The sequence below is a fragment of the Dromiciops gliroides genome, chromosome 3 (genome assembly GCF_019393635.1).
Source record: "Dromiciops gliroides isolate mDroGli1 chromosome 3, mDroGli1.pri, whole genome shotgun sequence".
Taxonomy (NCBI): domain Eukaryota; kingdom Metazoa; phylum Chordata; class Mammalia; order Microbiotheria; family Microbiotheriidae; genus Dromiciops; species Dromiciops gliroides.
In genome coordinates this window covers 650,611,222-650,755,400 of record NC_057863.1, presented here as the reverse complement: position 1 = coordinate 650,755,400, position 144,179 = coordinate 650,611,222, and the positions used below count along the sequence as shown (strand labels likewise).

At 45.0% G+C, this 144,179-nt stretch overlaps 3 protein-coding genes across 3 annotated transcripts; 2 read left to right on the top strand and 1 right to left on the bottom strand.

Moving 5' to 3' along the window:
- Positions 1–56,149: 56,149 nt before the first annotated feature.
- Positions 56,150–94,829, top strand: SPACA6 (sperm acrosome associated 6). Its single transcript, XM_043997269.1, is given in 12 exon segments — positions 56,150–56,469; positions 57,246–57,323; positions 91,910–91,978; positions 92,362–92,385; positions 92,692–92,769; positions 93,042–93,145; positions 93,710–93,724; positions 93,726–93,815; positions 93,817–93,868; positions 93,996–94,206; positions 94,517–94,607; positions 94,610–94,829. Coding segments are annotated over 12 exon segments (1,194 nt in total). The 5' UTR covers positions 56,150–56,159; the 3' UTR covers positions 94,682–94,829.
- A 3,308-nt stretch (positions 94,830–98,137) lies between these two features.
- On the bottom strand, positions 98,138–106,011 carry HAS1 (hyaluronan synthase 1). The gene is given in 19 exon segments (XM_043996243.1): positions 98,138–98,185; positions 98,188–98,258; positions 98,261–98,303; positions 98,305–98,399; positions 98,402–98,461; positions 98,464–98,544; positions 98,547–98,694; positions 98,696–98,797; positions 98,799–98,814; positions 102,693–102,825; positions 103,770–103,995; positions 104,497–104,729; positions 104,732–104,750; positions 104,753–104,955; positions 104,958–105,018; positions 105,021–105,071; positions 105,073–105,129; positions 105,131–105,202; positions 106,003–106,011. Coding segments are annotated over 19 exon segments (1,728 nt in total).
- A 13,641-nt stretch (positions 106,012–119,652) lies between these two features.
- LOC122750280 (N-formyl peptide receptor 2-like) lies at positions 119,653–121,963 on the top strand. Its single transcript, XM_043996963.1, has one exon. The coding sequence runs from the start codon at positions 119,653–119,655 to the stop codon at positions 120,736–120,738; it is 1,086 nt and encodes a 361-aa protein (XP_043852898.1). The 3' UTR covers positions 120,739–121,963.
- The last annotated feature ends 22,216 nt before the right edge of the window (positions 121,964–144,179 follow it).

Here is a 144,179-nt window from a genome sequence, read left to right as displayed (position 1 = left end):
TTGGGGAATAGCTGAACAAGTTGTGGTATATGAATGTAATGGAATCTATTGTGCTGTAAGAAACAATGAGCAAGAGGAGTTCAGAGAAACCTGGAAGGGTTTGCATGAACTGATGATGAGTGAGATGAGCAGAACCAGAAGAACATTGTACACAATATCATCAACATTATGTGTTGATCAACTGTGATAGACTAGATTCTTCTCACCAATACAATGCTATGGAATATGGATGCTGATTGAACCATACTATTTCTTTTGGTTTTGGTGCTGTTGTTTTTTCTTTTTTGAGGTTTTTACTTTTTGCTCTGATTCTTCTCTTATAACATGACTAATGCAGAAATATGTTTAATGTTATACATATGTTATATGTTAATGTGTATATATATATATCCCCTACATCAGATTACCTTCTGTCTAGGGGAGGGGGGAAGGGAGGGGAGGGAGGGAGAAAAATTTGACATGGGAAATCTTATAAAAATAAATGTTGAAAACTATCTCTACATGTAACTGGAAAATAATAAAATACTTTTTTTTAAAATACATCTTGTCAATAACATTCATTAAATTCTCTGAGACCCTAAGTCAACTGGTAATTAGCAAACCTGGAAAGACTTATCAGCCAACTGAGCTTTAAATGGGCAAATCAATTAACCTTTCTATCTCTGAACCTCTGTTCCTCAACTGTAAAACGGAAATTATAATAATAGCACCCACTTCACAAAGCTGTTATGAGGATCAAATGACAATACATGTAAAGTGCTTTGCAAACCTTAAAACACTAAATAAATGCTCGCTATTAATTCAATGTCAAAAAATCCTTCAAGATGAAATTAAAATCATCTAAAAACCATTCTGAATAATGTAAATAATGAGTAAATACAACTTTTAAATAGGAAATAAAATTTTAGTAATTAACCCAGCCACCAGTAATATGGGACAATAAAACAAAAAAGGGAGGAGTCAATGCATCATTGTTACCTCAGCTACTCTAAGAAAACAGAATTCAAGCCCTCTCTGCTGGATTATGGATTAATATGCTAAACTACAAACCAGGGAAAGGAAAAGGCTCCAGCTGTTAGAATGCTTGGAATCAGTCTCCTGCCAAAGTTCCTCCATCTGTGGCTACCATTGCTGCTGCCCATGGCTGAATCATTGAAGCTAAAACTGCTACATCATTCATGACACTGCCTGTCACTATGCTCTCCCAGTTCCTTTCTCTGCATTATATAGAATTTTTACAAAAATTGGTCATGTACTAGGGCACAGAGGTAATGCAAACAAAGGTAAAAAGGCAGAAATAATCAATACTTCTTTCACAGACCATAATACAATAAGAATAGAAATTGGTTCAGGAACCACAAACAAAAGATACAGACCCAAATGGAGACATAACATTGAAATCTTAAATAATGAGTAAGCCAGAGAAACAAATCACAGAAACAACTAATTACTATGTAATAGAAAATGATAATAATGAAACAACATACCAAAATTTCTGTGAGGCATCTAAAGCAGTCCTCAGGGGGGAAATCATATCCTTACAATCATGTGTTAACAAAATAGAAAAAGAAAAGATTAATTAATTGAATTGCATTTTTTAAATTTGAGAATTAATAAACCTAAAATAAGCACGAAATAGGAAAATAAAAAAATTAGAATGGGAAATAGATAACTTGGAAACAAAAAATATTAAAATGATAAAAAAAACTAAAAGCTGAGGGGCATCTAGGTAGCACAGTGGATAAAGCATCGGTCATGGATTCAGGAGGACCTGAGTTCAAATTCAGACTCAGTCACGTGACACTTACTAGCTGTATGACCCTGGGCAAGTCACTTAACCCTCATTGCCCTTGGGGGGGGAAAGTTATGATTTTTCCTCTTCTGCTGTAAATACAATATCATTTCTCTTGACTTTAATCTTTTTTATGATGTCCCTGTGCCCACTGGCTCTCTTCTTACCCCTGATCCCCTCTTCTCATTTGTTACCCCTTTCCATTTAGGGTTTTGTTGATTAGGTCCTCTCTCCTACATTTATCCAGTTAAATATTTCTACACACACACCCTTTTTTACACAGTCAGGTTGTAAGGGGTTAAAATTCTAGCTAGTCTGTCTAAAATATCTAATGAGTGGTTGCTAATAAATTATAAGCTTTAGCAAGAGTTTAGACTTTTAAACATTTATTAAGGAGAATAAGAATTTGGTGAAGAGAGAGAGAAAGGCCTAGATTCATCTATCTATCAAAGGTAGAGCGCATTTTAGCTCTACTCTCCATGAGAGCCACACCTCCTTCATCCCACAAGCCTCCTGTGAAACTGGGAACATCCCATCCCCTCTCGCAACACAGCTCCAAGCTAATTGGCTGGTAGCCTTGATTGACAGTACCCACAAGCAAACATCACTTCCTGCCGCCAAGGAAAGCCGCATGTCTTGCCTTCAGCTCCTCCTCATGGGGGAGCTTTCCTACAGTAACTCTCCAGCAGGTGGAGTCACTCCAATCATTACAAGATAGATTCCTTCTTTCTCTCTTCCCCATTACCTAGTCCTATTCATTAAGTTTTTTTAAATTTCATTGTTGTACCGCTTCTAAAGGATTTCTTTCCCTTTCTTCATTTTCCATCTTCTCTATCTGTTTACTCAAACTCCTTATTCTCTGGTTCACAACCCCTATAACCATCTAGTCTCTCCTTTTTCTCTGTTTTCTTCACAAAATCAAAGCTATGAAGGAATCCTTCCAAGCTCTCCCCTCTAGGCAATTTCTGCCACCATCCTTTGTGGCTTATCCGATGGATTCCCCTTTTCCATTATGCCTAACTCCCAGAACAACACCAATTATTTCAAGTGTCAGAAAGGACACTGTCCTGTGGTAGGGTACTCCCCCCCCCATCTATATCCCCTTTTTTTCCTATATTTGCCTGAAAATCTTCTCCCTGGGTACATGTTCTTCCAAGTGCCATTTGTTCCCCCCAAGGGTTCCAACTCTCCCCACTGAGGACAAGTAGACTTTTCAGGTCCCCAAATCCCCAGGGCTCATTTAGTATAAAGTCCTCATCTCCCTTCACCCATAGAAGCATTCATCAGTGGGAATCCCCTCCCACCTCCAAAGTAAGGCCTCCTTTCCTCCCTCAATCTTTCTCCTCTCCTCCTTAACCAGTCCTCAAGTAGGTTCTTCAATTTCTGAGACCATGAAGGTCACCTTACTTTCATTTATAGTACTTGAATTGACCCCACCACACCACTCATTCCTCTCTATCCCCCTGCTTCCTCCCATGTTGTAATGTAGTCTCACAAAAGAAGCATTCGCCCATAGGCAAGGTGTCACCAGGTGCTTTCTATAATGCCCTCTGTCCACATCTTCACTCTTACCACTTCCAGATTTCCACCTTCACCTGTCTCTTTGTGTACACTTAGAAAGAAATCTCTCACTGGTGCCTCTGTTATCACTCTGTTTCTATTGCTAGCTGCATTTATTCACTCCACTTGTATTTTTATTGTTTGGAGTGTTTGAGATACAAATAATTTCTTCAGTTCTCATTTTCTTTCTTTAAAATGTGTTAAACTCTTCTTTATTCCTAAACAACCATCTTTGGTCCCAAATGGCAAGGTTCAAATTTGCAGGATAGGTCACCCTGGGCTACATCCTGAGTCCCAGTGCACCTCAGAACAAATTATTCCATTCCCTCTTCCTTTTTCTAGTAAATACAAAGTAGTCTTGCATTATTCAAATGTCATTTCCTTTGCATTTGAAGGTCTTTCTCCTGGTGGTTTACAGAACATATTGTTTCTGAATTGAGTTGTTAAATTTAATTACTATGGTAGCAGCCTGGGATTTTGTTTTCTTCCAGAGGCAAATTTTGAATTCTTTTGATTGGAATTTCATTTTCTATGTTCTGAAATTCTGAACAATCTTTTTTTCTATTTTTCCTTCATTATAGTTGTTATGGGGTTGGGACATATCAAGAAATTTAGGACTATTCAAGTTTAAACTGGCTGGCTAAACTAAAGGACAAACACACCTTGGGAAGTAAAGGAGATAAGCCTTTAAAGGAGATGTGGCTGCTGCCTGATCAGCACCAAGGAACAGAGATTACTCCAGAAGTCCGGACCACCACCTCTCACTCAAGCTTTCCACCACCCTCAAAGGGGACTTTCCATTGTCAGGAGGTGATCACCCCATCTATCATCTATAAAAGCTTTTGCCTTTCTCCTGTTCAAGGAGATAGGTATCAGAGAATCGTGTCTGAACCATCTTCCCCCAAAAGCTGTATCAAAATTTGGACACTTCATTGGTCAGTATAGACTTGATACCAGAGCTCATGTGTCCCACTGTGTTGACATTTACCAAGCCAATCAGAGAACAAATTATTTCAAAGCAAATCATCATCATCAAACAGTGCAGCAAAATAATCAACAAAAAATATTGGGGGTGGCTAGGTGGCACAGTGGATAAAGCACTGACCCTGGATTCAGGAGTACTTGAGTTCAAAGCCAGCCTCAGACACTTGACACTTACTAGTTGTGTGACCCTGAGCAAGTTACAAAAAAAAATTTTTTTAAAGAAAGAAACATTACCTCTTTACACTGAGAAGTACCTTCTACCGAGGGTTACACCAGTCAGTCAACAAGCATTTATTAAGCCCTTCCTATGTGCCAGTCACTATGCTAAGATCTGGAGGAACAAAGAAAGGCAAAAATAGTTCCTGGCCATAAGAAATTCATGGTTTGGGGCAGCTAGGTGGTGCAGTAGATAGAGCACTGGACCTGGAGTCAGGAGGACCTGAGTTCAAATCCAGCCTCAGACACTAGACACTTACTAGCTGTGTGACCCTGGGCAAGTCGCTTAACCCCAATTGCAAGAAAGAAAGAAAGAAAGAAAGAAAGAAAGAAAGAAAGAAAGAAAGAAAGAAAGAAAGAAAGAAAGAAAGAAAGAAAGAAAGGAAGGAAGGAAGGAAGGAAGGAAGGAAGGAAGGAAGGAAGGAAGGAAGGAAGGAAGGAAGGAAGGAAGGAAGGAACTCATGGTCTAATGGTGGAGACAAGGTGAAAACAACTAGATACAATGAAGATATATGCAGGGTAAATTGAGATGATCTTGGAGAGGAGACGCTAACATTAAAGGGAACTTGGAAAGTCCTCTTGCCAGGTGGGATTTTAGCTGAGACTTGAAAGAAACTAGGGAAGCCAGGAAGTAGGGATGAGGAAGGAGAGTATTCCAAGCAGGAGGGACAGTCAGTGAAAATGCTGGAAGCTGGAAGATGCAGTGTCTTGTGCCAGGAACAGCAAGGAGGTCACTCAACCACCTTGACATGGTCACAACGGAGCTTTAGGAAAATCACTCTAACGGATAGATTGGCGGGTGGAGAGATGTGAGAGAGGCCAACCAACCGTCAAGATATTGCAATAGTCCAAGAATGAGATAATGGTGGCCTGGAGTAGGATGGGGCAGTGTCAAAGGAAAGGAGGAGTTGTGTGTTAGAAATGCTACCCTCGGGGCAGCTAGGGGGCGCAGTGGATAGAGCACCGGCCCTGGATTCAGGAGGACCTGAGTTCAAACCCAGCCTCAGACACTTAACACTTACTAGCTGTGTGACCCTAGGCAAGTCACTTAACCTCAATTGCCTCACCAAAAAAAAAAAAGAAAAGAAAAGAAATGCTACCCTCACTAGCAATGGGGAAGAGAACATGGAACCACTAAAGATTCCAATGCCCCACAGCCCCGATGTGCTATCAGGCTGTGGTCTCTGTTGGGTTGCTGCCACCCGCTGGTCGTCAGCAATAAGTGTAGAGAAGGATATAAGCCCAGGGCTTCCTAGCTAAATAAACTTTCCATTTCTCAGTTTATAGTCCTAGCTAGCTTCAGCTTTTTTTCTCTTTTTTTTTCCTTTTTTCTTTTTCTTTTCTTTTTTCTTTTTTTTTTTTTTTTTTTGCGATGCTAACCCAGCTAGCCAGTTGAGTTTCTATATTTGTTATTGTTCTAATCATGGCTGACCCTTCATAACTCCCTTTAGAGTTTTCTTGGCAAAGATACTGAAGTGATTTCCTTCTCCAGCTCATCTGTTCTATGAAGAAACTGAGGCAAACAGGATTAAGTGGCTTGCCCAGGTGTACACAATTTGTCTTTGAACACTCAGGCTATCATATCTCCTTTACCTGAGTTAAAGTCTGAAATTCCTTTTAACTCATACTCTGGGGTTTCTAGCCTGAGTCTACATCCTTGGGAATCCCACTTAGCAAAGAAACGGAATGAAGCTGGGAGGCGGAGTGCTTTTCAATCCCCATAATGCCTCTGGTTGCTGTTCCAATCAGCTTGGGTAAAAGCCAGGTTAGAACAGGTGAAAAAAAATTTTCTTTGTTCTCCTTTCTCCCCCAAACCAAAAACTCCCGCCACCTATCTGGATCTGTTTCTTCTTCTGTAAAATTAGGCAACATGAAATGATAGGGTGTGAAGCTAAAAAGAACCTTACAGAACTAGTCCAACTGCCTCATTTTACAGGTGGGAATACTAAGGTTCAGAGACCTGAAGTCTCTTAAATGACTTGCCCAAGGTTCCAGAGGTAATAAGTAGGAGAGCTAAGATTTGAACCCAAGACTTCTGTGGGTCTGAGTCCATCATGGGTTATTAAAATGTTCACATAGCACTTTAAGCTTAGCAAAATATCTAATATCCATTTTCTCATTTGCTCTTCACAATACAATATGAATTGTAAGCCTACTATAAATACTAAGTACTACTAGTATTGTTATCTGCATTTTTTTGTTTTGGTTTGTTTTGGTTTTGGGGGCGGGGCAATGAGGGTTGAGTGACTTGCCCAGGGTCACACAGCTAGTAAGTGTCAAGTGTCTGAGACTGGATTTGAACTCAGGTCCTCCTGAATCCAGGGCCGGTGCTCTATCCACTGCGCCACCTAGCTGCCCCTGTTATCTGCATTTTACAAATGAGGAAACCGAGGCTCAAAGTTGTAAATAACTTGCTCATAGTAACAGAGCTAGCAAATGCCAGAGTTGAGGTTTGAATTCAGGTCTCTCCTGACTGCAAGCCCTGAAATCATTCTGGTGCCTAGTCTGAGTCCTGCCTGGGGTTCCAACTGGTTGTGTGTCCCTGGGTAAGTCCTGTTGCCTCTTCCAACTTCATTTTCCTCATCTGCAAAGCAGTGGGTTGGACTAGAAGATCTCTAAAGTCCTTCCCAACTCTGACCATCTGTGAGAGAAATTGTAAAGAAAGAAGGGAAGGGAGCAGGTGGAGTTCAGAAAAACCTGGAAGGACTTACATGAACTGATGCTGAGTGAAAGGAGCAGAACCAGAAGAACATTGTACACAGGATCAACAACATTATGTGTTCATCAACTGTGATAGACTTGAGTCTTCTCAGCAGTACAATAGTCCAAGATAGTTCCAAAGGACTCATGATGGAAAAGGCTCTCCAAATCCAGAAAAAAGAGAACTGTGGAATCTAGATGCAGATTGAACCATAATAGTTTTACTTTTTTTGTTTTTCTTTTTTGAGGTTTTTCCCTTTTGTTCTGATTCTTCTTTCACAGCATGACTAATGCAGAAATGTTTAATGTGATTGCGCATATATAACCTCTGTCACATTACTTGCTGTCTTGGGGAGGGGGGAGAGAGGGGAGGGAGGGAGAAAAATTTGAAACTAGAAATCTTATAAAAACAAATGTTGAGAACTTAAAAGGGTATGCAATGCAAAAAAAAAAATAATTTTTTAAAAAGAAGAAGAAGAGGGGCGGCTAGGTGGCGCAGTGGATAGAGCACTGGCCCTGGATTCAGGAGGACCTGAGTTCAAATCCAGCCTCAAACACTTAACACTTACTAGCTGTGTGACCCTAGGCAAGTCACTTAACCCCAATTGCCTCACTAAAAAAAAAAAAATTTAAAAATTTAAAAAAAAGAAAGAAAAAAGAAGAAGAAGAAAGAAGGGAAGGAATTTTAAACCTGATTGGCCAAGGATGAGAGGAAGAAAACAAACATAATCCACCTTGCCCCCAAGCCAAGAGTGGTTTTGCTAAGGGACAAGCTGCCTGGGAGACAGGGCCCTAACTGGGGGAGAAGACACTGAGCTACAGCACTTCAGAAGGGACTTGAAGAGAGGGCCTCAAAGCTGAAGAAGGTGTGAGCTTTTGAATGACTAACAGGAACTCCCAGACTTATGGCAAAAGTGGAGCTTTGCATATGACCCTTGAGCTAGGTGGCTCAGTAGATAGAGCACTAGCCCTAGAGTCAGGAGGCTGTAAATTCAAATCCAGCCTCAGAAACTTTCCACTTACTAGCTGTGTGATCTTGGGCAAGTCACTGAACTCCAGTTTTCTTAAACATCCCCAACCATCTCCAGTGATCCTGATGTATAGCTTGCCACTGGACACAGATGGCTCTGGAAGAGAGAGTGAGGCTGATGACTTTGCACAGCCTCCCCTGACTTAAATCCAATTTATTTCAAGTCATGACATCTGTCGAGTTCTCTTTGAGAATGAAAGACAAACAACAACAAGCTCTTGTAACCCTAGAGCCTGTTCAGAGAGGATCCTTGGTGAGATTATATCTTTTCTCCTTGGTTGAACTGACATGTTTGATCATGAAGAGCCGAAAAGTCCTCTTGTTATTGTGTATTCTTTGATATAATATAGTCTGTATAATTTCTCCATTATCTATTTGCTATCGTCTTTAGTCAAGAGGTTTATAGCTCTTCAAGATGATTTTTTTGTATAGTCAGCATGAATTTAGGGGATTTAGGGTTTCCACCAAATGATGGGAAGGGGCTAAGCTGAAGGTTGTAAGCTAAGGGCTGCCCTTCCCCTTAAGGGCAGAGAACTTGATTTTGTTGTAAACCTATAGAGGTACCCCCGAAACTAGAAATATTTGAGGGAAGGCAGGTAGACAAAATTCTGGCCCACTATCCCTCTTGAAGAATAGAGGAGAGATCATCCAGCCTTGGCAGTTCTGGACCCTGCCTTCTCCTCTCCCCAAATAGGTGACTGGTGGTGCCAGCATGCAACTTCACAAGGGTGGGCCAAATCTCCGCTGTCTCTCCATTTCACCGCAAAGTTGTCTATGTATATATTTAGATAGATACTCCCACGCATATGTCTTATACAAAGAACACGGAGGTTTAGAGCCAAGGGATCTGGAAGAAAGTGAGGTACAATGAAAAGAGCACTGGGTTTAGAACCCAAGGACCTCGGTTCAAATCCTGACTCCACGTGTGTGACCTTGTATAAATCTACTAAATTTCTGTGCTTCCATCTTCTCATCTGTAAAATTAGACTAGATGGCCTCCGTCTATTAAAGCTCTAAATTTTTAGGGGCAGCTAGGTGGCACAGTGGATAGAGCACTGGGCCTGGATTCAGGAGGACCTGAGTTCAAATCCGGCCTCAGACACTTGACACTAGTTGTGTGACCCTGGGCAAGTCACTTAACCCCAATTGCCTCACCCAAAAAAAAAAAAAAACCCTCTAAATTTTTCATCTTATGAGGCTGGTGAGTCAATAGACAGAATTAGGCAAGCCCACGGGCTGGAAGGAAGTTTGGGGTAAGAGAAGTTACTATTTCTCTCTTGTATTAATAACTAATTATTCAATCAGGACCAATGTTTTTCCCCCTTTTTTCCCCATCCTCATCCAGAAATCAACCAGTGTGAAAAATCTGTCTCAGATACTTGCCCAGATAGAATGGCTGATGTCTAAGTTTAGACTTATGGGTGCTTTCCTGCTCATTGTGTTTGTTCAGACAGGTATGGGAAAATGTGGATCCTCCCTTTTGTCAGACAGGTGATAGGGAAATTGATAAGTCTCTTTGACCCAGACTTGGGTGATCCAGCTTATGTACCCCAGAACCCTCACTGGAATATAGCACAGCCCCTCATTGTAATATTTATTTTCTCAATAATTGTTAACCAATCACAAAATAGATTGCCACCCTCAGGAATATCCCTTCTTCCAAAAGTATAAAAACTGTAAGCATACCACCATAAGGGGTCTTTGGTCTAAGAGAGATGGACAAATGACCATCCTTTTATTAATAAACATGACAGTATTATTAATAAAATGATTAAATTATCCAGAAATGATGTCTCTTGAACTTTTTAAATGTCACAAGGGTGAGGAACAGAGAGGAAGAGGATGGGGTCCGTTTCAGTTGTTCTAGGCTGAAAGTGACAGTCACCAGGGGCAGCTAGGTGGTGCAGGGGATGGAGCACCGGCCCTGGAGTCAGGAGGACCTGAGTTCAGGGCTGGCCTCAGACACTTAACACTTGCTAGCTGTGTGACCTTGGGCAAGTCACTTAACCCCAATTGCCTCACTAAAAAAAAAAAAGAAAGAAAGAAAGAAAAGAAAAAAAAAAGACAGTGACCAGGGGCAGCTAGGTGGTGCAGGGGATGGAGCACCGGCCCTGGAGTCAGGAGTACCTGAGTTCAAATCCGGCCTCAGACACTTAACACTTGCTAGCTGTGTGACCCTGGGCAGGTCACTTGACCCCAGTTGCTTCACTAAAATTAAAAAAAAGGCAATGACCAGCATGCTATAGAGGCCTAGAGAGAAGTTAGAAGTAGAAGGGGCTAACCTTTGGGAATCATCTCCTTAGATGGATATATAGAGAAAATGGGAGTAGATGAGATTGGACTCTTCTGTTTGGCTCCAGGTGATATTGAATCAATTGATGAACAAGATTTTTTCTTTCACTGGTGCCCCTCCTATATGCCAGACACTGTGCTAGGCCCTAAGGGCAGAAGGAAAGGCAGATACTTCCTAATACTCCCTAACCTCAAGGAGTTTACATTCTAAAGGGAGAGACAATATGGCAACAAATAGGCACAAACAAGAAAGATAATGACATGGAAGGAAGGTAACATTAGAAAAGGAGCTAGGTGGTGCAGTGGATACTGAGCTAGCCCTGGAGTCAGGAAGACTCATCTTCCCGAGTTCAAATATGACCTCAGCGGGGCACAGTGGATAAAGCACCAGCCCTGGATTCAGGAGGACCTGAGTTCAAATCCAGCCTCAGATACTGAACACTTACTAGTTGTGTGTCCCTGGACAAGTCACTTAACCCTCATTGCCCTGCAAAAAAGAAAAAAGAAAAAAAAATCTGACCTCAGACTCTTACTAGCTATGTAATCCTGGACAAGTCACTTAGGCCTGTTTGCCTTAGTTTCCTCATTTGTAAAATGAGCTGGAGAAGTCAATGGCAAACCACTCCAGTATCTTTGCCAAGAAAACTCCAAATGGGGTCATGAAGAGTCAGACATGACTGAAAGAACTGAACAACAACATGAGAAAATAGTACAATATGACTAAATTGTGAAATGTGTGGAGGGGAGTAAAGTGTGAGAAACCCAGAAAGCTGGGGCAGGGTGGGGTAGGGGGGAAGGCATGGGTTGCACAGAGCTTTAAGTGACAAAAAAAAAAGGGCATTTGATCCTAAAAGTGATAGAGAACCGCGGGAATTTGAGGTTGGGGGGATCAGAAGTTGTTTAGGAAAAATCACTCTGTCAGCTGAATGGGATACAGTTTGAAGTGGGAAGAGGCTTGAAACATGGAAACCAGTTAGAAAGGTATTGCCTCTGATGCAGACTGAAATACAAAATAACAAAATATACAAAATAACAGCAATACTGTATGATGATCTGCTGTAAATGACTTGGTTATTTTCAGCAATGCAATGATCGAAGACAACTCTGAAGGACTTAGGAAAAATGCAATCCATCTACAGAGAAAGAACTGTTGGTATCTGAATACAAACTGAAGCATAATTTTTTTTCTTAGTTCCTTTATCTGAAGTTTTGTTTTTGTCTGTTTTCTTTCACAACCTGGCTAATGTGGAAATGTTTTGCATGATTACTCATATATAACTTATATTGAATTGCTTGAGTTCATTGGGAGGGGGGAAAGGAGGGAGGAAGAGAATTTGGAACACAAAGTTTTTTAAAAATTGATGTCAAAATTTGTTTTTACATGTGATTTGGGAAAATAAAAATTCTAAATAAATAATTTTTTTTAATTTTCATTAAAAAAATAAGAATGGTATTACCTCAGTCCTGATGAGATATGATGGGGGCTTGTTTAGACTAGGGTAGTGAATATTTGTGTAGAGAGAAGAGGGATGTATATGACAGTGTTATAAAGGCAGAAATGCCAAGCAAGATCTGACATCAGATTGATTATGTAGGATTAAAGCAATATAGGAGTCTGGGGACAGCTAAGTGGCATAGTGGATAAAGCATCAGCCCTGGATTCAGGAGGACCTGAGTTCAAATCTGGCCTCGGACACTTGACACTTACTAGCTGCATGACCCTGGGCAAGTCACTTAACCCTCATTCCCCCCCCCCCCAAAAAAGCAATATAGGAGTCAAGGAAGATGCTGAGGTTGCAAGTCTGAGTGAATGATAGAATGGTGTTGCTCATCCTTTGTTTCCAAGAGGACCAAAGACATCCTGAAGTGAATTGGATTTAAATGAGGCAGAGCTGCACAAAGTTGTCAGTCTTCAGTCATCAGGGGTGGGAGGCTTGAGGAGAAATGTAAGGGTTTGGAATAGACCTTGTCAGGGGCATATAGGTGGCACAGTGGATAAAGCACCAGCCCTGGATTCAGGAGGACCAGAGTTCAAAACCAGCCTCAGATACTTGACACTTACTAGCTGTGTGACCCTGGACAAGTCATTTAACCCTCACTGCCCTGCAAGAAAAAAAGAAAGAAAGAAAATAAAAAAAGAAAGAATAGACCTTGTGGTGAGTAGAACAAGAGTTCAATGAGAAAGAATAGGATTGCCTTGCTTCAGTGAGAGCCCATGCATTAAAATTGTATCTTGTTCTGGTCCCCCTGACCACCACCCTCCCCTTCCAGTCAGTATAATCAAGAAGTTTATAAACAGCCATGAAAATGTAGCAATAGCAGGAAATAATATTACAAAGAGGAACCAAGAAATCACATAAAAACCATGCCAAAGGTCAAAGGAGCACAATGTACAAATTGTATCATGTGTTAACCAAAAATAACATCCTAGCAATATATGCAAATTGGGGGAAGCCAATTAGACTCTAATGTCAGAGTTTTGGTCTTATGATATGTAAATCTCAGACAAGTCGTAGACATCTGAAGTAGGACTAACATAACACCAAATGGTGCTGATAACTTTGAGATGACATTGGCATGTTAAGTTTAAAATTTTGTTGACAACATTGAGATAATTTGGATATGTTAATGCACCGACCCCAAGGAGGCAGAGAAGAGTCTATTTCCAAAAAAAAAAAAAAACACTATAAAAAAATGAGACCTCAAACTCTCTTCCATTTCTATCAGGCCCATGCTGCCAAGTGATCCAACTCTAATCCATGTACCTTTCCCCCTCCCTATCCTCTTCCCCATCACTGCCTTCCTTTACCATCTCATCCCTCATCTCCCCTTCTTTTTGGTGTTTGCAATTTCTGTGCCTGTTCATCCCTACCCTCTCTATGCCTTATTAAAGTGCGATTGCAGCCTCACTTCCCACTGCCCAAGCAGCCAAAGAACCAAGCATGCCTGCCCCATCTCCTAATTCCATAAATTAAGTATCAATTCAGCCCAATGGAGATTTATTAACATAAATTTGCAATAGACCCATTCAGCACAATTTCATTGTTTTCCTCCAGCTCTTTTCTTTTTCTTTTCTTTTTTTTTTTTTTTTTTGCAGGGCAATGGGGGTTAAGTGACTTGCCCAGGGTCACACAGCTAGTAAGTGTTAAGTGTCTGAGGCTGGATTTGAAATCGGATACTCCTGAATCCAGGGCCAGCACTTTAACCACTGTGCCATCTAGCTGCCCCCCTCCAGCTCTTTTCGATCCCTTGTCAATAGAAGTAGAAACAACAGAAGGTGGGAGAGATCCCAAGGCTGGCAAGGCATGATCAGTGACAGGACAAGAGAGGAAAGGGATTTGAGAGTGGAGGATGATGGAGACTTAAAATGGTTTGCCAAAGGGTCAGGACAGGGAAAGAGGAGAGGGGCAGCTAGGTGGCGAAGTGGATAAAGCACTGGCTCTGGATTCAGGAGAACCTGAGTTCAAATCCAGCCTCAGACATTTGACACTTACTAGCTGTGTGACCCTGGGCAAGTCACTTAACCCCCATTGCCCCACCCAAAAGAAAGAAAGAAAGGAAGGAAGGAAGGAAGGAAGGAAGGAAGGAAGGAAGGAAGGAAGGAAGGAAGGAAGGAAGGAAGGAAGGAAGGAAGGAAGTGTTAAGGGCTAAAATTCTAGCTAAACTGTCTAAAATATCTAATGAGTGGTCGCCAATAAATTATAAGCTTTAGCAAGAGTTAGACTTTTAAGCATTTATTAAGGAGAATAAGAATTTGGTAAAGAGAGAGAAAAAGGCCTAGATTTCTATCTATTAAAGGGAGAGCACATTTCTAGCTCCCTTCTCCACCAGAGTCCAGAGGAAAAGAGAGCGAGACTGAGCGCCAGTCTCTTCCTTCCTCCTCCCACTAGCCCGCGTCACTTCCTGACTCCTGGTCTTGCCCTCAAAGACCTTCCCTTCATGGGCAGAACTCCTCTACAGTAAGTATCCAGCAGGTGGCGTTATTCCAATCGTTACAGAAGGAAGGAAGGAAGGAAGGAAGGAAGGAAGGAAGGAAGGAAGGAAGGAAGGAAGGAAGGAAGGAAGGAAGGAAGGAAGGAAGGAAGGAAGGAAGGAAGGAAGGAAGGAAGGAAGGAAGGAAGGAAGAAAGGAAGAAAGAAAGAAAGTGTAGTCAGAGCAGGGGTGATGGCCTGGGAGGAAAGAACTGAAGGATGGAGGCATTAGAGGTCACTGTGAGGATAAAGAACAGGGTTGGGGGCAGGGTTGGAAAGCAAAGGGGAATATGGAATTATAAATGATTGTGTTCAGATAAAGGAATCTTAGAGTTCATGAACATGGAGGTAGAGCACTTGTAGGAAAGAGAAGGGTAGGCATGGAAGGTGATGTCACGGTGACCTTTGGAGGACACATAGTAAGGGGGGGGGGGGGCTTGGAAGCTGATTCTGAAAGTAGGAAGTGGGTCTGAAAGTGGAGTTGGATTGGAGTGCTGCCAAACACCCAGTGGTAGGCATGACTTACCCTTAAAGAAGCTTCAGGCCATCCTTGAGGGCATGTCTAGTACCAGAGATGGTATCTGTTCCAGAGTCTGGTCAGTTAGAGTAGAACTAAGAACAATTCAATGGAATAGCTGTATGTCAAGCATTGTGCTAAGTGCTTTTTACAAATATTATCTCATTTGATCTTCATAACAACCCTATGAGGTAAGTGCTATTTTACAATTGAGGGAACTGAGGCAAATGGGGATTAAGTGACTTTCGCAGGGTCACAAAGCTAGTGAGTGTCTAAGGATAGATTTGAACTGTAGGTGTTGGCAACTGTGTAGGTGATGGCAAGCTAAAGGGTATGGTCGGGGCAGCTAGATGGCACAGTGGATAATGCACCGGCCCTGGAGTCAGGAGTACCTGAGTTCAAAACCAGCCTCAGACACTTAACACTTACTAGCTGTGTGACCCTGGGCAAGTCACTTAACCCCAATTGCCTCACCGAAAAAAAAATTTTTTTAATTAAAATAAATAAATAATCAAATAAAATAATAAAGGGTATGGTCGTATCTGTGTGAAGCTGAGGTGAAATGAAACTACGTATTACTATATATGTTTTGAGCACCTAGTATGAAAGGTAGAGTAGGAAATGGCAAACCACTCCAATGTCTTCACCACGAAAACCACAAAGGGGATCAGGAAGAGTCAGAGATGACTGAACAACCACAAAGTAAGAAGGTAGGAGGAGAAAGGTATCTCAGAGAGCCACGCCTCTGTGCCATGCCTTCTCCCCGTGAGAAGTCAAGGGCTTCTCTCTTGGTTTCCTTTCCCAAATAAAATATTATTTTATTCTAATTGGGAAAAAAGAAGGTAGGAGATGGTGAAGAGCAGTCAGGCACTGAATCCTTTGAAGAAGGAAGGGAAAATGTCCAAGGAGTTGATACTATTGAAAATAAACTGGGGGGCAGCTAGGTGGCGCAGTGGATGGAGCACTGGCCCTGGATTCAGAAGGACCTGAGTTCAAATACGGCCTCAGACACTTAACACTTACTAGCTGTGTGACCCTGGGCAGGTCACTTAACCCCAATTGCCTCACTAAAAAAATAAAATAAAATAAAATAAACTGGATTAAATGATCAGTATGGATTGTGACGACGAGTGTCAAGGTCACCATGGGGAACAAGGAGTATTCCAACACCACCACACCCCAACCATGGCCAGGGAGTTGGGAGATATGAGGGAAAGTTCAACCTGTATTAGAAAGGATGTCAAAGGAAATAGTATCCAATGTCTCAGTGGGTGTGAGAAAAAATGAAAGGAGTAAGGAAGGAAAAGGTTGTGGTGAAAGGAAATTTCTTAGGGATACAGAGGCTAGGGGGATCTAGAATGGGACACCATGGAAGTAAGCTAGAGCTGAATGGAGTAAGAGAATTGACAGCTGGGAAAAAGACAAAGGATTTGTTCTGCAGCATCCAGGGGTTCAGCATCATTGCAATGGAGAGAATATGAGAGAGTGGGAGGGTGTTAATGATTAAGGTAGAAATCCAGGAATCTTCCACCCTACTGGTTGAGAACTTTGACTCACACTGTACACCAAAAAATTGAGGTCATCTGCCACATGCCTTCTCTTCTCCAATTCTCCCCATCTCATACATGTCTCTGAAATCATCCCCACGCCTTCACTCTGGTGATAGCTCTGTCAGGGCATTGGAGAGCACTGAAAGGGAGAAAATATAACAGAGGATTAAACACTTTAAGGTTGTTCTGCTTCATGGAAGGTGATGTCACAGTGACCTTTGGAGGACATGTGGCGGGGGGGGGGGGGGCAGATCTGGTAGCCAATTCTGAAAGTAGGAAGTGGACCTGAAAGTGGAGTTGGATTGGAGTGCTGCCAGACACCCAGTGGTAGGTATGACTTACCCTTAAGGAAGGAAGCCTCAAGCCATCCTTGAGGGCATGTCTAGTACCAGAGATGGCATCTGTTCCAGAGTCTGGTCAGTAAGAGTAGAACTAAGAACAATTCAGTGGAATAGCTAGTTTGGACTTCATATTAGGAAAAGGCAGCTTCAAGTCATCATGGTGTCATGAATGGAAGGCTAGGCTTCAAAGTCCTGGGTTCAAGTACTGACACTGATTTTTTTTCCTTTTTTTATCATAAAAGCATTTTATTATTTTCCAGTTACATTTAAAGATAGTTTTCAACATTTGTTTTCATAGGATTTTTAGTTCCAAATTTTTCTCCCTCCCTCCCTTTCCTCCCCAAGACAGAAAGCAATCTGATTTAGGTTTTATGTTGTGGTAAAATATGAAAGTTTTTAACAGTCGGTTAGGATAAGTGAAAGACGCCAGTTTTTCAAGGACCACCCTTTTGGGGAGGAGATGAACAGTCTGCCTGCTGCGCATGTCAGACTGCCTGCCGGGTACAGTCCGCCTGCTGCGCATGTCAGACTGCCTGCCAGGTACAGTGCGCCTGCTGCGCATGTCAGACTGCCTGCCGGGTTTTTTTGACTTCCGGGGGGAGAGAACGGGAGTAGCCTTTTTTGCCGGCTGGGCGGGACTCCGGGCGGCGCGGCACAGACGGTCTGACTCACTCCAAAGGTGGCCTAAATCGGTTTGGTGAGTTTTTATAAGGAATATAGACAGCCTAGATTTAAGACGATTTGTACTGTATTTCTGTTTTCCTATCCTTCTAATCAACAACACCTTATATACAATAAAGGCTCTATCTAGAAAACCAGAAGCTTCTTCCATTTACTAGTCTGGGAGATGAATTAAGGGAAGGGTTAAGTAGGGGAGATTTATGATCTAATATCCAATTTTAAATCTCACAGTTTGGCGACCCCGAAGGGACCTTAAGGACCCTCCCACCCTCCCTAGTTTGGCCATAAGCCGGCTAATTCGGTGGATTTTCCAAATACCCCCCCCCCCCCCCCGCGGACTTTCCCTTTGTCTAATCTCCCTTAAAGACTTTAAGCCTCTAAAAGTCTTGCTTTAAACAGAAAAGCCAGCCCAGTTTAAAGGGCAAGATGCTCGAATATTCTACCATCCCTTTGATTTTTCTCATCGGAATGTATTGGGACAGCATAACATCCCGACTTAGAGGAATAGTTTATTCAATGGTCCTTCATAACATTATTGGTTTTTTCCTCATTCAGGCAGCAAAAAGTTTTTTGTATAATAGTATACGTGAGAATCTTTGGGAAAATACGTTTAATATAAGTAGAAATTTTATGCCTGCAATTGAAATACCTTTTAATACCACATCCATAGTTCATACGACTAAGGATTTTATTTTTTTTTGTTGTTTTTTTTTTGGTTTTGTTATTATCATTGTTTTTGTTATTATCATTGTTATGATGTGGGGGAAACTCTCACATATGGAGAGAGACCTCAAAATGGCTGTTTCTACTAGAGATGATCCAAGTTCAGAATCAGATCAGCAGAAACTACTCCCTCTGCAGGAAGCTATAGAACATAGTAAGAAGGGAGTGCCAATTCAAGTCAGAAAATATAGCCCCTTTAGACCAAGTGACTTGAGCGCATGGAAATCAATCATCCCTAGTTTTGAGAAAAATCCAAACACTGTAATTTCACAGTTAAGGACTATATTTAATGCATATCAACCCAGTTGGGCTGATGTTACTTGCCTTTGGAAACTTTACTGTCCCCAACTGAGATTACAGATATTATCTCAGCAGGAAATGCCCTTGTTGCGAAAGGTAAGGCCGATGTGGAATGGCCTCTAAAGGATCCAGAGTGGAATTATAATGATGATAGGGATTTCCAAAGATTAAAAGATGCTAGAGAAACACTTCTGAAGGGAATGGAATCTTGCTCTAGAAAACCGGAAAACTGGCAGAAATTTTTAAGCCTACCTCAGGAGGCTAATGAAAGACCAAACAGATTTTATGATAGACTTTGTGAGGCCGCTAGACAGTACACCAGATTGGATCCAGTAGATTTAAGAGATTCCTGTATCATTCTCAACACATTTGTTTATAATTCACTGCCAGAAATACGCAGATACTTTCTGAAACAATGTCCAGACTGGAGAAATCTCTCAGTAGATAGAATTAAGGAACTTGCAAATTATGTCTTTGACTCACGTGAGGAAGATCCAGATCACCCTAAACAGAGCATTCTGGCACCAGCGATTCCTAGTCAGCCATGTGGACACCGGAGCAAGGACACTAAGGTGTGTTGTTACTGTCGTAAGGAGGGGCATGAATTGAGAGAATGTAGGACTTGGAGAAGAAATTCTAATTCTAATTACAGGCGAAATCAAAATAGAAATAGATCTTTTTGGAGGAATACAGAAAGGCAGTACCAGAATAATGGTAACCAAGACCCCCCTCAGAAGAGGACACAGGAATGATGGTGTCTTGGGGAGGAATGGAACATAGATAATGAAAGCCATATATTCCCAGATCCAGATTTTTTGAATGCACTTGTGCCAGTCCATTCACCTCCCCAGAGTAATGAACCACATGTCACCTTAAAAGTGGGGGAGACTTATTATGATTGTCTGCTAGACACAGGAGCCTCTAAATCAGTATTAGTAAGCAAACCAGATGCTGGGTGTAGACCTGTAGGATTTTTGAATGTAGTGGGAGTCTCAGGAAAGAGCCAGAGAGTGGCAAAATTGAATCCTCGCATGGTATCTATGGGGCCCTTAACAGTGGAACATTCATTTTTACTCATGCCTGATGCCCCTGTAAATTTATTAGGTCGTGATCTCCTTTGCAAGCTTAGAGCAACCATATCTTGTGCTCCAGATGGGGCTGTCTCCTTACAATTGCCAGAGGATACTGTTCATTTATTACCAATTTTACTTACAGAAGCTCAAGGAACAGCAGGGGAGGTATCCAAAATCCCCTCTGACATTCCTGAGTCTTTATGGGCCTCATCCCCTAATGAGGTGGGGCTCCTTAAGTCTGCCATGCCTGTTACCTTTAAAGTTAAGGGGGGACCACCCCCCTCCATTCCACAGTATCCATTGTCTAGGGAAGCAATAGAAGGGATCACCCCTATAATTGAGGCTTTGAAAAGCCAGGGTATTATTATTCCATGTCATCACTCTCCATGCAATACTCCCATTTTGCCAGTTAAAAAACCCAAGCCTGGGCCAGATGGTAAACCTGTTTATCGCTTTGTGCAAGATCTTAGAGCGATTAATAATTATGTTATTCCTAGACATTCTATAGTCGCAAATCCGGCTATGATAATTTCCTCAATTCCCTATGAATCTACATGTTTCACAGTGGTAGACCTTTGCTCTGCCTTTTTCTCCATACCAGTACATGAGGACTTCCAATATTTATTTGCTTTTACCTGGAAAAATAGACAGTGGACCTGGACTAGACTCCCACAGGGATTTGTAGACAGTCCCACATTATTTTCCCAAATTTTACAGCAGGATCTGGCCTCTATTACCTTTAAGGGCTCCACACTAGTACAATATGTAGATGACTTACTTTTGGCCTCTCCTAATGCTGAAATTTGTCAGGAAGATAGCCGTCACTTACTGCTGGAGCTGCACAAGAGAGGACACAAGGTTTCCAAGACAAAGGTACAATGGTGTTTGCCCCAGGTAGAATATTTAGGATTTATTTTGGCTGCTGGAACTCGCTCTGTCTCTTCTAAGAGAGTCCAGGCCATTCAACAACTCTCTGCCCCCACTACTAAGAGGCAGTTGAGAGCCATTCTGGGAGCAGCTGGGTACTGTAGACAATGGATACCCTCTTTTGGTGAAATTACTAAACCCCTCATAGCTCTTACAAAAAGTTCTGTTCCAGACAGTTTACAGTTGGATCCCCAGCATCTCTCAGCCATAAAAGAATTAAAACGGGCCTTGTTATCAGCACCTGCCCTAGGACTGCCAGATTATAGTAAGCCTTTCACTCTCTTTGTGCATGAACAAAGGGGGGTGGCTTCTGGAGTCCTGACTCAGTCACTGGGGCCTAACCAACGTCCTATAGCCTACTATTCAATTCAGCTGGACCCTGTAGCGGCTGGAGCGCCACCTTGCCTTAGAGCAGTGGCGGCCACAGCGCTTTTGGTAGAAAAAGCCTCTGATTTGGTCCTAGGTAACCCTCTAACTGTGCAATGCCCTCACGAAGTGGAGGCTCTCTTACTACGTCACAGGACACAAGCCTTTTCAGATCAAAGGCTGGCTAAGTATGAAATAACCCTGTTAGGTAATGAGAATATCACTTTAAAACGCTGCACAGTTCTTAATCCAGCAACACTACTCCCTAACTTACCATTCTCGGGGGAACCGTTGCATGACTGTGCTTCTTTAGTTGATATGGCTGAAAAACCCCGTGATGATCTTTTTGATACACCTTTAGAAAATCCTGATCTTGTCCTCTATACAGATGGTTCCTCATTTATGAGAGAGGGAACCCGTTTTACTGGAGCTGCTGTAGTTTCTGATTATGACACCCTCTGGGCAGCTTCTCTGCCTTCCCATTTTAGTGCACAGGCTGCTGAACTTGTGGCTCTTACACAGGCCTGTAATATAGCTAAAGATAAGAGTGCCACCATTTTTACTGACTCGAAATATGGCTTTGGCATATGCCACTTTATTGGTATGATTTGGCGTCAACGAGGCTTTCTAACATCCTCGGGCAAGGCTATTGCCAATGGGGACCTTATCAAGGACCTCTTAGATGCCCTAAAACTGCCTTCTTCCCTAGCCGTTGTACATTGCCCTGCCCACACAGGGAATAGTGATCCTGTTTCAAAGGGAAATGCACGAGCCGATTCTGCAGCCAAGCTTGCTGCATTAGAAGCTCCTGAACATGTATTTAACCTTTCACCTTCTGAGGATATTCCTTCCAACCTAACCTATGACGATTCTGAAGTAGAAAAGTGGAAAAAGAAATTTAAGGCGAAACAGATCAATGGCATCTGGGTGTCTCCGGAAGGTAAGCCATTTCTTCCCCGGAAATTCTACCACCAGGTATGCCTCTCTGTTCACAGAAAAGGCCATTTTGGTACACAAGGCATTGTAGACTCTATTAAGAGAACCTGGATAGCACCAGGTGTGACTAATACAGCATCTCGAATCTGCTCGGGCTGCTCCACATGTCAGTCTTATAATCAGTATGCTTTTAAGGTCAAAGCTTATGGAGGGCGTCCTCTAGCATATACACCTTTTGAGCACTTACAAATTGATTATATTACTATGCCAAAAGCAGGACATTATAAATTTTGCCTTGTTATAGTTGATCAGCTCACTCGGTGGGTGGAGGCCTTTCCCAGCCCCCGAGCCACAGCTGCCTTTGTTGCCAAAATTCTTCTTAAAGAGATAGTACCTCGTTTTGGCCCACCAGCCCGCATCGATTCTGACAAAGGCACACATTTCACTGATTCGATTTTATCCCAAATCTACTCTTTCTTGGGAGTGACTCCAAAATTCCACACGCCCTACCATCCACAAAGTTCAGGCCAAGTCGAACGTATGAATAAAGAGCTTAAGAGTATGATTGGCAAATTATGTACTGAAACCCATTTGAAATGGCCTGATGTTCTACCATTGGCATTATTCTATCTACGAAGTAGACCAAGAGGAGAACTTCATATATCTCCTTATGAAATGCTTTTTGGTCACCCTCCTATCCAAGCTAAAACTTTTTCCCCAGTTTATACATCACTGGTGGGAGGTGATACTTCTGTTGCTTCCTATATACAGGAATTACAGACCAGGCTACGTGAACTCCATGAGGCAGGAGCTGTGGTCCAGGCAGGACCATTAGACTTTTCATTGCATAACTTCAACCCAGGAGATAAAATATATGTAAAGAATTTTCAGAGAACCAGTGGAACTCAACCTGCCTGGGAAGGACCTTTTCAGGTATTATTGACAACTCCTACCGCCATTAAAATTGGTGAAAAAGACTCATGGATTCATTGCTCTCATATAAAGCCTGCACCATTCATAGGTGAAGAGATTTCAGATAGACCTGAGGTAGACGCTAAAGAGGTAAAAACCCTAACGATAGCAACTGTTAAAGAGCAAAGAAAGTTCAGAGGAAACAGGAAGTTCCCATTTAAGAATCCCACTGATCAGTTAAATGCTTTGGGACTCAGTCTTCGTAAAGTATCAGGAGACGGAAATTGCCTTTTTAGGGCTTTAGCAGACCAGCTAGAAGGTCACTGTAGAAATCATCTCAGACACAGACAAGAAGCTGCTTCTTATATGATTAACCATAGACAAGAGTTTGAGTCTTTTATAGTAAATGACTCCCCTTTTGAAGAATATGTTGATGAATTAAAGAAATTTGGAAAGTGGGGAGGAAATGATACAATTGTAGCATTTGCTAAGCAGCATCAGCTGAATGTTGTGGTTCATCAATTAAATCAGCCTTTATTGAAAATCAGTGGCACAGACAAAACTGATGCTACAGAACTCCACATTTTCTACCATAAAGAACATTATGACAGCATTAGAAAGATCAATGACAATTCAGAAACCCCTGCCACTTTGGCATGCAGAGAATTGGGGAACCAGTTAAAACAATGTGGCATACCCCAAACTCTAGCAGCTTAAATACCTTATAATTTAACAAGCATTTCCTTCTACAGGCAAAAGCACTGAAGTACATGGCCTAGTTTTCTGGCCTACCTCAACTATTTTTTTTTTTATTAATTTTTGGGTTTTTTTGTTTTTGTTTTGACTTTTGAAAGGCACTGAAAAGACCTGGAATTGACTGCACCTTTAAGTTCTTTAAGAGCACAAAAGGGTGCTTAGCGAATCTTTTGCTTTTTATTTTTTATTTTTGGTTTTGCTTTGGTTTTTTTTTTACTTTTGTTTCTTTTGCTTTTCTTTAAAACTAAATTTTGTAAACTAAGTGATTATTCAAAGACATTTTAAGTATATGCTGTGGGTGAGGCTATCGGGCCTCAGAAGCTACCAGAATTCTTCTTTTTTTTTTATTTACTCTTTCTTTTTGAGAGAACCATGAGTTCTAATGAGTTTTGTTTTATTTATTTATTTTTCTCCTTTCTCTTGTATGTTGTTCTGTTTAACTAAAAAGTACCAGAAATTGCTTGATACCTCACTGAAAACATTGAATATTGAATCTTGCTAATTGAAGTCTTATTTCTTTTTGATGAATTAATCACCACTTTAAGTATCTGCTACTGTTATACCAGAGAATTCATGTATAAGATGATGTGGTCTACTTGCTAAAAGAAGATTATGTAATAATGTCTAAAAGAAGATTATGTAACAATGTCTAATATAATCAGCTATTTACATTCGTTTATTATTTATATGTCATTATACTCTGGGTATGGTTTGGAATTATTGTATATATCACTAATATATTCTCAGTTATGCAGCATAGCACACATTTTTACCATCATATTGTCTTTGGTGAAATTAATGAGATTTCAGAAATATGGAAACTTATCATTTCAGAGACTAACTTGCTGTGAACTCTGACGCAGGCCCTGGAGAGAATATATGTGCAACAAAAGGAGAGACAGGTATACGTAAGTCCATGGTTTGCTTATGATGGTGACTATGTAGAGCACAATTACTAGGCACAGTCCAGTATTCATCCTCTCTCCCTCCTAATTTAACCTAATTTAACTGAACTTATTTATCTTTTTATCTCACTCAGTTGAATTCACCTGTGGCCTAGCACAATCACTGGCTGTCTCAGAACCATGAGATATGGTATGATAACCTTTCCATAACATTTTCAGGTGTCATGAACACATACTAAATTTGGCTTTGATCCAGACACATGGTGGTAAAAAGTGTTACACATTGCATAACTACCTCAACCCTCTATTACAAGTCTAACCATATAAAGGAGGGAATGTAATGGAATTTATTAATTTGATCATTGACAATGCTATGCTAAGGTTTTAAAAATACAGCAATTCAAACAGTTAAAGAAGATAATCCAGCTTTCCAGACCAGAGTCCAGAATCCAGTTTTCCAGACCAGAATCCAGTTTCCTCCTGATGACATCTTACCACTTCAAGAAGACAAGAGAACTCAGAGACTTTATATGAACTGTTTTGCTTTATTAGCTTTTACTATCTCCTTTCTGTTATATACTATCTGTAACATGTACTCTCTGCAGAGGCTCTCCCTTTGCAAGACTAATGTCAAAGCGTCGGTTCATGAGGAAAAAAAAAAATCGCCCCTCTGGACAAAACTTTCCTCTCTTCCTTTTCTGTATTGTTGTTCGCATATTATTAGTCAGCAAAAGTTATTATATTCTTTTTACTGTTCCATCAAGGAAACATTCCGTTTCTTGAGGAAGCAAAGGGGGGAAATGTGGTAAAATATGAAAGTTTTTAACAGTCGGTTAGGATAAGTGAAAGACGCCAGTTTTTCAAGGACCACCCTTTTGGGGAGGAGATGAACAGTCTGCCTGCTGCGCATGTCAGACTGCCTGCCGGGTACAGTCCGCCTGCTGCGCATGTCAGACTGCCTGCCAGGTACAGTGCGCCTGCTGCGCATGTCAGACTGCCTGCCGGGTTTTTTTGACTTCCGGGGGGAGAGAACGGGAGTAGCCTTTTTTGCCGGCTGGGCGGGACTCCGGGCGGCGCGGCACAGACGGTCTGACTCACTCCAAAGGTGGCCTAAATCGGTTTGGTGAGTTTTTATAAGGAATATAGACAGCCTAGATTTAAGACGATTTGTACTGTATTTCTGTTTTCCTATCCTTCTAATCAACAACACCTTATATACAATAAAGGCTCTATCTAGAAAACCAGAAGCTTCTTCCATTTACTAGTCTGGGAGATGAATTAAGGGAAGGGTTAAGTAGGGGAGATTTATGATCTAATATCCAATTTTAAATCTCACAATGTGACACTGACATATTTAAACAAAATGACTCTGGACAAGTCTTTTGACCTTGTGGTGCTCTACACAACCCTCTAAAACCATAAGTTACAGAGAAACTGCCAACCTGCATTGGTAGAAGGAGTTTACTCATCTGGAAATAACGATACTAGTGAAATCATAGATCTAATCTTCCCTCCCCATTCCCCCCTTAAAAGGGGGGAGGGATAATCTTTGCAAGTAAATCAATTGAAAAGTTGAGTGTGCTTCCCTTGATAGGTAAGGAGTTGCTCATCACTGCAAGTCTGAAAGCACAGGCAGGAGGGCTGACCATCAAATATGAGCAAGAACTGCTCAAGCAAAGGCTTGATTAACTGCCCACTGGGGTCATTTCCCAGCCTTGAGAGTTGAGGATTCTGTGAGTAAGGAAGGAACTGAAGAAAGACAGAAGCAAGATGGACTAGATATGCCCCTTTAACCATCTCAGTTTTCATGGTTGAGAGAAGAGAGATGGAAGGAGGAGTTGAAGGAAGGATCTAGAAGTAGGGGGTGCCAAAGGCTACAAGATGATGGGGGGGGGGTGTTGACTTATGCTTAGACCACCTACATGTTGTCAACTGTAACGATTGGAATGACGCCACCTCCTGGAGATTTACTGTAGAAAAGCTCCGCCATGAGGTGAAGGTCTCCGAGGGCAAGACCATGCGTCTTTTCTTTGGCATCAGGAAGAGACATTTGCTTGTGGGAGGAAGAAGGGGGAACCTGGCGCTCTGACTCGCTCTTTCCTGAGGACTCCGGTGGAGAGGGGAGCTAGAAATGCCCTCTCCCTTTAATGGATGGATGAATGTAGGCCTTTCTCTCTCTCTCTTTACCAAATTCTTATTCTCCTTAATAAATGCTTAAAAGCCTAACTCTTGCTAAAGCTTATAATTTATTGGCGACCACTCATTAGATATTTTAGACAGTATAGCTAGAATTTTAGCTTTAACACACCCATGTGGAAGATGCTAGAGGACCTGCTTCCAGGAGGACTACCATGGGCTTGGGAGCAGCCTTTTTCCATTGGCTGTGTAACTAGAACCATCTGCATCTTTTAAACTTCCTGACTGGACATTGTGGAGCTTTTCTGTTTCCCCTCCATTTCCATTTGAGGGTGAAGGACTCCTTCACTCACACCAATTTGGGGGAGGGTCCTAAAGACACTGCCTCCTTTCCTACCCCCTATTTAGGCCAAGTATCCCTGAAAAACAAGTCTGGGATACTGGGCTTTTCCTCTGTCGTCTTCTAGATGCAGGGCATGGAGTCTCCAACTCAGGGGCTCAAGCCACAGGGATCAAGGACTATGGGAATAATCCAAGCCAAAGTCAGAGCCAGCCTAGCAGTGAAGGCCTGAGAATGGCTGGGGGGGGGGGGGTGGAGCAGGGATGCTATCTCAACAGAGTTTTAGACTTGAATTTGGTCAGATTAATGCTCTGTAGAAACTTCCCTGAGCCATGATGTCAAGGGACAGCTAGGTGGCACAGTGGATAGAGCACTGGCCCTGGATTCAGGAGGACCTGAGTTCAAATCCAGTCTCAGACACTTGACACTTACTAGCTGTGTGACCCTGGGCAAGTCATTTAACCCTCATTGCCCTGCAAGAAAAATGAAATTTAAATAAAATTTAAAAGCTGATGTCAAAATTTGTTTTTAAATGCAATTTGGGGAAATAAAATTCTAAATGAAGAAAATAAAAATATAGAACACTGGCCCTGGAGTCAGGAGGACCTGAGTTCAAATACTGATTCAAGTCACTTAACCCCAATTGCCTCACCAAAAAAACTAAAAATAAAAATTTAAAAGGTGAATTTAAAAAAAAAAGAATTTAATGTCCTTGAAGGCATTCGTTTATTCACGTTGTTTTGAAACAAGCTTTTGATCCTCATTTGATCCTCACAACAACCTTCTATTGTTATCCCCATTTTATAGATGAGGTAATTGAGTCAGAGAGAGGTTAAGGGGCTTGCCCAGGTTGACACAGCTGTGCAAGGTGGGATTTGAACCCAGGTGTTCCTTCCTTCTGGTCCAGCAGGCTGTGCACAGTGCCACCTAGCTGCCAAAGGAGAGAGATGGACAAGGGAAGAGATGGACAAATACACAAGAGGATTTGGGGACAGTGCTTAGTACAGTGCTTGGCACATAGTAGGTGCTTAATAAACATTGGTTGACTGATTGAGAAAGGAGATTGAGCTAGCAAAAGAGACAAAGAAAGAGATAAGCAGAAGCAGTAGGGGGTGGCATAGTTGGCAGCTTCAAAAACCATAGAAGGGGGCAGCTAGGTGGCACAGTGGATAGAGGACAGCCCCGGATTCAGGAGAATCTGAGTTCACATCCAGCTTCAGACACTTGACACTTACTAGCTGTGAGACCCTGGGCAAGTCACTTAACCCCAATTGCCTCACAAAAAAATATATGTGTGTGTGTATGTGTGTATGTATGTAGATAGATAGATTAGATAGATAGATAGATAGATAGATAGATAGATAGATAGATAGATAGATAGATAGATAGATAGATAGATAGATAGATAGATAGATAGATAGATAGATAGATAGATAGATCGGTCGGTCAAATAATATAAAGAATGAGAAAATGGCTGTTGGTTTGATGATTATAAGGTCAACTGGCAGTTTCGGCAGAATGGTGGAATGAGAAACCCAAATATAAGACTTCAAAGCAATCGTGGATTTCTTTATGAGGACAGTGAGAGAGTAGACATAATGCACGCAGAAAATATTCTCATAGAATGTGAGCAGAAGCAGAGAGTTGTGATAATGCCTTGAATGAGAATGGATGTGGCAGAGTGGAAAGAACACAGAATCCTGTGTTCAGATCCTGCGTCTTCAGAGCCTTACTGCCTGTGAGAACTGGGGCTAGTCCCCCAACTTCCCGGGGCCCCAGTTTCTTGCTCCGTAAAATGATGGGGTTGGACTTGGTGTCTGAGGACCTGAGCTCTCAAAGAGTAGAGCTACAAGACAGTCACTAGAGGGGGCCATTGGATCAATGAAAAATAGAGGCTAGCTTGAGGAGTCGTTTGGTGACCGAGAGGAGGGAGGGGCCGATGAATGGACGGAGAGTGAAAGAGAACGGAAATGAAGGGGGAGAGGAAAAGCCGAGCTGGAAAGAGCCTTAGGACTGCAGAGTGTGGAATAGCTTAGCTGGAAAGCCCTTTAGAACAGAAGTCAGAGCGGGGAGGTCCCTTTAAGCAGAGAATGTCAGAGCAGGGAGGGACCTTATGTAACCCTTGGCTGCAGCAGTCTGGGTTTTCCCCCTGCAATTTCCTGGATCCAAAGATCCAGGAAAGAATGCAGCACGGGCATGGCTAGTTAACATAAATGGAGTTTTCTGAGCCTGGGAGGGGGCGTTTTTATAAAACGAAATCCCTGTGGGCTTGGGGAAAGAAATTCGAGGTGCCCCCCGAGTCGCCAAAGGTCAGCAATAGAAGAGATGACCTGAGCTAGGCACTGGTGGGGATTCCCTCTCCCATCCCACCTCGGCCCCTCCCATAATGTGCCACTAATCAGGAGATCTGCCGCCTAGCTCGCTACCCCGGAAGAGGTGGCGATCCGTCCCCAGCTACACAAAAGGACAGGGAGACCTCAAGCTCAGGGAGATGGTTTTTCCCTTCCCTCCCCGCCGGAGCCTCTGCGGCCAAGCAGTGCATGACACAGCGCCTTTGGGCGTGCTTGTCTTTGTGATGACAGCAAAAGGCAGAGCTGCGAAAGAAAAGGGTGGGGGAGCGGAGAATCCAGACCCCACCCTCGAGCATCCCCATCCTTCCAGAATCCTAACCCTGCAGTTTTTTACTGATCTATTTGTGAGTGATGGGTCCTTTTCAGGGTCATACTGAGAAGGGAGAGAGGGAGGGAGAAGGAGAGAGAGAGAGAGGGAGAGACAGAGACAAAGACAGAGAGACAGACAGAGAGATAGAGACAGAGAGACAGAGGCAGAGAGAGAGAGAGAAGAAAGGAGAAATGAAAAATTAGAAAAATAAGAGAGGACAAGAGAAGGGGGCAGGGGGGAAAGGGAGGATCCTGTGGTTCAAAGAGGGGGGTGGTAACCACAAGCCAAGCAAGCTATGAATTATGGTGGGAATTAAACATAGCCTTAGGTAAAACCCTGTAGACACAAAACGGAAAAGACTGGAAGAGATATGGGGACCAGGTAAGAACTATCCATGCGTGGGCAAAAGGATTGGAAAGGACTTAGGACTCCTTGCAGCCGGCCAGCTCCTGTCCACACGTGAGCAATGGCCTGAGGCTATGGCTCAGAGCTTGGAGTCCTGCCTGCTGGCTTGCCCAGATATGACACCTCGAGTTACTTATTCAAATCATTTCCCCTTAGTTCCAATGTAAAGCACTACCATGGTGGGGGAGGGGGAGGTTGGAGGACACAGTCTTTTATTTAGAACATGGAATTCAGAAGTGGACAGGAACTGTCTAGAGCATAAGATGTAGAATGTAACTTCAAACAAAGACTATGTGATATTCATTCACAGCAGGGCAGCCAGGTGGTGCAGTGGATAAAGCGCCAGACCTGGAGTCAGGAAGACTCATCTTGCTGAGTTCAAATCTAACCTCAGACACTTCCTAACTGTGTGACCCTGGGCAAGTCACTTAACCCTATGTGTCTCAGTTTCCTCATCTGTATAATGAGCTGGAGAAGGAAATGGCAAATCACCACAGTATCTTTGCCAAGAAACCCCCAATGGGGGTTTTCTAAATGGGGGAGGGGGTCCACCAAAACTTGGACATGGCTAAACATCAAATTCATAGCTGGGAAGTCCCTTAGAGCATGGAATGTCAGAGCTGGAAGGGAACTTAAAAAAGAGAGTTCCAGGACCAAGAACTTTATGACATAGAACACAGAGAATGGAACTGGGAGGGCAGGGGTAGGATTTCATTTTATCTAACCCCCTCACTTCACAGATGAAGTTAAGGGCCAAGGAGGTTCAGTGACTTGTTCCAAATATTTAGGATAGTTGGCTGAGGCAGAATTATAACTGAAACCTGTCCTCTTTCTCATAAATGACCGAAGATAAGTGAAGGCAAGAGGTGACCTAGTTTTGCAGGGAGGAAAATAGGTGAGGACAAGGAGGGCAAGCTAGGACTAGAAAGTTGAGTTAGGGCCAGAAGGTAGAAGACCTCATTTCCAAGATGGCGCTGCTCTGCAACGCTTGCTCAATTCTGGGGTCACTACCCTCAAGCACCATCCGTTCTCCACCTTTCTGGAGCCACACTCATGTCCCCAGCATGATTAATGCTTCAGAGTTTACTTCCTCTTCTCCACCAGGAAATTGTGCCCACAAAATTCAACCGCATGATTATAATTCCTTCTCCTCCTTGGATGGAGTAACTGGCCCTAACCACACACAGCTCCCCTCTACGGGAGTGTGACTCCCATTGTATTCCCCAGTCCCCTTCCTAGGTTCTGGAAGTCTTGATCTAGAAAAGTCTCCAACTTTCCACTTTGATTTACTCTCCCAGGGTGAATTGTGGGATAGTGACTTAAATCCCCTTTGTCCCCCAGCTATCTAGGGTTTGGTGTCATGAGGTCATAGAACACAAGCCAGAAAGAACTCCTAAAACAACTTCCTAGCCTGGATGACATGTTCAAGGAGAGGAGAGAAGTAAGGTTTGAGCCCAAGTCCTCAGATTCCAGGGCCCCTGCTGTTTCTAAAGTTCATGCTGCCTCCGATCACCTATCACGGAACAATACGTGATCCAGACAAGCGCCCCAAACTCTGTCTCCTTCCTCAGTCCAGGAACCATACCCTTTTTTCAGAAAATCAACTCTCTGAGTACAGGATGGGAAAGACCAAACAGTTGCCAAGGCCTGATGATTCTACCTTCTTAACGTCCCTAGTATATGCCCCCCTCTGTCCTCTGACACTGCCGGCTCCTTGGTGCAGACCCTCATCACCTCATACCTGGACTGTTACAACAGCTGTCTGCCTCTTGTCTCTCCATTATAGGCCATCCTCCCCTCAAATGCCAAAGAGATATTCTCAAAAATCACAAGATTGACCATGGTTACCACCACTACCCTTCACTTAACTGCAGTGGCTCTCCATCCCCTCCAGGTTCCAATATAAAACCCAATGTTTGGCTTTTGAACCCCTTCATAAGCTGACCCCTTCCTGCCTTTGTGGGTTATCACACATTACTCCTCTGTAAGGAACACCTTTGCTGCTCCTCACACATAATCAATATTGATTGATAATCACCATCAATAAAAATATAGTGAGTGTCTACTACACACCAGGCACTCTCCTAACAGCTGGAGATACAAAAAGAGACAAAAGAAAGTGCTCACCCTCAAGGAGCTCACAATCTAATGGGAAGAGACAACATGCAAACACATAGATATACGAAGCACGCAAAATAATTGAATAAGGAAGGTATGCGATTTAAGAGGGGTTGGGAGAGGCTTCCTATAGAAGATGGGAGTTTACCTGAGACTTAAAGGAAGTCAGGGAGGCCAGCAGTTGGAGCAGAGAAAAGAGAGGATTCTGGGCATGGGGGACAGCCAGTGAAAACATCCAGAACCAAGAGATAGAATATCTTGTTCACAGAACAGCCAATAGGCTCTAGATCGAAGAGTACATGAAGAAGACTGGAAAGGTGGAAGGGGGATAAGAAATGAAAGGCTTTGAACATCAAACTAGGCATTTTGTGCTTGATCCTGAAGGCAAGAGGGAACCACTGGAGTTTACTGAATAGGGCCAAGTGACATGATCAGACTTGAGTTTTAGGAAAATCACTTTAGTGGCTGAATGGAGGATGGATTGGAGTGGGGAGAGACTGAGGCAGGCCAACCCACTAGCAGGCTAGTACAATAGTCCAGGCATAAGGCAATAAGGATCTATACTAGAATGGTATCAGTGTCAGAGAATATTCAAGAGATGTTACAAGTTGACAGACCTGGGCAACAGATTGGGTATGGGGGGCGGGGGATGAGAGATAGTTATGCATCCAGGATGACTCCTAGGTCATGAGCCTAAGGGACTGGGATGATGGAGCTCCCTCTCTAGTAACAGGGAAAGTGGGAGGTGGAGGGAGGGTTTAAGAGAAAAAGAACAAGCTATGTTTTAGACATATTAAGTCTAAGATGTCTACTGGACATTGAAGTTGAGATGTCTGGGGGCAGCTAGGTGGCGCAATGGTTAGAGCACCAGCCCTAGATTCAGGAGGACCTGAGTTCAAATGTAGCCTCAGACACTTGACACTTACTAGCTATGTGACCTTGGGCAAGTCACTTAACCCTCATTGCCCCACAAAAAAAAGAGAGATGTCTGAAAGGCAATTGGAGATGTGAGATTTGAGGGCACCAGAAAAATTGGGAAAGGTAGATTTAGGAATTGTCAGCAGAGAGAAGGCAATTAAATCTCTGGGAGCTGATGGAATCACCAAGTGAATCATTACAGCGGGAGAAGAGTCCAGGACAGAACCCTGAGGGACACCTGTGGTTAGAGGCTCTGGACACCCTCACCAGCTGTGTTCTATGCTTAGAATTCTCCCTCTCCTCATCTCTACCTCACAACTTCCTTCAAGTTTCAGACAAAATCCTGCATTCTATAAGTCTCTTCAAGTTTCCCAGTGTCCCTTATTGCTAGTGCCTTCTCTCTGTTCATTATCTCCTGTCTGTAGCTTGTTTCTACATCAGTGTTTCTCTATTGTTCCTCCCCTTAGACTGTTAGCTCTGTGACAGTAGCCACTGTGTTTTGTTTGGGAGTCTTGGGGGACCTTTCTTTGTATCCCTAGTGATCAGCAAAGGACCTAGCATACAGTAGGTACTTAATAAACACTTGTCAACTTGACTTATCTTAGCAGCAGCTCATGTGAAAAGAACATGAAGATTTCAGTGGACTCCAAGTGTAGAGTTTGCCAGTGGTGCTACTTACCTTAAGCTATATTATTAGTAATAGAGTGTCCTCGTGATAGATAGAGCCCCATGCTACTCTGCCCTGGGCAGACCATATCAAAAGAACTGGGCTAGTTCTGAAAACCACACTTAATAAGGACATTGACAAGGTGGAACACACAGAGGGGAGGGCAACCACCAAAGTGATAACCCTGGAAACTCTGCTAGAGGGTGAAGGGCTGAATAAACTGTTTATGTTTAACCCACAGGAGAGAGGGGTTATTGGGGAGAAATAATGGCGGCCTTCAAATGATTATAGGAATATCATGGGGCAGGGGAATTAGCCCCATTGGGTTGGGCCTCAGAGGGTAGGACTAGGAGTATTATAGAACTGTGTATATGTTTGAGGGGCAGCTAAAAGGAGGGAATGCCTTAATAATTAGAATTGCCACAAAGGAGAATCAGCTGCTTCAGGCGATATTGAGTTCTCCATCATCAGCAGTCTTCAAGCAGACATCTGGGAGCCACCATTAAGGATATCGTAGACAGAATTCATGATTTTTTCAAGCTTGGATTAAAAGACTTCTGAGGCCCTTTCCAGCTTGGAAAATTCCCAAGACAGGGTCATTTCTTCACCCACAACCAGCCTACATGAGATGAATTCCATCTTTCCAGGGAAGGAAGAAATGGGTGCTGAGGCCAGAGGAGGTAGGCCGGATGCATGGTTCAGGTCTTTCTCTAGGACAACCAAATTCTCACAGTCAGAAATCAGCCTGTTAGTTGTGTCCCTGTCTGAGCCTACGTACAGTGAGGGATACAGGTTCCAAACAAACCCATCATTTAGTCAATCTAGTACCAATACAGGAAATCTCCCTACAACTTACCAGACAAATGATCCGTCTACTCCACTCTAATACCTCCTGTGATGGAGAGCTCACTATCTTTCTTTCCTGAATATAATAGAATCCTAGATCTCAGAATGGAACAGGACTGAAGAAAGTGACACTCTGACCAGAACTCAAAGATGAAACTCCTACACAACTTCTTGACGAGCGATCCAGTCCAGAGAGATCCTCAAGGCCGAGTGGCAGACAGACAATATCAGGTTCTAGGGCCATGGCCAAGATACTGATTTATCATTGTAAGTCCAGGACCAGAGAACCAGGCCCAGGAGAAACTTGGAGGAACCAGAGAATGAGGCCAAAATGAACCCAGAGGGCTTCCTATGAGGGGAGAAAATGTGTACACAAATACAAAAAGGAAATTACATCCAGAACAGACAAAAAATAAACACAAGGAAATTTGGGAGGGGAGACTCTCACATCTTTCAGCCTCATGGAGGAGGTAGAGCTTGACCTGAGCTTTGAAGGAAATTAAGGCTTCTAAGAGGCAGAGGTGACACAAAGGCACAGGGGTGAGAGGTGGGAGGTTGTGTGGAAGAACAAGAATAAGGGAAATTTGGCTGAACTAAATGCTCAAAGGGCAATAATGTATAACACTGGAAATAGAGGTTGTAAAAAGTTCTAAAAACAAAACAGGAGAGTTTGTGTTGGGTCCTAGAGATGCTAGGGAGCCGATGGAGTTTATTGAGGAGGGGAGTAACATGGTCAGGCTTGAATTTTAAGAGGATCATGTTGTTGGTTGGGGGAAGGACAGACTGGAGTGGGAGAGAGATTCAAGGCAGGGAGAACCATTAAGAAGCTGAAACAATAGCCCAGCCCAAGAGGTGAAGATAGCAGGAATTAGGATGGTTGTTGCAAAGGAGACTGAGGGGTAAAAGTCAGGCAGATAAGAGGAGAAACAGGAAAGATTAGTCTTCACAGAAAGGAGGAAAGCATCTAGGGGACTAGGGAGATCAACGTCTTCAACGCCGAAGACAGGTCTAGAAAGATCCAGAACAAAAACAACAACCAGATCATGGGCGTTAGCAATACCAAAGCCACCAGTATCCTTAAAGGGAACAGTTTCAGTTCAATGGCAGAGGTCAGAAGTCAAATAACAAGGGAGTGAAAAATGAGTATAGATAATTTTTTCTAGGAGTTTGGGTTTACAAAAGGGAAGAAAGATAGAGGATCATAGCTCAGGGAGAGAGCAGGGTCAAGAGAAAGTTTAGGTTTGGGGGTTTTTTTGTTTTGTTTTTGGTTTTTAAGGATAAGAACTGGAACTGTTTGTAGGCAGCAGCAAAGGAGCCAGGAGAGATAAGGAGAGATTGAAGATTAAAGAATGGGGAGGATCGCAGTGACAAATTTCCAGAGAAGACTAGACGTATGGACTGGACAAGTCCTTGGACTCTTGTTAGAAAAGAGGGAATTCCTCTTTCTCTTCCTCTTTCTCTTCCTCCTCTCCATCCTAGAAGCAGCTGTGACAATTCTACATACGTGGCAGCAAGAGCATATGGTGTCTAAGTAAGTCTGAAACTGATCCTTGGTTCTCTGGCTATCCTTTCTGCTTTGAGGGTTTTTCCCTGAATTAGGTAAGTGAACAGTGATCCTGAGATGAGTATTTCTAACCTTGGCAGCCACTTCTTGAATCTGAGTGGGCAGGAGCTCCTGGAACAAGGTGTTGGCTTCCTAACAGGAGATGGTCCCTGAAACATCTCCTAGGAGAAGACCCAGCCATGCCTAGTCTTTCCTTAAGATATGACTCCTGGGAGCAGCTAGGTGGTACAGTGGATAAAGCACAGGCCCTGGATTCAGTTGGACCTGAGTTCTGTGAGAGCCAAAATTTGATATATGGAGCATTATTTGGGTGACTTGCCTTAATATTGGGGTCCCAGAAATATGAGGGACCTTTTAGGTTCTCCCTCTGCTCTGAAATGCCCTTTTTAGATATTTCTCCCAGGCTAACAAGAAAGGAGCCTCTAGGGCAGCTGAGTGGTGCAGTGGATAAAGCACTGGCCTTGGATTCAGGAGGACCTGAATTCAAATCCAGCCTCAGACACTTGACACTTAACTAGCTGTGTGACCCTGGGCAAGTCACTTAATCCTCATTGCCCTGCAAAAAAAAAAAAAAAAAAGGATCCTCTAAGCTTTAGTTCACAAAAAGATCAGATTTTATTACTTAGGAATTAATTAAACAACAAAGGTGAAACTAATAAAAAAATCAAAGATAAGGAAATAGAAAATAGAAATACAGATAAATATTCTTAACTCTAAGCTTAACCTATTCACTGCCCAGACTGTTCTCAATTAAACTAGTTCAAAAGAATTTAGGGTTTTCCATAATTAGCTCACCAAACTTAAAAGTCTACAGTTGCTCATGCAGCCAGAACAGCCAACAAGCCACCGCAACAGGAGTCACCAGACAAAGAGCGAACACGCCACCAGCGCAAGGGCCAAGAAGGAAAAGGGCCAGTTCTGGAAGACGCCTGGCGTTCTGGAAGTAGCCTGCCTCCCTTCAGGGAGCTTTCAATCTCTCCTCCCCCAAAAGGGGAGGTCCTTCAAAAGCTGCCTTTCTGAGCTCAGTAGCATACGTAACCTCCGGGTGGGCTAGGTGTGGCCCCTCCCAAATGAGTTAGCTAAAACTGTGATATTAATCTTTACCACAAATAATTTTTACCACAGTTCAAATCCGGCCTCAGACACTTGACACTTACTAGCTGTGTGACCCTGGGCAAGTCATTTAACCCTCATTGACTCACAAAAATAAATGTAATCCCCCAAGAAAGCATGATAGGTGTATGGGGGGTTCAGGAAGGACTAGCAGCTTTGAGGTGAGGGCTGTCGAGCCCTTTTAAGAGATGTTCATTCACCTTTGGTGTCCACCTTTCACCCAATCTCACCTGTGTTTCCAAGAAGCTGCAGTATGCACAGTGGCCACACGCTGGTAAAACTATCTGGGCACACAGGCTAAATCAGGTTAAGGGTAACAGAGAGGCTTCCAACCTTTGGTGATTTGGGAGATGTCTTCCCCAAGCATGTGAAGACTTTCCCCAGTGGCAGAATGAGCAGATGAGAACAATTTGTTCCCAAGGCCATGAAGGTGGCTGAAGCTGGCACTATGGAGTGCTTAGAGCTTGGTCAGGCATTGACAATGCCAAGGTCATCTGCTGCATCCCAGGCCATCATGGGTAATCTTGACTTTTGTCTTGCCACTAGACTTATCAAGGACTCCAGGAGAGTCAGTGACACTGATGACTTTGTGTAACTTTGCCTCACTTAAATCTAATTCATGCATAAGTCAAGACATCACCCCATAATGTCATTGGTCCTCTTCAAAAACAAAGGACAAGCAACGATAGGATAGTATTTCAAGTTATTATTTGGCAATGCCCATGTGAGTCTTTAGGTTTTAAGCGTTTCTTTTGTAGTAAAGGAAATAAATAGCTTCCCAATTCCTCACCTACTTTGTACATTGGATATCCTTTCTAGATCACACCCCATGGGGGGCAGCTAGGTGGTACAGTGGATAAACCACTGGCCCCAGATTCAGGAGGACCTGAGTTCAAATTTGACCTCAGACACTTGACACTTACTAGCTGTGTGACCCTGGGCAAGTCACTTAACCCTCATTGCCCAGCCAAAAACAAAACAAAACAAAAAAGAACACACCCCATGAATCCTTTTTAATATGAACCATTTTCCCTGGGACTCCAAGGGATATAATGAGCCAGAGATTGTAAGAATAGCCTGACACTCCCTCTTTGGGACCAAACTCTACCAAGACTGATGCTAATGCAAGTGAGCCCAGAACAGGAGTCTCTTAGTGGGAGAGGGTACTCCGCCATCTAGGTTGTGACTTTTTCAAAAGTGTAAGTTGAGGACCTGTGCTTGGGTGTGGGGGCGGGGAGGATCAGATGGTTGGAGAAGAAAGGAAGAGGTTTGGAACAACCACTGTGGGAAGGGGCATTTAGAAAACTCATCAGGGAAGAACAAAAGGATTACTTTGTAGCAGTGAGGTCCCAGATGAGGTTAGGTAACATAAATATATTGGCGGACCCTGTCAGCATAGCTGGCTGTATGATTTCTTCCAATGGGGTATAGGGACACAGAAGTGGGATCAGAGAAGACAGTTGGGGAAGTAAGCTAACTCAGACTTATGGATTAATAAGCCATGCATAGTATTAGAATTTGCGGTAAAGGGATTCAGAAGTAGAGGCCAGTGTAAGTAAGTGTTGGTTAAATACCAAATGAAAAAGTAGGGGGCAGCTAGGTGGCTCAGTGGATAAAGCACTAGCCCTAGATTCAGGAGTTCAAATTCAGCCTCAGACACTTGACACTTATTAGCTGTGTGACCCTGGGCAAGTCATTTAACCCCCATTGCCCCGCAAAAGAAAAAAAGAAAGAAAGAAAAGAAAAGAAAAAAGAAAGAAAAAGTAGTGATGGACTGGATGACATTGCAGCCCCTTCCAACTTCATATACTGATCCTATGATTGATCCAGAAGCCAGTAGACAGTCATAACCAGGATCTCTGTGTTTTTGAGAGACAAGAGGTGGCATGTGCCAGGTGGCTCAAGCCGCCACCACCATCCCATGCTACTTCCCCTCTGACTCTGGTGGAGACAGCCCAAAACCAAGAGTTGAAGATACCTGGGAATATCATCGCCTCCTCCTGACACACAGCACCAGCCCTATAGAAGTATGCATAGCATGGTTTCACATATATTTATAAATCTGTCAAATGGTGGTCTTCTCTAGTGAGACATGAGGACAGAAGGAGACAGTTCAGAACTTAAAATGTAACCAAAAAAAATAAATTTTAATTTTCAAAAAGATCAAACCATTCAAATGAAGAGATATGAGGGGATACTCCCCACTCACCTCTTCATGAAAGTGGGAAGTCCACAGGTGCTAGTCATTATACATTTCCAGACTTTTTTTGAGGTATTGATCAGTTTTACTGATTTTCTTTCTCTCCAAAAATACTATTTATCATTTGGGAAGGATGGGGAAGATATTTGGGATAGCTATGATAATATGAGAACAGAAGATATCAGTTAAAATGTATTTTTTAAAACATCATACCAGATTCCTTCATAAAGGAAAAACCATCGATAATTTTATTTAAAGTGCCTGTGATCAGCTAGGTGGCGCAGTAGATAAAGCACTGGCCCTGGATTCAGGAGGACCTGAGTTCAAATCTGGCCTCAGACACCTGACACTTACTAGCTGTGTGACCCTGGACAAGTCACTTAACCCCCATTGCCCCACAAAAAACAAAACAAAACAAAAAAAATAAATAAAGTGCCTGTAATTATCAATAACAATGAAGACATAAAACATGATATCTGCTCATGGTCATCTAGGTAGTACAGTGGATAGAGGTCTAGTTCTGGAGTCAGGATTTCTCAACTTCATGAGTTCAAATCTAACCTCAGACACTGACTAGCTATGTGACCCTGGGCAAGTCACTTCACTCTGTTTGCCTTAGTTTCCTCATCTGTAAAATGAACTGGAGAAGGGAATGGCAAACCCCTCCGGTATCTTCCCCCAGAAAATCTCCAATGAGGTCACAAAAAGTTGGACATGACAGAAAAAAACTAAATAATCCCACTGATTAAAGTTAATTGTTATTTCCATGGGGAATTTCTGTTTTGAGGTGGTGTTGTACCAGTCTTTGGGACACCACAGAGATTCCTAAATTAGATTCACAGCCATTCCAAAGAGTTCAACCTAACTGTACACACAGGAAAAAACAGAAACAAAGAACGTCCACTTTACAGTGAGCCAGTAATTTAATAAGGCATTTAATAAGCGCCAATCTTGTGCCAAACTCTGAGTATACAAAGAAAGGTTTAAAATTGTTCTTTCCCTCAAGGGATTCATGTTCTAATGGAGCAGAAAATACGTAAACAAATGTGTAAATATGTCAATAATTACATAGTCCCAGATAATCTTAGAGAAGAGGTACAACAGATTATGGGGGAGAGGGGGGATAAGGATGAGAAAGTCCTAGTGAAGCAGATGAGGCCTGAGCTGAACCTTGAAGGTGGCCAGGGAACCTAAGATGCAGAGGTAAAGAGAGAGTGAATTCCGGGCATGGCAGACAGCCAATGAAAAAGCATGGAGCTGGGAAACTTAGTCTCATGTGCAAAGGACAGCAAGAAAGACCAGTGTAGCCAGATCATAGAGTTCCTGGAAAGCAATAAAGTGTGAGAAGACTGGGAAGAAATGAAGGTGCCAAGTAACAAAGAGACAAATGCCTGGAGGTAATAGAGAGCCAAGGGAGCTCACCAAGCAGGGGGCTGATGTGGACAGACCAAAGCTGAAGAAAAGTCACATTGGCAAATGAGTGGGTGATGGATTCGAGTGAGGAGACTTCAGGCAGGGAGAATAATTAGAAGGCTACTACTGGGAGCAGCTAGGTGGTGCAATGGATAAAGCACCGGCCCTGGATTCAAGAGAACCTGAGTTCAAATCTGCCCCGAGACACTTGACACTTACTAGCTATGTGACCCTGGGCAAGTCACTTAACCTTCATTGCCCCACCAAAACAAAAAAAAAAAAAAGAAAGAAAAGAAAAAAAGGTCATTACAATAGTTCAAGAAAGAGGTGAAAAGGATGCTGATGGCTACGTGAAATATAGAAACAATATTATCAGCAACTTTTTGGATATGGAATGTAAGTGGCAGTAAAACAGAGCTCATGACTCTATAATTGGGAGGATGGTGGTATCCTTGGCAGTAATAGGGAAGTTCAGAAAAGAGAAATATTTGAGGGCCAAGATAATGTGTTCTATTATGAATATATTGAGTTTGTGATGCTAAGTTTGTGATCCTGTTCAAGATGCCCAAAAGGCAATTGGTGATTCAAGAAAGAGTGGGGGCAGCTAGGAGGCACAGTGGATAAAGCACCAGCCCCGGATTCAGGAGTACCTGAGTTCAAATCTGGCCTCAGACAATTGTCATTTACTAGCTGTGTGACCCTGGGCAAGTCACTTAACCCTCATTGCCCCGGCAAAACAAAACAAAACAAAACAGAAAGAGACTAGGCCTAGATATATAAATATGGGAATCTTCTGAGATAACCTAACCTATAGAAGTGGATGAAATCACGAAGTAAGAAAGTATCGGGTGGAATAGAGTGGAGGACCCAGAACAAAGTTCTGGAAGACACTTATGCAGTCTCTGATATATATTAATGAGGAACTGCCCCATCTCATCCCACTACACCTCCCTTTCATAAAGGCTTTAGAGCATTCATGAAATTGAACAAGCATATAAAATGTCAAAACAGATGATCTGTCCATCTCTTCCCTGGTGGCAATTAAGGCAAGAACTACATTGGGCCATCAAGCAGAAAGGAGATGCATGGGGGAGACCTCTCTCCCACTCAGGTACCACATGACCACGAATGGCATGGAGTCTCCTCCACGCTTATTCTTTCCTGATATTAGGCAAAGAAATATCCAGCCGCAGAACAGACCAGGTCATGACCTTGTAAAGTTCAAAAATTCAGAAGAGCTATCAAAGGTCCAGCAAGTAAGTAACAGAGTTCAGCAGGTATCCATAGCAACCAGGTCAGGTGATAAGTCCAGTAAGGTTACCACATAGCAGCCAAGCAACCTTCTTGAGCCAGCCCAGCTGACCAAGAGAAAAATTTGTTCATCAGCCATACCATCCCCAGAAGTGAATTTGGTCAGGACTTCTCAAAGGGAGAAAAGGATTCCTAGAACCAAAAAGTACATGCCCCCCCACCCCTGTTTCATAGAGGCCACTTTAAGTTTGAGTCCACTCTCCCTAGGGACCAAATGGGCATATAGAGGGAAGGATATGTCTGCTGGTTTGAGGGAATGTTTTTGTCCTTTAGACCTTATTAAACATTCTTAGTAAAGAATCCCTCAATGTAAATAAATCCCTGTGTAAAAAGCTAATTGATAGGGGCAGCTGGGTGGTGCAGTGGATAAAGCACTGGCCCTGGATTCAGAAGGACCTGAGTTCAAATCCAGCCTCAAGTACTTGACACTTACTAGCTGTGTGACCCTGGGCAAGTCACTTAACCCTCATTGCCTCAGGAAAGAAAGAAAGAAAGAAAGAAAGAAAGAAAGAAAGAAAGAAAGAAAGAAAGAAAGAAAGAAAGAAAGAAAGAAAGGAAGGAAGGAAGGAAGGAAGGAAGGAAGGAAGGAAGAAAGAAAGAAAGAAAGAAAGAAAGAAAGAAAGAAAGAAAGAAAGAAAGAAAGAAAGAAAGAAAGAAAGAAAGAAAGAAAGAAAGAAAGAAAGAAAGAAAGAAAGAAAGAAAGAAAGAAAGAAAGAAAGAAAGAAAGAAAATGACAGGCCCTGCCCTCAAGGAGTTCACAATCTAATCATCTTAATAACTACAAATATTATCTTATTTGTTCCGCACACACACAAAAAAAAAACCAGAGGTGGGTGCTACCACTGTCTCCATTTTACAGTTGAGGAAATTGAGGCACACAGAGGTTTTGTCCAGGGTCATATCTGTCTAAGGCAAGATTTGAACTCGGGTCTTCCTGACTCTTCTACCCACTGCATCATCTCCTGCTTGCCTTACTATGAGATCTTTGTTGATTGCATGTCCATAAGTTAATTTTTTTTTCCTGCTGGTCTAGAAACCCGAAGGAATTATCTTCCAAGTGCTTAATCCTTTTTGGAGCCCCACGTGTGTTTGTGCTTTCCCTAACCCTGTTTTCTGTCAACTTGAGAGTTGGGAATTCCATTTGGATTATCCTTGCAATGGCAGGAATCCATCTGGGAATTTCGGGGTCCCCTTTTATAGGGATCCAGAGGAAATTTGCCTGGACCTAAGAAGATCACCTATGGCACAGGGACCCCTGGAGAAATTTCTTTTTTTTTTTCTTCAGAATATATTTTTTTTTTGCTCATGGAACTTCCAATATGCTCTGTATAAGAAAGGAAGCATAAAGATTTTGTCTGAACGCCCAGTTGGATTCCCTGTGTATTTCATGGTTTCCTGGAGAAAATGTGGGATGCCTTATGTTGTTTCAGGAACCCAGGGGAATGTTACAGGACTATACCAGGTCTATGAGTGTGGGTCTAGGGCAGGGGAGAGGAGTAGTATGAGACAAAGAAGAAGGTTCTCCACCCGGACCCATCATCCAGTCCCTCATTAATGTACTTATGTGAACAGCCCAAAGCGCTGATGCCTCAATAACTATTTGTTGTGCAAATAAGGCAGAGGGACAATGACCTGAGCTCAGAATCATCCCTGTCTCTCATGAGGATCTGTTGATTATTTTTTCATCTATCCTGGAATCAATCCAACCCACTCGGGTTAGATGTGGGTTTTCCTTTCTGGTGTCTCCTTGGATAAATTATATAAGGCTTTCATTGACCTCCCAGACTTCTCCTGAAACAGGAACCAATCTTTTCATTAAGCAATATTCTTCAGATGCCTAGAGAATTGACAGGTGAAGTGAATTTGCCAGAGCTACATAATCAGTATGTCTACACTGATATATGTCAGGGATGGTCCTTGCACCCAGGTCTTCCTAACTCCAGAGCCAGGCTGTTATCCACTCCAATTCTACAAGGCAGAGCCCCCTACCCTGGTGCCCACATTTCAGGGGAGTTCTTGGATGGGGGGAAATGACATCATTTTCACTAACCTCTCTAACTGAAATTGGGCAGTAAACATGATTTTCAGAAGGGTTCATAGTCTCTACAAGCCTGAAACACAAAAGGGCACACAAAAAGGGAAAGAAACTTTATAAATTGTAGAATAGATGCCAGTCTGTACTAGTGGAGGGGCCTTGCTCACCGGGAGTTTCCTGTATCAATGAAATCACAGAAATCACAAGTCTGAACAAAAATAACAGCAACAGCACTTCAGATGATGCTAAATGGTTGAGAATTATGGAACGCCACAATCTTGAAGAAAGAAAGAAAGAGAAAGAAAGAAAGAAAGAAAGAAAGAAAGAAAGAAAGAAAGAAAGAAAGAAAGAAAGAAGGAAGGAAGGAAGGAAGGAAGGAAGGAAGGAAGGAAGGAAGGAAGGAAGGAAGGAAGGAAGGAAGGAAGGAAGGAAGGAAGGAAGGAAGGAAGGAAGGAAGGAAGGAAGGAAGGAAGGAAGGATGGAAGGATGGAAGGAAGGGAAAGAGGAAGGAAGGATGGAAGGAAGGAAGGAAAAAGGAAGGAAGGAAGGAAGGAAGGAAGGAAGGAAGGAAGGAAGGAAGGAAGGAAGGGAAAGAGGAAGGAAGGATGGAAGGAAGGAAGGGAGGGAGGGAGGAAGGAAGGAAGGAAGGAAGGAAGGAAGGAAGGAAGGAAGGAAGGATGGAAGGAAGGAAGGAAAAAGAAGGAAGGAAGGGAAAGAGGAAGGAAGGAAGGGAGGGAGGGAGGAAGGAAGGAAGGGAAAGAGGAAGGAAGGGAGGGAGGGAGGGAGGAAGGAAGGAAGGAAGGAAGGAAGGAAGGAAGGAAGGAAGGAAGGAAGGAAGGAAGGAAGGAAGGAAGGGAGGGAGGGAGGGAGGGAGGAAGGAAGGAAGGAAGGAAGGAAGGAAGGAAGGAAGGAAGGAAGGAAGGAAGGAAGGAAGGAAGGAAGGAAGGAAGGAAGGAAGGAAGGAAGGAAGGAAGGGAGGGAGGGAGGGAGGGAGGAAGAAAGAAAGGAAGGGAGGAAGGAAGGAAGGAAGGGAGGGAGGAAGAAAGGAAGGAAGGAAGGAAGGAAGGAAGGAAGGAAGGAAGGAAGGAAGGAAGGAAGGAAGGAAGGAAGGAAGGAAGGAAGGAAGGAAGGGAGGGAGGGAGGGAGGGAGGGGAGGGAGGGAGGGAGGGAGGGAGGGAGGGAGGGAGGAAGGAAGGAAGGAAGGAAGGAAGGAAGGAAGGAAGGAAGGAAGGAAGGAAGGAAGGAAGGAAGGAAGGAAGGAAGGAAGGAAGGAAGGAAGGAAGGAAGGAAGGAAGGAAGGAAGGAGGCAAAGATGAAAAAAGGAAGGAAGGGAGAGAGGGAGGAAGAAACAAAAAAGCAAAATGTCTCCCATGCATATATAAATATCATTCAAAATCCCTTAAAAGATATGACATAAATAATCCCATTCAGTGATTCCCTGTATAAAAATCCCAAATAAAGCCTAGAACAGGAAGATGTTTGTTCAACAATGGTTTGCGGCTGCGATAGAGGAGATGCAGCATAGACATCAAGCTGAGGGATTCTCTGGGCCATGAGGACTTGGAGATGCTCCTATTTGCCAATGACTTTGTGTTGATATCATCAGGCCCTGGAATAGTACAGGGCCTCCAGGAAGAAATCTGTAATCGCTCAAAGAGTTTGGTCTGACCATCCGCACAGGAAAGACCAAGAGGATGAGGAAAATTTATTGCCCAGATTATGATATGTATTTGGACAAATAACCTATAGTTTGTCCATCATCACTGATATGTGCATGTACATATATGTGCATATATGTATACTTAAATATATAAATTGCATATATTTGTGGGTCTAGAGCAGGGAATATGTGTATATATTTATGTATATAAATGTATATGTATATTTATTTAAATATATAAATATGCATCTATTTATGTGTGTGCATGCATACATACATACATATATAACAGGAAACCAGAGGGATTTTACAGGACTATACCAGGTCTATGAGTGTGGGTCTGGAGCAGGTGAGAGGAGTAGTATTAGACAAAGGTGAATTCCCCATTAGGACCAATTGTCCATCCCTCATTAATGTACTTATGTGAATATATATGCGTGTGTATATATGTATACATGTATATTTGCATACATATACATAGACATACACCCATATATGGCTCCTAGATGGTTCAGTGGGTGAAGCCCTTGACCTGGAGACAGGAAGACCTAAGTTCCAACCTTGCCTCAGATACTACTAGATGTATGGCCCCGGACAACTCATATAACTTCTCTTGACCTCACCTTCCTGATCTGTAACATGGAGATGATAATAGCACCTACCTCACAGAGCTGCTGTGAGGCCCAAACAATACGACACATGTAAAACATTTGGAACACTTTAAATACGTATATCCGAGACAGTACAAATGGAGACCTTGGGGCCAAAATTGAACAGAAGGAAAAAAAAGACGATGATGGCCTCCAAGAAAGAGTAACTCTCCTTTGATGAGCCATTGGAATACCACAGGCATGAAATGACTGAGAGGGAGAATTACATCCAGGGAAGGCAATGAACAGGCATCTCATGGATGTGGCTGACTACAACACAGAGCTGATGAGGAGGATCTTCCAAGAAAAGAATTAAAAGGTATCACCAGGGAGTTTAGATAGAAAAAGAAGATGGGTCAGTCATGTGGCAAAGATGAGAAATGGCAAGCGGGCCTCAATGTCAGGAGAAATCAAGGGAGGACTCCAGCACGGGAGATGGACCCTGTGGCAAATTTATGGGAAGATATGGACCAGAGTCATCCAGGATGGGCGGACATGGATAGGTTGTGATCAAATCATGGGAGGGAATTTTCAAATCATTGAGATCACAAATCCATGCTGTAGGTTGCTTATTGATTTTCTTTTTTAAAATTTCACCCTAATAATAAGAGTTGTCCAAAAGTGGTATGGGATGGGTCAGAAAGCGGGTTATGGAGACAATGGGTTTCTCCTTTCAGGAAGTCTTCAAGCAAAGGTTGAATACCCACTTGTCTGAGAGCTTAGATGACATTCTTGTTCAAGTATAAGTTTGGACACTCGCTGGCTACTGAATTCTTTTCCAAAACTGAGATTCTTTAGTGGAGGTGAGGAGAGGCCGCTGGTTTTCTGATGTCCTCTCTGCCTCACCCCAAAAATAGAGTACCCAAAATTCAAAGGCAAAGTGACTTTCCTAGCAAATTAGGGATAAAACCATGACTGATCCCAAACTCTCTCGTTCCAAATCCAGTGCTCCACCTCCCTAGACCATTCAGGATGCAAGTGTTAGAATCCCTTGTCCATCATGTTAGATTGGCGTCTCCTCCCCCTTCTCCACTCCCACTCCATTGTCCCCATTCCCATGGTCTGGAAGTAGGTAGGTCAATATGTGTGTTCAGGAACTTGAAACAGAGGGATCTAGGACCTGAGGTGCTAAGAAGATCCTTTATAGAGCCAGCTAAGTAAGCCCCAGGAGAAAAGAACATCTTTGTCCACTGTCTTATGGGGCTGTAACCTCTTGTTCCATGGTATTGGTGGGAGTTGGAGTGTCCTATCTCTTAGGACTGCTGGGCACTATGGTCCCCTGTGTGGTGGGGCTGCTGGGAACTGTAGTTCTTTGTCCCATGGGGCTGCTGGGAGCTGTAGTGTCCTGTCCCAGGGGCTGATAGGAGCAATCGTCTCTCTACCTCAAAAGCTTCTGGGAGCTGTAGTCTCTACACCTTTTACTCACTCTATTCTCCCCCTGCCCCAGGTACTAGATGTGTGCCACACACCACCCCAAGTCCTAAAGTGGATGCCCTCAGGGCTTTGGTTTCCTTGTGCATAGAATGGGTGAGTTGGACTGGTGGCTACTAAAATCCCTCCTAGTCCCAAGCCTGTGACCTGGGACCCATCATCATCCCAGCCGTAAAGGGTGTCCTAGGGGACCAGCCGTAAGGAGGACTGTCTGCTCGGCTGGCTGGCCGAAGATCAATCAAGAAACCTTATTTCTCCACAGGCAGCTCTGCCTAGATCCAGGAAGGGAAAAAGCACTCTTCTGTCATAATTAATTACCTACAGATCCACCCCCTTGGAGAGGGAAGGGTGGTAAAGGAGCACTAACCTTATTGACCCAGCCAAGGCGCTGGGGAGGGGAGGGAGGAGCAGATAATATATGCACTTGAATTTCCTGGAAGACTCCTGACTGAGACAAGTGCCTCATACTCTCGAGAAGAATGTGAGAAAGGAAAGAAAAGAGAAGGGATGAGGAACCTGGAATAGAGGAAAGGAGAGAGGAGAAAAGGAACAGAGGAGAGAGAAAAGGGGGCGGGGGGGGGGGGAGAGAGGAAAGACAAGAGAAAGAAGAAAATAGGGAAGGGAAGGGAAAGGAAGGCAAGGCACAGCTAGGGAAAAGAAGGCAAGGAATGACAATAAAGAGAGAGAAGAGCGCAGTGGACAGAGCACCAGCCCTGGAGTCAGGAGAACCTGAGTTCAAATCCGGCCTCAGACACTTAACACTTACTAGCTGTGTGACCCTAGGCAAGTCACTTAACCCCAATTGCTTCACCAGAGAAAGACAGACAGACAGACAGAGAAAGAGAGAGAGAAGAGAATGGGGAAAAAACAAATACTTTTTTTTGTTGTTTTTTTTTGTTTTGTTTTTTTGAGGGGCCGTGGGGGTTAAGTGACTTGCCCAGGGTCACACAGTTAGTAAGTGTAAAGTGTCTGAAGCCGGATTTGAACTCAGGTACTTCTGAATCCGGGCCGGTGCTTTATCCACTTTGCTACCTAGCTGCCCCTAAACACAGTTTTTAATCCACACATAAGGATTCCGGTGAGCCTCATACTTAGTTTTCAAATGTAATGTTACCTATTTTTATTTATTTTGTTAAATATCTCCCAATTACATTTTTATGTGGTTCAGGCTGCACTCTGGAGAGTCCTAATGTTGGACACCTCTGAGGATATATGATAGGAGAGAAAAGACAAAAGAGAAAGGAAAGGAAATGGAAAAAAGAGGAGAAAGGGAAGGGGAGAGAGAAAAGAGAATGAGGAAAGAGAAAGGAGTGAGGAGAGGAATGATGGGGGAAAAGAAGGGAGAGAGAAAAAAGAGAGAAAGAGTATGGTGGTGAGAATAGAGATAGACAAGAGGAAGGGAGGGAAAAGAGGAGAGAGGGACAGAGGAAAGAGTGTGGCAGGACTAGAGAGGGGCAAAATTTGTTTGTTTTAAAAGATACATCCTTTACATCACAAAGCCCTCAGCTTGACTTCAATTCTTGGCAAAATTCTGGAAGGTCTAAGTTGGCAGACATCTGGAAAGAGACACGCCAAGCAGCAGGAAACAGTCTCTTTTCAAGATTAAATAATGCCAGATTGACTCCACTGCCTTTTTTGACAAGGTTTCCGAGGCTGGAAGAACAAGAGAATGTCAGGGATATGGTGTACATGGATTCCAGTGACACATTTGAAAGTCTCTCACATTACCCTGGTGGACAAGATGTCAAGATGAGAAGCAGACATGACAACTCTGTGAATTCACAATTGGTTGAATGATCAGATCCCAAAAGTGGTGATTAACAGATTGGTATCAATCTGGAGGGAAGAAGTTGTTATCATCACACAAGCATTTGTCCTTGGCCCTGTAAGAGTCAATGCTGCTTATCAATGACTTATATGAAGGTGTAGATGGCCTCTTTATCAGTTTTTCAGATGATAACGGCTTAACCAGAAATAGCTAACACCTTGGATGTCAGAATCAGGATAAGAAAGGGGAGGGAAGACTGGGCAGGCTAGGACAGAAATAGGATGAAAGTAATAGGATGAAATTTAATAGAAATATAAAGTTTGGGGGCAGCTAGGTGGCACAGTGGATAAAGCACCGGCCCTGGATTGAGGAAGACCCGAGTTCAAATTTGGCCTTAGACACTTGACACTATGTGACCCTGGGCAAGTCACTTGACCCTCATTGCCCCACACAGAAAAAAAGAAAAAAAGAAAAGAAACAAAGTTTGACACGAGTTGAAGAATCAACCACATACATACAGATTGATCTGGAGGTTTTCAGGGACTGCAAGCACAACCTAAGTCAGTCATGGGATCGGGCAGCCCCCAAGAGCTAATGCAAACCCAGGTTACATGGAGTGACAAAAAGCATCCCCAAAAAAGGCAGGGGGAGTCAGAGCCCCATCATCTTCTGCTGTGATGAGACCTAACGGTCATTGCTTGTTCCTCATAAGCAATACTCTGTCTGTGCCTGTATGTCTCACTTGCCTAGAATGTATTCTCTTGGAATTCCTGCTTTCTTTCAAAGCTCAGTCCAAGTAACCCCTTCTCAGTGAAGCCTTTTCTGGTGCTCCCCCTTCTGCAAGTTGCTACCATTCTTCCTCCCCAAACCACCATTTTGCATATATTCTCTCTACATATTTATACATGGAAACCTTGAGTTCCCTGATAGCAGCTCCCTGAGGACAAAAACTGTTTTTCTCTGTGTATTCATTCCTAGCACAGTGCCCAGCACATAGTAGGTTCTTAATAAATGCTTTTTAAATTTATTGGCATAAACATAGGAATGCCCATTATTAGTATTTATTAATATATCCTATTAATGAAATTATGATAATGACAATACTGATGTTACTGCTTCTGGAGGAGGAAGAGGCAGCCTGGTCTAGTTGTTAAGAGAGCTAGCTTTGGAATGAGGGTGACCTGGGTCCCACTCCCACCTCCAACTGGTTGTGTGACCCTAGCAAAGTCACATACTTTCTCAGGGACCCAGATAGTTTTCTAAGAGGAAGTTGCAAAGAAGGTGTTGCAAAGAAGGTGCTACTCTACATTAGCAGGAAAAGTTTCCTCACTAGTTGCTGCCTACCTTGATAAAAATCAGTCAGAGATAATAAAAATAAGAATATCAACCTCTCCCAGCCTCAGTTTCTTCATCTGCACCTGTTGTCATGCCAACCTCACAGATTTGCTGGCAAGATCAAAGGAGATAAAGGATGGAAAGCACTTTTTGAGCCTTAAGGCCACAGAAATGTCAGTCATTAATGAGCATTCACAGTCTTCTCTGAAGGGCTCTCTAGGGGAAGGGGGTTTAAACCTGTTCTACCTGGCCCCAGGGGAATGAACCCAGATCCACAGGAAAAGGGGGAAAGGGAGTCATGGATTTGGTTTGATTACAAAGGAAAAGTCAGCAATTAGACTTGTCCACCCGGGGAATGGATTGGTTGCCTGGGGGGAAAAGGGACCTTAGTGATGGAGTACTTCAAGGAGAGCCTGGACGGCCAGTGGTCAGAGATATTCTACAGGGGATTCCTGCTTAGGTCTGGGCTGGACTAGATGGCGTCTGACGTCCTCTTCAGCTCTGAGAATCTACGAGACGAGTGGGAAGAGAGAGAAAGGAGAAAGGGAGAAGAGGAGAAAGGGGGGGGGAGAGTGGGAGAGAAAGGAGAGAGGAGAGGAAGGGAGAGAGGAACGGAGAGGAGCCAGGGAAGGGGGGTGACGGAGAGGGAAACAGGAAAACGGGAAAGAGGAGAGGGGAGAGGGAGACAGGGAGAGGGGAGGGGCCAGGAAAGGGAAAGACAGGGAGAGGGAGACAGAGGGGAGGAAGAGAGGAGAGGAGGGCAGCTGGGAGAGAGGAAGAGGACAGAGGCAAAATCAAGAGGAGAAAGGAGTGTGGAAGCTAAGGGAGAGGAGAGAGGAGAGGAGAGGAGAGAGAAAGGAGATGAAAGAGGAGAGAGGAGTGGAAAGGAAGCTTCCCCAGTCTTGCTCTCCTGCTCCTCCTTTGTTCCTTCTCCTCCTCCTCTGCGTCACGCCCCCATGGCCCTCCCCCTCCCCCTTTCCCTCCCCCTTCCAGGTCTCCTCTCCCCCTCCCCCTCTCCCGCTCCTCTCCCTCCTCCCTCCCTCTCCCCGGCCTCCTCCCTCTCTCCCCCTCCTCTCTCTCTCCCTGAGGCGGAATGGAATTTTTTTCCCTGGACCGCGGCCAGGAACTAGGGGGGAGGCCGGGCAGGGCCGGGCAGGGGCCGGGGCCGGTCGGGGCCCACCGGCGGGAGGGAGAGAGAGACACACACACACAGAAAGAGAAAGAGAGAGAGAGAGAGAGAGAGAGAGAGAGAGAGAGAGAGAGAGAGAGAGAGAGAGAGAGAGAGAGAGAGAGAGAGAGAGAGAGAGAGAAGCAGCGAGGGAAAGAGGGGGAGGGAGGGACGGGCTGGGGGCAGGGCTGGGGGTTCCGCTGTGCGGGTCCCGGAGCGTGGGGAGGGAGAGACACACACAGGGAGGGAGACAGCAAGAGAGGGAGGGAGGAAGGGAGAGAGGAGACAAGGGAGGGGGAGAGAGAGAGAGAGAGAGAGAGAGAGAGAGAGAGAGAGAGAGAGAGAGAGAGAGAGAGAGAGAGAGAGAGAGAGAGAGAAACCGACCATGGAGGAGAGAGAGAAACGAAGACAGAGGAGGCAGAGACAGAGGGAGGGAGGGAGGGAAAGGGAAGGAGGAGGAGGGAGGGAGGGGGGATGGAGAGAAAGGAGGGGGAGAGACATAGAGACGAACGGAGAGATTCAAGAGGCTGAGAAACCCGGAGAGAGGGAGATCCGAGACTTAAGAGACTGAGAGACAGACTCAGAGGCGCACAGAGGAAGGAAAGCCCTAAGACAGAAAGAGACTCCGAGGCACTGGCAGACTGAGAGCTGAGCCACAGATTCCAAGGCAGGGATGGAGAAGGAGGCGAAGGGACAAGCCGCCCTCCGGCCAGAAGGATCGCAACCCACGAATCGGAGGGGGGCTGGCCAAGGGCAGAGGGTGCAGCCCCAGCCAGGCGGACCCGGGGAGGGGCCGAAGGGCCGCAGGTGCTGGGGAAGGTGAGTCGGGAGGCTCCCCCGGGCCCAGGGTGGGGGGAGAAGGCGGCCCTAGGATTCCTGGCCCATCCCTGGAAAGATGGAGACTGGGGTGGGGGCGGCGGCAACAGGGTGGAGGGTGGGGGCCAGGGCTGGATCCCAGCCGACCCCTGGGCAGGGCTCCTCCCGGGGTGGAGGCGGGGGGGCGGGGGGCGGATGATGAGAACCTGGATTTTCGAGGGGGACGAAGGCTGAAGGGATAGTCAGGACGCCTGGGTCCCCACGGGGGTGGGGGAAATCAGGCCGCCTGAGTCACTGAGGGGGGCGGGGGCCTGGGACCTGGGAGGAGGGAAGGGAAGGCGGTTCGCTAAGGGAGCTCCCGGCACTCGGAGAGTTAACGTCTGGCAGGGCGGCGGGAGGGGAGGAGGGGGAGGGGCGGGGTCGGGGGCTGCCCGCATTAAGGGGTCAAGGGTGAGCGAGGCGGCCCGGGGGGCTGTCTGGGCTGCCAGACAGGCCGGGGTCAGCGGCTGGGGCAGGGGCTGTCTGTCGAGGGAGGGTACTTGAGCATCCGGGCCCCCAGCCCCCGCCCCCTTAAGAACCCAGACGTCCTGATTCCCCCATTCCGCTATCCCTCGGGGACCAGGCATCCCGATCTCCTAGTCCCTGGGCCTTCGGGGACCTAGGAGTCCAGATCTCCCAATCCCCCATCCCTCGAGGACCCAGGAATCTTGAAACCCTAGTCCTTGGCCTCTCTGGGACCCAGGCGTCCTGATCTTTCACCGCCTGCAGCCTCTCAAGAGACTCGGGCATCCAGATTCCCTCAGTCTCCTTCCCTCGCTCAAGGAAACTGGAGTCTTGAACCCAAACCCCAGATAACTCTCTGGAACCCAGGCTTCCGGATCACTCAGCTCCCCCACCCACCTATCTCCTCCCACCCCCTATCCGAGACCCAGTCACTCCTCCACCTCCCTGAGCCCAGCTGGAGTGCGGCTCTCGAGGGGTTAAGGGGGCGGTGCAGCCGCCAGTCCGGGTTGCCATGACGCCAGACTGTTTGGGCCTGCTCTCTGACCCCCAGGGGCTCCCTGGGGGCCGGGGCAGGGGAGGGGACCCAGGCTTGCTGCCCCCCAGCCCACAGTGGAAGCCATCCCTTTAGATTCAGGTTCTGAGACCGAGGGATGCCTGAGACTGCCCTGGGCCACAGATCTGGACACCTGGGTTCTGTCCTGATATGTGACCTTGGTCCAGGACCACCCGCTCCTTGAACCTCAGTTTCCCCTAGTGTGATGAGAGACTCCACTGCCTGGTTCATCTTCCTTTCTCCCCCCTCCCCCTCCTCTGGCCTGGGCCCAGAGCATGCTGGGATTCCAAGGCGGGCACAGGGCCAGAGGGGGGTGGTCCCAAAGCTAGGGCAGCTGTGCTGTTGCCTCGGACCCAGGTCGGACTCCGGGAAGGGAAACCTAGTTAGGGGACCCTCAGCCCAAGCCCAGGCAGAGCTTGGGATTGAAACAGAGAAATCACCAAACAGCGATAGACACAAAAAGACAGAAACCCAGAAGGAAACAGACCCACAAATTCGGACAAGAGACAGCCGGAAAGAAAGACTGAGAGACCAAGTGAAAAGGCTGGGGGGGAGGGGAGGGTAGAGAAGGTGTAGGTTTGAAAGGGAAAGAGGGAAGGAAAGAAGGAAGAAACAGAGGAGACAGACAGACAGACAGACAGACAGTGGATACAAAGAATCCTGCAAAACGTGAAGATAGAGAAAGCAATGTGAAAAAGAGACTTAGGGTCACCAGTTCTCTGGGTCAGTCTTCACTGCCTACCTCTTCTCTGCTCCCAGGCAATAAGCCAGTATTCCTAGGAGCCTGAAAAGATCAAGATGTTGGCCAGGTAGCCAAAGGCCCAGACAGGTAAGGATGCCCCACCCTGTTCCCCAAAAGAAGACTCCTCATCCCCCTCACAGCACAGAGAGGGGTAAGAACTACTTCTCTCATTCCCCAAATGGGGCAAGGGCTGGAGCATCAGGACACCTGGGTCCCTGAGGGGGGCAGGGGCGGGGGGATCAGGAAGCCTGGTTCCCTGAGAGGGGCAGGGGATGGGGAATCAGGACACCTGGGTCCCCGAGGGGGCAGGGGTTGTGGCCCAGGCACCTGGCTCCTGGGGGGGCCCATTCTGCAGCCTGGCACCCACCCGTAGATCCGACCTTGCGGGGCGCCGGCCACACACAAGCTCGAGTCTGTGGGTCTGTGTCGGGATTGGCATCACCGCCGGGCCCCCCTGCCAGCCTGGTCCAGCCCCCGCCCAGCCCGGCCCTGTCCGCCTCACGCGCTGCCCGGGCTGAGGTAGTAGGTTGTACAGTTGAGAAGGACACCTGTGGAGATAACTGTACGACTCACTAGCTTTCCCCGGGCTGTGCCCTGCACCGGAGGAGGAGGAGGGGAAGAGGGTTGGGGAGCTCCTGATGGAGGGAGGGGCCGATGGGAGGTGGGGAAATTGGGGGACTCCCTGGAGGCAGGGCCCTGTGCAGATTGTGCTGGGGGCCAGTGGCCTGCTGGGGGCCAGTAGCCAGGCAGCCCTGCCTCTCACAGCTCTGCCTCTCCCCCTGACTGGGCACTGGGGGAGACAGCATCGATGTCTCTGGGTACAGGGCTGTGCCTCTGGCTGTGTGTGTGTGTGTGTGTGTGTGTGTGTGTGTGTGTGTGTGTGTGTGTGTGTGTGTGTGTGTTTCTTTCCTTGTCTCTGTCTCTCTGCCTCCGCTCCCCTGCCCCCGCTGTCCTCTCGGTCCCTGAGACCCTTTAACCTGTGAAGACGTCCAGGGTCACAGGTGAGGTTCTTGGGAGCCAGGAGGCCGGCCCATCAACTGACAAGAGCCAGCATCCTCTGTACCCATGACCCTCTGACCTTGGCCTTCCTGATGACCCCAGCCTACAGCCCTCACCTTCAACTCCAGCCTCCAGCTCTGGAACCTGCTGGGGGATTTTTAGGACACCTGAGTCCCTGAGAGGTGCTTGAGTTGAAGGACACCTCATCCTTGGGGATGGGTGGGGCTGGGACGGAAGGGGGTTTCAGGGGGACACACACTTGGATCCCTCAGTGATGGAGATCCTGGGGGCCGAGTCCCCTCCCCCATGTTCCTTGATGACCTCACAAAGGTCTTCTCCTGCCCAGGCCTCAGCACCAGCTGGGTCCCCACAGGCCAGTCAAATGGCCCCCCTGGCCTTGGGCCTGGCCCTCAGACTGGTGGTGATGAGCCTCCCTGTGTCCTGGGGCTGCCTTCTCTGTTTCACCTCTGAGCCTGACCGGCAGCGACTCTGCCAGCTCTTCACAGGCCGGAAGAGCCGTCAGGGCTCTCAGTGTGAGGCCCGGCTGATGGAAGCCTTCCACGGCCTGACCCACACCCAGATAAGTGAGGAGCTCCCCAGGCCAGCTTAGCTCAGCAGCAAGCATCCCCAAGATCTCACCCATAGGATGCACCACCACCACCAAGAGATGTGCCCCTGAGAGAAATGCTCAAAGCCCTCAGGGATCAACGGCACCATATTTAGAGGCAACGGCCACTGTAGGGAGCCCCTAGTCCAATCCTTTTGTCTTTGAGAGGACAACAGGCCCGAAACGGGCACACGCTCATCCACCTAGAGCTGGTGGGGGCCTCCAAGGCCAGCTAGTCCAGTGTCCTCATTTTACAAATGAGAGAAATGAGGCCCAAGGAGGTAAAAAAAAAAAAAAACTTGGCTAAGGCCACACAGACGGCTAGTGAGCAGAGGCGGTGGTCACACCGAGAGCCTCTGATTCCCCACACAGCTCACTCCCCTCATCAGAGACCTGAAAGCTACCTGTGAGCACACAAGAAAGACCCCCAGCACTGTGCCACCTGTAATGGGCCCTGCCCCTATGCCTGGGTGGCCCTTCCCCCGTTTCTGCCAGGGCCCATTCACGCTGTAAACCAGTCCCCCCCCCCAACCCCGCACCCTCCCCTCCCCCACGCTGGGCCTTTCTGACCCCCACTCTCCAGGGGAAGTTTGGGATGCCCCCCAAAGCACATCATGGCTCTGAGTAGCTGAGAGCTCATTTCTCAGCCCATTCAGAACTGAGGAGTTCTTTCCCATCCCACCCCATGGTCTGGAGTCTGTGGTCCAGCTTCCATCCCCTTGCCACACACTCCCCTCCCCACTCCACCCCCAGATTATGCTGAGAGAGCCCGACTCCACGATGCCTTCACTCAGACCATCTTCACCCTGGAGGAGAAGGCTGCAGCCAAAGGTGAGTGTGGCCTCAGACCTCAGACCAGGGGATCAGGAAGGGGGTGGGGTTGCTGTGATCAAGTTGGAATAATGGGGACCTGGACCAAGAATAGAAAGAACAGGGCCTGTGGTCATGAGGGTGGGGAGGGGGAGTCTGTGATAAGGATGCTACTGAAGGGAGGGGACCTGTGGTAATGCTGGGGGCTGGGGGCTTATGACAGTGATCAATGTGATCATTCAGAGGGGGCAGGATAACATTGTGAAGAGGCCTGTTTTAACCATGGATAAAGAGGGAGAGGGCATGATAAGGTGGGAATGAGAGAGGGAACCCTTTTTAAGGATGTGATAATGAGGGAGAAGGAAATTGAGAAGGCATTAATAAAGGGCATATGATAATTTGGCAATCAGGGAATCCTTCCATCCTTCAGTGTTTGAAAAAATGTGGTAATGTGGGAGCAAGGGGACCTGACCTAACATTAAGAGTGAGTGGAGGGGCAGCTAGGTGGCACAGTGGATAAAGCACCGGCCCTGGAATCAGGAGTACCTGAGTTCAAATCTGGCCTCAGACACTTAACACTTACTAGCTGCATGACCCTTGGCAAGTCACTTAACCCCAATTGCCTCACTTTAAAAAAAAAAAAAAAGAGTGAGTGGAACTGGCCCTGGATTCAGGAGAACCTGAGTTCAAATCTGGCCTCAGACACTTAACACTTACTAGCTGTGTGACCCTGGGCAAGTCACTTAACCCCAATTGCCTCACCAAAAAGAAAAAAAAAAGAGTGAGTGGAACTGGCCCTGGATTCAGGAGAACCTGAGTTCAAATCTGGCCTCAGACACTTAACACTTACTAGCTGTGTGACCCTGGGCAAGTCACTTAACCCCAATTGCCTCACCAAAAAGAAAAAAAAAAGAGTGAGTGGAACTGGCCCTGGATTCAGGAGAACCTGAGTTCAAATCTGGCCTCAGACACTTAACACTTACTAGCTGTGTGACCCTGGGCAAGTCACTTAACCCCAATTGCCTCACCAAAAAGAAAAAAAAAAAGAGTGAGTGGAGCTCAAGCTTGGAGGTGAAACAGAGAAGGTAGCCCCAAGGAGATGGGAAGGGGGGGAAGAGGGTTGAGAGTAAAGAGGGCTAATTCTGGAAAGCACCCCAGAATCATAGATTTAGAGCTTCAAAAGGAAGTTGGGGGGGCCATCTGGTCTATAGTTGTTATCACATGGCAGTGATCTGAGATAACACTGCACTGAGGGGTGGAAGAAATGTTGGAAGGAAAGGGAGCTAAGGTACCAGCTCATGCCCAACTAACCTTATTTCCTTTTTTGACAGGATTACTAGACAAGTAGATCAATCAAGGGATCTAGTTTACCTAGATTTTAGCAAAGCATTTGACCCAAGGCTCTCATACTACTATCTCTCTGGACAAGATGAGGAGGTACCAGACATTGTCCAGTTACATCGATTTGGAAATGATTGAATGACTGGACCCAATGACTGGTTGGTTCCATTTTGGTTTGGAAGGAGGTTCCTACTGGAGTGCTACAGGCCTCCATGCCATTGGATGTTTCATCGATAAGCACCAAAGGCATGGAAAGCGTGCATACCCAATATTACAACTGATACAAACCTTCAAGGCACAGGCAGTCAATGAGCATCTGTTAAGTGTCTACTTTGTACCAGGCACTGTGTTAAGCTTCGGAGCTATAAAAGAATGGTGAAAGCCATTCCTTCTCTCAAGGAGTTCACAATCTAATGGGAGAAACAACTATGTACAGTCTGTAGACAGAATAAATTAGAAATAATCGACAGAAGAGAAGTACTAGAATTAAGGAGGATTTGAAAAGGCTTAGTTGGGAATTAAAGGAAACCAGAGAACCCAAAAAGCAGAGATGAGGGGGGTATGGGGGACAACCGGAGAAAATGTATGGAGTCACAAGGTAGAATATCTTGTTCAAGGAACAGCAAGGCAGCCATTGTTCCTGGACCAAAGAGTACATGGCAGGGTGTAAGGGAAGGGAATAAGTATTTATGTAGTGCCTATGGGATGCCAGATGCTGTGCTTATAGCATCTCATTTGATCCTCACAATCCTGGGAGGTAGGTGCTATTTTATTATCCTCATTTTACAGTTGAGAAAACTGAGGCAAGTTAGGAAGGGCTTTGAAAACCAAACCAAGAAGATTTTCTATTTGATTACTGGAAGTGATGGGGGGGGGGCTGGAGTTTATTGAATGGGAAGGTGGGGTGAGAAGAGGGTAACCTAGTCAACCCTGAATTTTGGGAAAATCACTTTGACATCTGGAGGATGGACTAAAGTGGAGAGAGATTTGAATCAGGCAGACGAAGCAACAGGCTATTGCAATAGTGCCGGTGAGGGTCTGTGCCAGCGTTGTGATAGTGTCAGAAGAGAGGAGGGAGTGTACTTGAGAGATGTTGCAAAGATGAAATCAACAGGCATTATTAGCAGTTGATTGGATAGTAGGTAGGGGGTGAGAGAGATAGTGAAGAGTCTAGGATGACTAAGATGGTGGTGCCCTTGATAGTAATTGGAAAGCATTATTTTTTTTTTTTTTTGCGGGACAATAAGCGTCAAGTGACTTACCCAAGGTCACACAGCTAGTAAGTGTCAAGCGCCCGAGGCCAGATTTGAACTCAGGTCCTCCTGAATCTAGGGCCGGTGCTTTATCTACTGTGCCACCTACCTTCCCCAACCCTTGATAGTAATTGGGAAGTTTGGTTTGGGGAGAAAAATAATGAGTTCAAGGGTTTTTTTATGAGTTCAGTTTTAAACATGTTGAGTTTAAAATGGTTACAAGTCATCCAGTTTGAGATAGGCAGAAAGGTGAGAATGAGGAGTGGCAGAGAGGTTAGGGCTGGATAAATAGAATTAAGATAGGTCTTAGCAGAGAGATGATAATTTAATTTATGGGAGCTGTTGAATTACCAAGTGAAATAGTTTGGAGAAAGAAGAGAAGAGGCCCCACAAGGAATACTCACAGATAACGTGATGGTGTGATCTCAGTGGAGATGCAGCCAAGGGGACAAGGAGTGGTCAGATATGTAGGGAGAGAACATGATGTCCTAAAAACCTAGAAAAAGAAAATGAGAATCTCAAAGAGAAGAGAGTGATTGGCAGTGAAGAGGCTACAGAGAGATCAAGAAGGGTGAGGATCCAGAGAGCTGCAGGGTTGAAGCCAGTTTGGTGAAATTGAGTAAGAATAAATGTAAAGTCCGTCCCTTGACTTCAAACATTCAATTTCACAAGTTGAATAAGATGGAGGAAGGATGGCTTTACTGAAAAATGTTTGGGGTAATATCCGTGTACAAGCTCAGTGTGAGTCAGCATAGAAAGAGAGAGACAGAGAGAGAGAGAGATTTAAAAGCTTAAAACCAGTGAGATCTTTAGGCTATGTTAACAGAGGCATAGCATCCAGGAGTGTCCTTCTTGGATGTGGTAACCCTGCTGTCTTCTGCCTTGGTCCAACCTCATCCGAAGTCCTGAACTCAGCCATGGGCACCACAGTTCAGGAAGCATGTCGATAGACAAATAGGGAACAGAGGGGTCATGATGGTGATCCCTCCCCCAACAAGGTACCTGGGGAACCACAAGAAAGACACCCCAACTTCTACTATATAACCTCCTAACTCCAACCCAATTGACTTACATTGTCCAGCATTACCCTGGAATGAGGTAGTCTGCCAATATGGCAAAGGAACTTCAGTCCATATCCCAAGACAATCATTTAAAAGAACTAGGGACCTTGAATCTGGTTCAGAAGAGACCACTCAGGGAGGGCATGACTGTCTCCAAGTATTTGAAGGACCATCATCCAGGGGAAGGGGTGTTAGCCTCATGCTAATTGACCCTGGCAGGCAGATGTAGGAACCTTGCTTGAAGTTACAAAGAGGCCAATTTGATGTCAGGGGAAAGTTTCTAATGATCTTTCTGTCCCAAAGTGAAATTGGGTTCTTCTAGAGGGCATGAGTTCCCCCCTCCCTAGAGGTATTCAAGCAAAGGCTTTTCATGGATGCTATAATAGAGGGATTCTGATCAAGGTGTAAGTTCAACTAGATGACTGGCAAGGCTTTTCCAAATCTTATCTCCTGTGATTCTACAGAGCGTGATAGTGATGGAATAGAGAGAAACTAGTCCAGTAAGTGATAAAGGAGCAGTAACAAAGAAGGGCCCATGACAGTGATGCACTGAAGGGGCCTGCTTTAATGATCAATTGAGGGGGAATTTGATTATGTGAGCAGAAGTTGAGGAGAGAGAGGGCAGGGAGGCCTGTGATGATATGGAGGTGAGCGTGAATGTGTTCATGTGGGAGAGAGGGAGATGTGACAATTCAGGGGTGATGAGGATATTAAAGGAATCACAAAAATCATTCAGTCCAGCACTGGAATAATGTTTAAATGAAGGGGGCTTTGAATAGTATCTGAGTGAAGAGGGTATGTTAATGTGAGTGGGAGGGACATTGTTTTAATGATGTAGTGAAAGTGGACATGATAATGTTGGAGATAAGGGTTCTTTAATAATGATAGCATGGTGTAGATGATAACGAAGAGGTTAATGTGATAATATTGGATTGGGGTAGGGCTCTTTTCATGTTGAATATAGAAGGGATTTGATAGTGATGGAATGAGGGAATCCTGAAAGCTAGAGCTTGTGTATGACAACAGTGGAGTAAGGAGGAGGAATGGGATAATGAAGGAGCAAGGGAATCTGTTTTAACTATTGATTTAGGGGACCTATTTCTTATTGATTTGGGGGACCTGTTTTAATAATTGGGGGACTTGATTTACTGTTAAAGTGAAGCTGGCCTTAAATAATGATTGAATGATAGTGGAAATAATGAAGGGGTAGGTAGGAGGTACTTGTGATATGTTGGGTAAGGAGGCCTCAACAATGGAGTCAGAAGAAACATGTCTGTGATGAGGCAGGCAGTTATGGGGGCGGGGTGACGATAGGTGGATAATTCTGGCATAAGGGGACCTGTGATCATGTTTGAGGTATAAAATAAAGTAAAAAAGATTTATAAGAAGGTTGTGAAGGGAACTATTTTAATGATGAAGCAAGATGGGGTGTGATTACATGGGGCTGAAGGGGCCCGCTTTAATGTCAGAGGAATAGAATGCCTATGGAATCTTGGGACATGGGATAATGATGGACTGAACAAGTTTGGATTATGTGAGAGTGAATGCAACCGTGGTAATTTTTGCAGAAAAGGAGATTGTGCTTATGTTGACTAAACTGGTGACAGTGATGGAGCAAGAGGAGGGAGAGAATGATAATATTGAGTAAAGGCCCAGGGAATCCCTGATTTAGAGCCGATGTCATCAGAGAGATCGTCCACTCCAGAGATGATATGATCCTGGAGTGGCAGAGGAGCCCACAGTACCAATGTTGCATTGAGGGAGACCTGCCATAGTGTTGGGAGGTAGGGGAATCTGAGATAATGATGGAATGAGGTAGATGGGACCTGTGGTAATTATGGCATGGGGGCAAGGGTGTTTTAATGGTGGAGGAAGAAGGGATGGAATGATAATGATGGACAAAGCAGACCCAAGAATGCTTTGGGGGGAGGTAGCATTCCGTAATATAGGAAGGAGACGCAGGGAAAGGTTAGAGTGGAGGCTGTGATGACAATGGAATAAAGCATCTAAGAAGCTCAGCTTTAGACATAGGGTTATCTGCTTCAGAAATGGCATCATGTGAGTTAATCCTGCAGCAAAGGGGAGTAAGGATGAGAACATCTGGCATAAGGGTAAGAGGTGCTATGGGAATGTTGCGGGAGAGGAGGGAATATGAATGGTGTGAGACAGGCAGTGAGAGAGGCTGTGAAGGGAGGAGGCCTTAGGGAATAATATTAGGGTAGGGATGGAAAGATGAGGAACATAAGGAGACGACACAACCATGTAGATGGAAGCAAGGGAAGACTGAGAGAGTTAGGATTCCCATGATAATATTGGGGTGAAGGAATCTGGTGATGATGATAGAATAAGGGACTCCAGTGCTACTGATGGAATGAGGGGGACCGATGATGATAATGAAGTAGAGGAATATTGGGGTGAAGGGATTGGTGATGACTTGAGGGACCCCAGTGATAGTGATGGAATGAGAGGGACCTGAGATGATAATGAAATGGAGGAGATTGGTTGCGATCATCTTGGAGGGAGGGAGCCTAGTTAGTGGCGGAGTCATAAGGAGTCTAATAAGGAAGACCTGTACTCATGTGGCAGTGAGATATGCAACATGATGTGATAGTGGGACAGAGAAGCAGCAAACAATCATGGATTAGAACGGAATGTAAATCACAGGGTCATGAGCATAGAGCTGGAAGGGGTCTCAGGGGTCATGTCTAGTCCAATCTCATTTTCCAGATGAAGAAACTGAAGCCCGAGAAGCCCAAATTACTGGCCTAGGGGTCACACAGCTAGTAAATGTCTGGGACAGAATTTGAACCCAACTCTTTGTAGCTGCAATCCACACCCTGTCCACAATGTCTGGCTGCCTCTCCATCTTAGATATCATCTGTTTGAAAGATGTAATAATATTGTAGTCAAAGGGGCCGTTTGATAAAGTTGGAGTAGAGAAAGTGCCTGAGCAAAGACAGCATAAGGGGGTCTGTTTTAATGACTGGGTGAGGAGGATATGAAAATGAGGTGGGAGCAGGGCCTTCAGTCAATGTGGAAGTGAAAAGGGCATGTGGTCATTTTTAATCAAGAGTTCTGTTTTACTCATGGAGAAAGTGTGATAAGGATATAGTGAGGGAGTTTGTGCTGATGTTGAAGTGAAGGGACCTACTTTAATGATGGAGTGAGAAGGAATGATGTAATAAAAGGGACTTGTAATAATGTTGGACTAAAGGGGAACCATGAATGAGAGGGGATGTGATAATGATGTAGTAAAGGGGCCTGCTTTAATTTTGGTAAAGAAGGAATGTGATATGATAATGAAATAAAGGAAGCTTGGGATAATAATAGAGTGAGGGGCCCTGTTGTTTTGTTGTTGTTTTTTGAATTTGGCCCTGTTCTATTTAATAATGGAGTGAGAAGAGATGTGATATAATGATGGAGCAAAGAGTGTTTGTGATAATGATGGAGTGAATGAGACCTGCTTTAATGATGAACTGAGAAGAGATGTAAAAATTATATATCTTTAATGATGTAAGAAGAGGGGATGTGATAATGATAATATTGGAGTGAGGGGGACCTGTCTTAATTATGGAATGAGAGGGAATGTGATATAATGATAGAGTACAAGGGGATTGTGATAATAACAGAATGAAGGGACCTGTTTTAACAGTAGAGAGGAAATGCAATAATGATAGAGTGAAGGGGACTGTTTTCATGATGGAGTGAGAAGAAATGTAATAATGATGCAATGCAAAGGGTCCTGAGATAATGTTGAACTGAGAGGGTGATGGGATGATGGGATGAAGATGGCCTGTGATGACTTTGCATTGGGTTCCTTGAAGCACTGTTGAACTGAGGCACTCTGTGATAACATTAGGGGTTTGGTGGCTTTTGAGAGACAAAGATTCCTGGATTCAGGAGTACCTGAGTTCAAATCTGACCTCAGACACTTGACACTTACTAGCTGTGTGACCCTGGGCAAGTCACTTAACCCTCATTGCCCCACAAAAAAAAAAAAAAAAAAAAAAGCCTATTGAGAGACAAAGAGATGTCTCCAAGACCAGCCTAGGTTGGTTGGTGTGCGGTAATGCTGGAGTAAGAGGAGAACAATGGAGATCTGATCTGTGGGCGTGGCTTGAGAGGCTGACACGTGGTAACCCTGTAGCCCCAGGTGGATAGCCAATCCAATCCAATTCAACTCACCCAACTTCTATCAAGTTCCTACTGGGGCTGAGAAATGAGCTAGGCACTTAGATACAAGGACAAAAATGAGGAGACGACCTACCTTCAGGAACTTACATTCCATTGGGAGGGAGAGAAAAGGAGAAGGGATAAAATATGTAGAAAAACAGATACACATGGAGGGTGGGGGGAGACAGCCTCTGCACGGGCAAGGAGGCAGGAGATGGAATCGATGGCGTGTAGGAGGCAGAGCTAGCAGGCCAGGTTGACTCATACGGAATGCAAGAATGGGTGTAGCAGGAAATAAGATCAGCAAAGAAGCAGGGAGCCTTGAAATGCCAGGCAGAGGATTTTGTATTTTGTCCTGGAGGTCGCAGGGAGTCACTAAAAATGCTTGAGTGGAGGAATCATATAGCCTAGAGAGCTGGAGAAATAGGCAAAAGACCTCCAGCCATGGGGAGGCATGTGCGTTGTGTCCAAAGAAGGGCAGTGGAAGCCTACAGGACAATCCTGGATGATGTGTGGCTGAGTCATGAGGCTATCAGTGGGTAGGAATGCTAAGGATGAGTGATGGGTGATAGATGAGTGAGGCTTGGGAGTTGTGGGAGACCTCGTTGGCCCTGGAAACCCCCTCCCTCAACTATTAGCTGAAGATTTGGTTCTGAACTTATGGAGATTACAAAGTTTAGCTGGGACCCTCACCCATGTATTGTAGCATCATGGAATTAAAGGGGGAAGGGATTTCAGAAACCAACCCCACTCACTTGACAGACGAGGAAACTGAGGCAAAGAGGTTAAGGTGACAGCACGAGGCCGCATGGGCTGTGAGTGTCAGCAGTGTGTTGGTGTGAGGTGTCCAAGGAATTTGGGAATAATAAATGATGCTTTGAAATTCCCAGAGACCTTTACAACCAATACCTCCTTTACCATTCACTCCATTGATCTCTATCCAAATAATAATCATACCAGATCTTTATATTAACATGGGTAAGGGTCTGTAGGAGGGCATATGAGAAGGTGAGCCCCTCGAGTCTATTCCATAGGAGGATCCCTTGAAGGAACTGGGACAAGAGAAGGTTGAGGGGGTAACATGAGAACTGTGGGTTGGACTCCATGGCCACTGAAGTCCCTTCCCCCTCTCTCATTCTGTAATCTGGCCCTTTAAGCTTGGCAAGGTGCAATATGTACGTTATCGATTTTGAGCTGGCTAACCCTCCTAAGGCTGATCCTACAGTTATTATTAGCCTCATTTGACAGACGAGAGACTGAGGCTCATAGGGAGGAGGTGACTGGTCCAGGGTCACACAGCCAGCAAGAGTCAGGGTCAGGCTTTGTGTTTCCCTGACTCCAAGTCCAGCAGTCTCCCCACCATACCATGGGGCGGCCTTAGATGATACTGAAAAGCTATGTTGGTGGGCCATAGAACAGGGACATTAAATGACCTGGAGTGATATAGTCACGCAATGCTCCAAACAAAGGAATCTGCCTTCCAACAAGCCTTTGTGAAACTCCTACTATGTGCCAGGCACTGGAGATCCAAGAAAGGCAAAAGATAGTCCCTTCTCACAGGGAGGTCAGTCTACTGAGGGATATGAGGTAGCTCTTCCCTGGCTCGTAGTCTGCCACCTGGAGTCACACTGAGTGTTGTGGTCACCTATGAGGGGCTACCCCTGGAGGGAAGGGACAGCAACTGCCCCTGAGCCCTGTTAGCAGAGGCATTCCTCATGACTCTTCTCTCGCTGTCCTCTCTCCCTTAGCAACTTCATTCATTCACTCTGCTCCCTGCAGGAGACTCTCCAAGTCTCTCTCTCTCCAGCTCTCTTTTCCCAAGCTCCAGAGCCAAATGGAAGGGAATGGAAACCAATTTACTAAATGCTTCTATTGCACCAAGTGCTCTGCTAAGTGCTGGGGATACAGATCAGAAAGTTAGATGGTCCCTGCATTTGAGCAGTTCACATTCTAATTGGGGGAGACTACACATATTGAAGGGTTCTGCTGCAGGGTGGACGGCAAGGCCCACTGGTCCTTAAGGTTCTGTGGTCAGGAAGATAGCAACGCCCTAATGTCTGGCAGGCACAGCAGTAGAGCAAATGAGAATGCCCAGTGACAAGACAGATGGTGAGGTCTGATATCTTAATCAATTGATAAACATTTATTAAGCCTCTACCATGTGCCAGGCATTGTGCTAAGTGCTGGGGTTACAACAAAGGCAAAAGATAGCCCCTGCTCCCAAGGAGTTCATGGTCTAACAAGGGAGACAATATGCAAACAAATATATAGAAAGAAAGATATATATGGGATAAATAGGAAATAATTTAGAGCCAAGAGATGGGAGAGACAGAGAAGAGTTAGAGTTAAAAGTTAGATTTAGAACTAGCTGGTGATTCTAGCTGTATGGGCTTTTTAAAATTATTGGGGGGGGGAGCAGCTAGGTGGCACAGTGGATAGAGCACCAGCCCTGGATTCAGAAGGACCTGAGTTCAAATCCGGCCTCAGACACTTAACACTTACTAGCTGTGTGACCCTGGGCAAGTCACTTAACCCCAATTGCCTTAAAAAAATAATAATAAATTAATTATTTGGGGGACTTAGTAGAAGGATGGCAGTGGCTAAGTTCATCCCATTGCTAAGTAGACTCTTGAGTAGTAGATGGTCAGGCTGAGGCCCCTGGAGGAAGGGATCCAGAACTGGGCTTTTGTTCCCCATTGCCACTTCCAGGTTGACTTCCTACCTCCATCACTCAGTGACTTCTCCTACTTTAAGATTCATGCTATTCATATCTGCTACCCAATCAAAACCCTGCTAGCTAATGTCCACAGACCTCCCAGTCACTCATCTTCCTTCCTCAATCACACTGGCCTCAACCTTGGATTACTACCACCATTTGTTCCTACTCGTGGGCTGCTGAAAAATCACAAAAACTTACTGGATTCACTAAAAATTTGTTATATAATTTTAACTGAGCCTTCACTGCCGCAAGGCAATCCACTTACACCTCCTTTATTAATTTATGATCCCACTCTCCAGAGATACTCTTCTAAACCTTTTCATCCCATCTCAGGCCTCCCATGGCCCCCCATTTCTCCATCCTCTCAGCTATAAATCTTGCCTCTTTTTTTCACTGAAAAAAAAAATTGAAGTCATTCACCTCTGCAAGTTGCCTATTTTGATTGGTGACTTTATCAGCTCCTATAGATTCACTTATCATTCCTGCCATGATTTATCCAGCCCTGCTCCAATCTCGTATCTACAACTACCTATTTAACATCTCAGATTAAACATCTTGTAGACCCCTTCACAACTAAACAGACCCAAAACAGATCTCATCTTTCTCTCCAAACCCTCCTCCTCTCTTCCCATTTAAGGATACCACCAGCCATCCTGCCAGTGCCCCAGACTCTTAGCCGAGGTATCTGCCTCTAACTTTTTACTCTCTCATTCCTCTCCCAGTTGGCAAGTGCTGTCAATTCTACCTCTTATATATGCCCCCTGACACTGCCAACACCCTCATCACCTCACACCTGGACTGTTGCAATAGCTGCTAGGGGTCTGCCTGCCTCAGGTCTCTCCTCCACTCCTGCCCATCCTCCACTCAGCTGTCAAGAGGGATCCTCCTAAAGTGCAGGTCTGTCCATGTTGCCCCCACTGCTACCCCCAATTCGCTGCCTCCCTCTCAACTACAGAATCAAATATTAAATCATCTATTTGGCCTTAAAGCCCTTCATATCTTGACCACTTTCCGCCTTTCCAGTCTTCTTACATCTTCTTATAGTCTCTCCCCTCAATGGACTCTCCAATCCAGTGACCATGGCCTCCTTGCTGCTCCCCAGACAGTTAGTCAACAAGCATTACATGCCTACTATGTGCCAGGCACTGGTAGGGGCCACTGGGCAGTACAGTGGATAAAAGTTTGGAACTAGAATCCAAAAGTCCTGAGTTCAAATCAAGATTCAGACATTTACTAGCTGTGTGACCCTGAGCTTGTTACTTACCCTCTGTCTGCCTCAGTTTCCTCAACTATAAAATGGATATAATAATAGCACCTGCTTCACAGGGTTGTGGTGAGGATCAAACTAAATAATATTTATAAAACACCTAACAGTGCCTGGAACCTAGTAGATGCTTAGTAAATGCTTATTTCCTTCCCTTTCCCTCCTTCCTTCCTTAAGTACTGAGGGTACAAGGAAAAGGAAAAGACAGTCACTACTTTCAAGTGGTTTATAGTCTTCACACAGAACACTCCATCACTCAACTTGACTTTTTTCTTTTTTTTAAAACTTTTATCTTCATTGACAGGCCCCAAGCCCATAATGTTTTCCCTTCTAATTCATACCTCTTGGACTTCCCTAACTTCCTTCAAGACTCAACTGCAATCTTACCTTCTGTGAGAAGCCTTACCAGTTCTTAATTTCAGGGCCTTCCCTTTTGAGATTACCCTAAACACAGGGGCAGCTAGGTGGTGCAGTGGATAAAGCATTGGCCCTGGATTCAGGAGGACCTGATTTCAAATCCAGATTCAGACACTTCATATTTACTAGCTGTGTGACCCTGGACAAGTTGCTTAACCCTCATTGCCCTACCAAAAAAAAGAAAAGAAAAGAAAAAAAGAGATTACCCTAAACAGACAGGTAGATGGGATAGATAGATAGATAGATAGATAGATAGATAGATAGATAGATAGATAGATAGATAGATAGATAGATAGATAGATAGATAGATAGATGGATAGATGGATAGATGGATGGATGGATGGATGGATAGACGGATGGATAGATGGATGGATGGATGGATGGATGGATGGATGGATGGATGGATGGATGGATGGACGGATAGATAGATAGATGGATGGATGGATGGATGGATGGATGGATGGACAGATAGATGGATAGATAGATAAATGATAGGTAGATAGGTAGATGGATGGATAGATAGATGATACATAGATGGATAGATGATAGATAAATGGATAGATAGATAAATGATAGGTAGATGGATGGATAGATAGATTAGAGAGAGATACAGATAGATGGATAGGTAGATTAGAGAGATATATAGATGGATAGATAGAAGGATGGATAGACAGACAGCATAGATGGTTAGACTGATATGATGGATAGATAAATGATAGGTAGATAGATGGATGGATAGATAGATTAGATAGATGATACATAGATGGATAAATGATAGATAAATGGATAGATAGGTGATAGGTAGATGGATGGATGGATAGATATGATGGATAGATAGATTAGAGATATACAGATGGATAGATAGATGGATGGATAGATGATAGATAAATGGATAGATAGATAAATGATAGGTAGATGGATGGATAGATAGATATAATATGTAGATAGGTAGGAGAGAGATACAGATGGATGGATAGATTAGATAGAGAGATACAGAGATAGGAGAGAGATACAGATGGATAGATAGAAGGATGAATAGACAGCATAGATAGATGGTTAGACTTATATGATGGATGGACTGAATGGACTAGATAGATATATAGACAGATGAACAGAAGGATGGCTATATAGACGGATGGATGGATAGATAGAATGAATAGATGGACAGAGGAATAGATAGATGGTTAGACTGATAGGATAAACAGATGGCTAGACATATGGATGAATATATAAATCTTGTATTGCATAGATGTTTCCATATTACCTCTCTCTTTAGACTATGAGGGAAGAGACTGTTCTTCCCTTTCCTTGTATCTTAAGTGCTTAGCACAGTGTCTGGGACAAAAATGCTTGTTGACTCTTCAGGTCTACCTTTCTACCTTTCTGCCTCTGTGGCCTCCTAAGTTAACATTAGACTTCCCTGAATAGCATTTAATGTGCCCTACAACCTGGTGCACCCTCCCCTCTATTCTACTCTAATCTCATGCACTCAATGGCCTATATAAACTGGATGTGTCTGAGCCTCCCAAACACATCTGCTCTTTCCCATCTCCATGCCTTTGCTCACCCTGTTCCCTATGCCTGGGATGTCCTCCCTCCTCCTCTTCCTTCATTTGATTAAATCCTGCCTACCACAAACCCTTCCTCCAGGAAGCTATTTGTGTTCTGCTCAAATCAGAGATGAACCTGCCTGCTTGAATTTCACATACTGGACCTTTGATTTTGAATTTATCAGATGTTTGAGGCACTTTGCAAATCCTGAAGTGCTATATAAATGTTGGCTATTATTTTTATATTATTACTTGACTATAATATGCAATACTAGGTAGCCAGATGCCTCTGTGAATAGAAGACTGAGCCTGGAATCAGGAAGACCTGAGTTCAAATTTGGCCTCAGACATTTGCTAGTTGTGAGACCGTAGTCAAGTCAGTTAACCTCTGTCTCCCTCAGTTTCCTGAACTATAAAATGTGGATAATAATAGTACCTGCTTCCCAGGGTTGTGACGATCAACTGAGATAACATACGTAAACACTTTGTAAATCCCAAAGTGCTATACATTATTACTTATTACTACCTGCCATCATTAATTACATGTTGTCCTTGATCAAACTGTGAATCCCAGAGGTTCTTTCTTGTCTTTTATCCCCAGAACCGAGGCCAGTACACTTCATTCAGTGGTCACTTACAAAATGTTTCACAGTAATCAGAAAGGTGAGGGACTACCAGGACAGAATGGGGTGTGCCTTTTTTTGAATCTGATGCTTTTGGTTGTTTTTCCCAGTCACAAGGGATGATTCATCCTAGGGGAGTTAGGGTTGAAATAACTGTCAAATAAAGACAAAAGGCACCAACGAGGCTTTTTTAAATGTTTCAATTTGTAGTACAAAGAGTATTTGATTTGTGGTTAGAAGATACTATGTTCTAATCTTAGCTTTGGGACTTCCTACCTGTGTGGCTTTAGACAAGTCCCCAGTTCCCTCATATATCAAATAAGAAGACACACTAGATAAATCTGAAGTCTCTTCTAGGTTTCAGTCTATAATTCTGTGAACCTAATTAGACTTCAAAGTGATGGGAAGATATGTGTTCTTTGCACATTTGGGGAACTAGGAAACTCGGCTTTCATCAATGTAGATAGCTGCTTCCCAGTGTGAAAACTATCTCCATGGATGCAGATTGGCCATCCATCTGCAACTGGTAGGTTGAGAAAGTAGCCTTGGGCACTGAGATTTTGAGGGATCTGTCCACCATTAGGTAGTTAGTCCAAATCAGAGGCAGGATTTGAGTTCAGGTCTTTCTAACACTTATGCTTTAGTCCACTCTCTCATATTGACAAATAAATGCAAGGAATAAAGAAGTGCAGGGAAGGCATCCATTTGGAGATAGTGACAGAGGTAAGAAAAAAAAAAAAGAAAGGAGGAAGGAAGGAAGGAGAGGGAAAGGAAACATTTATTAAGCACCTACCATGAGTGAGAGAGAGAAAATGAGGGTGGGGGGAGACAAGATGAAGGGAAGATCAAACATCCTTCAAACATCCCCCCTGCCCTCAGCAGGAGCATTGAGGTGTTAGTACACCTCACTGCTTTATCATCTTCCTCCTAGCCCTGAGGGGTGTCATTAACCCTCTTTGATACTCTTTCAGCTCAGTAGTCTAGTGTACACAGGAAGACCCAAGTTCAAATCTCAGCCAAGACACTTAGTAGGTGTGTGACTCTGGCCAAGTCACTCACCATCTGTCTGCCTCAGTTTCTTCATCTGTAAAATGGGGGTAATGATTTCCCAGGGTTGTTGTGAGGACCAAATTAGATGATATTTGTAAAGTGCTTAGTACCGAGTCTGTGTGTATTGAAGATCAATAAAACATTTTTAAAACACAAAAGAAATTTTCAGTTCAGAGGAGAACATAAGTGAAAAGGACAAGATTCTTACTATCTTATTAAATAGCACAGGATGAGGGGCCATCCCTGTGATTTCACTGGCATAGGGAAGTCCCAGGTAAGAAAATCCCATCTATCAAGTAAGTCAGCCTATTCTCTCTGCAACTTGGAGACTTAGAGAATTTCTTAGGGTCATGAGTGGTGAAATGACCTACCCAGAGTCACCCAGCCAGTATGTCTTAGATTTAACCTTGTCTTAAGTTACATACATATTCTGTGTGTGTATAATATATGCTTTTCAAAAGTTCCCAAGTTCATGAACCACCCACCCTCTTTTTTGTTCTCTGTGCTTTGAAATGTTGGGTTGTGACACTCGGAATATAAAAGAAAATTGAAAGAAAAATAAATGCTCATGAAATCAAATAGCCAGCAGCTCCATAGAGGTGTGAGGACACTGTGCTAAGAACAGGTGTGATAAACCTATGTATTCTGTGGCTCTGGTGTGATAACCCTTAGGTGTGATAACCCTGGGTCTGGAGGAGAGGTGTGATCCCCAAGATGTGTGAGAGCACTAGGTACTAGGTAGCTGTGAGAACTCAGAGGTGTACTAACACCTCAATGCTCCTGCTGAGGGCAGGGGGGATGTTTGAAGGCATTGACATTAGGCTCTTGACAGCCATAGTCTTGTGGGGTCACCTAAGCTCCAGAACCTCATCAGTCTTAGCATAAGGGAAATGAAACTTTTAATTTCCAATGATCAGGAATTTCCAGGATCAGTGATCAGGACTCCAGGGGATGGTTCATGTATGAGTCCATGGGGCCCATAAGACAACAGGGTTCAGGACTCCAGTGCAGTTCCTAAGAGATCTGAGGACTGGAGATGGACATTTTGAAATCACTCAGAATAAACCCTCCAGTGAAAGATTGTTATTGTTTGTTCTTCAATCTTTTTTTTTTTTTTGCGGGGTAATGGGGGTTAAGTGATTTGCCCAGGGTCACACAGCTAGTTATTGTTAAGTGTCTGAGGCCGGATTTGAACTCAGGTCCTCCTGAATCCAGGGCCGGTGCTCTATCCACTGCACCACCTAGCTGGCCCGCTTGTTCTTCATTCTTGAAGAAGACTAATGACATCAGGAGGGTGATGTCTTGACTTGCAAGTGAATTGGATTTACGTGAGGAAGGGCTGTGCAGAGTCATCGGCCTCACTGTCTCCTCCAGAGTCATGAGTCCAGTAGTGAAGAATATTCAGGACAATCACAGATTACCCCCACTCGGTAAAAGAAAGAAGCACAGAACGGGACAAACATTTATTAAGCACCTGTCATGTGCCAGACTCGGTACTAAGCACTTTACAAATATCATCTAATTTGGTCCTCACAACAACCCTGGGAAATCATTACCCCCATTTTACAGATGAAGAAACTGAGGCAGACAGATGGTGAGTGACTTGGCCAGAGTCACACACCTACTAAGTGTCTTGGCTGAGATTTGAACTTGGGTCTTCCTGTGTACACTAGACTACTGAGCTGAAAGAGTATCAAAGAGGGTTAATGACACCCCTCAGGGCTAGGAGGAAGATGATAAAGCAGTGAGGAACCAAGAAAGAGTATGATGCCCTGAAGGACTAGAGAAGGGCACAGTGCCAGATATTGCAGAGAGATCAAGAAGAGCCCATGAAACTTCGTCATTAAGGAGATTGTTGGTGTCACCAAATTAACTCACTCTTTTATTTTTTTCATTTTTCTGGCTTAGCAATTTTATTATTACTTGTGCACATGATGGGTGAAACAGACCATGGCCAAGCAAAGAGGTCCCACAGCCTGGCTCTCTAAACAAGTGGGGTATGGTTGACTAATTGATAGTCTCATACCAAGGCTGTGAAGACGAAGAATGAATTTACTTTAGAGAACACAATTCCAGGTGAAGTAGGAAGAAGGAGCCAGGTTACAAGTGGTGATTACACATTTGCTGACAGTGATGAGATCCAAATAGATCCTGGCAGGCTATGTAACACTGGACTGAACCAAAGAAACTTAAATGCAATTGGGCTAAACACCAAATCTCACATTTGAGTTGTTTATTTGGTTGGTTGGTTTTTTGTGGGGCAATGAGGGTTAAGTGACTTGCCCAGGGTCACACAGCTAGTAAGTGTCAAGTGTCTGAGGCCGGATTTGAACTCAGGTCCTCCTGAATCTAGGGCCGGTGCTTTATCCACTGATACACTGAGCTGCCTCCACATTTGAGTTTTTAACAAATCAGTCTCATGTTTCCAGGGTGGGGGAAGGCATAGACAGACAGCAATCAGTCTGAAAAAAACCTGAGGGGTTCACTCCAGCTCTGTAGGAATTGACAGTGAGTCATAGCAGTTAAAAACAGACTAACCCGGGGCAGCTAGGTGGCGCAGTGGATAAAGCACCAGTCCTGGATTCAGGAGTACCTGAGTTCAAATCTGGCCTTAGACACTTGACACTTACTAGCTGTGTGACCTTGGGCAAGTCACTTAACCCCCATTGCCCCACAAAAACAAAAACAAAAACAGACTAACCCCAGACAAAACAAGGGAATACTGAGTTGCACTGAGAGGCATGGCTTCCCAAAAAAGGGAGGTTTTAGCCCCTTGGATGTCTGCCTTAGACAGACTGCAGCAGGAGTATATCATGCACTGAGAATACGTCATGCACCAATAAGCTGGAGAGGTCCGGAGGAAAACAACTAGGAATGGTAACTACGAGGCTTGAGTCTATGTTATAGCAAGCAAGCAAGGATTCACTAGTGGTTGGCTTTGTGCCAGGCACTGGGCTGGATATTGGAGGGGGGTTTTCATGGTACTTGCTTTCAGGGAACTTCTATTCTACCAAAGGGCATAATATACATATCTATACATATGCGTAGATTATACAACATGAATCTAGGGTAGTTGCGGGGAGTGGCACCAGCAGCTGGAGGGACGCAGAAAGGCCTTGAGAAGAAGGGGATGCTTGAGCTGAGCATTGAAAAGAAAGAGGAAGGGAAGGAATTTGGGCATCAAGTACAGACAGGAAATGAAACGTTGTGTGGGAAAAGCAGCAAAAAGGCCAGTTTGTAGCAGAGAGTGCGAGGAGGAGAGTGGCGTATAATAACTATGTTGCAAAAGCGTGTGGGAACCTGGTGATGAAGGACTTTAAAAGCCAGACAAAGGATTTGCTGTTTGATCCTATAGGTCATAGGGAATCACTGGTGTATATTAAGAAGGGGAGTGATGGAGTGTTTTAGGAGAATCCCTCTGGGTAGTCATGTGAATGATTGAGTGGGGAGGGGAGATATTTGAAGTAGGGGACCTCCACTTAGTTCTTTGAAATTGTTTTGGATCATTGCACTATTGAGAAGAGCCAAGTCTATCATAGTCGATCATCACACAGTGTTGTTGATACTGTGTACAATGATCTCCTGGTTCTCTCATCTCATTCAGCATCAGTTCATGTAAGTCCTTCCAGGTTTCTCTGAACTACTCCTGCTCATATACCACAACTTGTTCAGCCATTCCCCAAAGGATGGGCATCCCCTCAGTTTCCAATTCTTTGCCACCACAAAGAAAGCTGCTAGAAATATTTTTGTACATGTGGGTCTTTTTCCCTCTTATATGATCTCTTGGGGATACAGACCTAGCAGTGGCATTGTTGCGTCAAAGTGCGTGCACAGTCAGGGACCTCCACTTAGCAGGCCATCATGGTAATCCAGAAGTGAGGAGAGCTTCAGCTGGGGTAGTGGCAAGGATGACTGCTGAGAAGATGGCTGCTGCAAGAGATTTTGTGGAGACTGGGACAAGAAGGGTTAACAATTGATTGGATACATGGATTTGTGTGAGGGAGGAGTTGAAGATGACCAGGAGTTGGGACAAATGGATGCTCTGGACAGATAATAGGGAAGATTGAGAAAGGGATGAATTTGGGGGGAAAGATAATTAATTTTGTTTTGGACACGGGTTGTTGTTATTCAGTCACTTCACGCTGATTCTTTGTGACTCCCTTTGGGTTTTTCTTGGCAAAGATATGGGAGTGGTTTGCCATTTCCTTCTCCAGCTCATTTGACAGATGAGGAAACTGAGGCAGAGTTAAGTAACTTGCCCAGGGTCACACAAGTAGTAATTGGTGGAGTTAGGACTCAAAAGCAGGGTGGGGTGTCACTGGAATATAGTTTGGAATTTCCAGTAGGCAGCTGGCTTAACTAATGATGCAGGACTGGAGGGCATGGAGAGATGGGGCTGGATATTTAGATCTGGAATAAATAATCTGCAGCAAAATGATCATTTAACCCATAGAGACTGATGAGGTGAGAGGGGCAGAGAGAGAGGGAGAGAGAAGGAGGGAGGGGGAGAGAGGGAGGGAGGGAGAGAGAGAAGGAGGTGGAAGAGGAGGAGGGGAGTGGGGAGAAGAGACGAGAGGAGAGGAGAGAAAAGGAGAGGAACGGAGAGGAGATTGCAAAGGGACAAATGTATGCTTCATATTAAGATGTTTCCCATCAATAAGAGTGGTCCAAAGTAGAATGGGAAGCCCGTGGAGGCTCAAGCATTGAATGGATGACCTTCTGTCGATAAGCCCAGAGAGCCTTCTCTTTCAACCAAGGGTCAGATAGATGGGTACTAAGATCCCCTCTGACTACAAAATGTGATTCTGAGTTTCTGAACAACTTTAGAGTGACAAAGCAACAAGTACTTGGGTGGGAATGGCATAAGTAACTCATAGATTATAGAATGCTACAAGGACCTCAGGGGGTATCTCCTCCAACCCTCAAATATTGCAGAAGGGGAAACTGAGGCCCAAGAAAAGGAAGAGACTAAGATAACCTTAGTCCGTCTTGGGCTTCTGTGACATGTTATTCACTCAATCAATAAATATTTATTAAGCACCTACTATGTGCCAGGTACTATGCTAAGATGACTCATGGCCAATGCTAGGCTATATAACCTAATTCTAGACTGTTCCCAGCATATCCCACTGCCTCTTCACAACCCACACTTGAGATGGTTGTGTGATGTGGCTGGACCAGGCCAGCAATCACTGTGATTGTTATTATGCCTACTATGTGTTACGGTGGCATTTTGTAGTATTTTAGTACTATAATGGTAGTTTATCTTTATAATAATTGTTATTACATTCAAGAGGCAGCCTGGCCTTGAAGTCAGTGATTCGAATTCAAGGTCCACCCCTGACACATACTGGCTATTTGAGACCCTAAGCACTGTAGTCCTTCAGCTTTCAGGGCCCTTAGACCACTCTCTGAAAACTAGACACCACAGAGCAGGTTTGCCTCAGTTTGCTCATCTGTAAAATGAGGGTAATAACAGCACCTACCTCCCAGGGTTGTGGAAAGGATCAAGTGAGATAATATTTGTGAAGTACTTACAGTACCTAGCACACAGTAGGTACTATACAAATGCTTATTCCCTTCCCTCTCCTGTCTCCCTACCAATGAAATCACAGGTTCAGTCCAAATAATAATAATATTGATGATGATAAAAGCAGAGACAGCCTGGGTATGGATAGAGGGCTGGGTTTAGAGGAGGAGTATGCCTCCTGTGACATTTACTAGCCTGTATGACCTGGGACAAGTCACTGATGTCACAGAGAGACTGAATCTTAAAACTCAAAGGGACGTCAAAGGACATCTGGTCTAAGTTTTACCTGCAAAGTGCATCTATAACATCCCCACTCTCCCCGGCTGACACATAGAGACCTCCATTGACAGGGAACTCATAACCCTGTCTGATCCCTAGGATCACAGGGAATTATGGTCTCAGAGAGCATCTAATCTACCTTGATCTGATCAAGAATCCCTTCTCTGGCCTCTGCGACAGGTCATCATCCTGCCTCTGAGCTTCAGGCCTGGAGGGAGCCTCCAAGATGCCAGCATTTATTTGCCCACCTCTCTTTCCCTGTACGTGTAACAGAGGGCTCCATGAGAAAATGTCACGATTGGATTCCAGCCTAACTTTCTAGCCTTGTCCCCCATCACTCCCTTTCATGCATTCTGGTTTTCCAGACAAACTGGTCTGCTTAAAGCTCATTGCATGGGAAACTCCATCTCTGGCCTCCATCTTTTTGCTCAGCCTGTCTTCCGGGCCTGCAATACACTCATTCCTCATCTCTGGCTCTTAGAATATTTAACTTTCTACTTAAATAATTGCACAGAACAGAATAGAAAGTTCACTATGTTGGGGTCAAGGTGTAGTGTGTCTGACTATGGCTGATCAGACCAATATGAGCTCAGAAGGTCGTAACACAAGTGAGGCACAAATAGTCCATATGAATATTTGAAGTGGAGATGTCTCTAGATTTGTGAATCTCTTGCTGCTTTTGAGCTACTGCAATTCTGCTTTGCTCACAGAGCATAGCACCTTCTTTGATGCAGGCACACCATTCTGGATATTCCTGTGCCTCTGTCTCCCATGTCTCACAATCGATCCCAAAGTTCTTCAGAGAGACCTTGAAAATGTCCTTGTATCACTTCTTCTGACCACCACGTGAGCGCTTGCCTTGTGTGAGTTCTCTGTGACATAGAACATAAGGAGGTTCAGGCAACACAGACCAGCAGAACAGCTTAGGAACAAACATGTTGAATGCATTATGTACTTTTGAGGGGAAAAAACAAAAACTACAAAATGGAGATTCGTGGCTTCAAAGAGAACCCTGTTATTGTTTTTTGCTGATCTTCTTTGCACATAGAAATGTCCAGATATGCTGGTGTTTGTCAGGTTCAGAATAACAAAAAAAGTATGTCAGTTTTGAGAAAAGCATTCTTCCCCAAGGCTCAGGTTAGGAGTCACCTTCTCTGGGAAGCCTTTCCTGGTGAGTCCAGTTGCTAATGCGTACTTCTCCCTCTTGACTATCTTTTATTTACTTTTCTGTCTGTTCTATCTCTCCAGAAAAGTAGAAGCTTCTTGGAGGCAACACTTCTTTTTCTCTTGTCTTTATAGTCCTTGAATAGAGCACACACTGAATCGATGCTTGTTGAAATGGCAGCTGGCGCTTGCCTTCTAGTGGAAGGAGGAGGGAAGTGGGATGGACATAATTTGGAAATCAAAACTTTTTTAAATCTAGTGTTGAGGGGTAGCTAGGTGGTGCAGTGGATAAAGCACGGGCCCTGGATTCAGGAGGACCTGAGTTCAAATCCAGCCTCATACATTTGACACTTACTAGCTATGTGACCCTGGGCAAGTCACTTAACTTGCATTGCCCCGCCCCCCAAAAAAAACCTAATGTCAAATTTTTTTGTTTACATGTATTTGAAAATAAAAATTAAATGAAATGGCATGGGGGGAGGGGGTTGTACAATATATAAGAGCTCCAGATCTAATGTCAGAAAGACCCAAGTTCAAATGTGTCTTCAGATATTAACTAATGGGTCAACCTTGGGCAAGCAACTTAACTCCCCTCAGTCTCAGTTTCCTCATTTGTAAAATGGAAATAATAACAGCACTTACCTCCTAGGATTTTTGTATGAATCAAATAAGATAAAATTTGTAAAACATGTTACAAACTTTAGAGTGCTATATAAATATTATTATTATTAATTTTTTTCCAAGATCATATGATCATAGATTTAGCACTAGAATAGACCTTAGAGACATTCAAGACCACACAGCTCCCCTCTTTTATGGAAGAGGAAACTGAGTCTCAGAGACATTAAGACTTCTACCCAACACCACACAGTTTAGCAAGAATCCAAGGCAGGATTGGAACTCAGGTCTTCCTAATTCCAAATATAGTGCTCTATCTGCTGCACCATGCTGCCTCAGTAAATGTAAAATGATGTGGGCATAGAAAAATGCTCTTTCCATCCACATAGCAATTTTTCTTGTGCAAAAGCCCTTCTTCCTAATGCCTCCCCCAGTCCTGAACAGGATCCTTGGCTCTCGAAGGCTCTGCCAGCAGGGCCTTACCAAGCTGGACAAGTTCCTAGTAGGGGCCCAACAAAGACCTTGTGTCTGCTGTCCAAGGAGCGGCCTGGCAAAGGGCAGGGAAGTTCATCACCAGAGGGTTGGCTGAATTCTTTCAGCCACAGTAACCCTTGAAGAGCCTTTATGAGGCATGGAGCAGTGTTGATGTGTGTCCACGGAAGAAAAATCCACACGCATAGGATCCTATGTAGCTGAAATAATGACTTTGTAAATAGATATCATTATTATGATATAGCTGACATTTACATGGTGCCTTAAGGTTTGCAAACCACTTTACATATATTATCTGGGAAGTAATTGCATATCTTACCCTGAGCCATCATCATCTCCATCTTGTTGTTCAGTGATTTTACAGTCCTCTCCATTTCTCTGTGACCCCATTTGGGCTTTCCTTGGCAAAGATACTACATTTGCTATTTCCTTCTCCATCTCACTTTACAGAAAAGGAAACTGAGGCAAGCAGGGTGAAGTGACAGGCTTCAACCTGAGGTGTTCCTGAATCCCAAGTCCAGCACTCTATCCTCTGGGCCACCTTGTTCTCCTAGATCAGGGTTCTTTTGACTCATTGGAGTAAGAAAATAGGACATGGGAAAACTGAGGTCCACAGGGGTTAAGTGAGTTGGCTAAAGTCACTCATGGAATTGTAAAACACTAGACCTGGAAGGAACTTTAGAGACTACTGTATCACACACAGAGATGCACACACACACACACACACACACACACAGATCATTTCCAGCTTCACAGATCACAAAAGGATGATTTTATATGAAACATGAAACTCCTTTTCATACTGTTTAGGGTTTTTTAAGCATGTAAGCAATTCCACACACCACTTTAAAAGTTTTCCTGCTTCTTTGTGTTTCCCTCTGAAATTTCTTGTGCTCCCATCCCCACATTTTTCAAATTGTTTCAATTACTCTTTTTTAATGGCATTACTATTGCCAACCTCCTCCTTTATCCCCTACCCTTTCTTCCCTCCCTCTAACTGAGAAAAAGAGAGGAGAGATAGAGAGAAAAGAGAGATGGGAGAGAAAGAGAGAGAAGAAAGAGAAAAGAAAGAAGAGAGAGAAGAGAAAGAAAAAAAAAGAGGGAAGAAAGGCCCTTATAACAAGCTAGTCAAGCGCAACAAATCCCCAGAGTAACCAGCCAGTAATGCATGTTTCTTCACCCGGAGTCCATCACCTCTCAGTCAGAAGGTCACCTGTTCCATCACAGTCTCTGGAGACGTGATGGGTTGGTCACCACACCCAACAGATCTCTGAAGTCTTTAAGGTTGTTTTTCTTTACAATATCATTGTCCTCATATAAACTGTCCCCTGGTTGTGCTCACTTCAATTCTGTATCAGTTCCAGGATTCTCTGGAATTGCCTCTGGTCACTTCTTATAGTGCAATAAGATTCTATTACATTCAATCTGCCATAATTTGTTCTGCCATTCCCTAGTTATAGAGCACAGACCTGGGAGGACCTGAGTTGAGCTCAAATCTCACCTCAGACACTTACTAGCTGTGTGACCCTGGGCAAGTCACTTAACCCTCACTGCCCTGCAAAAAAATAAATAAATAAAATAAAAGATGCTTAATAATTGCTTAAAAACATCCTTGGCCATCTCCAGTCATCCTGATGTATATCTTGCCACTGGACCCAGATGGCTCTGGAGGAAAGAGTGAGGTTGGTGACCCTTATGGCCCTCTCTCACTTAGATCCAATTCAGTGTAAGTCATGACATCACTCCAATGTCATGGTCCTCTTCGAGAATGAAGGACAAACAACGTAGTAAGAGGTGATAAGAGGCAACCCTCAGCTTCCAGTTCATCCGGTTTTCTGTTTTCCCTTTTAATTCTCTCTTCAGGATAAAGAAATTTGTTTTGCTTGTGACTCTGCCCTTCCTGGCATTAACCTCCCTCCTGTCAACCATCTCCAATTGCTTCCCTCTTGAATTTGGTATACCCATACTCCAAGCTCTGTGTGTGTGTGTATGCACATGTGTGTTTGCGGTGCACGTGTGTGTGCAAGCGCAAGCACATTCAGCCCCATTCTCCATCCCCTCCACACCAGTTTATTCCCTTTTATTACTCTCCCTCTTCTTTCCCCACCCAAAACCCTCAGAACACAATCAATACACTCCTAGGTCCTCTGTCTTCTCCACTAAACTCCCTCCATACCCCTTAAATACACCAAGGCTCTAAAGGAACACCTGTTTCTCTCTCTGGGACTAGAACATCAGCCAGCACTGCTGCATCATGCAGCCCCTGACAATTGCTCAGATAAATTTACCTTTCTAGGTTTCTCTTGACTCTTGTACGTGCATTTCACAGTTCCTACTCAGCTCCACTCTTTTAGCCATAAATGCGTGAAAGTCATCTATTCCATGAAAAGGCAATTTTTTCCCCTTTATAGGATTATACTCTGCTTTACAGGGTAAGTTATTGTTGCCTGTAAGCCTCTGTCTTTTGCTTTTCAGAAAACTCAATCCCAAAATCTCCTCTGATTTATAGTAGAAGTTGCCAGGTCTTTGGGATATTTAATATTTGAATTGTTTCTTTCTGAATGCTTGCAGTATTTTTATTTTGATGCGGGAGCCTTGTATTTTGACTTTTACATTCCTAGGACTTTTTTCTTTGGGGATTTCTTTCAGAAGGTGATCTGTGGAATTTTTCTATCTTCACTTTGTCCTCTGGTTCTAATACATCTGGGCAGTTTTCATTTATGTCTTCTTGGAAATCTGTAGACTTTTTAAATGATTTTGGTTCTTGGGGAGACCAATGATACTTAAATTAACCCTCCTGGACCTATTTCCAGGTCAGTTGTTTTTGAAAACATGTAACTTACATTTTCTTCTATTTTTTTCCAGCTTTTTTGTTCTAATATTTCTTATTGCCTCATGGAGTCATTCATTTCTGTTTGATTTATTCTAGTTTTCAGGTCATCCATTACTTAGGTAAGGTTTCCCATTGTCCTTCTAAGCTCTCTATCGTCTTTTCAATTCTTTCCTCCAGATCTTTTATTTCATTTTGTCTCATATTTCATTTTTTCTAGGTCTTCATATAGTCATTGAGGAAAATCTTTTTTTTTTTCTTTTAGTCTCTGTAATTGGTACGGAATCATTTTTTCCTTCTTTTGGGACATCTCTAGATCTCAATAAGTTTTTATACAGATGAGCATTTTTCTTTGATTTCCTCATCTTGCCAGCTTTAGTTTCCAAATTTCGGCTTTGTACCAAGTCCAGACTCCATGCCCTATTATGCTTGTTTGTCCTGCTTGCTCTGGCCTTGGGTCCCCTGGGCTCCTATAGTGACCTTCCCCTGCTGGGATTAGGCCCTACTTGGATCTCTGAGGTTCAAAGCAATAGATCTTCAAGACCTTGTCTGGCATCTGCAGATAGAATACCAGGCCCCTCAGAGTCCAGGGCTCCTGGGCTGGCCTGGCCCAACACTGCTGTGCCCATTTTGCTTTTCCCCCCAAGGACTCCAATGTTGGTTTATAACTGCCCTGAAGCTTGTTGCCTCTGCTCTCGTTGCATCTGGACAGAGAGTCCTCCAGGCTACATGTGCCCCCGGCCCTTCTCTGGTCTCAGGCTAGGAGTTTGTTTGCTTGTCCTGGCGCTGTCTTTGTTGGTGGTCCCATTTCCTATTGTCTGTGGGCTGTGGGCTGACTTCGTGAGCGGTTCTGGGACAGGAGAAGTCATTTGCTGTAGTTTCTCACCGGGTTTCTTGATCGTTATTCAATCTGGTGCAAGTTTCAGCTTTTTGTCAGAGTAGGCAGCTGGGCAGTCTGCCTACATTGTCGGCCATCTTGGCAAGAACGATCCCCATTTTGTCCCTGGGCTTGTTCTACAGCCTTTATGGGTACCATTTTTCCACACTCAAAGTTTGAGTGACTAAGCTATGATAATTCAATAAAGAAATGGGAAGGAGGAGGACTCTCTGAATTCCAGGAATTTGAAAATTAGGAGGAGGTTTGAATAACCCCTCCCATCCATTTTCATTCCTTCATCTGGAGGCAGATGCTTCTCCAAATGAGTAATTGTGTGGTCACTTAAGTAATCAAAAGAAGAAATTCATGCATGAGGTGTGGTACAGTGAAAAGAGCTCTGGATATGGGTTCAAATCCCACCTAGTACACTTATTATTTTTTTAAATGACTTGACCATGGGTAAGTCACATTCTTTCTGCACCTCTTTTTCTTCATCTGTAAAAGGAAGGGATTAAATTAAATGGCCTTTTTGGTCCTTTCCACTTTTAAATCTATGAGCCTATGAAGTATGTATCAATTAATCAATCAACATTTATTGAGCACTTACTATGTGCAAAGCACTGTGCTGGGGGGGTTTTGTTTTGTTTTGGGGGGGTTTGTGGGGCAATGAAGGTTAAGTGATTTGCCCAGGCTCACATAGCTAGTGTCAAGTGTCTGAGGCCAGATTTGAATTCAGGTCCTCCTGAATCCAGGGCCGATGCTTTATCTCCTGCACCACCTAGCTGCCCTCAAAAGAGATTTATTAAAGCATGTTTTTTATGCCCACCAAAGATAGGAATGGGAATGCTGCTGTTGTTCAGTTGTATCTGACCCTTCATGACCTCATTTGGGGTTTTCTTGGTAAAGATGCTGGAATAGTTTGCCGTTCCCTTCTGCAGCTCATTTTACAGATGAGGCACTGAGGCAAACAAGGTTAAGTGACTTGCCCAGGGTCACACAGCTAGGAAGTGTCTGAGGCTGGATTTTAGCTCAGCCGGTTGAGTCTTCCTGCCTCCAGGCCCAGGGCTCTATGCACTATGGTACCACCTGGCTGCCCAATGGGAAAGCTAGAGGCCCACAAAATCGTTGCCATTGTGAGCACATTGAATGATACTTCCAAAGATGGTGTCCCAGCTTTTCCTTTTTATACTGGACAAGCTCCCTCTCTGACATGTGTTAGAGATATGTGCCTTTCTTTGGGGTTCTAGGATAGGGATGACTGCTCTGTCAGCTTGCAATCTTTGCTTTGAGGTCTCAATAATTGGCTGAGGGGCAATGGGATAGACGGGGAATGTTTCCTGATTTACTGAAGGTGCACTCAAGAGGGGTCTTATCTGTCATTCCAGATAATGAGGGGCCATCTGAGCCCCCATGGGACACTTTATCTGTGGGAAAAGAGGAAGGGGACCTTTTTGACCGGTTTTAGGAGTCAGAGCAAGAAGCAGGAAGCGATGCAAAAAGGATGGTTTTCCTCTCCCTCCTCACTTCTACCCTATCAGGAGACCTTCCAGGTGTAGTTCTAGTGCCCCTCCTTTGAGAGACCTTCCTGCTCCTGCCAGGTGTTGGTGCTTCCCTCGCTGCCCCCCCCAATAAAATCACTTTGCATTCGTATCATTTAAGTTTTGCATTTACTTGTATTGTTTCTACATGAGCTCAGACAGGGATCATTCCATTTGTGGGTTTGTAGCCCCATTTTTTTAGCACTGCACCGGGCCAATAGTAGGCATTTAATAAAGTATTAAAGTGACTCGAATTAAATCCTCCCCCAGTTGCTAGAATTCTCTCCTCTGACATTTATTTTAAACCTTTTCCTTTCTCTGAGACCCAGCACCGAAACCCCAGCCTCCCTTTTCAATACTGGCTGTTCCTTCAGTCATCCTCCTCTCCCCTCCTCCCACCCCCCAACTCACCAGTCACAGTAAGAGAGACAAACACTACTTGCTCCCCATTGGCACTTTCAAACTCTCTCAGTACCTCTCCTCCTTTGAGCTTCATTCAATCCATATTTATGGATTCCGGTGGCGTCTTACCAACCCTGAGGGCATCTCCTCTCCTTGGTGACCTCAGTTCCTGGCTCACTCACAGTGTATCTCTCCCCTCCAGCTCTCAGTCTCATAGTAGGTGACTCCCGCCATGGCGATGCTCACTCCAATAGCTTCACTCTCGGTTCTTCCACCACCCACATAGATGGCTGTACCCTTGATCTTGCCATCCCCCACAAGTGCTCCCCATCATGGTGGAGAACTCCAGAATTCCTTTATTTAATCATGATCTTTTATCATCCTAAGTTTCCCACTTCTTCGAGACCACAAACCCTCACCATGATTCTCAATTCCTCCAGCATCTGAGTTCTCTCCCAGGCTATCACCCCTGCATTTGGCTACACTCTCCTCCCTTTCCTGTATTGGCCTCTGCTTGAAACAGTTAAATTCTCCCACTGTCCCCTGGACTCAGCTCTTTTGCCCTATCACCAAGCTTGCCTTGCCAAACCCCAACCTCAGATTACTCCTACCATCCACTGCATTTATTTGTGTGCTGCTAAACAGACCTGGAGAAAACCACAAAACTGTGCCAAGTGGGTCCCCTTCCACTGTATGTTATCTAATCTCAGTGGGCCTCCACTGCAGGAAAGCAGGACTTTTACATCCCCCTAATCAATTCACCACCCCGGCTCACTGCACTGGTTGTTCCAGACTTTCTCACCTCTACTCAAAATTTCCATAACTCTCCCTCCCCCTCTCCTATCAACTGAGGGCATTGCTTCATACTTAAAGAAAAAAATGAGGCCATTCACCACGAATTCCTTCTTCTCCCCTCCTCCTCATCTCACATCATTCAGATGCCTTCCCCCACTATCTCCTCCTTCACCCATCTCACATATTACAATGAACCTTCTCCTTGACACGGTAGACTCCTTTACTTGGACAAGCAATCCCATACCATACCATCTTCTACAGCAGATGCCCCCCCTCTATCATCTCCACTCCCTCTCCAGTCTTCAGTCCCTGCCTTTCTCCTGGCTCCTTCCCTGCTCAATATGCAAGAGATCTCAGATCTGCAGACTTGGAAAAGCCAGCCCTCCAACCAGCCCTTCCTTTCCCAATACCTGTACCCCCAGGGACCGTTAAGCAGAGTTCATTCTCTCCTTAATAGTGAGATTTTCTCTTCCTTCTGAATTGAAGAGCACATGGACTCCCTCTGTATTCTATCTTCTCTAATCTGTGTAACTCCCCGAATTCTGTTTCCTGTGTGCTTGGATAAATGTGACTGCTTGCTACTAAAGATTGACTTTAGTGTAACCACTAAAGGAGAGAGGAAGAGATTGGGGGAGGAGGGGAGAGAAACAGAGGGGCAAAGACAGAAAAAGAGATACAAAGAGAGAAAAACAGAGACAGAGACACAAAGAGATACAAAAAGAGAAAGAGAGCGAGCGCGAGAGCGAGAGAGAGAGAGAGAGAGAGAGCGAGAGAGAGAGAGAGAGAGAGAGAGAGAGAGAGAGCAGTTTCCAGCCTCTTTAGAAGGACAGTAAGTGGGTTTTATTTCAAAATCCCTAAGAAAGAGCCTCATGCCCCTAGTCTGTCAATATTTGCAGGGTGATAGATAAACATAATTCTATCACAATACCCTACATAGAGATAAGAGAAAGAAGGAATAAGTGGCCAGCCACATAACCCCTCTTTTGCTCTCCATCAGGGAGGAAATTCACAGTCTCCCTTGGATATGGGGTGAACCTGATTCCCAGAGCAGATATAATGAATTCCCATTCCACTCACCACAGAGGCTCTTCCAAACCTTTTCATCTCTTACTCCAGTCTCCCATGGCACCCCTCCCCCAGCCCTTCCAGCTGAGAACCTCTCCTCATATTTCACTGAAAAAATTGAGGCCATTCACTGAGGGCTCCCTCCTCCTCATCTCACTTCGCTCAGATATCTTCCCACACTATCTCCTCCTTCACCTTTGTCTCACATAATGAGGTAACCCTTATCCCTGCCAAGGCAAACCCGGCTACAGGCATCCTTGATCCCATTCTGCCCTGTCTTCTCCAACAGATTGCCCCCTCTGTCCCTGATCTCTCACTAACCTTCAACCTCTCCCTGTCTACTAGCTGCTTCTCCACTGCCATCCACGTCTTCCCCATCCTTAAAAAGAAAGGGGGGGGGGGAATCCCTCACTTGATCCAACCAGCCAAGCTAGCTATTAACCCATCTCTCCTTCACTTTGTGGCTAACCTCCTTGAGAATGCCATCTACACTCAGTGCCTTTACTTCCCATCCCCTAACTCTCTTCCCATTACTCTGTGGTCTGGTTTCCAATCTCATCATTCAATTAAAATTGCTTTTCACTGGGCAGCTAGGTGGTACAGTGGATAAAGCACCAGCCCTGCATTCAGGAAAACCTGAGTTCAAATCTGGCCTCAGACACTTGACACTTACTAGCTGCATGACCCTAGGCAAGTCACTTAACCCTCATTGCCCCGCAAAAAGGAAAAAAAAAAAGAAAGAAATTGCTCTTTACAAAGTTACCAATTATCTCTTAATTCTGCAATCCTCTGACCTTTTCTAAATCCCCATCCTTCCTAACATCTCTGAAGCCTTTGATACTTTCAATCACCTCCACAACTTCTCTGCTCTAGGTTTTTTTGGTACTTTTCTCTCCTGGTTCTCCTCCTGACTCTCGGATCACTCCTCAGTCTCCTTTTTCATGCAAGTTGGTGTCCCCCCTCCCCCAGGACTCTAACCTGTGTCCTCGTCTCCCTCTGAACTCTCACCTGGTGACCTCATTAGCTTGTAGGATGCATTCTCCATGCAGATGATTTCAGGTCTACGTATCTAGCCTAACCTCTAGTCTCACATCACCAACTGCCTTTTGGATATCCCAAACTGGCCATTAAACAGCTGGAATTCAACATGTCCAAATCAAAACTCACTTTTGCCTTCCCTTCCTCCAGACTTTCCTCTTATCAGTAAGGACCCCACTCTCCTTCCCATCACCCAGGGCTCATGCTCAACTCCTCACACTCACCTCTCAGATCTAAGCTATCGCCAATTGCTCTTTTCTACGTTTTCACATCCTTTCTCCTATCTTTCTCCTTCTCTCTCCTCATCCAGCTGCCTCATCACATCACATCTGAACTGATTCAGTAGCTGCTGGTTGGTCCTCCTGCCTCCAGTCTCTCCCCACACCAATCTGTCCTCCACTCAGCTGCCAAAATGACCTGACCATGTCAGCCTCCTTACTCGGTAAACTCTGGATCTGGATCTGGATATTACCTCCAGGATCCAATAGAAAATCTTCTAGTGGGCAGCTAGGTGGCACTGCAGTGGATAAAGTACTGGCCCTGGATTCAGGAAGACCTGAGTTCAAATCCGGTCTTAGACACTTGACACTTACTAGCTGTGTGACCCTGAGCAACCCTCATTGCCCTGCAAAAAAAAACGAACAAAAATCTTCTGTTCGACATTCAAAGTCCTTCACCACCTAACCTGCCCCTCTCCCTGCCCTTCCCGACCCCTTTCACCTCACTACCCAGTCTATAGCTACACCTTCCTGTGGTTCTTCTGCCAGGGCCCTTTTCAACAACTGTTTCCCAAGCCTGGATGCTCTCCTGTCACCTGGGCCTCTCAGCTTCCTTCAGGACTCAGCTCCAAGGCTGCCTTCTGCAGGGGAGGGTCTTTCCAGCATCCCCAGCAGCCTGCCTGCTGTCGTTAGCTCATTTGTTCCTGTTATCTCCCCATTAAGGATGAGTTCCCTAAGAGCAGAGACTGCTTTGAATAACATATTTAATCAGTATTTGTGGGTAGGCTGATTTCACCATAAATCCTCGCATGTAATTCAATGCATATGTAGCATTTTCCATGTAATATGTAAGCTGCCTGAGGGGAAAGACATGCATGTTTGTCTCTGAATCTTCACTGTCTAGCATAATGCCCAGCACATAATAGGTGCTTATTAATTTTTTAAAAAACTGAGTCAGGGTTCACATAGTGAGCTCACAACAGGGGACAAGCCTTAAGAAGACATGTGTAGACAGGGAGAAGGAGATGAGCAGATCATTACGAAGACATCTAAAATTTCACCCACCCATGGGTCATCTAGTCCAAAGCTTCTTAAACCGTTGGGGTCTCCAAAAATTTGGCAACAGTAAAAGGTTACATATAACTGTTTTACATGCCCATATATCCAAGGCCCCATAAAAATTTCTCAGGCGAAAAGGGGTCGACAGTGGAAAAAGTTTAAGAAGCCCTGATCTAGTCCAACCTCTTACCATGAGCCAGACAGACCAGTGAGACTCTGCTTGATGCCTTCGGAGCTCATATACCTGAGGGGAGGAGACAACGGGAGACAGACAGCCCACTCCATTTGGGGGGCTCTAGTCAATAGGAAGTATTCCCTCTCCTTGAGCTGAGGTCTTTTTTCTTGCATCTTCTCCCGTCTCCTCCTCCTCCTGGTCCTACTGTCTGGGACCAAACAGGACAAACCAAATCCCTCTTCCTGGTTTCTACATCACTCTAAGGTATGCCATGCATCCTCCTCCCAACAACCCCAATTTGCAATTAATTATTATTATCCCCATTTTCCAGATGAGAAAACTGAGGGTCTGAGAGGCCATATGACTGACCTATGATCCCATAGCTATCGTGTCTGAGGCAGAGTTTTGTTTTTTGTTGTTGTTGTTTTTTTTGCACAGGACAATGAGGGTCAAGTGACTTGCCCAGGGTCACACAGCTAGCAAGTGTCAAGTGTCTGAGGTTGGATTTGAACTCAGGTCCTCCTGAATCCAAGGCCAGTGCTTTATCCACTGTGTCACCTAGCTGCCCCTGAGGCAGGGTTTTAACCCAACAGTCCTGGCTTGAAATCTCTCAGGTTATGTAGAATTTGAACTCAGCTCTTCCTTACTTCAGGCTTAGCATTTTATCAACTGTGTTCAGCTGCCCCTGCAAAGTTTTATGTGGGTTTTTTTTTTTAATTTTTAGAGTTTGGAGCTGCAAGGAATCTAGACATGACCGTCTAGATCAGCTTCCTCATTTTACAGATAAGGAAACTGAGGTCCAAAGTTAAAAGACTTGCCCGAGGTCACACGGGCAGTACCAAATCTGAGAATGGAGCCTGATTTGAAGTCCAACATTCTTAGAGAAGCTAGTGTTGTCTTTACAGGGGAAGTGGGGTGGTATAGCCAGAGGGCTGGGGTTAGGGGAGGACCTCTGAATTCCTCCCCCCCACCACCACCTCCATCCTCCCCAGGCCCCTGGCCTGAAACTCTGGTTCTAAGAGTCCCTCATCCACCCTAGTTCTTGCTCCCCATCCCCCCCACCTTCCACCCCGCAGAGTCCTACAAAGTGGCCTTCCCGGAGGCTGCCCAGAGCCTGGAAGAGGTCATCAGAGAGATGAGCAAAGGTAGGACCTCCGCACCCAGTGACCCCACGCCCCCTGAAGCCCCGCCCCCTCCATGGAATGCTGGCCAGTCAAGCACCGCCCCTTCCATCAACTGGTGCATTACCTGGCCCCGCCCCCTCAATGGAATGCTGAACTGTCGGGCCCTGCCCCCTCCATAAAATTGTTAAATTACTTGGCCTTTTCCTCTCAATGGATTGGTCTGTACTATCATGCTTGCACCCTACAAACGGAATGCTAAAAGTATCCCGCCACTCCCCCTTCGGAGAAAGCTCGGTGGGTGGAGGGATAGTTCCATTTCCCATCCCCCTTCCCCGTGCCTACCCTCCCCCATAAGGATGAGTGCGGGAGGAGGCTGATTTTGGTTTTCTGCACTCTCCTCTCAGCCCCCGCCTGCGTGCCTCCCTGCGGTAAGCCCCAGAAGGACCCGCCCTATCTGGATGGAACCGACCAATGGAAAGGGTTGGGGGCGGGGCTAGTGGTTTTTTTTTTTTAATACATCTGGGAGGCTGAGGCCGAGCTCGGATGCAGTTCAATGACGTCTCCCCAACCGTGAGGGGCGGAGCCTGGCTAACGTGGCCAATGGGAAGGTGGAGGGTTGGGCCTGCTCCTAGATTGGGCCAATGAGCACGGTGGAAAGAGGGAGGCGGGATCCCGGGCCATTAGGGCTATGCGCTCTGCGTCCTCTCTGCTACCACCCCACCCCACCTCCCCAGGGTTCCAGGAGCAGGCCAGACTCTTCTTCTGCAATTCGTGCGCTGCCCATGACTGTGACCTTCCGCTGGAGTGCCCGAGTAGGGGGCGGGGCCGTGGCTTCCACCTTGGAGGGGGCGGGACCTGGAGAGTTGTGATAAGGGCGGGGCCAAGAAAATTGATGTGGGGGTGGAGCCAGAGAGGGCGGGGCCCCGGAGGTTTTTTTTTTTTTAATGAGCGCAGAGCCAGGAGATTCCATGGGGGCGGGGCCAGGAAAGCCGGGGTTCCAGAGCATTTTTATGGAGATGGGGGATGGGGGGGGCATGGACGTGGGTGGGCTGGGCTTTTAGGCAGAACCCGACCACCTCCCCAGTCAAGGACTTGCTGGTGCCAGTGGGTGGCCAGGCTGCCTTTTCCTGTTCCGTGCCTTTTTCCCTTCCCTCGGAGCTGACCTATACCTGGCTGTTCGCGGGGAAAGTGAGTGTCTCCGAGTGTAATGGGGAGGGGGAAGTGACTTATCTGACTCGAACCTCCAGCTTCCTCCTTTCACTGCCCTTTCACATCCTCATTCCTAGAAAAACTCTCGTTCTGCCCCCTCTTTCTCTCTTCTCTTTCGCTTCTCAACACTTTGCAATCTCCCTCACCCCTCTATTCCCCTCCCCATCTCCATGCCTTCATCCCCCTTCCCCTATCCATTCCCCACCTAAGCTCTATTTACCTCCATGCCTTCATCCCCAAGCCCAGTCCTCCTCCTTCCTCCATCTCCATTACCTTTCATTTCTGGTGTCCCTCCATCTGTCCATCCTCCTAACCTTCCTTTCATCCCTCCCATTCCCATCCTTGCCTCCTTCCCCATCCCCCAATACATTTCTCTCTCCTGGCAAGGTGCCTTTTCTTCCCCCTCCTGCGATGCCTCTATCCGTGTTTCCGTTGCAAGCGCCACCGCCTTGGTGTCTCAGTGTTTCTGTCTCTACCCAGGCCTCTGTCTCTTGGCGTTTCTTGGTCTCATGCCCCCCCCCCCCACTTCCCTTTCACCCCCAGATCCGGACCAAGGACCCTCACCTACTTCCGTGTGATTCCTCGAGCACAGGCTATATTTGCTCGAATCCGGCCTGTTCGGCCCCCGCACAGCGGGACTTTCTCCTGCCCTGCTTAGCTCCGACCAGCAAGCCCTGGCCGGTTGTTGCTTCTTCCTAAATGGTGAGGCTGAGCCTGAGCCGGGTCTGGGCCTGATAAGGAGGGCCGGGTTCTGGAGGTGGAAAGTGAGAACTGAAGCCTGAGAGAAGAGCAGGCTCTCACCCCGCCCTCGGACCTCGTGTGTTCCCAGTGACTGCAGGGAAACCTCAGGGTGAAGTGAAGCTGCAGACCTTGTTCCGGGAGGTGGTTAAGTTAGCAGGCACCAAGGCCGACTGTCCAGAACCTTGGAAGCCAAGCTTCCCCACGCTGCTGGCCCATCCTGGGGCCCTAACACCGAGAAACCTAGGCCTTCTTGGGCTGGCAGCTGGCCTGGGCACCACGAGCTTCATCCTGCTGGGGATGTGAGTGACCTCCACCTCAAGGACCCAGGAGGCTGGAGACCCACCTCACCAGGGACTGGTCAGGCACCAGAATCCTATCATATCCACTGGGACCCAGGCATCTCTCTCTCTCTCTCTCCCTCTCTCTCTCTCTCTCTCTCTCTCTCTCTCTCACACACACACACACACACACACACACACACACACATATACACACACCCTAAGGGACTAAGTTTCTTGATTGCCTGATTTCCCAATCCTCTGAAACCCAAACTGAATCTCCAAAGCTCATGCCCTCTGGCAATATCATAAGATGTTCTCTCTCCCCCAGGTTGCTGTATCGCTGTTTGGAGCCTGAAAGCTAAGTGGCCTTCCCTCTTCATCCGCCCTCCTCCACTCACCCCAATAAAGATATCTTCGAACCCAAGGAAGTCTAGGTTCCTAAGACCAAAGTTCAGTGGGCCAGCCCAAGGATAAGGCACCTAGACTGTACTAGGGGAGGGCCGGGTCTGGAACAGCCCCTTAGAGTGTAAGCTCCCTGAGAGCAGGGACTCTGTTTTTTGCTTTAGTATCCCTAGCCCTCAGCCCTGTGCTGGACTTGTAGTGGGGGGGGGGGGGTAATAAATACTATTTGACTGACTTGACCATGCCCAAACCCTTTCCTTCTGGAGCCCACCGGTCCCTAGTACCATCATGAAAAGAAAGTCCTCAGTGACTGAAACACATCCACAACTCTTCAAACACACAAATCTTAGGGCAGACGTGGAAATCCTTCCTAGGCTGGCCGATCTTGGCCCCCCCCCCAACCCCGCCATTGCAGCCACCCAAGGAAACCCTCACCCTCATATAATCAGATTTAGTACCAAAAGAGATCTCACAGGTCATCTAATCTGGTCCAACCTCTTTATTTTACAGACAGGGAAATTGAGGCCCAATAGTAAGCCTCAGAGAGGAGATATGAACCCGGGTCCTCTTACTCTAAATTGGGCTCTAGACACTTGACACATCCTGCTTCCAAGTGTAAAGAGGAAAGATTGTAGAGGCTTCCAGAAACCAAAGAGGCAGTAGGAGGCTGCCTGGGCTCTAGATCTGAACTCTTCCCTGGACTGCCTAAATGACTTGGGTCGAATCTCTTCTCTCTTTCCGCTGTTAAAGTCGTATCTGTAAAAAGAGTGGATTGAGTTCAGATGTCTAAGTGTCCCCAGTTCTGACTATCTAGGCTTCTCAGACCATGTACCTCTCCCCTCCTATTCTGCTAATGCCTGGAAAGGGTTAATTCAATGTCCGAAGGGAGCCGTCGCTAGGAGACCGGATTGCGCAAGCGCAGCCGTGGATCCGTACTAGCGGGAGAGGTGATTTACGGGGTAGAAACTAGACGAAGGCGGGGTACGAGAGCAAAGCCAGGAGATTCCCTCTTCGCGCACGCGCAGTTCGTGCTCAAGATTAACCCTTTCTTTGCCTTCCCTGAGGTACAAGGTGAGTGTTCGGGGTCCTAGCGGTGAGGAGCGTACTTAAGCCTGGGATTGACTTGGGAACTTGGATGGAGATACAGATTGGCTAAGTGAGAGACAGATTCGAGAAGAGGCGCAGCAACAAAGACCCCAAAGGCGACTGGCCGTTTTTTGTTTTTTTGGTTGGGGGAAGAAATGCCATGGAAAGGATTCTGCATTTGGAGTCAATGGACCTTGGTCGGTTTCCCGGCCCTGCTTTGAATCCCGACTCTCCCACTTCCTATCTTTGTGATTCTAGGCAAGACTTTCATCCTGTCTGGGCCTCAGATTTCTCGCCTGAAAAATGAGAGGGTTGAACTAGGTGGCTTCCAATGTCCCTCTCTCCTCCAGTTCTTTAAATCTATTCTCATCCCAAATCTTGGGGGCTGGAGGAGGGAGTTACCCTATAACTGCAGAACTGTTACTTTTCCTGCATTGTTGGAGGGAACTCCCTCACCTAGAACTCCCCAGCCCGGAAAAATCCTTATCCGCAAGTCACTCTCCAAATGGGGAAACTGAAACCAAGTGAGGGGAACTCGCATGCCACAAGGAGTAAGCGACAGAGAGGGGATTTGAACCCATGTCCTCTTTCAAAGAGGCACATCTAGACGACGCCAGCAGAACTCCATACGTTCCAGCTGCCTGCAAAGTGGATGGCCTGCTTCCGGAGGCAGTTGCGCCGCTGTTGTTGCTTGTCCTTCATTCTCGAAGAGGACCGTGACGTCGGAGTGATGTCATGACTTGCCGTAAACTGAATTTAAGTGAAAGGGGGATGTGCAAGATCAGCGACCTCACTCTCTTCTCCAGAGCCATCTGAGTCCAGTGGCAAGATATAAATCCGGACGACTGGAGATGGCCGCAGATATTTAAGGCAACTGACTTGCCCAGGGTCACACAGCTAGCTAGTAAAGTGAGGTGAGATTGAACTCAGATCCCCCCATTTTCAGGGACTCAGTGCCACTAGCTTGCTCCCTCCAGAGGCGGTAGTGGGCAATACCAATCTCCAGCGGGTTAGGTAGCCAGTTGACTAATTTATAATTAATAGGGATGGGGGGGGCACTGAAATAGATGGCCACGGAGGTCCTTGCCTACTCTGAAATTCTGTGATTCTGCCACTCCATATCCAGCACCTTTTCCAATGACCTTCAGTGTCTCTGGAGCTGATGACCCGACAGATTCTTATAGCTAGAGGAATTCAGTGGAGACAGCAAAGGAGTGGGCAATCTGACCCTCTCTCGGCTTTCCTGGAAGTTCCCCTCCGTAAAATAAGGTGTCTTCATCCCTCAGCCCCGCCTTCCTCAGGTATCTGTTCATCCAAATTCTACATTTCCTACTCCCTCAGAGACCCAGGAGTCCTAACACCCCAGTCTCCGCCCCTCAGGGAACCACAATGCCAACCAATCAACTACGACAGACCAGGTCGGAAAATAAATAAGACTCTTTATTGTTCTTTGGGAGAATGAGAATTAAATAAGATCAGAGTCAGAGGCCACTGTGGTCTCTTCACCCCCCTACGGACAGGAGACACCCCTCCTGCCCAATAAATACCCCTTCCCCTCAGGAAACAGGCGTCCCCAGCCCAGCCTAGACCTGCGCAGCGCCGGAATCAAATTACAAACTCCCATCGGCCCCCTCAGAGATTTGGGGGCTGTAGGAGGAGGTCACTGCAAGGCTTGCTGGGGATTGTAGTATTCGCTCCCAGACAGAGCGAGAATATAAAGAGCTCAGAGGGGGACCCCTGGGAGCTGCCCTCTCCATCTCTGACACATCCCAAGGGGCCAGAGCTCTTTGAAGAGAATTTAAATACACATCACAGCTGGAAAGAACCCTAGGAAAGTGTTCAATCTAATATCTCACTCTTACCCTCCATTTTGTATCGAACACCTAAAATCACAAAAGAATGCCGAGCGTCAATCCCTGAGCTGTACTCATCCCACCGGCAAAGTTTGTCTAAAGGACAAAACTGAGGCCAGGGAGGGCAAGTGATCTTCCCAAAGTCTCACAGCTAGTGAGGCGGCAGGGCTGAGAGACTGGCCCAGGAGTCCCAGCACCCAACTGCCTGGTGGATGAAAGGAGATTCAAAGGATCAGACTTGGTTCTAGAAGGGCCCTGGGAGATCTAATAAGAGCCCCCACACCCTCCCACTTGAGGAGTTGAGTCCGACCTCCTTCAGATGAGGAATCAGTGGCAGGGAGACTGGAAATGATTGTCCAAGGTCACCCAAGTAGTATATAGTAGTAGATTAGTAGTAGTAGTACTAGTAGTAGTAGTAGTAAGCAGACCAAGTCCCAGGATCTTGGAGTTGGAAGGAACCTTGAGGTCCCCTGGTCCACCGTGCTCATTTTACAGATGAGAAAACTGAGGCCCATCGAGGTAAAGTGACAAAGTGGTCGAGCTGGGACAGACATAGGTCCTCAGAGTTCCGCTCTCACAGCCACCACGACTGCCTCCCTGACGGACTGTCACACGGACACCCGGTAGCCCCCAGACCTGGGCCGGGCAGAGCCAGCGGGACTCCGCCACAGTAGAGAGCCAGCATGAGTGCCCAATAGGTGAAGTAGGCTGCTGCCCCGATAGCGGTAGCGCGCCTCGGTCCTATCGCGCCTCTCCGGTCCAGTCTGCTTGGGCCTACGTGGATCACGCTGCGTAACAGGCCCCCGAGCAGCAGCGCGGCCCAGATCGCCAGCGGCAGGGCCGGGGCGTAGTTGGCAGCCAGGCGGCGCGGCCCGAAGTGCCCCAACCGCTCTGGTTCATGGTGAACAGCGCCAGGAACTTGGCTGGCAGAGGCCGCCCATGTAGAGGGGCGCTAAGAGCGAGAGGAGCAACATGCGTGGAGAACCGCGCAGCCACGCCGCAAAGGCGGCCTTGCCGCAGCCACACCCTGCACACACACGAGCACCCAGAGCAGCGCCCACGGAGACCCCGCATAGAAGAGGCGCAGCACGGTGGCCGCCACAAAGAACGTAAAGAGTCCGGACACCACGGCCTCGTAGGTCATCCACGCGTGGTGCCGGTGCCTACCACAGGGCATTGTACAGCCACTCGCGGAAATAGGACTTGGACCACCGCGTCTGCTGGCTCAGCCAGCGCAGGAAAGACGCAGGCGTCTCCGAGTAGCAGCGGGGACAACGACGTGTACCTGGAGGGGAAGAGGAGGGGTCACAGTCGGTCCTTAGGGCAGGGAGGGACCCCCGAGATAACGCCATGTGGAGCCTAGGTTCTGACCTAGCACTTCACTAGTATGGGAAACTCATTCCACCAGTGTAGGTTGGCACCTTCTCTGCAAATAAAGCGTCTCACTGTGGGTGAGAGAAGCAAACTACCGGCTAAGGAAACTACCTACAGATGCAGTCAGCGCCTTACCCTCTTAGAGAGGTGCCCAGAGCATTAAGTGACTTGCCCAGGGTCACAGCCAGGATGTTTCCCAAGCGGGACTTGAACCCAGGTCTTCCTGGCTCTGAGGCCAGCACTTTATCCACCATGCCACTGGCTCTGTCTACCTCATCTAGTCCAAGTCATAATCAAAAGGAATCCCCTTTGTAACAAATGGGGAATCTGAGATAGAGAGGTCTAAGGTCTTACCCAAAGGCCACACAGGTAAGTAGGTGGCAGAACCAGTATTTGAACCCAAGAATAGCATTTATGTAGCACCAGCTGTATGCTGGGCATTAAGGTTTACAAACATATCATTTGATCCATACAACAACCATTCTTTGTTTGACCAGGTTAACTAGATTGGTGAAAGGAAACTCGGTTTAATAGAAATCTGACTTGGAGCTGAGAAAACCTGAATTCAAATCCACCTCTAGCATAGTGTCTGTGTGACTTTGGGCAAGTCCCTTACTCTCAGTACTCTAGGCAACTCTAAGACTGTAAGTTGTAGCAAGAATGTCAACCTGCACCAACTGAGGTAGTTCTTTCCTGGGAGTCCCTATAAAATCACAAGTCCAGTCCTATCTCCATCCTATCTCAACCAGATTGGTAGAGCAGGAACGACTTTCTTCTAAAAGTCTTTGACAAGCAATATCAACAAAGCATAAAAGAGGGAAAAAGACTGGCCACTCCATTATGGGGCCCAAATGGAAGAAGGATTTCCTATGGATGGTGAAGTCCTACAGAGCTTCCTGTTTGTGAATGACATGGGACCCCAAGGCCCAGAACAGTCATGTGAAAGAAAGTCAGCTGGATGAAAACCCAGCCTGTATCTGCCACAGACATTACAAAGGGACACGGAGCTGGAGCTAAAATTGACCAGGAGGAGGCTGGTGGGCCAGATTGTCTTTGAGGTTAGTGCATTCTGACGATCTCTCAAACTTCTCCCTAAAAACAAGGGCCCATCAATTGAACCTCGGGCTTTTCAAGTGATGCCCCATGGCTTTCAGACATGGAATACCTCAGTCTTCAGAGAATTAAAGTTGGGGGAGGAGGGGTCCCACAAAGGGTACTGGGAAGGCTTAGCACAGAAGTGAACAGATCACAGCACTTTACCCAAGAATCGAGAAGTGTCACCAAAGATGAAAAGAACCCATTGGGCATATGCATGACTACAGGCCAGGCAGGTAATGAGATTAAGAGAAAGTCCCCATAATCTGGCAGCATCTGTCTGGAGATCCTCAATATGTCAGGTAGACCCCCTTGTGGACAACTTAGGTGAGAACATGAGTAAGAGTCCCACAGAATGAGAAGTCGTGAATGGGCAGGATTTGTGGCACTGGCGTATCTAAGCAGCTAGATGGCAGGTACTAGCTATGGGACTCTGGACTCTGCCTCAGTTTCTCAATCCGTACAATGGGCATGATAATACCACCCACATTCCAGGGTTGTTATGAGGGTCAAATGAATTCATATTTGTACAAAGTGCTTTGCAAACCTTAAAGCATTTATATAAATGTTGTTATTATTATCTGAGCATCAAAGCAAGACCAAGGAATGCTGTGGATCTATTTACTTAGATTTTAGGAGAGCATTTAACAAAATCTTTCATACTGTGGAAAAGATGGGAAGACATAGGCTAGTTGAAAATATGATTAAGTGGGGGCATCTAGGTGGTGCAGTAGATAAAGCACCAGTACTGGATTCAGGAGGACCTGAGTTCAAATCTGGGCTCAGACACTTGACACTAGCTGTGTGACCCTGGGAAAGTCACTTAACGCTCATTGCCCTGCAATATATATATATATATATATATATATATATATATATATATATATATATATATTTTATTAAGTGGATTAAAAACTTGGTTGACTTAACTCTTCTCAGCAATACAATGATCCAAGACAATGCCAAAAGACTTATGGTGTCCTTCAGAAAAAGAACTATGCAGTCTGAATGCAGATTGAAGCTTACTCTTACTTTTGTTGTTTTGTTATTGTTCTTGTTTATTCTTTCTTGCATTTTTTTCCTTTTGTTCTGATTCTTTTCTTACAACATGACTAATGTGGAAATACGTTTAAAATAATTGTAATGTATAACCTATATCAAATTGCTTGCTGTCCTTAGGAGAGGGAAGGGAAGGGAGGGGGGAAAAATTTTGGAACTCAAAAAATGTTTACATGTAATTGGAAAATAATGTTTTTTAATTTTTTTAAATTCAAAAAATTGGTTGAATGGTGTGATTCAAGATTAATGATTTAATGTCAGCTTGGAAGAGGGTCTCTACTGGAGTGCTCCCGGGATCTGCATTTGGACTGATTCTGTTTTACATTTTTATTAATGCTTTGGATATAATAATCATAAAGTGATGATAATGATGATGCCTATCATTTACATAGCACGTAAGGTGTGCAAAGCATCATACAAATATCTCATTTTATCCTGAAAAGAACCCTGGGCTAGAGATGTTATTACTATCCTCCCTTAAAGGTGAGGAAATGCTGGGAGACAAGGTTAAGTGATTTGCCCAGTCACCAAGCTAGTAAGTTTTGAGCCTGGATGGAAGGCACACTTATTGAATTTGCAAATGACCCAAAGCTGAGAGGACTAGCTAGCTCATTGGATAGCTGAGTCAGGGCTGAAGAACTGTACAGGCTAGAATAATGGTCCATTCGAGGCTCAAAAAAAAATTCACCCTCCCAAACATGAGATGAGGGCAATGTAGCCAGACCATATTTCATCCAAAAAAAAAATTTTAATGAGCTGCAAGTAAAGTGCGAGTCTCTTCCATAAGAGAGCCCCAAAGAAAGCCGGTGGATCTCAGACTAAACTGAGAAAGCCGGAATGTGAAGGAAGATGGGGGTCTTGCCATACCCACCTTGATCAGACCACATCAGAGGTATTGTATCCTGCTTAGGAAGAACACTGATAATGTCTAGTGAGAATGGCCAAGGGAGAAAGACCAGACTGGCAAAAGGTCTTGAGAGCATGGCATATAAAGTTGGGTTGAAGCAACTAGGGGTGTTTAACCTGGAGAAGAATTGGGGCAGGAATGGCTGGAGAGAAGACATGAAAGCTGGCTTTCAGTTCTTCAAAAGCCCATTATATGGACTAGAAATTAGACTTACTGGGCTTCAGAGGACTAAGGGAAAATCAATGGGCAGGCAAACAGAAAGTAGAGAAGCAAATACTACTTGATCTCTCAATACATCAGTTACCTCATCTGTAGAATGGGATTAATGTTATTTGCTCTCCCTAGCTCTCAAGAATGTGTTGAGAGAAGACTCTTATAACCCTTAAATCTCTTGAGACAAAAGAGGCATTTTTCTGAGTTATTATCGTGTCGCCTGGCACAGCCCACGTTTACATCTAGCCTATTTCGCCAGCCTGTTACCCACTCCACCCCCAATACAGTCATTTGGCAGAGCACATCCTGCCTTGTGAACATCAGCATAATCCATTACCTAGTTGTCATTTTCTACAGCCTAGCTAATTTAGTGATATACTTCCTAGAGTCTACTCATTGCCCTACCTTGTTGCTTAGTACATACAGCCCATTCCTCTCAGCAACATTTGATATAACACACTGATTTACCCACCCCTCTTCTCTAACACAGGGATATCCCCCAGTTTCCTGCTTACTTGGTGGCATAGCCCATACTGAGCATCCGGTTGGTGAGATGGCGGTCATCCCCAAAAGTGCAGTGGGTGCCCAGGAACTTCTGGTTGTACCAAGCCTCCAGGAACTGCTGCAGCAAGTCATTTCTATACAGACCTACCAGATGCAGAGGGAGATGGCTAAGCACCAAGCAGTCCATTTCCCAACCCAATCCCCAGCCCCACCCCACCTCCACACCCTCCCCCCCTCACCAATGTCCCATCTCTACTCTCATCCCTATCCCTATTCCCAGACTCCATGTCATCCTTGCTCCCAGCCCATCCCCCTTAATCAATATTCTCCCAACCACCACCATCACCAATATCATCTCCATCCTTCCCATCTTCATCTCTGTCCTTCTACCTCTCTATTCCCATTCTATCCTATCACCATCATCTCTGTTGCTATCCCCATCTCCCTCCCAAAGCCAAGGTCATCTCTATCCTTTCCATAAAGTATTTGTTGTGGGGCAGCTAGTTAACACAGTGGATAAAGCACCAGCCCCAGATTCAGGAGAACCTGAGTTCAAATCCAGCCTCAGACACTTGACACTTACTAGCTGTGTGACCCCACACAGTCACTTAACCCTAATTGCCTCACCAAAAAAACCCCAAAACAACACAATAAAGCATTGTTGTCCTCCCAGTTCCATCTTCATCAATATCTCTGCCCTTATTATTCTCATTTTTCCATTTCTCTTAGCTATGATCATGCCCACCCTATTCTTATCCTCATTTCTATCTACCTCCCTATTCTCATCCCCATTTCTATTCTATCCCCACGTTCATTACTCTTCCTAACCCTATCCTCACCTTACCCCTAACCTTATCCCAAATCCCACCTTTGACCACAGCCACAAACCTATCCCCATATCCATCCCCTCCTCACCCCCAACTCCACCCTTGCCCCACATCCTCATCATGCCTAGCCCATTAGCCTATTCCCATTCCCATGCCTTCCTCCATACTTACCCTCAACCCTGACCCTATGCCCATCTTCATCCCAGTCTTTATCCCTTTCTTTCCAGCCTCCAGTCCCCAGAGGCTCCTGACTGAACTCACCAAGAGGACCACTGACACAAGACACGCATCGGAAGTAGCTCTGGCAGGCTCGCTCGACATTGAAGGCCACCCAGTACCTGAGGCTGCTCAGGAAGCTGACCCAGGAGTCCAGAGGATTGAGAATCCGCACATCCCCACCCACAGCCCCAACAGTTGTGTCCTCATCCAGCACTCGGGACAACTCCAGCAGGGCCATGGGATCCAGCCTTGTGTCTGAGTCACACACCTAGGGCCAAGACACAGGGTCAGGCATGAGTGGCCAAGAGTCTGAGGATTTGGAGGACCAGAGAAGGCGGCCTCTGGGCCCTGGGCAGCTCAGTAACCACACACATTGTTAGAGTTATCCTATCACCTCCAAATTCTCTCCCTCCCTTGGGACTTTGAACACGCTGAGAATAGACTCCCCTCAATTACTCACTGAAGAAGGCTATCAGTGCTTTGAACCCACTCCCAGTGGGATCTTCCTTATTTAAGAGATTGGGAGTCAAAGGTAGGGAGCAGGGTTTACAAGGCTAAGAGGTCAGAATGGTGGAAAATCAGAAAATCAAAGGATCCTGGTAATCTTGGGGGGGGGGTCAGAGGGGATTAGGGTTCTGAAGGGATCAAAGAGTGAGAGGAGTCCCAGGGTTAGGGTTAGGAGTCAGAAGAGATTAGGGTCCAGCGGGCTTGGAGGCTGAGCCAGGGGGTCTCAGAGTCCTGGGGTTCTTGGTTTCCAGCAGCCCCTCACCTGCACATAGTCAACGGAGTCCCCGAGGGCCTTGAAGGCTGTGTACATGACCTCTCGCTTGCCCCCCCAGCGTTGAGCCACGCACACACATCGGTGGCTCCTCACCAGGGCCTCCACCGTCAGCCGGCCTGGGTCCTCAGCCTCTACCTCGACATAGCCACCGGCTTCCACCTCCCCAGCTTTGCCGCTGCCCCCCGACACTTGGGGGGCCCATGGCTGGTGATAATTTCCATCCACACATAGGTGGCAGGATTTCGTCGGCCTCGATACACTTCCGGAACATCTCTACCATGTACATGTCCTCCTCTCGGTTGCCATCGACGACCAGCAACACTCTAAGGCGCTCCCTCGGGTACTGCAGGGCCCGGGCCGACAGCAGGCACTGTCGCAGGTAGTCAGCATCCTCTTGGTAGGCAGAGATGGTCAATGCCACCCTCCGGGAACATTTTGGCTTCCCTGGGCTGCTCGGGCAGCAACTCGCCGGTGCTCCAGGTAGGCAAAGAGGCTCTGCGCCACCAGGTTGTGCTGTAGAGAAAGGCTCCATAGAGGCCAAAGGCTTAGAGGCCATAACGGTGCAGTGGCCTAGGGGACCCCCACAGCATTGGCCCAAGTCATGCCTCCCAGGATCAGCAGGGGCAAAGGCGATGGTCAGGAGCCGGCGAACAGGCCCAGACCAGACACGGCGGGGGCCGGTTTTGGGGGTGTCCTAGAACAAAGGATCAAGAGTTATATTAGATCTCAAGGATGATCCAGTCGTCTCCACCCCCAACTTCATTGAAAGAAACTGAGACCTACGGAGGCAGAAAGGGAAAGGGACCAGAGCCGGTCAGAAGTCAACACCCCCCCCCCCCCTGCCACCAAAGAGCCCTCTAGACTTTCATCTGTATGTCTTCTGTTTTCTCAGACAGGCTGGGGTCCCCAAGGACCTCAGTCTCCTCCTTCCTGTCTGTCATCGCCTCTTACCCTAGCCCAGAGAAGCTGGACACACAAGAGGGACCCAGGAAGAAAAGGGGGTGGACAGATTTTGTGATCTCCTCTGGGCTCCAGGTTCCTGGTCATGAGTGAGCTCAACATTTGTCCATCTGTCTGCCTTAACCCAGACTCAACCCAGCCCAACCTTCTTCCCACTTCCATATCTCATAAATCTATTGGGCTCTCTTACCCCTAATGTTCCTGCTCTGTCTTTCAGCCCCCATGACATCTCATTTCTCCAGACAAAGATGGAAACTGAGGCACTGCCCTCTCCCCCTCTTACCACTCACACACCACACACATGCGCACAGACACACACACACACGCGCATACACACGAACACAACCACTATTCCCAGCGATACTGTCCCAATTCGAAAGGACAGAGATAACGACACATACTCAGAAACCCACCCTCACAAGTACCATCTGACCCATACAGACACAGGCACAAAGACAGACATTCAGATACATCTTCTCTCCCATACATCTGGTATGTGATAACCCTCGTATAGGCACACATTCACAAACACACCTGTCCCATGATCTTTGGGCTCCTTCTTCCCTTCCCTTCCAGAGTCCGTCTCTCTTTCTCTCTCCTTTGCCTAGTCTGTTAGGGGGGGCATTTGTAGTTGGGGGCTGACGTCAGCACTGGGCTGGGCCCCCTAGGTCTGAGGTCATGGCAGGAGTGTCTGCCCCGCCCGATTCCCGTTATTAGGCCCCCACCCGAACCCCCTTCCCAGCCTCCATCTCTACGTTTCTGTCTCCAGGACCCCATCCTCTGCGAGACTGCTTCTTATCTTCCTGTCTCTGGGGAGAGGGGAGGGTGAGAGTGTGAAAAGGAATTCCCCAGCAACTTCCTAAACTTCTAGCCTCCTCGCATCAGTCATCTCTTCCCATCTTTGTTCCCATACCTCCTTCCTTCTCCCCATCTCTCCCTCCCTCCCCCTATCTCTCCTGGTCTTCCAACATATTTCCCCATCTCCCCATCGTTCTGTCAAGCTTTGTATCCCTCCCTGTCACCCCACATCTTCCCCATATCTCCCTGTTCTCACATCTTTCCTATTTACTCATATTCCCAATCTCCCCATCTCCTGATTCTCTCTAGCTCTTTTCATCTCCTAATCTCCTTCTATTCTCAAATCCTATCTTTCCCCAATTCTTTCCCTCTCTCTCGTCCTCTCCTCCCCGCCTCTCCTCATCTCCATCGTCTCTTTTCATCTCTCCTTCTATCAATGCCTCCTCCAAGTCTCTTCCATACCTTCTCTCATTCTCCCTCTCCCCTTCCCCTCTCAGGACAAACCCCATCCCCTTTTAGGGAGGACTAAAGTTCAGAATGATCTGAAGTTGGCAGTGGATACCAAGGACAGTTCAGAAAGCTTTTTGTGCTCTACTGGGGGCAAGAGTCAAATCAACAAGCATTTGCTATGTGCCAACTACAAAGCTAAGTGGAAGACCAAAAGGAGATAAAAACAGTATTCAGGGTGGCTGTAACTAAGAAGGGAAATGAACAATGGAGAGAAGGCAGAACGACTCAAACCCTTACGTTGCTTTTGTTTTCATAACCAAGCAAAATGATCTTCTGATGGGTAAGGACAGAACAAAAATGACCAGGGAGTGGAAATGCAAGATAGGGGAGAAGGTAAGACAACACCTCAATGCCCTCAATGAGATTATCATCAACCCTAAATAAACTAGATCTCCAGGTAGAGGAAGAGCTGTTGTCTTTGATTACTAAGCCATTTTCCCCCTGAGGTAATTGATTGCTTTTCTTATTTTTTTATAATTACACTTATTTTTTTCCTCAGTAAATACTCCTTTATTTAAAGTTTTGAGTTCCAAATTTTATCCCTCCTTTCCCCCCTCCCCTACCTCCTCCCTGAGGTGGTAAGAAATCAGATCTAGGTTATACAGATGCAATTATGTAAAACATTGCAATATTTGTCATTTTGTACAAGAAAACCTGAATAAAAGAAAAAATGAAATAAAGCAAAAAATAGCATGCTTCAGTCTGTATTCAATCAGGATCAGTTCTTTCTTTGGAGGTGGATAGTCCAAGCCATTTTTGATGTAGGGTCATGGAGGATGGGGGGCTGCCAGAGCACCATATAAGGACAAATATTCTCCTGCTTTTCAGAAGTCAAACTATTATCAAAGGAATGGTGAATAAACTGAAGTGGATTCATTAAGGATTCATGGAGTGCTCTCTATCAGGCACGGTGCTAGGCACTCAGAACCCGAGGTAGAAAACAAAATGTCCAGTGCCCTGAAGGAGTTTATGGAGTGAATATTTGGAAGGGGAAGCTGTGATGAAGAGGAGTCATCATGAGTTCATCAAGAACAAATCATCTCAGACTATTTCCCCCCTTTTTTTCTTTTGGATCTTGCTGATAGATCAGAGGAATGTCAGAATATTTCACCTGGACATTTGACAAAGTCTCTCATAGTCTTCTGGCAGATCGAATGACTAGATAACAACTAGTACAGTTCAGTTAATTCAAGACTAGTTAAATGACCAGACCTCCAAAATAAACATATCAAAATCAGTGTAAAAGGATGTCTCTAGTATAGTGTCACAGGGATCTGTCTTTGGTCCTGTGCTATTCAAGATTTTGATTAATGATGTGGATGAAGGTCCAAATGATGACATGTTTATTATTTTATAGATGCCCCAAAGCTGGGAATAATACCTAAATTATAGGATAACGGAGTCAGGAAACCAGAAGATGCTGACAGACCTGAATGGTTGAAATTTAGTAAGAGGAATATATGGACTCCAAAAGCCTGATAGTCCAAGTACAAGACAACAGATAGATGCATGGTTAAATAAAGGTGCAGGGAAAGGATCTGGGGGTATGAGTGGACCGCAAGCTTAACAGGAGCCAATGATGTGACGGGACAGATACAAATGTTCATGTGATCCTTACCTCATGTTAAGAAGAGGACGGACTGGGGAGGCAATGTTGTAATCTAGCCAGGTCAGGCCATGTCTGCAGGATGGTATTCTCTCCTCTCAGGGCCATGCCTTTTGTCCAGAAAAGGGTGACCAATGGAACAAATCATGAGAATGTTTAGCCTGGAGGAAAAAAAACACAAGTATCTGACTAGACATTTAAGTACTTGAAAGGTTTTGTTGGGACAGAGACAGAGAGAGAGAGAGAGAGACACAAGCAGAGATAGTGAGACAGAAAGACACAGAGAGGGACAGAGAGAGAAACAGAGAAAGACAGAGAGACAGAGACAGAGAGGGGGAGGAGAGAGAAGGGAAGGGGGAGAAAGAAGAATTCAAAATGGGAGGAAATTCCAGAAAGACTCTCTTTTTCCTCAGTGTAGTAGTAGTAGTAACAATAATAACAATAATGGCAACTAGCATTTATATGGTGCTTACTATGTGCTAGGTACTTTGCTAAGCAGTTTATAATTATGATCTCATTTGATCCTCACAACAACATCCCTAGGGGATGGTGCTATTCTTTTGTTTGTGTGTTTTTGTTTTGTTTTGTTTTTGCGGGTTGAGTGACTTGCCCAGGGTCACATAGCTGGTAAGTGTCAAGTGTCTGAGGCCAGATTTGAACTCAGGTCCTCCGGAACACAGGGCCAGTGCTTTATCCACTGCCCAACCTAGCTGCCGCCTGGATGGTGCTATTATTAACCCCATTATTTGGTTGAGGAAACTGAGACAGAGAGAAGTGATGTGACATGCCTAGGGGCACACAGCTAGTAAATGTCTGAAGCTGAATTTGAGCTTATATCTTCCCCCTGTGTAAAGAAGACTTCTTAATGATAGAGGAGAATGGATTGTCTTATGTAAGAGGTAATGAGCTCCCTGTGACTGGAGGTCTTTGAACAGTTTGGATGAACACTAGTCAGGGAAGTTGCAGAAGAAATCCCTTCTCAGGTTTAGTTGAACCAGATGAAGCCCCTCCCCATTTCTTGAGACTCTCCAATTCCTTCTTTCCATCCCCTTTTTCCTAAGCTGGTCTCTCAAAGAGAAGAAGACTTGGGGGCTCAGGATGATGGAAGTAAAAGCCGCTTCCGGGGCTGGGGCTGGGGCGGGGGCTGAGTCAGATTGAAGCTTGAGAGCTGGAAGGGGCCATAAAAATCATCGAATCCCATCCCCAGATGGAGAAACAGAAGCCTGTCAAGATTGAAGGACTTAAAAGACTGAGGGACTAGTCCAAGGTCAGACAGCTGATGCCTGGAAGACAATTCTGGATTTGGCGTAATAGGGTCTTTCTTCTCCACTATAGCACACCTAACAGGTGTTTGTTTGTTCAGAGTTGGCTTGAAGACCTCTGAAGGGAGGCCACCACCACCTCCTGAGGCAGGACAAAGAAATGAGCTTTTCTCCCTGCCTAGACCTGCAATTCAGAACACCCTCTTTGTTTGCCTGTCTCTCTGTCTCTCTCTCTCTGTCTGTCTGTCTCTCTGTATCTCTCTCCCTCTCCCTCTCTGTCTCTCTCCTTCTCTCTCTCTGTCTATATCTGCCTCTCTCTTCTCCTTCTCCTCTCTGTCTCTCTACTCTGTTTCTATCTCTCCCCTCCTCTTCTCTTTCCATTTCTCTCTGTGTCTCTGTCTCTCTCTCTGTCTCCCTTTTCCTCTGTCTCTGTTCTTTCTCTTTCCATACTTCTCTGTCTCTCTTGCTGTATCTCTCCCTTACTCTCTCTCCCACTTCTCTCTTTCTTTGTCTCTCTTCTCTTCGTGTCTCTGTCTCTTCTTTTTCTCTTTCTCTCTGCCTCTGTCTCCCTTTCTGTCTTTCTTTTTCTCTATGCTATTCCCCCTCTCTTCCTCCTCCCATTTCTATCTCTCTCCCTCCCTCCTTCCAGTGCACCCTCTTGCCTCTTTCTGTATCCCTGTAAGCCCCTGTGAGACTCTGCTTGTAGAATCTCTGAATGTCTCCACGGCCATGCCCCAGTTCCCTTACACGGGTTCTTTGACCAGCCTCTGGAGGTGGCAAATGAAGCAAAGTCTGGATGACCTTTTGTCTGCTATCTCTTCCTCGTAGCTAGGTTTTCCCAGAGGTCACCAGGCTTTCTTCCACCTCAGAGGTGCTGGCATTCTCTGCTTCCCTTTGATGCTCAGGAGAGGCGGAGAACAGCAGAAAACAGGGTTCAAAACTGGGTTGCGGGGGGGGGGGAGGCAGCTAGGTGGCGCAATGGATAAAGCACTGGCCCTGGATTCAGGAGGACCTGAGTTCAAATCCAGCCTCTGTCACTTGATACTTACTAGCTCTGTGACCCTGGGCAAGTCACTTAACCCCCATTGCCTCGCAAAAAAACAAACTGGGTTGCAGCAAGTGAATCCTAGTGTCAGGTAATTTACTCCATGGCTTGGGAAGGGAGAAATTGTTCTAAGCTTTTGATAATGTAATGGGAGGGTGACTGTTCCCCAAGGTCCACCCCCCCAACACACTCCCCAGAGCCTTCTGGCTCCTGTGATTTCTCTCCTTCAGGGTCTGTAGCCCAGTCAAGGTTGCCAGTGGTCAAAAGGACAAGCCTCTGTGCTTCTTTCTGGGCCAGGAAAGGGGAAATCTAGGCCGGACCCCAGGACCCAGGAGGGAACACTGGCAGAGACTATGAGAGACCAAGTGCAAGGTTGAAGGTTTGTCAGGAAATGAAGGATCACTGAGTAGGCTAAGCATGTCCAGCCTGGGGCCTGACCCCACAGGGTCTTACTGCCAGTGGGAGTCTGGGGGTCTCTGGGGGATGGGTCTCTGTGATCCTGAACCTTTGGGTGTTTCTGTCTCTGTGTCTCTGCGACTCGGTGTCTCCGAATTTCTGAGTCTTTGTATATCTCTCTGAGTCTCTGTGGCTCTCTTGGAGCTGGTAAATCTCTGGATCTGTATTTCTGAAAATTTGGGCGGTTCAATTTGTATCTGTGTCTCTTTGAGTATCTCTCCATGTCTCTGTGAGTCTCTGTGTCTCTGTATTTCTGAGCCTTTAGGTGTCTCTGAGTCTCTGTTGCATTTCTGTAACTCTGATTCTGAGTCTCTGTTTCTGAGTCTCTGAATCTCTGGGTGCCTCTGGATCTCTAGGAAGCATTGTCTGTATCTCGGAGCTTTAATGTGTCCAAGTCTCTCCTCTGAGCTGAGTCTCTTAGTGGCTCTGGGTAACTCTGAGTCTCTGGGTGTCTCTGGATGACTCTGAGTCTCTCAGTATCTCTGAATCTCTGAATGTCTCTGGGTATCTCTGAGTGTCTCTGAGTGTCTTTGAGTGTCTGAGTCTCTGTCTCTGAGTCTCTGGGTGTCTCTGAGTCTCTAACGTCTCTGCATATCTCTGAGTATCTGGGTATCTCTGAATCTCTAAATGTCTCTGAGTGGGGGGGCAGCTAGGTGGTGCAGTGGATAAAGCACCAACCCTGGATTCAGGACGACCTGAGTTCAAATCTGACCTCAGACACTTACTAGCTGTGTGAGTCTGGCAAGTCACTTAACCCTCATAGCCCTGGAAAAAAAAAAAAAAAAACAAAAACAAAAAAATAAATGTCTCTGAGTGTTTCTAAATCTCTGAGTCTCTGAGTGTCTCTCTGGCAGGAGTGCTCAAGCTTTTTTGGGGTCCTAGATCCCTTTGACAGTGCGATGAAGCGTGACAGACCCTTCTCAAAAATCAGGCTTTTAAATGCATAACTAAAGCCACGGTCATTGAAATAATTATCAAAATATTTTTTTAAAACCCAAACCAAGTTCTGTGGGCCCAGGTTAGGAATCGTTGTTTTGTGTATGTGAGGCTTTGTGTATTTGAGTCACTCATATTTTTCTCTGTCTGCACTGGATTAAGAGGGATATTGGGAAGCAGGACTGAGGGTTAAAAGGTGAAGCACTTGGAGGGGAGGGGGGTGCAAGTGCTCCTTACCAGTCTCAGACATGAGCTCAAGGGTAGTTCAGACTCCCCTGGGATCTCCTGACAGGGCCCAACCCAGACTGGAAACTGAGTCACACTAGAGGGAAAATGACCAACTTTGGGGGCCACTGATGGTACTGGGGTGCCTGGTTGCCCCTTGTCTCCCCAGTCCATGACCCTGAAGACCCAGACTCCAAATGATTCATTCTTTCCCTCCCTCCCTCCCTCCCTCCCTCCTCTCTTTCTTAGAAGTTGGGGAGGGGGAGAATTGGGAGGGAAAAGCCTCCAACAAGCTTTTTTATACTTTTTTTTTTGGGGGGGGGGGTCAGTACACCTTTCCAAGCAGGAGGTGAATGAGGCCAGAAGGCAATCACTCTCTCTTCTCCTCCCACCCCCCCCCCCCAGTTCCCTCCCTCTTCCTCTCTCTGCTGGTCTCCCTTTCTCCCTCCTACACACTCCAGGGGCGGAGGCTAAATTGGGGCCAGGGCCGGGGCTGGGGCTGGAGCGTGTCAGGCTGTGTCAGTCAGGCGGAAGTTGACCCCGGAGCCAGGACCCAGGCGTCCAGTCACCCACTCAGCTTGCCCTGGGTTGGCAGGGGGAGGGGGGAGAGGGGAAGAAGGGAGAGCCTGTGAATCAGGAGGGGGGAGGGGAGGCAGAGCCGCTGTATAAAACCAGATGTTTCTAAAAGTGGAGCTCAGGAGCGGACGCCTGCAGAGACCCAGGAATGTGGGCCCCCAGCCTCTGCCTTCCTGGGGTGCTAGGCATCTTGATCCCCCGGCCCTCATGCCCTTTAGGGATTCATGTGACTGGTCTTCTCTATTCCTGAGCTTCAAAAATCTTCTAAGATGGGGCTGGGGTAGGAAATTCTGGGGTTGGATTAGAGCCATCCCCTCCCATTGCCTTGGCATTAATTAGGCTTTCTTTCTTGCTCTCTGTCTCTCTCTGTCTCTCTCTGTCTCTGTCTCTCTCTCCCTCCCTCCCCTCCTCCATGCCTACCTCCCCCTCCCTCTCCCCCTTTCCCTTCGTCTCTGTGTCTTCTACATCGCTTACTATGTCTGTCTTAATGTCTCTTCTCTCTGTCTGGTATCTCTCTCTACTGTCTCTGCCCCCTTTCCCTGTGTTTCTTTGCATCTCTGTTCCTGTGGGTCTATCTCTTTCCTCCAGGAAGAACGGAATCGGTGGGGATAGGAGAGATCTGTTAATGGGAGAGTGTGGGGTACAATGTGTGTGTGTGTGGGGGGGAGGTGAGGAGGCCAGAAAGACAAACCGAGGGATTGATTCACCGGCCAGTTGTAGCCACAACCGAGCCCTCTTCCTGCTCCTTCTTCCTTCCCCACATCCAGTATTATCTCCCCACAGTTTTTTCTACGTGCTGAATGAAAACCCCAAATACTTCAGCCCTCTCTAAAACACACGTGCCCTATTGCTGCAAGGACCCAGGCATCCTGAACTTCTAGCCTTGCCCCTCGGGAACTCAGATGTCCTGACACTCCCTCCTCCCAGGTCCTGTCCCAGCATCGGGATAAAGAGAAACCAGGGGAGCAAAGGTCTGAACTGAAGATGGGTGTAGACTCATCTAGGGATGTACACAGCTGTCACCTGTGTGTGTGTGTGTGTGTGTGTGTGTGTGTGTGTGTGTGTGTACACATCTGGTGTTCTCTAAGTCTTGGGAGTCTCTCATCCTTCTTCATCTCCATTTCTCTGTCTTGGTATTGCCCTGTCTCTCAGTTTCTATGTGTCTCTTTCTCAGCCTAATTTTCTCCTTCTCTCAGTCCTCCTCCCTCTTCCTCTGGTAAACATCCCAGTCATTTGCCCATTGGGAACAAAAAACCTTAGTGTTCCCCAAGAAAAACCCAATGTTGGGATAGGAAGGGGGAAGGATCCCTGGAGGAGGGGGAGGGGAAAGGAATGAGAGAGGGAGCCTCAGCTCTAGAAACACCTAGGGTAGAGAGCCTAGGAACACATGCTGGGATTTCCTAGGGGCTCGGTCTCCCCTTCCTTACTTCTCTGTGTCCTACATCCCATGCTTGTCTCTAGATAGCCAAAGGAGACAGTGGCTGGAGATGGAGACCTGGATCCCTGAGAAAGGCCGGGTGCTATGGGCTAGGGGCTAGATCGGAGAGTCCCCCGGAAGGGAGAAGTGTGGTTTGCCGAGTTCTTCCTCCTACTCATACAAGCAAAACGTGTTGTTAGGGGCTGTGTGCCTGTTCTGGCCGTAAATTATGCAATTGTGTACCAGTACCGGATACTCCCTGGTCTTTTAAACAAAGATTGAATCAACTCCCAGAGGCGACCAGAGGCCAGTGAGGCATCAATACGCATGGTGAGTCTGGGCTGGGGACCTAGACTTGGGGGAGTTGGGAGCGGGGGAGGCCGAAGAAGAATCAGGACAACCACCTCTCCAAGAAGAAAGGCGATGGGAGTAGGAGGGGTGAGGAGAAAGTTGGTGTTTTCTGGGTCATTTTCCCCAGCTTCATGCTTCTAGACACTGGAGATTCTAGAACTCCACTCTCCTCACTTACAGCTCATTGACTTCACCTCTGCCCTCCTCATCCCATTTAACTGAGACTTAGAGAGTTGAAGTGACTTACCTAGGTTCGCAGAGGTAGCAGCAGGTCTTCCTATCTCTAAATCCTGTGTTTTACCCATTACACTACCCTGCCTCTAAGAGAGACATTAGAATATAAAGTGTAAGAGCTGAGAGAACCAAATATGGCTTGGAAAGCCTTTGGATTTTCATTTCCATATTTTATGGGGGCATTGGGGACTTAAAATCTCTAATGTCCGAGCTGGAAAAAACTTTAGAACATAGAATTAGGGCTAGAGTCTCTCTCTCTTGCTTCTTATTTTCTACTATGATTGCTCTTTTCTCCACATCATTTGCTAGATCATCTTCCTAACCTATTGGTGTCCCTCAAGGCTGTCTTCTTCTTCTTCTTCTTCTTCTTCTTCTTCTTCTTCTTCTTCTTCTTCTTCTTCTTCTTCTTCTTCTTCTTCTGCTGCTGCTGCTGCTGCTGCTGCTGCTTCTTCCTTCTTCTGCTGCTGCTTCTTCCTTTTTCTGCTGCTGCTTCTTCCTCTTCTTCTCCCTCTCTCTCCAACCTTTCTCTTTTTCTTTCTCTCTCTCTCTGTCTCCATCATCTCTCTTGTTACTCTTACCAGCTTCCAAAGGTTCAACTTTCTCTGTAGGTGATTCTCAAATATTGACAACCAGCGTGATCTCTCTCCTGAGCTTCAGTTCAGTGTTCTGAAACTGCCTGCTCTCCCTGACTGGATATCTAATAGGCTTCTCAAACTTAATATGTCTGAAACAGCATTTTCAGGCCCATCCCTTCTTCAAACTTACCCATCTCTACTGATTGTACCAACATCCACCCAGAGTTTCAACTTGGGAGCCATCGTTGATCTTTCCTTGTCCCTCAAACACTATATCCAACCAGATTCTCAGTCCTGTCAATTCTCACAACATTTCCAGCATCCACACCATTCTTTCTACTCTTTCTCCTTTCCCCCCACCCCACCCTGCCCCTGGCTTAGACCATTTTCTGATCCTCATCACCTCTGGCCTGAACTATTGCAATAGCCTCCTAATTAGACCCCCAGCTCCACATTTCAATTTATCCAGACAGCTGCCAAATACACAATCCCAAAACAGAGAACTTTTGTATTACCTTACTCAACAATTTCCAATGGCTCTCTATTACCTGTGGAATAAAATACAAAATTCTCAGTCTGCCATTTAGAGCCCAGGACCATCTGGCTCACCTTCACCTTTCCAGCCTTATCCCTCTTCTTAAACTCACCCTTATAAAGTGGTCTGTATGCTGTTCTCCATACTCAGCCTCCTGTCTCCAAGTCTGTTCAAGTGGTCTGCTGTGTCTGGAATGTTGTGTCTACTTACCTGCATCTCATAGCATCCTCAGCTCTCTTCAAGGCCCAGCTCAGGGGCCACCTCCCATGGGAGGTGTCTTCTTATCTTCCCCACCCCAGTTATTAGCATTCTCTCTCTCTCTTTAAAATGACTTCATAGTACATTTTATTTCCTTACTCACTATTTAGCACAGAATCTGGCTTAATAACTGTTTGTTAACTTGACATATTTATGTACATATTGCATTTTTCCAATAGTATGTAAGACCCATGAGGGCAAGCACCATATCATTGTAGCTTTGTCTACTCAACAGTCAAAGCAGGATGGATGGCTGCATGGTATTGACATCTCATAAAGGTTGACTAAATTACAAGTCAGATCTGGAAGGGACTAGAACACAAGACATCAAATGTCAGAACTGGAAGAACCTTCGAATATAGTATAAAGAGATAAATGGAGAGAGATGGACAGAGAGAAAGTGAGATGGAGAGAGAGAAAAGAAAGACAGAGTGAGAGGGAGGGACAGAAATAGAAACAGAGAGGAGAGGAGATAGAGATGGAAACAGACAAAGAAGGAGAAAGAGAGAGGTAAGGAGAGGAAGGAAGGAAGGAAGGAAGGAAGGAAGGAAGGAAGGAAGGAAGGAAGAAATAAAAAAGGAAGGAGGAAGGAAGAAGAGAAGAAAGTAAGAGAGGAGAGAGGAAAAGAGAGAACAACAGAGAGAGAAACAGAGAAAGAGAGAGAGGGAGAAAGAGACACACAGAGAGTGAGAACAAGGGAGGTAGAGACAGAAATAGAAACAGAGAGACAGGAAAAGGAGCAATAGAAATGGAAATAGTGACAAAGAAAAAGAAAGATAAAGAGATGAGTAGGAAGAGGAAGAGAGCAGGGGGAGAGGAAGGAACAAAGGAAGGAAAAGGAAAAGAAACAAAAAGAAGAAAGTATGAGAGAGAGAAAGAGAGTAATTGAGAGACAGACAACATTTTAAAACACACACTAAACTAAGTACTGGGGACAGAAACACAAGCATCAAGATATCTCTTGACCTCAAAAACCTTCTACTCGAAAAGGGAAACTTCCATATAACATCGAGAGGACAGCTGCAAGAAGAGAGCGCTATGGGGGTGGAAATGACCAAGAAGCAGTGTGGAGGCTGTTCCAAGCAAAATAAGAGCAAACTTCCCTCACAGAGTCCAGTGTTCTAGCAATGGAGTCCAAGGTTCTACTGGGAAGGACCAGAAGGCAGGCAGCCCGGTGTGGAGAAGTAAATATGATTTAATATGCAGGCATTCCAAAAGCTGAGAGGGTAGGTGGGGGGTTTTCAATACCATGATGAGAATTTTGTATTTTGTCCTATAGGCAATAGGGAGCCATTGAAAGTTTTTGAGTAGGACAGTGACATGGTCCAAGTTGTGCTCTAGGACTATTAACTTAGCAGCTGTGTGGAGGATGGCTTGGAGAGGGGGGCGCCTAGAGGCAGGTAGAACAATTATGAGGCTATTTCAATAGTCTAGGATAGAGGTGGTGAGGGCCACAACTAGTATCAGAAGGACCTTAAACAGGGATAGAGACTGTATAAGAGGAGAAAATAGGGTTAATGCTGGAAATGTTATGAAGGGAGAGTTGACAAGCCAGAGAATCCGGTTGGATATGGTCATTGGTTGATGGTCAAGGAATAATCAAGGTAGCTTCAGGCAACAGGGCTGCTAGTGATAGAGAGAAAAGTCAAATACAAGCTCCACAAATGTTCCTATCCTCTGAGCCCAAAAGAGATCTGCCCCTAGGGGAAAATTCATGCAAGCTACCAAAAGAGCATCCAGTAACCAAGAATGGTGAATTACTCCTTTGCTTCAAATGTTTTTTACACATATGGTTTACTACCTTTGTACCTTAAGTCTATGGCCATAGTCCTCACATGTCTTGTATTTATTTATGGGAAAATGTGCCCCAGATTGGGGTGGGGGGGATAACTACTGTCCTTTCTATTTCATCTTACTAAATACCTTTACTAAGAAGCTAATTAAATCCAGCCGATTATCAATTGAAAACTCACCAATGGGGGCTTCTGTAGAACAATACTAAAAATCCCAGCTCGTCAGAGCTAATCTCCACACTCTGGGGATCTGACCAGCTAACATAAGTGGGAATTAGGGAAGCAGGACCAGAAGGGAGTAATGTGTCTACTTTTACTTTGAGATTTTGGGCTAGTCACAGCTGACCACAGTTACTTGATTTGTGAAATTAGGAGGCAGAACTAAATACTCTCTAAGTTTCCTTATCTCATGCTCCAACCAATCTCTTGACATGGCCTACAAAGTCCAGGATCCAATAGAAAATGTCATTTGGCTTTCAAAGCTCTTCATCACCTAGTCCCCTCCTACCTTTCCAACCTTCTTCTTCTTCTTTTTTTTTTTTTAGTGAGGCAATTGGGGTTAAGTGACTTGCCCAGGGTCACACAGCTAGTAAGTGTTAAGTGTCTGAGGCTGGATTTGAACTCAGGTCTTCCTGACTCCAGGGCCAGCGCTCTATCCACTGTGCCACCTACCTGCCCCTCCAACCTTCTTATATCTTTGATCCAGTGACATTGGCCTCTTGGCCATGACATTAACAAGACCTTCCATCTCTCAGCTCCAGGCATTCCCCCAGCTGTTTCCTATGGTTGGAATGCTCTCTCTTCTCTTCTCTGACTACTGACTTCTTTGGCTTCCTTTAAGTCCCAACTAAAATCCCATCTTTTCCTGGAAGCCTTCCTGAACCCCTCTCCATCCCAGTGCCTTCTATCTGTTAATTATTTACTACATATTCTGTATATAGCTTGTCTTATTCTATTTCTCCCCAATTAGATTGTAAGCTCCTTGAAGGCAGGTGCTGTCCTTTGCTTCTTTTTGTATTTCTAGTGCTTAGCATAGTTTCTGGCACATAGTAGGTGTTAACCAATGTTTATTGATTGATGGGCTATCTGGACCACAAGGGGGATAGACTCGCTGATCTCAAAGAGAATTCCCAGTTCTAGAATCCTTGAAGACCATTAAGTCCAGCATCTCAGATCACAACTAGGAACAATGAGGCTCAGGGAAGGGAAATGACTTACACCAGAACACAAGCCAGAACTCAACATTCGATTTAAGGAAGCTTTGGGAAAGTGTCTGTTGCAAATTCTGAGATTGGGGGGGGAGGGGCAGTGATCCAGCACCTAAGGGAGGAGGGGTCTGGGCTCAGACAGCCATGGTTAGTAGAGGAGATTTTCAGGGGGAAAGTGACCAGAGTCAAATGGCCAGACCAAGGAGAGAATGGGACTGAGTGGCTGGAAAACCCAGAAGGAAATTCTTGCTCCATTCCAATCAAGTCAACAGGCATTGATGAAAGACCCACTGAGTGTCAGGCACTGTGCTTAGCCCTGGGGGGAAAGAAAGGCAAAGCCAGTCCCTGCCCTCAAGGAGCTGACAATCTAATGGTTATTGGTGTGTTCTAGGTGTGAGCATGATGGAGAACTCCTCAGTGCTCTCTCCAAATGCTTCAGATGCCCTCTTCCCCACAGACTCACCACCACCATCTGCCATCCACCAGACCTTCTGGGTCATCTCTCTCATCATCTACTGCTTAGCCTTTGTCCTGGGCATAACTGGCAATGGGCTGGTGATCTGGGTGGCAGGCTTCCGCATGACTCGCACAGTCACCACTGTCTTCTTCCTCAACCTGGCTTCAGCAGACTTCACCTTCACTGCCTTCCTGCCATTCGTCATCACTGCTACTGCCCTACAACACCACTGGCCCTTTGGTTGGTTCCTCTGCAAGCTAATTAGCTACCTGGCTACCTTTAACATGTTTGCCAGCGTCTTCCTGCTGACCCTCATCTCTCTTGACCGCTGTGTCTCTGTCCTCTGGCCAGTGTGGGCCAGGAATCACCGCACACCTCGTAGGGCAGCCCTGGCCGCGGCAGGGGCCTGGGCTCTTGCCCTGGCCTTCTCGGTCCCAACGTTCATCTTCAGGACCACAGACACAGAAGATGGGATCACCCTTTGCTACTCCAAATTTGGCTCTGGAGAGGAGGAGGAGGAGGAGGAGCAGGAGGAGGACAGTGAAGCCCTGATCGAGAGTCGCCACTGGTCCCTGATACTCAGCCGCCTCATCCTGGGTTTTCTGGTTCCCTTCCTCATCATCAGTGTCTGCTATGGCCTCATCACACTCAGGCTCTGGAGTGGAATGAAGACCGTCAAGTTGAGTCGGCCCTTCAGGATCCTCACGGCTGTGGTGGCTGCCTTCTTCCTCTGCTGGCTCCCTTTCCATGTGGTAGGGATAATAGATGCTTCTGCCTACAGCCATCCACACTTTGAAGAGGTCCTGCCTTACCTGAGCCCTCTCACCTCCTCCCTGGCATTTGTCAACAGTTGCCTCAACCCTTTGCTCTATGTCTTCATGGGCCGGGACTTCAGGGAGAAATTGCTCAGATCCCTGCCAGCTGCCCTGGAGAGGGCTCTGAGTGAGGAGTCTGCCCCCACAGGTACCACAGGGAACAGTTCCGCCTTGGCCCCTCCTGCCACTGATGCTGAAACCCAGGGGATATGAAGAGACCCCTTATCTTCCATGGCCTTTCTGTGGAGCCTGCCTTCATGTAGTCTGTGTCCCAAGTTCTACAAGATCTCCCAGGTGCAGTGGATAGAGCACTGGCCCTGGAATCAGGACGACCTGAGTTCAAATCTGGCCTCAGACACTTGACACTTACTAGCTGGGTGACCCTGGGCAAGTCACTTAACCCCAATTGCTTCACACACAAAAAAAAGTCTCCTAATTCTGATATTTTATGTTCTAAATTCACTCCGATGTCAGACATTTCAAGTTCTAAGGGACCTCCCACCCTGACATTCCAGATTCTAAATGTCCTCCCCTTCTGATAGGGCCCTCAAACCTCTGGAATTCTAGCTTCAAAGGGCCCTTCTCCCTTTGACATTTCCAGTTCTAAGGGTCCTCTCACCTCTAACATTCTTGGTTCTAAGGGCCCTCCCACTTCTGATTTTGTGGGTTCTAAGGGCTCTTGTACCCCTAATATTCTAGGTTCTAAGGGCCCTCCCACCTTTGACAGTCCCAGTTCTAAGGGTCCTCTCACCTCTGACATTTCAGGTTCTATGGTCGATCCCAACCCTGACAATCTCTGTTCTGAACACAAAATTCTAGATTCCACATCTTCAGGACCTTTCAGTTCTGGGCATCCCCTTTTCTGTGATCTAAAGACTCGCCAGTTTCCACCTATAGTGGCACAGGTTCAGTGATAGGTAAACATACTGAGCCATAAAGAGATAAGAATGGTTGAGGGCTCTGATCTCCAGCTCCTCCTTTCAAGCCCTCAATACCATCCCAAATCCTTGGCTCCCGCCATCATCCTTCCCCAAACCATCTCTGCTTTCTAAGCCTGCCCTTGGAAGCATTGGCTTCCTCTGATAAATGGCTCCTTCCTGCTGTGGCTCTGGGGCCCCAGACATCCACGAGTGTCCCATTAAACCACCAGTTTGTTCCCACAATAAACACTGGGCTCCTCCAGGCCTTGGTCCTGCTCTCCCAACCTTCCAGCCCCAGCCTTTCCAGCAGAACCCGAGTGTGTGTGTGTGTGTGTTGGGGGGAATACCAAGGTGAGGTCCTCTTCCTGGACCAGGAAGGGAGAGGGGCAGGGAAGCAGCCAGAGGCTGAGAATATCAAGATCTGGGTTCATGTTCTTACTCTGCCAGTGGGACCTGGGCTCAGAGTATCTTCAAGGCACCATTTCTTTTTTTAAAAAATAGATGATTTGGGGCAGCTAGATGGTGCAGTGGATAGAGCACCGGCCCTGGAGTCAGGAGTACCTGAGTTCAAATCTGGCCTCAGACACTTAACACTTACTAGCTGTGTGACCCTGGGCAAGTCACTTAACCCCAATTGCCTCACTAAAAAAAAAATAGATGATTTGTATTGTTTTTTATTGTTTTCATGTACCTAGATCTCCCCCATCTCCTTCCAGAGAGCCACTCCTTACAACAAAGAACTCGGGGCGGGGGGGGGGGTTAAAAGAGGAAGATAAAAGAAAAATTCAGCAAAACTGCTCCATTAAAAAAAAATGGCTAGCCTCATTACATGCAATCCTCCCAGTACCTCAGCAATTCGGACTTCCTTTTGTTTTCAGTGGTTTTCTGGCTCAGAGGTAGTTCAGTGATTCTGGCAGGGGCCCCCTCCCCCAGTCTAGAGAGGAGATTACACAACATGGGTCACACTCAGGGAGAGTCACTTCCCTGCTAGGTCTGGTCCTTTGCCTAAAACCTCAATCACAGCCCTTGGTCAAGTTCTAAGGAGAGGTTTGCCTTGGGGTGTAGATGGGACACAGGGAAAGGAGAGATTTCCAAAGCCCTTCACTTTCATACTCATACCAAAACGGATATTGTTGCACTGAACGCTGCAAGGGACCTTAGATATCCATTTTACAGATGAAAAGACTGAGGATTATTTTGGTTTTGTCTTTGTAAGCTCCAATACCCAGCTTAGTGTCTTACAAATATCAGGCGCTTAATAAAGTCATGTTAAATTAACATGAGGCAGCTAGTGGCCTGTTGGGTGGATCAAATGAGGTAATAATTGTGAAAAGCATTTAGTGTAGCACCTGGCAAGTAGTGCACACTATATAAATGTTTATTCCCTCCCCTTTCCCCTTTTCCTGAGGACTATAGGGGAAAAGAAGATTGCCTGAGGTCCTAAACTGGAGAGCCAGGATTGGAACCCGGGTCCTCTGACTCAGTATCCAGTGCTCTCCATTATTTAATAACATCTCTCTTCCATTAGCTGTGGGCCCCACACCTGAGAGAACCAGAAGTGAGAGAAGCCCTGCCTTTTGGGGACCCATTGTCTAACTGAGAAAACAGACAACCTCCACAGAAGGGACATTTGTCACTGCACCCAGAAGCCAACCACGCTCAATGTTCTCCCATCCTTTGCTTGTCTGCTAGATTACAGAGCTGTGAAGAGGAAAGGTCAGAGGTGGAAGGGACCTGAGAACAGAGAATTTCAGAGCTGGGTTGAAAAACTTGGCACGTTGGGATGTCAAAAAAAACCCACTGGGGGTCTATTAATGTCTCTTCCACCACAGATCCCCAGTGACAGAGGCAGGGGGGTTGGTACTGCATCAGTTTAGGGGCAGCTAGGTGGTGCAGTGGATAAAGCACTGGCTCTGGATTCAGGAGGATCTGAGTTCAAATCCAGCCTCAGACACTTGACACTAGCAGTGTGACCCTGGGCAAGTCACTTAACCCCAATTGCCTCACCAAAAATAAAAAAAGAATGATACATACTGCATCATTTTAAAAGGGGAGACATCTTCTGTACTCTCTCTTCTTCCCACCCAGAATGCCCTCTTTCTAGGGGCCTTTATGGGAACTAATGGCTGCTTGCATATGGCCACTACATCAAGTGCTCTTCTGAAAAAGGATCTTGAGACTTCTCCCCCTCAGAACAGAATGAAGTTTGAGGTTAAAGATCCAGAGCAAGGGGGCAGAGGGAAATAGGGGACAAGCACCCCAGCTCTTCTCCCAGCATCCTGTTATCCAGTGGTGTTGTTCTATCTCTATAGGTAGATAAAGCAGAAAGAAAAATGCTGATCTTGATGTGATTCTAACCAATACAAGAGAACAGACAGCAAAGATGCTCTCCCTCTTGTGTGACCCACAACAACTCTGACTTGAGAGCCATCATTGAAGAGCAATGGAAAAAAAAAATGTTGTGAGCAGGAGGAAGTCACAAAACCCTCCCCACCTAGAGGCTTACAACAGTTCTGCCTCCCTCAGCACCAGGCAAGAGAGAATGATTTCATCTGTTGGAGCTTTTTATATGCACACTCAATTCTGGCTCAGCAATTCATTAAAAGGCTTTTCTTCAATATACGTCAAGTGGACAGGAAACTGCCAGACCCGGGCATGCTCTGAATCTGAGGAGCAAAGAGTACCAGCAGCACACATTTCTGGAAGGAGCCCTTCGTGTTTTTATTTAAGGGGAAGAGTGTATTGCATGTGCTTCATGGATTGGGCCCCTGTTGGCCAGTCCTTCCCTTTACACAGCAAAATCTGGCGTTTATATATTTATATACCCACTAAGTGTGGAAATGTGCTTTACATATAGCATTTCACCTGAGCAGTCTCTCAACAACCCTTTGAAGTAGGTCAATTAACATTATTATCCCCTCTCTTGTGTATTTCCTGGTATACTGAACTCTGTATAATTTTCCTGATCACCGTTTGCATTGATGAAAGGGTTTACTCATAGTCACTTTTTGTGATACTTTTTGTGTAACCAAAGGAGTGAAAGGACCCAGGACCTAGTAGGTATAAGTTTTGAGCAACCCTCCCTTCTTTAAGAGTTATCAACTGGGGCAGCTAGGTGGTGCAGTGGATAAAGCAGTAGCCCTGGATTCAGGAGGACCTGAGTTCAAATCCGGCCTCAGATACTTAATACTTACTAGCTGTGTGACCCTGGGCATGTCACTTAACCTTCATTGCCCTGCAAAAAAACAAACCAAAAAAAGTTATCAACCGGGGGCAGCTATGTGGTGCAGTGGATAAAGCACTGGCTTTGGATTCAGGAGGACCTGAGTTCAAATCCAGCCTCAGACACTTGACACTTAACTAGCTGTGTGACCCTGGGCAAGTCACTTAACCTTCATTGCCCTGCAAAAAAATAAAAATAAAAACAAGAGTTATCAACCTAGGAGTGCTTTTGTTTTGTGCCGTAGACCAGCATTGTTGGGGTACAGGGAGAGATAGAATTCTAGCCTACTACTCCTCTTGAAGGCAGCTAGGTGGCTCAGTGGCTAGAGTGCTGGGCTTGGAATCAGGAAGACCTGAGTTCAAATCCAGACTCAGACACTTACTAGCTGAATGCACTGGAGGTAATGGCAAACCATTCCAGTATCTTCACCAAAAAATCCCATGGACAGTATTGGTGTGTTATGGCCCGTGGAGTCATGAAGAGTTGGACACGATGGAATAACAACACAACCCCTCGTAGAGAGAGGAGAAGAAAAGTTCCCAAACTCTCAATGCCTGGAGTGTGCCTGTTCCTCCCCTAGCTATCATGCTGGGGGGTTTTCCCTCTCTTCAGAAGTGGTCCTGATTTCAAATCATATGTATACACACCACCTCACTGTGCCAACCCTGTTTTGTATTCTTAAACTGCAAGGCCATCCTGGAAAAGAGGGATTAGGCTTGTCAGGTTTGGCCCCAGTGGGCAGGACTCAGCAATGGGGTTTCAGGGTATGGAGGAGAGCTGAAGAGAGATGGGGTACCGCTCATCCCAGGGAAAGCCTGGAGTCTCTCCATCGTTTCATGGACTCTTTTGATATTACTCTATGGAGATGCTGAGGCTCTCCCCCACACACCCCAGAGGATGGAGGGAAGGCAGTGGAGGCTGGGAGCCAGAGACCAGGAGACAGGTTACAGTGATCGCTGGTCACAACTGCCTTGTCTTCTGCTGCACTTTTCCCCTTCCTTCTCTCCCCTGCTTCCTCCATGAGCCTTTTCCTCTGACCTTGCAGCAGTGATTTCCTGACACAAACAGTGCCAGAGGCTGAGATGGAGGGTTTGGCAGTGGGAGAATCGTGAAAGGACTGCAGGAGTAACTGGGCTGACCTGGGCATCTAGTGGCCAGTGAAGCTACTGCAGCCTTTATAAAGCATCTATGTAGCCTCACACATATGCCAAGAGCCTAATGAGAACCAGGCTTGTAGCTCCACTGTGGTGACACCTGGTGGCAAATGGAGACATTGCACTTGCTTGATTCAACTCTCTTGTGGGTCAAGTATCACAGGCAGTGACATGCCATCACCCTGTAAGATGCCTGGGTATGATTTTACTGGTAGTCCACAGGGTCCTCCATGAAATGGTAAGGGGGCGAAGAGTGACTTGGCTGCAAAGTGACCTTCTGTCCCAGGACACTAAGGAGATGACCTTCCATGGGATTTGAAAGGAATTCAAAATCATAAGCATGGTGGAGAGAAAATGTCACAGTCAAAAACATTGAGGGGCTTCTCTACAACAGCAGGATGAAACAAGTAAAGACAGGGAAGGCCTTTCAATGTCATGCTCCTTCTAAGATATTTGGATTTTTTTTCTTTACTTTGTATTGTTTTGGAGGGAGAGGGAGGACTAGAAGGAGTGGCTATAATCTGCAAGGAGACAAGATGTCAGGTCAATGTAAGAAGCTATTGAGAAGCACTTTGGCTTTTAGATCTGGCTGGTCCCAACACAGGATACCTCTGTGACTGTGGGCAATATATGCTTGTGCTATTGTATTTTGGCAGCTAGGTGGCACCCTAGTGCAGAGGGCTGGGCCTCGAGTCAGGAATACTCATCTTTGTGAGTTCAAATACAACCTCAGACACATGTTGTGTAACCCTGGGCATGTCACTTAACCATCTTTATCTTGTTTTCCTCATCTGTAAAATGAGCTGGAGAAGAAAATGGCAAACCACTCTAGTATCTGTGCCAAGAAAATCCCAAATGGGGTCACAAAAAGTCAGACACAACTAAAAAAATGACCAAACAACAAAACTACTGTATTAATGTTATATTATGAAATATACACAAAAAACATTTTAAAAGGAGATAAAGATAAACAATTTTTAAATATTTTAAATAATTTTTATTTGTAAATGGTACAAACCCCCTTTTTCTCTCACTAAGATATTAATATTTTAATCTTTAAACACTGATATCAGTAGCATACTATCTATGTCCTGAGCATTTAACTGTTTTTGATGTCCTCTATTTACTTTTTTTTGCAGGACAATGAGGGTTATGACCTGCCCAGGGTCACATAGCTAGTAAGTGTCAAGTGTCTGAGGCTGGATTTGAACTCAGGTCCTCCTGAATCCAGGGCTGGTGCTTTATCCACTGCGCCACCTAGCTGTGCCCCCTCTATTTACTTTTTAGATTTTTCTAACGTCTCCCAGTCCCAAAGCCCATTGGTATGGGACTCTCTCCTCATTGCTGACGATGAATACCCTGACCTCTGTGAGGGTGGGCTGGAGTTGGTAGAGTCTTCTTGGAGTTCTCTTTAGGCTTTGAGTCCTGGCAGACAGAAAAGGCCAACCCCCAGGTCAGGATGCTGAAGATTAGGGTTCTGGGAAGAAATGAGGAGTCCTGGCCATCTTCATCATGGTCTTATCCCTAGCTTACTACTCTAGATACTGTGGGGAATTTCCCCTTGGGTTAAGATCTAGGACTCTCTTGGTTGAACTAAGCTGCCTCACTCCCAATGGGAGAGTTCCTTCACACTATATTGTCTGGTACCTAATCTCCTACGTGTACCTTCTCTGGTTTTTGTTTTGCTACCAATTTAGATAAATGGGTTTCTTTGCTATTTGCTAAGTGCATTGGAGGGGAAATGGGTCTAGCCTTGGATATAGAGCTTGGGGGTCTCCCTACACCCCAATAATGAAACCACAATCAGAAGTGAGCTTCAACCTAAAAGTTACATCCCCTACACTAATAATATTTAAGGGAGCAGAGAAATATAATTCTAGCCCTGTATTCCCTCTCTCTGAAGAGAACAGAGTGGCCAAGCTTCTGACCCCAACCTCCTGCTTCCCTTCCTAGTAGCAATTAAAGTCTCCTTTGGAGAATAGTAAGGGGTAGGGGGAGGCTAGAGATGTCTATTTCACCTCCCTTAGAGATACACAAAGACACTCCCATGCTACATGTGGAGGACAGGCCTCAATACATGAATATTTGCTGCTTTAAAATTCTACATATTTTATGTGTGGGGGGGTGGCGTTGAGGCAATTGGGGTTAAGTGACTTGCCCAGGGTCACACAGCTAGTAAGTGTCAAGTGTCTGAGGCCAGATTTGAACTCAGGTCCTCCTGACTCCAGAGCCAGTACTCTATCCCCTGTGCCACCTAGCTGCCCCAAAATTCTACATATTTTACCTAAATTCTTAATAATTCACAAAATAAACCAGATTCTTCACATTTGTTTTTAAAATATAGAATAATTATTAATGCTATGACTGTAACTGTAATAAAATTATAAAATTCTTCTGCCTAAAGATGGGTAGTTCAACAGTTGACATCAAAGTACATATGCGTATTCACTCATCATATTGGTTAGAACAGACATATCTTCTGTTATATAGGTTACCATCTATTATAGTAGAATGTTACATTAGAATGTTATCATTTTGTATTTCTCATGTTTGTGCTTAAATTGTCATATACTTGTGCAAAAAAAAAGATGCAATGTAATTTTTAATAGGAAAACATGGTGGGTTTGTATCGATTTAAACATACTTGGTTTTATTTTCTTAATTTAGAATTTTTATATATTCTTATATGTAATAAAAAGTCATTATGATTTTAATTTTGTGAGTTATTTCATTTGAGGTTTCAAAAAACCTGGTGCTATGAAATGTTAAGACAGTATCAACAATCCATGCTCCAGTCTGTTTATACTGCTGGCTTAACAAATAATATTTTAAAATAACAATTTAAATTTTAGTGTAAGGCAACAAAATTATCTCCAAAATTATCTATTTCATGAAAAGAGAGCCCATTATCAGGACCTTTTATGAGGGGCCTTTTTTCATGTGATATGCTCCAAAACAGAGCTCTGATCTATGATAAAGTTTTTATTTTTATTTTATTTTTCAGTCATGTCCAATCCTTCATGCCCCCATTTGGGATTTTCTTGGCAAAGATACTGGAGTGGTTTGCCATTTCCTTCTCCAGCTCATTTTACAGATGAGAAAACTGAGGCAAACATGGTTGAGTGATTTGCCCAGGATCACACAGCTAGTAAATGTCAAGTGTCTGAGCCCAGATTTGAACTCAAAAAGATGAGTCTTGGGCAGCCAGGTGGCACTGGCCCTGGATTCAGGAGGATCTAAGTTCAAATCCAGCCTCAGACACTTGACATTTACTAGCTGTGTGATCCTGGGCAAATCACTTAACCCTCATTGCCCCACCAAAAAAAAAAAAAAAAGAGTCTTCCTGACTCCAGGTCCAGTGCTCTATTTGCTTTGGTGTTATTTAGTTGCCCAAAGTTTTTATTTACTATGTTTTATTCTTTGATATACACTGTTGCAACAAGGGCAACATTTTCCATTTTTCTTGCAATGTATATGGGATATGTCAATGGGCTGTTGAGTCATATTCTAACTACTAGGTATTAGTTATTGAATGATGTTGAAAATGAAGTCATGGATATTTGTGGTCTGTTGAGGGACTTCAGGAGCCTCCATACAAGTAAGTGTACAGTGTAAACTGTTTTCCTGGAACTTCTGACTAATAGTGCTGTGAATAGCCAAGAGGATGGGTGGGAGACTTCACTCTTTAACCCTCAGAGTGGAGTGGTGGAAAATCTGCAGGAGTAATCCAGATTTAGACAGTCATTTCAGTTCTGTACATGTTAGGGTTCTAAATATTTTTTATGAAACAATGAATGTTGTAAGTCAATTATTCTAAATATTCATTTATAGAAACATAATATAGACCCATGAAATTTGTAATGTACTTTTTATATTCTCAGTGTCATTTATTTATTTTTAAGTTATGCCTGAGTAGTCATACAAAACATTTCCACATTAGCCAGGTTATGAAGGAAAACAGACAAAAACAAAACTTCAGATAAAGGAACTAACAAAAAAACTATGTTTCAATCTGTATTCAGATACTATCAGTTCTTTCTCTGTAGAGAGACTGCATCTTTCATTGCTGAAAAGAACCAAGTCATTTACAGAAGATCATCTTACAATATTGGCTGTTATTTTGTATACAGTACATTTCACTTTGAATCAGCTCATGTAGATCTTTCCAGGTTTTTCTGATAGCATCCTGCTCATCATTTTTTTAATAGTAAACTACATTTACTAGTACTTGAAAGAGAAATTTCCTTACAATAAACCCACGAGGTTGATTATTTCAACAATACTAATTGACAACATTTATATGGTACCTTATACCTGACAAAGAATTTTCTTCACAATAGCCCAGCAAAGTAAGTACCATGTGTTTTATCATCAATCAATCCTAGTCTTAATCCAATTATCATCACTCTATCAATCAGTCATCATCTTATATCGCTCTTGCCTCCGCTTGAAATTTTTTTTCACAATTACTATTGCTGTTTCCCTCCGTCCTATTCCCTCCCCATGATATTGATTCTATTTTCTACTTTCACCCTATCCCTCCTCCATAGTGTTTTGCTTCTGACTGCCCCCTCCCCTAATCTGCCCTCCCTTCTTTCACCCCTCCTACTTTATCCCCTTCCCCTCCAACTTTCCTGCAGGGTTAAATAGATTACTCCTCCCAATTGATTATGTCATTCCCTCTTTGAGCCAATTCCAATGAGAGTAAAGCTCGCTCACTCCTCCCCCACACCTCCCCCAGTGTAATGTACTTTTTAAACAAATTTATGTAGAAAGGTTCCCTCCCAAAAAATGTGCCCAAGGATGACACGGGTGGGAGGGGGGAGGGAGGAGAAGGACAGCCTTGGAGACAGAAAGAGAGCCCCTAGCTGCTCCAAATGAGTTCAAGTCACTGTCCCCAAATGAGCTACATCCTCAGAGACTGAAGGAATTAGCAGGCATGGTTGACTGTTCAAGCAGAGTCACTGCTCTTTCAAAGAGTGTGAAGAATGGGGAAGGAGTGGTCTCTAAAACTATAAGCCAGGAAGCATGAATTTGATTCCTGACAAAAGTCTAGTAGATAATACTAAAGAAATGATTGCTGAAAGGCATATGACAATCACAACAGCCAGGTTGGCTTCTTAGTAATGTGTCCAGCAAAGTGGTGCAGTGGATAGATCGCCGACCCTGAAGTCAATAAGGCCTGAGTTCAGATCTGGCCTCAAATACCTACTAGCTGTGTGACCCTGGGCGAGTCATTTAATGTCACATTTAATCTTTACATCTTTTGATGTAAAATGGGGATAATGATAGCACCTTCCTCTCAGGGTTGTTTCAAGGATGAGATGAGATAATAATTGTACCTGTCATAGGGTAAGCATTATATAAATGTACCCTATTATTAATATTATTATTTTAAAGTGACAGTAAAGCTCATCTCCCTCACAGGACTAGCACAATGAACTCAAGGTGCCAAATGACACAACCATTTTTAGGCATGAGCAATGTGTTGGTTTGTTTTGCTTGGCTGTGCTGGAGATTCAAGAAATAGAAAGGACATCAATAGGACATTTAAAAAATATACAGAAGAAAGTCAAAAGAAGTTGAGAAGGGAAAACAAAAACAGGGTAATTTTGTTACTACCTTGTTAAATTCAATATACATTTTAAAAACTGTAGACAGAAGAATTTCACGGCTTCATTTACAATCTCATTTTGGGGTTTTTAAATATTAAAATATTTGTATATGCTGATGATTGCAATTTGTTGTTGTTCAGTAATGTCCAACACTTCATGACCCCATTTGAGGTTTTCTTGGCAAAGATACTGGAGTGGTTTGCCATTTCCTTTTCCAGCTCATTTTACAAATGAGGAAACTGAGGCAACTACAGTGAAGTGACTTGCTCAGGGTCACACAGCTAGGAAGAGTCTAAGGACAGATTTGAACTCATGAAAATGAGTCTTCCTGACTCCAGGCCTGGCATTCTATCCATTGAGCCACCTAGCAGCCTGCTGATGAGTATAAGGTTCATACTTTTTTAAAAAGTGGAAAAAAGAGAAGAGGGGGAAAAAACCCTATATGATGCCCAAGTAACCTTGTGTTATTTGACATGGTTGTTAGACTGGAAGTGTGAGAAAATTATTAATAATAGGGTTTTGGGGGGACCCCCCCCACACATACTCAGAGCCTGGCTGGTTTCTCAGAGCCAGCCCAGGGTCAGTAGAGTTGGAGATCAGACTGACTCAAGCATTCAATAGACAATAGATATTAAAATCACACCTACCTGAAAGACTTTTCCCCTCAGAAGGTCTGTCCTCTGGACTCTGACCTCAGCAAACACTGTTCATTTTAATATGGACCACCCTCAAGTCCAATAAACCAATAGATTTGAATGATGCTAGTCAATTAGCTTGGAGCAGTGTGTAAGGGCTGCTGGTTGGGACACTGGAGGAAGCAGCCATGTGGCCCCCTTCTCTTCACTCTCTATCTAGGTACATAGGGATTCTGAATTCTGGAGCCATGTTCTCTCTTTAGTAACACTTAATGTGCTTTGATAAATGCTTAATGCCCAAGATTTGGGCAATAGCCTCTAATTTATAAGTAGCAATATATTGGAAACCCCAGCTAAGTTCTCCAATAACTTAGGACAGAGATAGACACCCCCAATATGTTTCCAACAACACAGAAGGCCCAGAGGATGATGGCAATATAGGATAGCTGGCCTTCCTCAAAACACTTGACAGAGTTTCTCAAGGTGTTCTTCAGTCAGTCAGTCGATAATTATTTACTGAGTATCTACTCCATGCCGGGCACTGTTGACAGTCCCTGACCTCAGTCTAACAAGGGAAACGACATATAAACAACTGTGTAATTGAAACAGAGGGGATGCCTGTCACCTGGGAAGTGGCTAAACAAGTGATGGTTTATGGATTCAATGGAATACTCTTGTGCTGGAAGAAGTGATGAAGGCAGTGGGAAGTCTTGGGATATTTCAGATTTCCAACCTAAGTACTTAATAAATGGAACCTTTAGACATTTTATTTTATATTTTTGTGGGGCAATGAGGGTTAAGTGACTGGCCCAGGGTCACACAGCTAGTAAGTGTCAAGTGTCTGAGGCTGGATTTGAACTCAGGTCCTCCTGAATCCAGGGTTGGTGCTTTATCCACTGTGTCACCTAGCTTCCCCTACACCTGAGTTTTTGAGCAAGTTTTTGACTAAGACTAGGGTCCAGGAAGGATTAGGGACTGGGGACTCAAGGGTAGAGTCTCCTAGAAAGGTCGGTGGCTTCCTGGGGTTTTCTTTGCCCTCCTATCTAACAGATGTCTCTTGGCAAAGGAGATGTTTTTTCTCTCACTGTGGCAACAAGTTACTCAATTCTAAGTAATCTACAGATAGATGTTCCTTAATCTTCTCATTTCACCTTGAAGTTCAGTTACCCCAAAGGAGACAAAAGACTAGTGCAGGACCAATACACATGGTAAGTCTGGACTGGGGACCTCCATACCTGGGACCTTGAGGGGGCAGGAGAATCAAGAAGCATGCATTCCTAAGAGGTAAGGGTTGGGAGATAAGGACGTCTGAGACTCTGAGGGCCTAGAAGAATCAAGGTGGTTGAGGCCCTGAAGTAGAATGGAAGAGATTTTTAGAACATGCAATACAATAGCTGAAGGGTCCTTAATACATAGAAACCAGAATTGTCAGATCTGGGAGGGCCCTTAGCACACAGAATGTCAGAGCTCGGAGGGCCCTTAGAACACAGAATGTCAGATCTGGGAGGGCTCTTAGAACACAGAATGTCAGAGCTCAGAGGGCCCTTAGAACACAGAATGTCAGAGTTGGGAGGGACCTTAGAACACAGAATGTCAAAGCTAGCACTTAGAACCCAGAATATCATATGCCAGCACTCAGAATAACCTTAAAATAATGTCAGGTATGAGATGGACCTTAGAATAAAGACTGTCAGAGATGGGAAGGATCCTAGAATCTGACAGAATGTCAAGTATGGAAAGGTCTCTAGAACTTAGAACATGGAAAGTCAGGACTGAGAGGGCACTTGGTAAATAAAAGGTCAAAGCTGAGAAGAAACTTTGAGCAGAGAAAGAGTGAGCAGGGATAGTCCTTAGAACTTAGAGAATCAGTGCTTAAAGGCGCCACGGAAAATGAAATGACAGGGCTTGGAGGACCCATGGAACATGGAACATCTGAATTGAGAGGCCTATTAGAACACAGAAGAGCCAGTGTCAGAGCTGGGAGGGCCCTTGGGAAATGGAATACAAGAGAAGGAAGCAAAGCAGTGACTTGGGATTTGGGGCCCAGACCAAGTAGCCCCAAGAGGCCACAACAGGAGAGATAACATTCTAACTGAGTTAGGGGGAATAGGGCATTGACTCAACACCCCTGTGAGAGGAAACAGGCATGATAGCCAAGAAGGAGCCATTCTCCCAGACCACCACGGCCCGGACTTCAGGAAGAAACTGTTCAGATCCCTGCCAACTACCTTGGAAAGGTCTCCAAGTGAAGAGTCTGCCCCGACAGGCACCACAGGCAAGAAAGCCACCTTGGCCACTCCTGCCACTGATTCCCAAACCCAGGATCTATGAGAAAGCACCTTCTCTTCTGTGGTCTTTCTGTGGGGCCCACCTTACTTAGTGTCTAGTATTCTCCATTCTCCTTCTCATGGTCTGTGGTCTGTGTTCCAATTTGTAATATCCTTTCTGGCTCTTTTGTTGCATGTCTGAAGCCCCTTTGCCACCCTCCTTAGCAGTCAGTGTTCTAGATACCTTTCTGATGATAATATTCTATGTTCTATGCCACCTGGCTCCCTCTGTTTAGGCTCTGACCTTCTATATTCTGTGTTCTTGGGACTCACCGGCTCCTACCCACTTGGCTAACTAGGCAATCAACTCTATGCAGAAGCCTTCCTGGACCAGGCATAGGTATAGATACTCATTGGGTCTAACCATGCTCAAGTCATAGCTAAAAGAAGGGCCCCTCACCTCAGGCTCCCTGTGAGGGGTGGAGGTGCCATCTTCCAACCCTGGGTTAATTCCATCACTCCCATTCACCCCCTTCTTCAAACCCTCTCTGGTTTTGAAACTTCATAATGTCCAACCTCCTCTTTCACAAAGTTCCTTCCGTTGGTTCCTTTGGGTCAGCAGAAGTTGCTCCATCTCCTCAATCAGTCCAACAAACACTGTTGATGACTTTGAGCAATTCCTGCCCCTCCCTCTCAGGCCCCAGCTTCTGCAGCCTTCCCATCAGCCTTGGAGTGGGAGTGGGAGGCCCTCTGCAAGGGACTAGGAAGTGAGAGGGGGAGGGCCAGGAAAAAAGAGATCTAGAATTGTCCCTCTTCCACCCCTTTGAGATCTTAGGCAAAGGATTTCTTCTCTCTGCACCTGAGTCTTCTCCTGTATACTAAACTTGAGGAGGGACTGGCATGCAGAGATTCTCTAGTCACTGTTTCTATCCTTATTTTGTTCCCAGTGACTCTCTGACTCTGGAATGCTGAGTGAGTTTGGAAGGGGCTCCATCCTTCAGAAATCTGGTCTAGAGGATGCAGAGTGGGGTCACAGCCAAGAGTTCACACCTACTCCCAGCCACTTATCCCCTCTATAGGTACATCTGCATAGAAGTGACAATTGTATCACGGGAGTTGATGAGTTCAAAAAGAGAATGCAGAGTGAAAAGAGAAGTGGGCCTAGGACAGAGCCTTGAGGCACAGCCATGGTGGCCTGGATGAAGAACCAGCCAAAGAGAGGTGAGAGAGGCAGGAGGAGAGCCAAAAGACAAATGTCACAAAAGAACAAAAAGGGAAAGAGTCTTCAGGGAATGAGCCTGTTTCTTTTGCATACAAAAGGAAAATCCAGCAGCTGCTAAATTCTTGTCTAGTGTGATTAAGCCCAGGAAAGGAGCAATCATGCCACACGCCTTGTAAACCTTTTGCCATAAGGGATATATTCCTTGAATTTATTAATTCCGTTACTTTCCCTACAAGTGAGAAGGGTCTATGCCTGGAGCACTAGACCTGATGACCCCCTCTGATTTTGCCTGACTTCATCCAAGTGACTGGTAGAAATAGCCCTTAAAGAGAATCACAACCTCTTCCTTACACATAAAGAACATTCACTATATGCTATAACCCTGTATAGGATACATGCTGTATTCAGTTCCCCAATTCCTGCTTGCATTAACAGGCCAGATGCCCAGAGCTACTCCTTTTCCTCTCAGGGTTCTAGGGGATAACCCTGAGGGATTGGTGGGATGTCCAGTATCCATGAGCCCCCACTGGTAAGCTCCCTGTTATCAATTAATCAGTTAAACTCCAGTAGCTTTTTAGAAAAGGTATATCCTGAAAAGGTATAGCATGAACAGTTGATATTTTTTTTTAATCCTCCTAGCCTGCACTCTGAAAAGTGACAAAGCTGAGGGGCAGCTAGGTGGCGCAGTGGATAAAGCACCGGCCCTGGAGTCAGGAGTACCTGAGTTCAGATCTGGCCTCAGCCACTTAACACTTACTAGCTGTGTGACCCTGGGCAAGTCACTTAACCCCAATTGCCTCACTAAAAAAAATAATAATAATAATAAAAATAAAAGTGACAAAGCTGACAAAATATGGGAATGGTCAGTGTTGGAAGTGTTCTGGGAAGATAAGCATACTAATGCATTGTTAGTACAACTGTCAATTGGTACAATCAGGGGGGCAGCTAGGTGGCGCAATGGATAAAGCACTGGCTCTGAATTCAGGAGGACCTGAGTTCAAATCTGGCCTCAAACACTTGACACTTACTAGCTGTGTGACCGTGGGCAAGTCACTTAACCCCCTCCCCCCAAAAAATAGTACAATCATTTGGGAAAGTAATTTGGTTTATGTAAATAAAGTGAATGTAAAATGTTCACACAATTTAAACCAGAAATTCCACTTTTGGGATAATACCCCCAAGGAGGCCACTGATAAGGAGAAAGTCACCATTCATACGCCAAAATATTGATGGCAACACTCTTTCTGATAACAAAGAATTAGATTTGGAATTATGCCCAAAGGGCGATAAAGCTGTGCATACCCTTTGACCCAGCAATACCACTTTTGGGTCTTTTTCCCAAAGAGATCATGGAAGGGGGAAAGGGACCCACATGTACAAAAATATTTATAGCTTCTCTTTACGTGGTAGCAAGGAATTGGAAGTTGAGGGGGTGCCCATCAATTGGAGAATGGCTGGACAAGTTGTGGTATATGAATACAATGGAATACTATTGTGCTGTAAGAAATGATGAGCAGGGGGCGGAGCCAAGATGGCGGAGAGGAAGCAGCAAGCTGCCTGAGCTCTCCTTCTGTTCCCTCAAAACGAACATTAAATCAAGCCTCTGGACAGATTCTGAAACTACAGAACCTGCAAAGAGACAGAGAGACACAGTCCTCCAACCAGAGATAATTTAGAAGACTTCAGGAAAAGGTCGGTCTGACTCAGGCAAAAGGGAGGCCCAGCGCAGGGCAGCAACCCAGCCGAGGGGGTCGGGGCAAGTCAGCAGGAGCTGCGGGCCACAGCCAAACAACTGAGGCTCCCGGAACCTGGTTCAAAAATCTGGTGGCCAAGAAGGACAGTGGAAAAACCTACCTGCACCGGCCAAGAGGGCCACGAACGGCAGGATCAGACGCTGGGGTCTGGCGCCTGGCTGGCCGAGCACAATCAGACAGGAAATGCAGGGCGGGGGATCTCCACACACCATAAAGGCCTCAGAGTAAAAGCCCAGTCACACAGCACCTATACACCTGCACAAGAAGCCCAAAACAGGGACCCTGGTGCCCCCAGAGCAGACCTCAACTTAAAGAATAAATAAATAAGCTGCAATAATGAGTAAGAAGCAAAAAAGAGCCCTCTCCATTGAGAGCTTCTGTATCAATAGGGAAGAAGCCAACACAAACTCAGATGAGGACAATAGCCTCAAATTGTCTACATCTGAAGCCTCACAAGGGAAGGTGAATTGGTCGCAAGAACAAAAAGCCTTCCTGGAAGAGCTCAAAAAGGATTTTAAAAATCAATTGCAAGAGGTAGAAGAAAAAATGGGGAGAGAAATGAAAGCAAAACAAAAAAACTATGAAAAAAAGAATCAGCAGCTTGGAAAAGGAAGCTGAAGAAAACAAAGCCTTAAAAAATTCATTTGGCCAAATGGAAAAAAAGCTGCATAATCTCACTGAAGAAAACAATACCTTAAAAAATTCACTTAGCCAAATGGAAAAAAAGGTGCATAATCTCACTGAAGAAAACAATGCCTTAAAAATTAAAGTGGGACAGTTAGAAGATAAGGAATCCATGAGACACCAAGAATCAGTCAAGCAGAATAAAAAAATGAAAAAATAGAAGAAAATGTGAAATACCTCATTGGAAAGACAACTGATCTGGAAAACAGATCAAGGAGAGACAATTTGAGAATCATTGGACTGCCTGAAAGCCATGACCAGAAAAAGAATCTAGACACCATATTCCAGGAAATTATTAAGGAGAACTGCCCTGATATCATAGAATCAGAGGATAAAATCATCATTGAAAGAATCCACCGATCACCTCCTGAAAGAGACCCCAAAAGGAAAACTCCAAGGAATATTGTAGCCAAATTCCAGAATTATCAGGTGAAGGAGAAAATACTCCAAGCAGCCAGAAAGAAGCAATTTAAAGATCATGGAGCCACAGTCAGGATTGCTCAGGACCTGGCAGCTTCAACATTAAAGGACCGCAAGGCTTGGAATATGATATTCCGGAAGGCAAAGGAGCTTGGATTGCAGCCGAGAATCTATTACCCAGCAAAAATGTGCATTTTCTTTCAGGGGAAAAGATGGACATTTAAAGACATTGGGGACTTTCAAGCTTTCCTGGTGAAAAGACCAGAACTGAATAGAAAATTTGATCTCAACATACAAGACTCAAGAGAAGTCTAAAAAGGTAAACAGAGGGGAAAAAAAAAAGGTTACCCTATTAGGTTAAACTGTTTATATCCCTACACAGGAAGATAATACTCATAACTCTTAAGAACTGTAAATGTATTTGGGCAGAGAGAAGGACTTTATATAGAGGGTATAAATATAAATTGTCTTTGATGTGATGATACAAAAGAATTAAGGGGATAAAAAGGGAGTCTATGGGGAGGAGAGGAAAGGGGAGGTGGAATGGGATGAATTATATCATATGAAGAGGTGGAAAAAAACCTATTACAATAGAGGGAAAGAAAGGAGGGGGGAACATGGTTTCAACCCTATTCTCATTAGATTTGACTCAAAGAGGGAATAACATATGCATTCATTGGGATAAAGAAACTTAACTCATTCTTTAGGGAAACAAAAGGGGAAGGGAAAGGGGGGACTGATAGAAGGGAGAACAAAAGCAAGGGAGAAAAGGGTAAAGAAAAGAGAGGGGGTGATAAAAAGGGAGGGCAGATCGGGGGAGGCAGGGGTAAGAAGTAAAACGTCGGTGAGGAGGAATAGGGTGAAAGAAGGGGGGAAAAGTACAAAGGGGGTAAATAGAATGGAGGGGAATAGACAGTCAGGAATAATAACTGTGAATGTGAATGGGATGAACTCTGCTATAAAACGGAAGCGAATTGCAGAGTGGATTAAAAACCAGAACCCTACAATATGCTGTTTACAAGAAACACATTTGAAGCAGAGAGATACACACAGAGTAAAGGTAAAAGGCTGGAGCAGAATATATTATGCCTCAGCTAAAGTAAAAAAGGCAGGGGTAGCAATCCTTATCTCAGACAAAATGCAGGCAAAAATAGATCTCATTAAAAGAGATAAGGAAGGAAATTACATCTTACTTAAAGGTACTATAGATAATGAAGTAATATCAATATTAAATATGTATGCGCCAAGTGGTGTAGCATCCAAGTTCTTAGAGGAGAAGTTAAATGAGTTACAAGAGGAATTAGATAGTAATACTATACTAGTGGGGGATCTGAATCTCCCCCTCTCAGAATTAGATAAATCTAGCCAAAAAATAAATAAGAAAGAAGCGAAAGAGGTGAATAGATTACTAGAAAAGTTAGACATGATAGATGTCTGGAGAAAATTGAATGGGAATAGAAAGGAATATACCTTTTTCTCAGCAGTACATGGCACATTTTCAAAAATTGACCATGTATTAGGGCACAAAAACATCACAGTCAAATGTAGAAAGGCAGAAATAGTAAGTGCATCCTTCTCAGATCATGATGCAATAAAAATTACATGTAAGAAAGAGCCAGGGAAAAGTAGAATGAAAATCAATTGGAAACTAAATAATTTCATTCTAAAGAATGAATGGGCCAAACAAGAAATCATAGAAACAATCAATAACTTTATCCAAGAGAATGACAATAATGAGACAACATACCAAAATCTATGGGATGCAGCCAAAGCAGTGCTTAGGGGAAAATTTATAGCTCTAAATGCTTACATGAATAAAAAAGAGAAAGAGGAGATTAATGAATTGGGCATGCAACTTAAAAAGTTAGAAAAAGAACAAATTAGAAATCCCCAATTAGACACTAAATTAGAGATCCTGAAAATTAAAGGAGAAATTAATAAGATTGAAAGCAAAAAAACTATAGAATTAATCAATAAAACTAAGAGCTGGTTTTATGAAAAAACCAATAAAATAGATAAAATATTGGTTAATTTGATTAAAAAAAAGACAGAAGAAAACCAAATTACCAGTATCAAAAATGAAAAGGGTGATGTTACCACCAATGAAATGGAAATTAAAGCAATAATTAGGAAATATTTTGCCCAACTGTATGCCAATAAATTTGACAATCTAAATGAAATGGATGAATATTTACAAAAATACAAACTGCCCAGGTTAACTGAAGAGGAAATAAAATCCTTAAATAAACCCATATTAGAAAAAGAAATTGAACAAGCTATTAATGAACTCCCTAAGAAAAAATCCCCAGGGCCAGATGGGTTTACGGGTGAATTTTACCAAACATTTAAAGAACAATTAATTCCAATATTATACAAATTATTTGGAAAAATAGGTGAAGAAGGAGTTCTACCAAATTCATTTTATGACACAAATATGGTGGTGATACCAAAACCAGGCAAAGCAAAAACAGAGAAAGAAAATTATAGACCAATCTCCCTAATGAATATTGATGCTAAAATCTTAAATAAGATATTAGCAAGGAGATTACAGCAAGTGATCACCAGGATAATACACTATGACCAGGTGGGATTTATACCAGGAATGCAGGGCTGGTTCAACATTAGGAAAACTATTAACATAATCAACCACATCAATAAGAAAACCAACCAAAATCATATGATTATCTCAATAGATGCAGAGAAAGCTTTTGACAAAGTACAGCACCCATTCCTAATAAAAACACTAGAGAGTTTAGGAATAGGGGGAGCTTTCCTTAGAATAATAAACAGTATCTACCTAAAGCCATCAGCAAGTATTATATGCAATGGAGATAAATTAGAGGCCTTCCCAATAAGATCAGGGGTGAAACAGGGATGTCCATTATCACCCCTATTATTTAATATTGTTCTAGAAATGTTAGCTTTAGCAATCAGAGAAGAGAAAGGAATTAAAGGAATTAGAATAGGCAAGGAGGAAACAAAACTATCACTCTTTGCAGATGATATGATGGTATACTTAAGGAATCCTCGAGAATCAAGTCAAAAATTACTTGAAACAATTAACAACTTTAGCAAAGTAGCAGGATATAAAATAAATCCACATAAATCATCAGCATTTCTATACATGACCAACAAAGTCCAGCAGCAAGAGATAGAAAGAGAAATTCCATTTAAAGTAACAGTAGATAATATAAAATACTTGGGAGTCTACTTGCCAAGACAAACCCAGGAACTCTATGAACACAACTACCAAACACTCTTCACACAAATCAAATCAGATCTAAATAATTGGAAAGATATCAATTGCTCATGGATAGGCAGAGCTAATATAGTAAAAATGACAATACTGCCTAAATTAATTTACTTATTCAGTGCCATACCAATCAGACTACCTAAAAATTATTTTATACAGCTAGAAAAAATAATAACAAAATTCATCTGGAAAAACAAAAAATCAAGAATATCCAGGGAAATAATGAAAAAAAATTCACAGGAAGGTGGGTTAGCGGTACCAAACCTGGAGCTTTACTATAAAGCGGCAGTCATCAAAACTATCTGGTACTGGCTAAAAAATAGAGTGGTAGATCAATGGAATAGGCTAGGCTCAGGAAATGCAGTAGTAAATGACACTAGTAATGTAGTGTTTGATAAACCCAAAGACTCCAGCTTCTGGGATAGGAACTCAGTATTTGACAAAAACTGCTGGGAAAACTGGAAGATAGTATGGCAGAAATTAGGCATAGACCAACATCTTACACCTTATACTAAAATAAGGTCAAAATGGATACATGATTTAGACATAAGAGGTGATACCATAGGTAAATTAGGAGAGAAAGGAATAGTGTACCTATCAGATCTTTGGAAAGGAAAACAGTTTATGACCAAACAAGAGATAGAGAATATTATGAAATGCAAAATGGATGATTTTGATTATATTAAATTAAATTTTTGTACAAACAGAAGCAATGCATCCAAAATTGGAAGGGAGGCAGAAAGCTGGGAAACAATTTTTGAGGCCAGTGCTTCTGATAAAGGCCTCATCTCTAAAATATATAGGGAATTAAATCAAATTTATAAGAATCCAAGTCATTCCCCAATTGAGAAATGGTCAAAAGATATGAACAGGCAGTTTTCTGATGAAGAAACCAAAGCTATCTATTCCCATATGAAAAAATGCTCTAAATCTCTAATGATTAGAGAGATGCAAATTAAAACAACTCTGAGGTACCACCTGACACCTATCAAATTGGCTAAAATGACAAAAAAGGAAGATAATAAATGTTGGAGAGGCTGTGGGAAAATTGGAACACTAATGCATTGTTGGTGGAGCTGTGAGCTGATCCAACCATTCTGGAGAGCAATTTGGAATTATGCCCAAAGGGTGATAAAGCTGTGCATACCCTTTGACCCAGCAATCCCACTTTTAGGTCTTTTGCCCAAAGAAATCATGGAAGGGGGAAAGGGACCCACATGTACAAAAATATTTATAGCTGCTCTTTACGTGGTAGCAAGCAATTGGAAGTTGAGGGGGTGCCCATCAATTGGGGAATGGCTGGACAAGTTGTGGTATATGAATACAATGGAATACTATTGTGCTGTAAGAAATGATGAGCAGGAAAAGTTCAGAGAAACCTGGAGGGTCTTACGTAAGCTAATGATGAGTGAGATGAGCAGAACCAGAAGAACATTGTACACAGTATCATCAACATTGAGTGTTGACCTACTGTGATGGACTATATTCTTCTCACCAATGCAATGGTACAAAAGAGTTCCAGGGAACTCATGATAGAAGAGGATCTCCAAATCCAAGAAAAAAAAAAAAAAGAAAAAAAAGAACTGTGGAGTATAGATGCTGATTGAACCATACTATTTCTTTTGTTTTGGGTGCTATTGGTTTTTTTTCTATTTTGAGGTTTTGCATTACTGCTCTGATTTTTTCTCTTATAACAGGATTAATGCAGAAATAGGATTAATGTTATTATGTGTATATATATGTGTATGTATATATATAGATATGTATATAGATATATAGATATAACCTATATCAGATTACCTGCTGTCTAGGGGTGGGAGGAGGGAGGGGAGGGAGAAAAATCTGAAATTGTAAAGCTTGTATAAACAAAGGTTGAGAACTATCTTTACATGTAACGGAAAAAATTAAATACCTTATATGTAAAAAAAAAAAAAAAGAATTAGAAACAAAGTACATGTCCATCAATTTGGAAATGGTCAAACAAAATGTAGTATTTGAATATAATGGAATATTACTTTGTTATAAGAAATAAAAAATATGATAGAAGCATGCAAAGATGTACATAAACTGATATATGGTTAAGTAAGAAGAGCCAAGAAATCCATATATAAAATGACTAGAACAATGTAAATAGAAAGAACATGCACACACAAGTCAAAAGTAAATATTACAGAGTGAGCTCCCAAACTCATGACACGATCGCTCCAAAAAACATCCAAATAATGCCATAGGACAATGTCTGGAGCAGCAAAACCCACAGAAGAATGTCCTGAAATCATCTTCTAACCAAGAACAGCTTGGAAGGTCAGAAGGAGGGAGCTGCTGTGCTGATACAGGAGTCAGGCCCAACCCCACAGTCACCCTGACACAGATCCAGTCCCAGGAAGGCCTGAACAGAGAAGGAGACCCCCAGAGCCTCTGAATCAGCTGAAGCACCAATGTCATCTGGAACTAAGCTCACAGTCTGGTGAGAGGGCTGAGCCCTGGGTAGGGGGGAGACTACAGGG

Coding starts and splice junctions, on each gene's coding strand:
- LOC122750280 (XM_043996963.1), top strand. CDS start 119,653: ATGATGGAGAACTCCTCAGTGCTCTCTCCAAATGCTTCAGATGCCCTC.